Source organism: Somniosus microcephalus, chromosome 11 (genome assembly GCF_052327205.1).
Source record: "Somniosus microcephalus isolate GS21.2 chromosome 11, FLI_Smic_1.0, whole genome shotgun sequence".
NCBI classification, from domain to species: Eukaryota; Metazoa; Chordata; class Chondrichthyes; order Squaliformes; family Somniosidae; genus Somniosus; species Somniosus microcephalus.
Window position 1 is genome coordinate 6,921,642 of NC_140997.1, and position 134,755 is coordinate 7,056,396.

The 134,755-nt window shown below is 52.0% G+C and overlaps 3 protein-coding genes across 8 annotated transcripts in view; all 3 read right to left on the reverse strand.

Annotated features, from left to right (window-relative positions):
* Positions 1–11,636: 11,636 nt before the first annotated feature.
* On the reverse strand, positions 11,637–71,530 carry cog7 (component of oligomeric golgi complex 7). 4 transcript variants are annotated; one of them, XM_086000068.1, is made up of 18 exons: positions 71,380–71,530; positions 69,374–69,632; positions 66,817–66,965; positions 65,688–65,804; positions 63,401–63,569; positions 57,744–57,826; positions 54,946–55,068; positions 33,596–33,794; positions 31,894–32,021; positions 31,076–31,230; positions 29,939–30,055; positions 28,676–28,741; positions 26,933–27,119; positions 26,650–26,790; positions 24,925–25,008; positions 24,710–24,824; positions 15,763–15,906; positions 11,637–12,779 (listed from the first exon to the last, which is right to left on the reverse strand). In XM_086000068.1, exons 2-18 carry the CDS (start codon positions 69,537–69,539, stop codon positions 12,613–12,615), a joined length of 2,310 nt encoding a protein of 769 aa, XP_085856194.1. In that variant the 5' UTR covers positions 69,540–69,632; positions 71,380–71,530; the 3' UTR covers positions 11,637–12,612. The 4 variants fall into 4 exon arrangements, with proteins under 4 accessions (XP_085856194.1, XP_085856198.1, XP_085856196.1 ...); XM_086000072.1 differs by having other exon boundaries at positions 69,374–69,540; positions 71,357–71,525; XM_086000070.1 differs by having other exon boundaries at positions 69,374–69,540; positions 71,380–71,466.
* Positions 71,531–73,201: 1,671 nt separating this feature from the next.
* Positions 73,202–112,145, reverse strand: LOC147110273 (ADP-ribosylation factor-binding protein GGA1-like). 2 transcript variants are annotated; one of them, XM_086000074.1, is made up of 18 exons: positions 112,038–112,145; positions 107,788–107,872; positions 106,569–106,644; positions 104,397–104,495; positions 103,536–103,659; positions 103,077–103,177; positions 100,660–100,740; positions 89,728–89,865; positions 89,268–89,349; positions 89,019–89,129; positions 87,355–87,477; positions 86,119–86,180; positions 85,709–85,836; positions 85,084–85,398; positions 82,813–82,978; positions 81,221–81,331; positions 78,168–78,244; positions 77,499–77,623 (listed from the first exon to the last, which is right to left on the reverse strand). In XM_086000074.1, the coding sequence occupies exons 1-17, from the start codon at positions 112,078–112,080 to the stop codon at positions 78,170–78,172; spliced, it is 1,920 nt and encodes a 639-aa protein (XP_085856200.1). In that variant the 5' UTR covers positions 112,081–112,145; the 3' UTR covers positions 77,499–77,623; positions 78,168–78,169. The 2 variants fall into 2 exon arrangements, with proteins under 2 accessions (XP_085856199.1, XP_085856200.1); XM_086000073.1 differs by lacking the exon at positions 78,168–78,244 and having other exon boundaries at positions 73,202–77,623.
* Positions 112,146–118,382: 6,237 nt separating this feature from the next.
* Positions 118,383–134,755, reverse strand: part of ears2 (glutamyl-tRNA synthetase 2, mitochondrial) — a 17,305-nt gene continuing 932 nt past the window's right edge. The window contains exons 2-9 of one of the 2 annotated variants that reach the window (XM_086000075.1): positions 133,865–134,020; positions 132,981–133,170; positions 131,182–131,654; positions 128,862–128,970; positions 123,366–123,519; positions 121,077–121,207; positions 119,530–119,668; positions 118,383–118,962 (exon numbers count right to left, since the gene is read on the reverse strand). In XM_086000075.1, coding sequence (XP_085856201.1) covers positions 118,879–118,962; positions 119,530–119,668; positions 121,077–121,207; positions 123,366–123,519; positions 128,862–128,970; positions 131,182–131,654; positions 132,981–133,170; positions 133,865–134,020 — 1,436 coding nt within the window. In that variant the 3' untranslated portion in view covers positions 118,383–118,878. Of the gene's footprint in view, positions 118,963–119,529; positions 119,669–121,076; positions 121,208–123,365; positions 123,520–128,857; positions 128,971–131,181; positions 131,655–132,980; positions 133,171–133,864; positions 134,021–134,755 lie in introns of both variants that reach the window. The other variant, XM_086000076.1, reaches the window with a different exon arrangement.

The window sequence follows — 134,755 nt, forward strand, 5'->3', positions numbered from 1 at the left end:
CCATCTACAAGATGCACTGTAGCAACTCGCCAAGGCTTCTTCGGCAGCACCTCCCAAACCCGCGACCTCTTCCACCTAGAAGGACAAGGGCAGCAGGTGCATGGGAACACCACCACCTCCAAGTTCCCCTCCAAGTCACACACCATCCTGACTTAGAAGTATATCGCCGATCCTTCATCGTCGCTGGGTCAAAATCCTGGAACTCCCTCCCTAACAGCACTGTGGGAGCACCTTCACCACACGGACTGCAGCGGTTCAAGAAGGCGGCTCACCACCACCTTCTCGAGGGCAACTAGGGATGGGCAATAAATGCTGGCCTGGCCAGCGACGCCCACATCCCAGGAACGAATTTTTAAAAAATCCCACAATGTATGGTTTTCTCGAACGACCCGTGTAAGCCGCTCAGTTGCAGAAACAGCCACATTTTCCAGGACCAGCAATAAATGCAGTCCAGACCCTGAACACACGTGCAAACCTGAAGTCCAACATAAAGAAGGTTGCTAAAATCTGGCCCATGGAATTGTTTACAGCTCCTACACCCCTTCAGGCAGAAAGGTTCAGGGTTCAATCCCTGGCCTGTGCCGAGTTCACCGGCCTCAATCAGGGTGAGGAATGTTACAACTGGCTCCAGGATGTTCAGGTTGCGGAGGGGAGTCAGTCTGATGGCCATCGAGCAACCACTCCTGTACGTGTGGGGGTGTAGGGGGGGGCTACACCCCCACACGTACATTGGGTCACCGCAGAGTCTAGGCCAATATATCAATAATGGATGCATCAGAAAAGTAATGGATGGCAACTCGTGGACCCGCTCCTGATTCAGGAGACAAGCGGGAAACTGGGAATGAAAGAAGTTGAATAAAATCTGTTCTACTTTTAAGGTTGGGGAGGAACCAGAGTCAGATTGTGCTGGGATTTAACTGACACAAGAAACCAGTTTCCCTTATCCTCCATCGCACCTCCCACGCCTTCCCGATCCCATCATCCTGGAATGGAAACAAGACCTTGGTCAATAACTTTAGCTTTTTCATGACGTTTGTGCAAAGCTACAGGATGCCATTCCATTGTAGCAGGACCTTCAGTTGTGAATGCTTCCTACCTGGGATAGGGCACAAGGTGATTAATAACACACGACCAGGCTTGGAGTGAGGACAGAGGAGCCGGCAACTTCGACTCAAGTCCTAGAAACTCAGAATAAAATCATTTACCTTTACATTCCAATTCAAATGAATTCGTTACGTTTTAAGTTAAGATGAAGGAATTCACTGTTGGGAAATAGGACAATTAACCACTTGGTGCACCCAGTGAAACCATCAAACTTTCCAAATCAGGTGCAGGTTAGCTCCAGAGTCAAGCTCCCTCTACACTGTCCCATCAAACACTCCCAGGGCAGGTACAGCACGGGGTTAGATACAGAGTAAAGCTCCCTCTACACTGTCCCATCAAACACTCCCAGGGCAGGTACAGCACGGGTTAGATACAGAGTAAAGCTCCCTCTACACTGTCCCATCAAACACTCCCAGGGCAGGTACAGCACGGGTTAGATACAGAGTAAAGCTCCCTCTACACTGTCCCATCAAACACTCCCAGGACAGGTACAGCACGGGTTAGATACAGAGTAAAGCTCCCTCTACACTGTCCCATCAAACACTCCCAGGGCAGGTACAGCACGGGTTAGATACAGAGTAAAGCTCCCTCTACACTGTCCCATCAAACACTCCCAGGGCAGGTACAGCACAGGTTAGATACAGAGTAAAGCTCCCTCTACACTGTCCCATCAAACACTCCCAGGGCAGGTACAGCACGGGTTAGATACAGAGTAAAGCTCCCTCTACACTGTCCCATCAAACACTCCCAGGGCAGGTACTGCACGGGTTAGATACAGAGTAAAGCTCCCTCTACACTGTCCCATCAAACACTCCCAGGGCAGGTACAGCATGGGTTAGATACAGAGTAAAGCTCCCTCTACACAGTCCCATCAAACACTCCCAGGGCAGGTACAGCATGGGTTAGATACAGAGTAAAGCTCCCTCTACACTGTCCCATCAAACACTCCCAGGGCAGGTACAGCACGTGTTAGATACAGAGTGAAGCTCCCTCTACACTGTCCCATCAAACACTCCCAGGGTAGGTACAGCACGGGTTAGATACCGAGTAAAGCTCCCTCTACACTGTCCCATCAAACACTCCCAGGGCAGGTACAGCATGGGTTAGATACAGAGTAAAGCTCCCTCTACACTGTCCCCATCAAACACTCCCGGGGCAGGTACAGCACGGGTTAGATACAGAGTGAAGCTCCCTCTACACTGTCCCATCAAACACTCCCAGGGTAGGTACAGCACGGGTTAGATACCGAGTAAAGCTCCCTCTACACTGTCCCATCAAACACTCCCAGGGCAGGTACAGCATGGGTTAGATACAGAGTAAAGCTCCCTCTACACTGTCCCATCAAACACTCCCAGGGCAGGTACAGCACGGGTTAGATACAGAGTAAAGCTCCCTCTACACTGTCCCATCAAACACTCCCAGGGCAGGTACGGCATGGGTTAGATACAGAGTAAAGCTCCCTCTACACTGTCCCATCAAACACTCCCAGGGCAGGTACAGCACGGGTTAGATACAGAGTAAAGCTCCCTCTACACTGTCCCATCAAACACTCCCAGGGCAGGTACAGCACGGGTTAGATACAGAGTAAAGCTCCCTCTACACTGTCCCCATCAAACACTCCCAGGGCAGGTACAGCACGGGTTAGATACAGAGTAAAGCTCCCTCTACACTGTCCCATCAAACACTCCCAGGGCAGGTACAGCACGGGTTAGATACAGAGTAAAGCTCCCTCTACACTGTCCCATCAAACACTCCCAGGGCAGGTACAGCACGGGTTAGATACAGAGTAAAGCTCCCTCTGCACTGTCCCATCAAACACTCCCAGGGCGGGTACAGCACGGGTTAGATACAGAGTAAAGCTCCCACTACACTGTCCCATCAAACACTCCCAGGGCAGGTACAGCACGGGTTAGATACAGAGTAAAGCTCCCTCTACACTGTCCCTTCAAACACTCCCAGGGCAGGTACAGCATGGGTTAGATACAGAGTAAAGCTCCCTCTGCACTGTCCCATCAAACACTCCCAGGGCGGGGTACAGCACGGGTTAGATACAGAGTAAAGCTCCCTCTACACTATCCCATCAAACACTCCCAGGGCAGGTACAGCACGGGTTAGATACAGAGTAAAGCTCCCTCTACACTGTCCCTTCAAACACTCCCAGGGCAGGTACAGCACGGGTTAGATACAGAGTAAAGCTCCCTCTACACTGTCCATCAAACACTGCCAGGGCAGGTACAGCACGGGTTAGATACAGAGTAAAGCTCCCTCTACACTGTCCCATCAAACACTCCCAGGGCAGGTACAGCACGGGGTTAGATACAGAGTAAAGCTCCCTCTACACTGTCCCATCAAACACTGCCAGGGCAGGTACAGCACGGGTTAGATACATAGTAAATCTCCCTCTACACTGTCCCATCAAACACTCCCAGGGCAGGTACAGCACGGGGTTAGATACAGAGTAAAGCTTCCTCTACACTGTCCCATCAAACACTCCCAGGGCAGGTACAGCACGGGTTAGATACAGAGTAAAGCTCCCTCTACACTGTCCCATCAAACACTCCCAGGGCAGGTACAGCACGGGTTAGATACAGAGTAAAGCTCCCTCTACACTGTCCCCATCAAACACTCCCAGGGCAGGTACAGCACAGGTTAGGTACAGAGTAAAGCTCCCTCTACACTGTCCCATCAAACACTCCCAGGGCAGGTACAGCACAGGTTAGATACAGAGTAAAGCTCCCTCTACACTGTCCCATCAAACACTCCCAGGGCAGGTACAGCACGGGTTAGATACAGAGTAAAGCTCCCTCTACACTGTCCCATCAAACACTCCCAGGGCAGGTACAGCACGGGTTAGATACAGAGTAAAGCTCCCTCTACACTGTCCCATCAAACACTCCCAGGGCAGGTACAGCACGGGTTAGATACAGAGTAAAGCTCCCTCTACACTGTCCCATCAAACACTGCCAGGGGCAGGTACAGCACGGGTTAGATACAGAGTAAAGCTCCCTCTACACTGTCCCATCAAACACTCCCAGGGCAGGTACAGCACGGGTTAGATACAGAGTAAAGCTCCCTCTACACTGTCCCATCAAACACTCCCAGGGCAGGTACAGCACGGGTTAGATACAGAGTAAAGCTCCCTCTACACTGTCCCATCAAACACTCCCAGGGCAGGTACAGCACGGGTTAGATACAGAGTAAAGCTCCCTCTACACTGTCCCATCAAACACTGCCAGGGCAGGTACAGCACGGGTTAGATACAGAGTAAAGCTCCCTCTACACTGTCCCATCAAACACTCCCAGGGCAGGTACAGCACGGGTTAGATACATAGTAAATCTCCCTCTACACTGTCCCATCAAACACTCCCAGGGCAGGTACAGCACGGGGTTAGATACAGAGTAAAGCTTCCTCTACACTGTCCCATCAAACACTCCCAGGGCAGGTACAGCACGGGTTAGATACAGAGTAAAGCTCCCTCTACACTGTCCCATCAAACACTCCCAGGGCAGGTACAGCACGGGTTAGATACAGAGTAAAGCTCCCTCTACACTGTCCCCATCAAACACTCCCAGGGCAGGTACAGCACAGGTTAGATACAGAGTAAAGCTCCCTCTACACTGTCCCATCAAACACTCCCAGGGCAGGTACAGCACAGGTTAGATACAGAGTAAAGCTCCCTCTACACTGTCCCATCAAACACTCCCAGGGCAGGTACAGCACGGGTTAGATACAGAGTAAAGCTCCCTCTACACTGTCCCATCAAACACTCCCAGGGCAGGTACAGCACGGGTTAGATACAGAGTAAAGCTCCCTCTACACTGTCCCATCAAACACTCCCAGGGCAGGTACAGCACGGGTTAGATACAGAGTAAAGCTCCCTCTACACTGTCCCATCAAACACTGCCAGGGCAGGTACAGCACGGGTTAGATACAGAGTAAAGCTCCCTCTACACTGTCCCATCAAACACTCCCAGGGCAGGTACAGCACGGGTTAGATACAGAGTAAAGCTCCCTCTACACTGTCCCATCAAACACTCCCAGGGCAGGTACAGCACGGGTTAGATACAGAGTAAAGCTCCCTCTACACTGTCCCCATCAAACACTCCCAGGGCAGGTACAGCACGGGTTAGATACAGAGTAAAGCTTCCTCTACACTGTCCCCATCAAACACTCCCAGGGCAGGTACAGCACGGGTTAGATACAGAGTAAAGCTCCCTCTACACTGTCCCCATCAAACACTCCCAGGGCAGGTACAGCACGGGTTAGATACAGAGTAAAGCTCCCTCTACACTGTCCCATCAAACACTCCCAGGGCAGGGACAGCACGGGTTAGATACAGAGTAAAGCTCCCTCTACACTGTCCCATCAAACACTCCCAGGGCAGGTACAGCACGGGTTAGATACAGAGTAAAGTTCCCTCTACACTGTCCCATCAAACACTCCCAGGGCAGGTACAGCACAGGTTAGGTACAGAGTAAAGCTCCCTCTACACTGTCCATCAAACACTCCCAGGGCAGGTACAGCACGGGTTAGATACAGAGTAAAGCTCCCTCTACACTGTCCATCAAACACTCCCAGGGCAGGTACAGCACGGGTTAGATACAGAGTAAAGCTCCCTCTACTGCGTTTCCCACATTACAACAGTGACTACATTGCAAAAGTACTGTAAAGCGCTTTGAGACGTCCAGTGGTCGTGAAAGGTGCTATAGAAATGCAAGTCTTTCTTCTTTCTATTCTCATACTCTCTCTGCCCCTTTTATTTCCTCTTTCACTTCCTCTCTGAACTTTCTATAGTCAGCCTGGTTCTCACTTGTATTCTCAACCTAACATCTGTCATACGCCTCCTTTTTCTGCTTCATCTTACTCTCCATCTCTTTCGTCATCCAGGGAGCTCTTGCTTTAGTTGCCCTACCTTTCCCACCCCCTCGTGGGAATGTACCTCGACTGTACCCGAACCATCTCCTCTTTAAAGGCAGCCCATTGCTCGATTACAGTTTTGCCTGCCAATCTAGGATTCCAATTTACCCGGGCCAGATCCGCTCTCAACCCATTGAAATTGGCCCTCCTCCAATTAAGTATTTTTACTCTAGATTGCTCCTCGTCTTCAAATGGACCCATGTTGGGTATGATTGAAATTATATTGGATCTCGAATAGCAGATTTGGTCATTTTGTTGCTACACATTTCGGGCTGGGCATTTACCTGTGCTTCCACTGCTGACTGAGTCTTTCTTGCAGTAGTTCAACCTGAAAGAGATGGTTTAATTAAGAAAAGTTGACAACATATCCTCTCCACCCTCAGGCAGAAAAAACACCAATAACTAAACCTACTCCACCGACAGTGACTGAACTGCACTGAAGGTTGGCTGAGTACAGGTTTCACCTGGATCTAACTGGCCAGGACTTGGGCGCAAAGCCTTTGCAACAGGTCTGGGGCTGTTCTGCGTCTGTGAACTGACAGTGGGGCTGTGAAGGAGGAAGAAAAGGTGTAATTATCGCTGTGCACATCCGCCCAATCAATTGTGTCTGTGTGACTGCTTATCGCTGGTTCAGAGAAGCATAGATAGGAACCTGCCTGTACGGCTGCAACACCGCACACTGCTCTCAACAGCTGCTCACGTCTGGGTTTGAAGGAGGAAAGCAGGCTGTACAAAGAGTTTACAACTGTTTCCACTGGCAGGAGGGTCAGTAACCAGAGGGCACAGATTTAACATAATCGGCAAAAGAACCAGGGGGGGGGGGGGGGGGAGAGAAATGAGGAGATTTTTTTTTTACGCAGTGAGTTGTGATCTGGAATGCGCTGCTGAAAGGGCGGTGGAAGCAGATTCAATAGTAACTTTCAAAAGGGAATTCGATGAATACTTGAAAAGGAAAAATTTCCAGGGCTACGAGGAAAAAGCAGGGGGAGTGGGACTAATTGGAGAGCTCTTTCAACGAGCCAGCACAGGCACGATGGACCGAAAGGCCTCCTTCTGCGCTGTATATTGGCAAAATGTGTAATCAGGAGAAAAGCAACTTATTATTCAGTTACCAAGAGTGAACGTGCTTCCCGGGTTGCTCAATGAGCTGTGGCAGCAGCATACAGACCAGCATGGTCCCAGGTTTGGTTGCTCGCCCTGGCCCGAGTTAGCTGGTTAAGGTTAGGCTTCTCATGGTAAATAGGGAGGAAATATAGACTCCGCTCCTGGCCTCTCTCCAGCAGCCTCTGTCGGGACGTATGTGTGTGAATGTTGGGTGAGGACAGGAGCAGGCGCTGGTGCGATTCCCCACGCAGCTGCATAGCCTTCTGGCACAGACTGCCCAGAATCAGGCATGAACCTGGTATTGGAGTGTGCCTGGGGCCACACACCAGCAAGGAGGCAACACCTTCCTGACAGGTGGGAAGGAAAATTCAGTGAAGATTAAAAAAGCTGTAGGTAGAAAATAGAGCTACGATCTTTAGCTCTTGCAGCTCCTGGGACACTGTCCCATCAGACACTCCCAGGGCAGGTACAGCACAGGTTAGATACAGAGTAAAGCTCCCTCTACACTGTCCCATCAAACACTCCCAGGGCAGGTACAGTACGGGTTAGATACAGAGTAAAGCTTCCTCTGCACTGTCCCATCAAACAGTCCCAGGGCAGGTACAGCACAGGTTAGATACAGAGTAAAGCTCCCTCTACACTGTCCCATCAAACACTCCCAGGGCAGGTACAGCACAGGTTAGATACAGAGTAAAGCTCCCTCTACACTGTCCCATCAAACACTCCCAGGGCAGGTACAGCACGGGTTAGATACAGAGTAAAGCTCCCTCTACACTGTCCCATCAAACACTCCCAGGGCAGGTACAGCACAGGTTAGATACAGAGTAAAGCTCCCTCTACACTGTCCCCTCAAACACTCCCAGGGCAGGTACAGCACGGGTTGGATACAGAGTAAAGCTCCCTCTACACTGTCCCATCAAACACTCCCAGGACAGGTACAGCACGGGTTAGATACAAAGTAAAGCTCCCTCTACACTGTCCCCATCAAACACTCCCAGGGCAGGTACAGCATGGGTTAGATACAGAGTAAAGCTCCCTCTACACTCTCCCATCAAACACTCCCAGGGCAGGTACAGCATGGGTTAGATGAAGAGTGAAGCTCCCTCTACACTGTCCCATCAAACACTCCCAGGGCAGGTACAGCAGGGGTTAGATACAGAGTAAAGCTCCCTCTACACTGTCCCATCAAACACTCCCAGGGCAGGTACAGCACAGGTTAGATACAGAGTAAAGCTCCCTCTACACTGTCCCATCAAACACTCCCAGGGCAGGTACAGCACGGGTTAGATACAGAGTAAAGCTCCCTCTACACTGTCCCATCAAACACTCCCAGGGCAGGTACAGCACAGGTTAGATACAGAGTAAAGCTCCCTCTACACTGTCCCATCAAACACTCCCAGGGCAGGTACAGCACGGGTTAGATGAAGAGTGAAGCTCCCTCTACACTGTCCCATCAAACACTCCCAGGGCAGGTACAGCACGGGTTAGATACAGAGTAAAGCTCCCTCTACACTGTCCCATCAAACACTCCCGGGGCAGGTACAGCACGGGTTAGATACAGAGTAAAGCTCCCTCTACACTGTCTCATCAAACACTCCCGGGGCAGGGACAGATCTAAAGCTGAAAAGAATGCAAGAGGCATGGCAAGTTATGGAGCCTTAGCTCAGGTGCTGCTCTCTAGAGGCAGGGAGTGACAGTGAGAGAAAGAGAGTGAGTGAGTCAGGATGCGAGAGTTAGGGAGACCGAGCGTTCTTTCATTCTTTGCGCATCAGTGGCAGGGAGCAGTCCGGAGCGGGTACGGTGACGGCAGGGAGGAGGTATCGGAACCAGAAGTCAGTTGTATCGACAAAACCTTTCCATGGGAGATCTGAAACGCAAGAGGACAACACATTTTTGGAACTAAGTCACCAGTACTTTTATTTCAGAAGAATTTTAATCAATTTAATAAACAGGGCAGGCAGAGATTTTCCAGCTGGAAACAGTTTACAAACCTTCAGCTTTTTAAATTGATTCAGTAGCACAGATACACCAAGGGGGAGGAGAGAGATACTTAGCAAGGAACAGGAATTTCCGAAATAGTCTATGGAGGCAGTGAGACTGAGCTGAGAGGGCAATAAAACAAACAGAAGTTAAGGCTTAAGAAATGAAGAGTCAGGATTGGTTGGTTGAAAGGCATCTGAGCAGTGAGATGTGAGAATACCCAGAGGGAATGAAGATAGAATCAGCAACTCCAGCAGCTGGTGACCCGCAATAAGGGAGAAAGACTGGCATTTCTCCAGCACCTTTCACGACCACCGGACGTCCCAATCACTTTACAGCCAATGAAATACATTTGGAGTGCAGTCACTGTAATGTAGGAAACGCGGCAGCCAATTTGCGCACAGCAAGCTCCCACAAACAGCAATGTGATAATGACCAGATAATCTGTTTTTAGTGATGTTGATTGAGGGATTAATATTGGCCCCAGGACACTGGGGAGAACTCCCCTGCTCTTCTTCAAATAGTACATCCACCAGACGGGGCCTCGGTTTAACATCTCATCCGAAAGATGACACCTCAGACAGTGCTGCGCTCCCTCAGTGCCAGGCGAGTGTGTCAGTCTGGATTATGTGCTCCAGTCTCTGGAGTGGTGCTCAAACCCATGACCTTCTGACTCAGAGGTGAGAGTGCTGCCCACTGAGCCACGGCTTACGCCTAATTCACGGACTGTGAAGTGTTTTGGGATGTCTTTCCATCAGTGCCTGGCCTCCTCAGCACTCCCTCTGTCGGAGCAGAGACCAGGAATTCACACTGTGGGGAACCAGGACACGATCGCACATCTGATCCCACAGCAAGCTGCCATTACTGGCTGCCAAAGGCCATCACATTCCCTAGCTCTGACACAGTTCCAGTTAACAAATCACAACAATTGCTCCAACCAAAAAGAAACCTACTCAAACAAAACACCTTTTCCAGTTCTGGACCGCCCACCCGCTGACACTGCCGCCCAGTCTGGGTATCACTGGCACCCGCCAACATTCCCTTTAAGCTGCGTGTCCGCACGGCGCTCTGGAGCTCCTGCACAGCCGGCTCACCAGCTTTTAAATGGAAAAAAAAACCAGCATGCGCAGAATTTTGAATGGGCCGCGCGGCCCCCCAAAATTAGAGGGAACATTGGTACCCATTGCGTACAGCTCCCCAGCACCCCCCACACACACACAGCTCCCACCATACACACAGCTCCCACCCCCCCCCCACACACACACAGCTCCCCCCACCCACAACGCTCCCCCCACACAGCTCCCCCCACACACAGCCCCCCCACCCACACCGCTCCCCCCACCCACACAGCCCCCCCACCCACACAGCCCCCCCACCCACAGCTCTCCCCCCCACCCCCAGCCCCCCACACACACCCCCAGCCCCCCCCACACACACCTCTCCCCCCCACAGCTCTCGCCCCCACCCCCAGCCCCCCACACACACCCCCAGCCCCCCCCCCCCACACACCCCCAGCCCCCCCCACACACCCCCAGCCCCCCCCACACACCCCCAGCCCCCCCCACACACACCCCCAGCACCCCCCCACACACACCCCCAGCACCCCCCCACACACACCCCCAGCCCCCCCCACACACACCCCCAGCCCCCCCCCCACACACACCCCCAGCCCCCCCCACACATACCCCCAGCCCCCCCCACACACACCCCCAGCCCCCCCCCACACACACCCCCAGCCCCCCCCCACACACCCCCAGCACCCCCCCACACACCCCCAGCCCCCCCCCACACACCCCCAGCCCCCCCCACACACACCCCCAGCCCCCCCCACACACACACACCCCCAGCCCCCCCCCACACACACACCCCCAGCTCCCCCCACACACACACCCCCAGCTCCCCCCACACACACCCCCAGCCCCCCCCCCCACACACACCCCCAGCCCCCCCCCCACACACACCCCCAGCCCCCCCCCACACACACCCCCAGCCCCCCCCACACACCCCCAGCACCCCCCCACACACCCCCAGCCCCCCCCCACACACCCCCAGCCCCCCCCACACACCCCCAGCCCCCCCCACACACACCCCCAGCCCCCCCCACACACACACACCCCCAGCCCCCCCCCACACACACACCCCCAGCTCCCCCCACACACACACCCCCAGCTCCCCCCACACACACCCCCAGCCCCCCCCCCACACACACCCCCAGCCCCCCCCCCACACACACCCCCAGCCCCCCCCACACACCCCCAGCCCCCCCCACACCCCCAGCCCCCCCCACACACCCCCAGCCCCCCCCACACACACCCCCCCAGCCCCCCCCACCCCCCCCAGCCCCCAGCACCCCCACCCCACACACACACCCCCAGCCCCCCCCACACACACACACCCAGCACCCCCCACACACACACACCCAGCCCCCCACACACACACACACCCAGCCCCCCCCACCACACCCCCAGCAACCCCCCCCCACACACCCAGAGCCCACACTCACGCACACACACAGTTCTATCAAAAGGTGTTGATTTATTATATTTTATTGATGGCGATACGGGGTGTAAAAACACCTAGAAGCTCCCAATCCATCACCAATGATTGCAGCCCGTGCAAACCTCAGCCTGTTACACTGTGCGGCTAACCCGCGAGTATTCAGCTCCTTACAGAATCACGCAGGCTCGCTCCACCATGGTTCCGATGAAGCCGTGGAATCTCCCTCTCCTGCTTGCCCAATGTGACTCTTTGCTCAGCCTCGGTGGGGAGGCACGGGGCTGTGGGATGAGCCTCGATAACTTCCTCTCTCATCTCAGTGAGCGAGGCGACTCAGGCTGGGAGGAGGCTGCAGTCCCGTGTGAGGTGGTGTCTTAACACAGCGTCACACTAGGCCACCCAAAACACCTTCCCGAACATTCCTTCAATGTTCAGTTATTCCCTTTCATGCCGGTTTCCCCCCCTCCGTGCCAGGAGGCTTTGACTCGGTGCCAGGGTGCTGGGTCCCCTCCGACGTGTCACCCCAAAGGGTCATTTTCAGTCACGTGAGCTGAAGAGAGAGCATCAACAGGCCATCCAGCAACACGCTGATCCTGGTCCGAACACCCACATACTTCCAACATGGGGGTGAGGGGGTCTCTGGATAGTGAGCAGGAGCGGGGGGTGGGGTGCCCTGGTCGACTTTCTCCTCCCTAACCCGGGGATATCGAACCACTTGCAGTATTCCGATCACCAATCCCAACTTATTCAGCACAAGACTGGAGATTGAAACTGGGAGCTGGGTCAGATACTCAGTGCCTAAAACTATCAGAGGACCGCCACCCGAACCTTTCGAAAAGAGCGCCTCCTCCGCACGAACACGGTGCGCATCTTAGCAGGAGGATGGACCGCTCTTAGCAGTGGTCCCGCGAGCCAATCAAAATTAGGGTACCCTCAACCACCAGAATGAAACACAGACTTTGCTTCTAAGCAGTGTCTTTGCACCATCGCTTTGAGAGCGGGACAGCCGGTCAGTAATGGATGTTCCTCATGGCTGTGATCGCGTTGGTCAGTCTCCGTGGGAGGCCCTTCACTGCCTGTCTGAACTCCTCGGGCTTGGCTTTCAGGACCGTCAGGATCTGTTGCAGAGTCCGGGATGGCTGCAGGCCGAGAGCGTCCATGACATTGCTGAGGTAATCTGGGAACGGAAGAAAGGCAACGTTCCTTTAAGAACTCCATCGCAAAGCTCGCCCGACAACAACAGCGCCCAGTGCAGAACAGCTTCAAGGTGAAAAGAGCAGGAGAGAAGGTGACCTAAATGAAGAGGTTGTGGTCAAGTTTTTTTTAATTCATTCATGGGGTGCGAGTGTCGCTGGCCCATCCCTAATTGCCCTCGAGAAGGTGATGGTGAGACACCTTCTTGACAACTGAGTGGCTTGCAGTTAAGAGTCAACCACATTGCTGGAGTCACATATAGGCCAGACCGGGTGAGGACGGCAGATTTCCTTCCCTAAAGGACATTCGTGAACCAGATGGGTTTTTACTAGTTTTTTTTTTAAATTCCAGATTTATTTAACTGAATTTAAATTCCCCAGCTGCCGTGGTGGAATCTGAACTCCTGTCTCTAGATCATTAGTCCAGGTCTCTGGATTACTAACTTTACCACTCTGCTACCATTCCTATCATCACATCAACCTTGGGTTTTAAAAGCTTGTAGGTGTATAGGAGACTGGGGGAGGTGAGGAGCTCAACAATTCTGAGGGTAAAACTACAGAAGATCAGTGGGAGATGTTTAAAAAAGAATTTAATCTGATACATAACCAGTTTATACCCCTGAGGGGCGAGAGTCTTATTTGCCAAAAAAAAACAGCCATGGACAACTAATGAAGTGAGGGACAGCATAAAACTAAAGGAAAGGGCATACAAAAATGCAAAAAATAGCCCAGATCCTGGCGAATGGGAAAGATACAAAGAACAGCAAAGGGTCACAAAACAGACAGTAAGAGCTACAGAAAGGGAGTATGAAAAGAAACTTGCAAGAGATATCAAAATCAATACGAAGAATTTTTACAGTTACATTAGGATAAAGAGGGTAGTCAGGAGTATTGTTGGCCCCGTTAAAACTGAACATGATGATATTGTCAATGACAATGGGGAAATGGCGGACATGTTGAATAATTATGTTGCGTCAGTATTTACAGTAGTAGAGGAGGATAGCATGCCGGAAATCCCAAGGAAACTAATACTGAATTGGAGACGGGCTCAATAAAATTAACGTAAGTAAATTAACAGTAATGAAGAAAATAATGGCACTAACGAGTGACAAATCCCCAGGACCAGATGGTTTCCATCCCAAGGTATTAAAGGAAGTGGGTGAGCACATTGCAGATGCCCGAACTATAATCTTCCAAAGTTCTCTCGATTCAGGAACCGTTCCTTTAGATTGGAAGATTGTGCATGTCACTCCGCTATTTAAGAATGGTGAGAGAGGGAAACCAGGGAATTATAGACCAGTTACACTAACATCTGTTGTTGGGAAATTGCTAGGTCTATAATTAAGGATAGGGTGACTGAACATCACGAAAATTTTCAGTTGATCAGAGAGAGCCAGCATGGATTTGTGAAAGGCAGGTCATGCCTGACAAACCTGATTGCATTTTTTGAAGACGTGACCAAAGTAGTGGACAGGGGAATGTCTATGGATGTTGTTTATATGGACTTCCAGAAGGCATTTGATAAAATCCCACATAAGAGACTGTTATCTAAGGTAGAAGCCCACAGAATTGAGGGCAAATTATTGACCTGGTTAGGAAATTGGCTGAGCGGCAGGAGGCAGAGAGTCGGGATAATGAGCAGGTACTCAAATTGGCAGGACGTGATTAGTGGTGTCCTGCAGGGATCTGTGTTGGAGCCTCAACTATTCACTGTATTTATTAACGACTTAGATGATGGCATAGAAAGTCATACTGTATATCCAAATTTGCCGATGACACAAATTTGATGAAGGCATAAAATTACAAAAGGGATATTGATGGATTAAGTGAATGGGCAAACTGTAGCAAATGGATTTCAATGTAAGCAAATATGAGGTCATCCACTTTGGACCTAAACAAGATAGAACAGGTACTTGCTAAATGGTGAAACGCTAAAATCAGTGGATGTTCAAAGAGACTTGGGGGTCCAGGTACATAGATCATTAAAATGTCATGGACACGTACAGAAAATAATCAAAAAGGCTCATGGAATGCTGGCCTTTATATCTGGAGGACTAGAGTACAAGGGGGTAGAAGTTATGCTGCAGCTGTACAAAGCCCTGGTTAGACCACACCTGGAGCACTGGGAGCAGTTCTGGGCACCACACCTTAGGAAGGATAGATTGGCCTTGGAGGGAGTGCAGCGTAGGTTTACCAGAATGATACCCGGACTCTCGAGGGTTAAGTTACGAGAAGAGATTACACAAATTAGGGTTGTATTCCCTAGAATTTAGAAGGTTATGGGGTGATCTGATTGAAGTTTTCAAGATATTAAGGGGAACAGATAGGGTAGATAGAGAGAAACTATTTCCGCTGGTTGGGGATTCTAGGACTAGGGGGCAGAGTCTAAAAATTAGAGCCAGGCCTTTCAGGAGTGAAATTAGGAAACACTTCTACACACAAAGGGTGGTAGAAGTTTGGAACTCTCTTCCCCAAACGGCAATTGATGCTGGATCAATTGTTAATTTTAAATCTGAGATTGATATCTTTTTGTTAACCAAAGGTATTAAGGGATGTGGGCCAAAGGCGGGTATATGGAGTTAGATCACAGATCAGCCATGATCTCACTGAATGGCGGAACAGGCTCGAGGGGCTGAATGGCCTCCTCCTGTTCCTATTCCTATGTCCTGGGTAAGAATGGTTTTTGTTTCCAATACAGTCAGGATATTGGGTGGAGGAGAAGTGTGTAGGATGGGATATTTGGTGATTAGGAGCAATAAGAAATGAAAGTTCAGAGAAACTTTCCTTTGCATAGCTGTGGGGAAAGAGCAGAGGAGTGGGACTAATTGGATAGTGCTTTCAAAGGGCCGGCATGGGCACAATGGGCCGAACGGCCTCCTTCTGCGCTTTAAGATTCTATGATTCCACTACTGACCATAGGAGTGTCAATAAAACACAAATACTTCTCTCTGTTTATGTTACACTTACCGATATCTGTGGCGAGTTGTTTGGTTGCATGTGGGGTGAGCTCTGGGATCTGCAGAATGGATTCGCAGTAAGTATGCATTGTCGCCCTGGCAATGGAGCCCAGCCAATAATCAGCCATGTTGTCCAACTCTGGCAGCTCGTCCCCTGTGAGAGATTTCAAGCATTCAAGGTGAGCCGACAGACAAATCCTATCTGTAAATGAACCCAAACTGAAAAGCCCCACGCCATTTTCCAGCTTTACGAACTCTTCATTTATTGCTAATTAATGCAGAATTACGAGCAGTCCCTTATCCATACTCCTGGCAGCTCCAGACTCGATTACTCCAACATGTTCCTCCCTTGGCCTTCCATCACCACCCTCCATAAATTTCAACTTGTCCAGTGCTTGTGTAACTGCCCACATCCTAACAGGACTAGTCAGGCTAGATGCAGGAAGGATGGTCCCGATGGTCGGGGAGTCCAGAACCAGGGGTCACAGTCTAAGGATAAGGGGTAAGCCATTTAGGACAGAGATGAGGAGGAATTTCTTCACCCAGAGAGTGGTAAACCTGTGGAATTCTCTACCACAGAAGGCAGTGGAGGCCAATTCATTAAATATATTCAAGAAGGAGTTAGATATATTTCTTGAGGCTAAAAGGATCAAGGGGTATGGTGTAGTGTATGTAACCTGTACCACCTTAAGAGGATACCTTAAGGTGATGGACTACTTTTTGATGGCTCCTGTACATTGTAGTACTGGTGGTGACCACACCGGTATATAAACCCTGTGGAGCAAAGTGTATTCCAGTTCAGCCCTGACCCTCAATTACTAAAGACCTGTTTAAGTATTTCTGCAGTCTGTGTCCAGTTATTCAGCATAACTACATTTGAAAGCACAGACTCAACAGTGGCGACGAGTCTGATCTTACCTAGCGGCAGTTGCATCAAAGGAAGCTTCGCCTCTGAAACGGGCGTCGATCAAGGACATCCACCCTCAACATCCTGCTGGGCACTGCATAGCACGGGAGGCAATCGGGAACCCGGGTTGGGTTCTGGCCACGAAGTCAAACATCAGTGAACATCCCTTCGACGACAGCGGCGGGTAAGCCCGATCGAGCGGCACGGGGGGGAAGTCGGCCGAGTTGTCAGTAAGAGAAGGGGAGGGAAACGACGAAAAGGGCGGAGAACACGACCGCAGCCGGTGTCAGGGGCCGGACTACAATCGGGGCAGAGACGCGCAGCAGCCAGAAAAGCGTTTATGTCCACAAGGACCGCGGGAGCGGCGGGGAACAAGAGCAGCAGTGTAGGCGAAAATAAAGGACCGCTGGGAGGCGAGAACGGCAACAGCGCGGTAATCGCCATTTTGAGTCGGCGGGGGAAGAAGACAAGCGCGGGAAAAGCCGCCAAGCGCGGGAAGCCGCCATTTTGAAAAAAAATAATAATCATATCCGAAGGAAAGGAAACTCAACAAGGATGCCAAAAACGGGTAACATCACTGCTTTTGATAGCGATGTGGAAGATTGGGCCACTTATGTGGAACGCGTCGAAGTTTACTGTACAACGAATGAGGGATACGGAGATTGTATTGAAAACAGACACGGGGCAAATAGTATACCCCATCGGAAAGATAAAAGTAAATGTGGTCTACAATGGTAAAGAAAGTCAGGAAATGGACTTGTATGTGTTACCTGATGGAGGTCCGCCACTACTGGGACGGGAATGGATCCGGAGAATAAATGTGGACTGGCATTCCATACAAGCACTGACTGTAAATTCCTGTAAAGAGGACGACGTCAAACCTAAACGACTGTTCAAAATATTGGACGATGCTAAGGAGGTGTTCCAACAGGGTCTGGGAACACTGAAAGGAATTACGGCAAACATCAAGGTTGAAGAACATGCAAACCCAAAATTTTTCAAAGCCAGACCGGTACCTTATGCGATACGACCTGCTGTGGAAGCAGAGCTGGAAGGGCTAGAACGTTCAGGAGTACTGTCAAAGGTGGACTGGAGCGAATGGGCCACACCCATTGTTCCTGTCATGAAGCGTTCGTTGAGCAACAAGCCGGGGGAACCTGGGAAGGTTCGCATCTGTGGCGATTTCAAGATCACTGTTAATCCGGTTCTTCACACGGTGCAATATCCGCTTCCGCGGATTGAAGATATCTTCGCTTCGCTGTCTGGCGGGAAACACTTCACCAAGATAGACCTGGCGCAGGCGTACCTACAGATGGAAGTTGATGAAGCGTCACCCCAGTATCTCACGATCAACACACATAAGGGCTTATATCGGTATAATAGACTGGTTTTTGGAGTGGCATCGGCTCCAGCGATTTGGCAAAGGGCCATGGAGCAGGTATTGCAGGGAATTCCAGGCACACAATGCTACCTGGACGACATTCTGATTACAGGAGATGATGATAAGGATCACCTCGCGAATTTGGAGCAGGTGCTCACCAGATTGAAAGAATATGGGCTCAGAGTTAATCGCCAGAAATGTGAGTTCTTTCAAAAGCGAATCTCGTACTGCGGCCACGTCATTGACCAGGAGGGGCTCCATAAGTCACCTGACAAGATCGAAGCTGTTGTGAAAGCTCCCGCTCCGGAAAATGTATCCCAGTTGAGGTCGTTCCTTGGGTTGGTTAACTATTACCACAAGTTTCTTCCAAATTTATCCACGGTGTTACACCCGCTGAACACTCTTTTGCAAAAGGGAATACCATGGAAGTGGAGCGATGATTGTAAGCGGGCTTTTCAAAAAAGCAAGGCACTGATCACCTCTAAGGAAGTGTTGGCTCACTTTAACCCAACGCTGCCTATTCGCTTAGCTTGTGATGCTTCTCCATATGGTATCGGGGCAGTGCTCTCACATAAGTTTCCAAATGGCTTGGAAAGGCCAGTCGCGTTCGCATCCAGATCATTGACCTCCGCAGAGCGCAACTATGCTCAGATAGATAGGGAGGCTCTCAGCCTCGTGTGGGGAGTTAAGAAATTTAACCATTACCTGCAAGGCCAAAAGTTTACGCTGCTGACAGATCACCAGCCGTTGGTTTCCATTTTTAACCCTAAGAAGGGTGTTCCGGTTATGACGGCGCAGAGGCTTCAGAGATGGTCCCTTTTCCTAGGGGCACATCAATATGATATCGAATTCAAAGGTACAAAGCAACGTGGTAATGTTGATGGGCTGTCGCGCCTGCCACTACCTACAGCGGAAGAGGCACCGGCAGTTGACCCTGTCGAGATATTTCACTCGACCATCATCGAATGCTTACCAGTCACCAATGCGGGTATTGAGAGAGAGACCCGAAACGACCCGACACTGTCTCGGGTCTACGATTTGACAGTGAAGGTATGGCCAGCACATGGCGACCCACTGTTACCAGCATTCTCAGTCAGACGAGAACAGATGTCTGTCTGTCAAGGAACATTGATGTATGGAACAAGGGTGATTATTCCTCCTAAATTAAGGGAGAGAGTTCTGAAGGAATTGCATGAAGGTCATCTGGGGGAGTCAAGATGAAAAGCCTTGCTAGGGCTTATGTGTGGTGGCCAGGTATCGACAAACAAATAGAGGATCTGACTAAAAGCTGCTCAGGGTGCCAAAAAGTTCAAAACACACCTCCAATTGCACAGCTGCATCCGTGGGAATGGCCTTCAACCCCATGGCAACGTGTGCATATCGACTTTGCAGGTCCATTCATGGATTCCATGTTTTTGATAGCAGTAGACGCACATTCTAAATGGCCAGAAGTGATTAAGATGTCGACCACTACCTCTGAAAAGACGATCGCAGTTCTAAGAACCATATTTGCAAGGAATGGGTTGCCGGAACAAATATGTTCAGACAACGGACCTCAGTTCGTGTCAGAAGAATTCCAGAAATTCATGAAAAAGAATGGGGTGAAACACTATACATCTGCCCCATATCATCCGGCTACAAATGGGTTGGCCGAGAGATTTGTACAAACGTTCAAAAAGGCGATAAAGGCCATGAGCGAAGACCATATTCCACTACAACACAAGGTGGACAATTTCCTGATGGCATATCGAAACGCCACGCATGCAGTGACAAATCAAAGCCCTGCCATAATGTTCCATAACAGGAGGTTGCGGTCCTGGTTGGATTTGTTAAAACCCAATGTGCGTAGGGAAGTCGAAAACAAGCAATTCCAGCACGTAAATAACAAGGCCACTCGGAGTTTCGAAATAGGACAACCAGTGTTGGCCAGGGACTATAGGAATGATAAATGGCAATCCGGAACAATTCGTGCCCGACAAGGACCCTTGATGTACACGGTAGACGTTGGTGAGAACGTAATACGACGTCATGCTGACCAACTTGTGGAATCGAGAACAAGGGTCGACCCCATGTCTACGGCAGAGACACCAGTTGAAGAAGTTATTGAGCCTGTAGCATCTACCTCAGACTCGAACGTACATGATGATGTTCAATCCATAGGAGATCAAATGGATGAGTCACCCCAGCAACTAGAACCAGAGACTCCTGAAAGGCGTTATCCGGTCCGGATCAGGAGGCCTCCTCAGAGACTGAATCTTTGAACAGTTTTGTGTGAAAGTTGTATATATGTTATCCATGTAATGTTTAAATTGGGGTGTACACTGTTAAGCTAAAAGGGGAGGAATTGTAGTGTATGTAACCTGTACCACCTTAAGAGGCTACCTTAGCCCTGTTCCTGGGACTAGGGACAGGGTCACTGGCAAGGCTTGGAAGCTAAGCAGAGCCAGGCCTGGTTAGTACCTGGAGGGGTGACCATCAGGGAAGACCAGGTGCAGAAGGTCACGGAAGGAGCCCCGGGAGGGACGGCTGGTGAGCAGGCCCGGGCGTTGGGCAGAAGATTGTCGGACAGGAGGAATGGTGGAAATGGAATGGCGGCGCGCACAGACGCAGCGGCTTTGCTTCTCCCAGGACGGTGCTATTTACATTTAATGTTAATGTTATTTGTACTGGACTCATGGGAGCTTGCAAGATCACATTTCGTTGTTCATGTACTTGTGCATTGTACAATGACAATAAAGTTGAATTATTATTATTGTGATGGACTACTTTTTGATGGCTCCTGTACATTGTAGTACCGGTGGTGACCACACCGGTATATAAACCCTGTGGAGCAAAGTGTATTCCAGTTCAGCCCTGACCCTCAATTACTAAAGACCTGTTTAATTATTTCTGTAGTCTGTGTCCAGTTATTCAGCATAACTACATTTGGAAACACAGACTCAACATATGGGGAGAAAGCAGGGACAGGGTACTGAGTTTGGATGATCAGCCATGATCTCATTGAATGGCGGAGCAGGCTCGAGGGGCCGAATGGCCTCCTCCTGCTCCTATCTTCTATCCTGTCCCAAGTCCCCTCTCACCCATCACCTCACTGGCTCCCCCCTCACCCATCACCTCACTGACTCCCCTCTCACCCATCACCTCTCTGGCCCACCACTGGCTTCTTGCTTCCCCCCAGTGCATCCAATCTAAAAGCATCGACCTAGTCTTCAATTCACGCTACAGCTCCGCTCCTCTCTCCCGCTACAACATTCTCCAGTCTCGTATTCATCTTACGACTCTGAGCTGCTGTGCACCCCCTCCTCGCCCCACCATCATTGGAGGAGCCTTTCAGCCTTGGCCCAACTCAGTCGGGACTCCATCCCTAAACACCCCTGCCTCTCTCGTCCATGTTCTTCAAAAACCCTGCTCAAGCCCATCTTTCTCATCTGCCCTTCACTCACCTCTCCGCAACCGCTTGGCTTCCAATGCTTATTGTTATTTCTGTGAAGTGCCTTTGGGCGTTTTTGGTGCATTAAAAAGTGCTAAAGAAATGCAAGCTGCTGTTGTATTGTGAAATTAGGAACTGGGTGGAGACTGCCTTAAAGTTTGTTGCAGTTAAGGACTTCCATATGGTCAGGATTAGAGTCAAGCTCAAGCCCCCGAACAGCTCTAAAAGCCCCTTTTAAGCAGTACTCGTGTACGCAGACCTAGTCTTCGAATATTGGGAGGCCGCGGAGGTCTGATGGGGACCCTAGATTCTCCCCTGTCCCTATCCCCTCCGCTCTGATCGGGATATTGTGTAAATGCAGTCAAGCTGATTTTGGGGTGAAATTCCTCAATGGGAACAGGAGCATGGTTGTTTTACGTCAGAACATAGGAACAGGAGGAGGCCATTCAGCCCCTCGAGCCCGCTCCTCCATTCAATGAGATCATGGCTGATCTTCACCTCAACTGCAATCACCCGACTTGGCTTCATATCCCTTGGTATCTTTACAACAACATCAACTTGCATTTATATAACGCCTTTAACATAATAAAACGTCCCGAGGCACTTCACAGGAGCGTTATCAAACAAAATTTGACACCGAGCCACAGAAGATATTAGGGCAGAGGTAGGTTTTAAGGAGCGTCTTAAAGGAGGCAAGAGAGGTAGAGAGGCAGAGGGGTTTAGGAAGGGATTTCCAGAGTTAAGGGCCTAGGCAGCTGAAGGCACGGCCGCTAGTGGTGGAGTGATGAAAATCGGAGATGCGCAAGAGGCCAGAATTAGAGGAGCGCAGAGATCTGAGAGGGTTGCAGGACTGGAGGAGATTATAGAGATAGGGAGGGTTGAGGCCATGGATGGATTTGAAAACAAGGATGAGAATTTTAAAGTCGAAGCCTTGCTTAACCGGGAGGCAATGGAAATCAGCGAGCACAGGGGTGATGGGTGAACGGGGCTTGGTGCGAGTTAGGATACAGGCAGCAGGGTTTTGGATGACCTCAAGTTTACGTAGGGTGGAATGTGGGAGGCCAGCCTGGAGTGTGTTGGAATAGTCAAGTCTAGAGGGAACAAAGGTATGGATGAGGGTTTCAGCAGCAGATGAGGTGAAGCAGGGGTGAAGTTGGACGATGTTATGGAGGTGGAAATCGGCGGTCTTAGTGCTGGCGCCGATATGTGGTTGGAAGCTCATCTCGGGGTCAAATACAACACCAAGGTTTGTTACCCAAGAAAAATCTATCCATCTCATTCTTGGAAGCTCCAACTGTCCCCCAGCATCCACAGGCTTTTGGGGGAGAGGGTTCCTGATTTCCACTACCCTGTGTGTGGAAAAGTGCTTCCTGATTTCACTCCTAAATGGCCCAGCTCGAATGTTAAGATTGTGTCCTTTGTTCTCGATTCCCTCACCAAAGGAAATACTTTTTCTCTATCTATCCCGTCCAATCCTTTTAACATTGTAAACATAGCCATCGGATCACCCCTCAATCTTCTATACTCAAGGGAACAAAAGCCATGTTCATGCAGCCTGTCCTCGTAATTTAACCCTCCAAGCGCCGGTATCATTCTGACATCATTTCCCTCCATAATTGACCTGCTAATGAAATGACATTCTCAGAAACAGCAAGCAAAGAGTTGGAATAAACGGGTCTTTTTCCAAGTGGCAGGCAGTGACTAGTGGGGTACCGCAGGGATCGGTCCTTGGACCCCAGCTGTTCACAATATATATTAATGATCTAGACAAGGGAACTAGATGTAATATCTCCAAGCTGGGTGGGCGTGTGTGCTGTGAGGAGGATGCCGAGAAACTCCAGTATGATTTGGACAGGTTGGGTGATTGGGCAGATGCAGTATAATGTGGATAAATGCGAGGTTATCCACTTCGGTGGCAAAAACAGGAAGACAGATTATTATCTGAAAGGCAATAGATTGGGAGAAGGGGAAGTGCAGAGAGACCTGGGTGTTCTTGTGCACCAGTCGCTGAAGGTAAGCATGCAGGTGCAGCAGGCGGTTAAGAAGGCAAATGGTATGTTGGCCTTCATAGCGAGAGGATTCGAGTACAGGAGCAAGGATGTCCTGCTGCAGTTGTACAGGGCCTTGGTGAGGCCACACCTTGAGTATTATGTGCAGTTTTGGTCGCCTTATCTGAGGAAGGATGTTCTTGCCATGGAGGGAGTGCAGCGAAGATTCACCAGACTGATACCTGGGATGGCAGGAATGACGTATGAGGAGAGATTGGGTCGATTAGGCTTATATTCGCTAGAGTTTAGAAGAATGAGAGGGGATCTCATTGAAACTTATAAAATTCTAACAGGACTAGACAGACTAGATGCAGGAAGGATGTTCCCGATGGCGGGGGAGTCCAGAACCAGGGGTCACAGTCTAAGGATAAGGGGTAAGCCATTTAGGACAGGGCAGTTGAGACCAATTCATTAAATATATTCAAGAAAGAGTTAGATATATTTCTTGAGGTTAAAGGGATCAAGGGATATGGGGAGAAGGCAGGGACAGGGTACGGAATTTGGATGATCAGCCATGATCTCATTAAATGGCGGAACAGGCTCGAGGGGCCGAATGGCCGACTCCTGCTCCTATCTTCTATGCTTCTATGTAAGCTTCAAAGTCATGCATTGGTAGATTAGTCAGCAGGTCGAATTACAGACACAAACAGGCATCATTAAAAGAAACCTCCTCAACGTCTACTTTTAAACTTTCATTTCTTGTCATTTAGTTTCTTTCTTTGTCCTCTCGTACCTCAGTAAACAATTCCATCCCTGCACCTCCTCCCCAGCTCACCCATCCTTGCTCTCCCCCCCCGCAGCTTCCACCCACCCCCGTAGCCCCTGCCCTAGCTCGCCCCCCCCAACCCACCCCGTAGCTCCTGCCTGCCCCTCGCAACCCGTCCCAGCTCACATCCCCACAGCTCGCACCCCCCCCAACCCACCCCGTAGCTCCTGCCTGCCCCCTCGCAACCCGTCCCAGCTCACATCCCCACAGCTCGCGCCCCCCCAACCCACCCCGTAGCTCCTGCCTGCCCCTCGCAACCCGTCCCAGCTCACACCCCCACAGCTCGCACAAACCCCCTCCCCCCCACCAGACAGCCTGCAGCTCGGCTGTCTGCTGCCACTGTACCCCACCCTCCCTCCGCCATGACTCCACCCACTCCCCGGGCACTCCCGCCTGTCCCCACATTCAGTGCCTATCCCCCTTACCTTGTTCTGGAGGGTAGGGAAGCTTCCCGGAATGCAGTGCCAGCTCTAGTGCCGGGTCCTCCTGTGTCACAAAGGGCTCCAGGTGCAGAGGCAGGGACATGATGTACTGGCCAATCTGTGAACATTAGACCCCACCAGCAAGCAATGAGAACAGACACAATACTAGTGGGAAAAAAACCCCACAAGACTGCTTCTCAAGAAAGTAAGACTCTTACATTGCTGATGTATTCAAGCGGAGCGAGGCTGAATGTTGGGAGATCCTCGGTTAGTGTCTCTCCCATTGTTCCGGTGTTCCAAGTCTACTCAGAGGGTCGGAGAAAACACAAGGGTCAGTGTAAATGGGACAGAGTAACAGGACATTGGTGCAAACTAGAGTAATCGTGGCACCAACACAAACATTTGCACACGTGCTACATTTCCACTTCAATGGCAGGAACAAACCACCTTTGGTTTTTGGCTGGTCAAATGTAACTCTTGGAAGATTTCTATTCCATTTAAAAATCCATCGTTAACCACCCGCTCTGAGATTGAGAGATCAGGAAGTGTTGGAAGTGGAAACTCCTTCAAATTTCATCACAAACACCGACCGGCCCTTCTGTCTGCTCCTTCACAAACACGATCTATTGATCTGCAACCAACCAATTGGTCGAGAACTCTTTCACCTCCTTTCTTTTGACCTTTTTAAGAGCATCAAAATTATTTCAACAACCAAAGCCTTTATCGCAACTTCCTTTTTTGAATAAAGAAAAAGTAGATCTACTGATTACTGCAGGGAAAGAAAGCAGGTGTAGAGGGCAAATGAACCCGACGCAAGGTCATCGACCTGAAACGTTGACTCGGTTTCTCTCTCCACAGACGCTGTCTGACCTGCTGAGCATTTCCAGCATTTTAGCTCAAGGAGTTGCTGAGCCCGATAGTGCAAAGCAGCTGAATTATTACACCCAGCCTTTCCCCCCAAACCGTTCTCCACCACCCCCCCCACAGCTGCCCCCCCACTCCACACAGCCGTTCCCCCCCCACTCCACACAGCCGTTCCCCCCCCCACTCCACACAGCCGTTCCCCCCCCACTCCACACAGCCGTTTCCCCCCCCCCCCACTCCACACAGCCGTTCCCCCCCACTCCACACAGCCGTTCCCCCCCCACTCCACACAGCCGTTCCCCCCCCCACTCCACACAGCCGTTCCCCCCCCCACTCCACACAGCCGTTCCCCCCCCCACTCCACACAGCCGTTCCCCCCCCACTCCACACAGCCGTTCCCCCCCCACTCCACACAGCCGTTCCCCCCCCCACTCCACACAGCCGTTCCCCCCCCCACTCCACACAGCCGTTCCCCCCCCACTCCACACAGCCGTTCCCCCCCCCCACTCCACACAGCCGTTCCCCCCCCACTCCACACAGCCGTTCCCCCCCCCACTCCACACAGCCGTTCCCCCCCCACTCCACACAGCCGTTCCCCCCCCCACTCCACACAGCCGTTCCCCCCCCACTCCACACAGCCGTTCCCCCCCCCCACTCCACACAGCCGTTCCCCCCCCCACTCCACACAGCCATTCCCCCCCCCACTCCACACAGCCGTTCCCCCCCCCACTCCACACAGCCGTTCCCCCCCCACTCCACACAGCCGTTCCCCCCCCCACTCCACACAGCCGTTCCCCCCCCCCACTCCACACAGCCGTTCCCCCCCCACTCCACACAGCCCGTTCCCCCCCCCACTCCACACAGCCGTTCCCCCCCCCCACTCCACACAGATGCTTCCGCCCCCTGCAGTCGATCCCCTCCCCACGCAATTGTTTCTCCATCCCGCAGCCCCCTTTTCCCACCACCCACGCAGCTGTTTCCCCCACACCCCACCTCTCCACGCACAGATGAGCTCCAATGGACTGAACGGCCACGACCACCGCCGCCCCCCCCCCCACTATCCCACCCCCCCACCTCACCTCCATCCTGGGCACCTGTGCGAGCTGCTGCTTGATGCGGAGGAACACGGAGTCGAAGGCGAGCTGATGTGCTTGCTGGTTGAGGCGGGTCAGCGCCGCGCGAGGTTCCGACAGCAGGTTATTGTTTCCCGTTCCCTTTTCCTACAAAGCAGAAGGAAAAGAATTTTAGCAACGAACCCTTAACCACAGGGACCATTGCACTTGATCTTTTGAAAGACAGTCGATTTGTCCCCCCCTCCAGTTTCCCCACCAGCTGGCTCTGCTGCAGGGAATAGAATCTCACCTTCAGCGTGTAAAGCATTTCCATCAAGCTGGCATATTCACTCGGGTTTGCCTTCAGTAAATAGTTGTATTCTTGCCAAGGATTCCTGGTGGAGGTTTTTTTGTCGGAGAAGCTGGTTTCTTGTATCCCGGTCAGGCTGTGCGGGCTGTACGACTCCGACAAATACTTCCCTGCGGTAGATAATATCCTGCGAGAGAGATTCCAAAGGATCGGAAAACTGTTCACAATCCAGCTTAAATGTGGTGAGGCATTTATAATGTGGAGAATAGTCTGTCCCTCTCTGTCTGTCCCCCATACACAGACCGTTACAGGACTGAAATAGGCCACTGGGCATAGACAGACTGTGCCAGGATTCATCTGTGCATCAACCACCGGCTCAAATCCCATTCTCCTGCTCACTCCTCACACCCTTTACATTCCTATTCTTCAAGCAAGCCTCTAATTCCCTTTAGAAGAATTTACAGACTCTACTTCAACAATGGTTTTTTGACAAAACAATTCCACATTCTAACCACACTCCTGCGACAGCACCTCCCAAACCCGCGACCTCTACCACCTAGAAGGACAAGGGCAGCAGGCGCATGGGAACGCCACCACCTCCAAGTTCCCCTCCAAGTCACACACCATCCTGACTTGGAAATATATCACCGATCCTTCATCGTCGCTGGGTCAAAATCCTGGAACTCCCTCCCTAACAGCACTGTGGGAGCACCTTCACCACACGGACTGCAGCGGTTCAAGGCGGCGGCTCACCACCACCTTCTCAACGGCAACTAGGGATGGGCAATAAATGCTGGCCTTGCCAGCGACGCCCACATCCCACAAGTGAAAAAAAAACTGTGAAGATATTTTTTTCTACCTCCCAGTTAATTCACGCTTGTGATTGTCTAATGGTTGCTGATCAGTGGAATCGCTCCGTTGCGGTTTACCCTCGAAGGGGGCGAGGTTGGGTGGAGAGGCTCCTGGATGCTCAGCCTAAGTGACATTGAGGCGGCTCGCCAATTACTCAAGCAGTCGATCCGGTGAATGGCCGACCCAGAGAGAGACCGGGAAAGCAAAGAGTTGGCTGGTCTCACGGACACTAAAGTCAGCACCAATGGGACAGGAAGGGTAGGAAAAAAAAATACGGCCAGGGCTCCTCCTCCCGCTCACCATCTCCCGCTCACCATCCATTGTCCCCTGCTGGGTGGGTATGCGGGGTAGGATTAGACCTGTGGTTAAACAGGCAGCCGTCACTCCCCATCCAGTCTTATCCATGAATAATGGTCACTTGGGTAAGGTACAAGGGGGGGGGGGGGGGGGGGGGGGGGGGGAGCAGACCCCGAGGAACCCTACCCCAGCAAGGAGTCAATACCATCAGGGGAGGGGAGCAAAGTGGCAGAGAAAATCACAACACTGCTCAAAGACTAGACACATAATCCTGGAATGGCTGCCTTCGGCCGTGAGCTCCCGAGCCGGCAACCGGCCTCAACAGCCTGTCCCCCATCCCAGGAATTCTCCTTCTGGTTCAATGCCCAGGATTGAGTGGCTCGTGGCGAGCACACCACTCCCTAATAACCCGACTCGACACACCCACCAGATTCCCACCCCTATCCCTCTGTAACCAGCCGTGCTGGCTTAATACCCCCCACCCCACAGCCAGCCTCACTGGCTTCCATCTCCACCCCAGTAACTAGCCCCCATTGTGCCAGCAGCCCCCCAGCTGGCTGCGATGGAAGCGTGTGTGTGCTGCTTGGAGCTGACCTGTTGCACAGCTGCTGCTCGTAGTCCCCGCACTGCCGCAGTAGTTCACCACAGGTCGCTATAATCCTGAAATTAAAGCAAGGGTGGAATTAGAGACCGGAAACGGAAATATCAAACCGTCAGTCAGTCAAAGGAAAAGCAGGATACACGCAGAAGCTGTGAACAGCCGACACCAACACGCACAGCTCCCCCTGAAAGAGGAAGGAGCTGGCGGTCACTGGCTGTACTGAACCCAAACATCCTCCCTCTCCGACGCAGTGATTCCGATGTGGGGACTGCCGGCCTGTCCTTGCCAAACCGCAAGTCTGCTCTCGCCTCGTCTGTCATAGCAACTTCCGACAAATAGGACAGAATGCAGAAAATGTCTTTCCTTGGGATTATCTTTTGTTTACCCCTCAGACCAAACAGACTGACGATGTGAGGAGGGCATGAAACTGGCCATGGGGGGGGGAAGGGGGTGAAGGCAGGGGCTTGTGTTAGTGTGTGTTATACTGAGGTCTGGGTACATTTCCAAGTATAACAGTGCTTTATGTTGGCAGTCTGGGTGGAGAAGAGGGGTAAGCCATTTAGGACAGAGATGAGGAGGAATTTCTTCACCCAGAGAGTGGTGAACCTGTGGAATTCTCTACCGCAGAAGGCAGTAGAGGCCAATTCATTAAATATATTCAAGAAGGAGTTAGATATATTTCTTAAGGCTAAAGGGATCAAGGGATATGGGGAGAAGGCAGGGACAGGGTACTGAATTTGGATGATCAGCCATGATCTCATTGAATGGCGGAGCAGGCTCGAGGGGCCGAATGGCCTACTCCTGCTCCTATCTTTTATGTTTCTATGTTTCTATATCAGCACGTTTCCCTTAGCAGAGGGGTCAATAACCAGGGGGCATAGATTTAAAGCAACTGATAGAAGGGTTAGAGGAGAGTTGAGGGTAAATGTCTTCACCCAGAGGGTGGTGGGGGTCTGGAACTCACTGCCTGAAAGGGTGGGAGAGGCAGAGACCCTCATCACATTTAAAAAGTACTTGGATATGCACTTGAAGTGCCGAAACCTACAGGGCTACGGACCAAGAGCTGGAAAATGGAATTAGGCTGGAGCGCACTCTTTTGGCCAGTACAGACACGATGGGCCGAATGGCCTCCTTCTGTGCCGTGAATTCCTATGATTCTATTATACCTCTGGCAGAGGGTGCGTACGACAGTGTTACACTGACAGCCGTGGGGGGGGGGGGGGGGTCGGTTATGCGTTCACTCACTGCCCCGTCACCTGATAGAGTTCTGGAATGCAGTCCAGTCTTCCTGGAACAAGGATCCGTTGGCGATTTCCTCCAGTTTGCATTTCTTGCGGATGGACTGCAGAGCGCTGGCGAAATCAGACACATACCTAGAGCAGAGCGAGTTAAACATCAGCCAGCAGCAGACCCCCTCACAGCTCCACTCAATCCCCCCAGCCCACCCCACCGTGAGAATCTGCACTGTAACCTTTAGTTTTTAATCCCATTCAGAATAATCCGTACCACAGAGCATGTGACAAATTCAAATGGTTATGTCCTGTATGAGTGTATCAGATGATGGAACACAAAGAACAGTTCGTGCTGTTACATGGCAAGGATCTGAATGCTTGCTGCGCGTGTAGAAAACATGACTAGGTGGAAATTAATTAGCTCAACAGTGTGTGTGCATGCAGAGGTTAGAATGCAAAGTCAGGCAGCAGCCAGAGCAGACCAACATAGAGAAGGATTTCAAGCAGGATCCCTCTGGACTGCCATGTTATGTTTCCTTTAGTTCTGGAAAGGCTACAAGATTGCAAAGTAGTACATGTTGGAGTGTGCACTGGAGAACCCAATATACAAGAGTGACAGCTAGTTTAAAGATCAATGCCTGGCCACCGGGCAACGCGGCAATGCCTGGCCACCGGGCAACGCGGCAATGCCTGGCCACCGGGCAACGCGGCAATGCCTGGCCACCGGGCAACGCGGCAATGCCTGGCCACCGGGCAACGCGGCAATGCCTGGCCACCGGGCAACGCGGCAATGCCTGGCCACCGGGCAACGCGGCAATGCCTGGCCACCGGGCAACGCGGCAATGCCTGGCCACCGGGCAACGCGGCAATGCCTGGCCACCGGGCAACGCGGCAATGCCTGGCCACCGGGCAACGCGGCAATGCCTGGCCACCGGGCAACGCGGCAATGCCTGGCCACCGGGCAACGCGGCAATGCCTGGCCACCGGACAACGCGGCAATGCCTGGCCACCGGACAACGCGGCAATGCCTGGCCACCGGACAACGCGGCAATGCCTGGCCACCGGACAACGCGGCAATGCCTGGCCACCGGACAACGCGGCAATGCCTGGCCACCGGACAACGCGGCAATGCCTGGCCCCTGATAACAGAAGTGGACTCACTTCGAGAAGAGAGCTTTGAGTGCTTTAAGCAGGCCGCAAACAGCAAGACCATCGGTCAGTTTAACGCATCTGTCCACTGCCCCAGTGGCCAGGCTGAAGAGTTTGTTCACCGACTGACTGAGCTCCTGCACACAGTCGATCAGCTCTCCCCGTTCCTGAAGCAGAAAGGCACACAAAGGGAATCGTTAACAAAGGAAGATGAACATATAAAACTTTCACTGAAGGAGGGACAAGTTCTACTGAAAGAGGTGCTCTGCTACCTTTCGCTCAATGCGTACAGTGCAGACAGGGGACCTGAACCAACCATCCCGCTCTCGCGCTATTACTACTACTGCGGTGCTTTCTGCTCCGATCATTCCTCTCGTGTTCCTCCCAAGCTCCAAGAAGCTCAGCCTACACACTCTTCCTCCTTGCGTCTCACTATGTTGAGATCAAGGCTCATTGCACAGCCTCCTCACTCATTTTTCACAGAACCGCGAGACGGTTTGAGCTCAGCGCCTCCCTCAGTCTTCCTTCGACCAACAGTTTTTTTAAAAACCCAAGCTTGATGGCGATTATTTCTGGTTCGCTCTGCCTTCTCTTTTACAGTTTTAAAGCTTGGCATTCGGCAGTGTGGGCATTGGGGATTTGCTCAAAACATGGGAAACGAATTTCACATTGAGACCATTACTAATTACAATGATACCAACACTTCCCCGTCCCCGTTACATACCCCCTCCGTCCCCATTACGCAGTCTCCCCGCGGGCCCCCCCCCCACTGCTGTTACACCAGCGGGACGGCAGACAGAGACTCGAGCCGAGTGCAGTACGGGTCTCACCAGTGGGATTGCACTGATCTGGATGAGCAGGTTTGAGCCCTCGAGGTCACCGTACTGCAGCTGATAGGGCAGGTAAGGACTGTGGATTGCCGACACCAGTTCCGTGACTTTCACCAGATTGGTCTCGCCTGCAAATCAATGAAAATTAACAATTGTTTAAAGGCTTGCTGACATTTCCCAGAATCCGAACCAACGATTTGTCAAGCTGCGTTTGCCTTCAACAGGACGCCCGAACGTGTAAAAGTGAGCGAGTCTCACAAAACCTTCCCGGGGTACAGGAAACCAGTCGGGTTAGGAGGGATATCAAAAACCTTGCTGGTGGATTTCACCGTGAAAATTGCGCAGGATTGAGGGGTTTCTGCAACCTCGGTCACACAAACACACCGACACTTTGCTCCCAGTTTGCAGCCTCGGGACTTGGGAGATGGACAGGACAAGCCAGCAAAGGGAAGCGCAGACCAATGTCTTCACAGCCAAGGGCACTGGGGAGAAAAATATACGGACCAATTTGTTTCTTCTGCTCCCCACCCGCCAGCAGCAAAAGAAAAATAACCTGGAAGCGACAGCGAGCCGCCGCAGACACAGGCGGGCGGCTGGTCTCAGCACCCAGCCAATCGCGGCACGTGGATGGGCGGCCAATCACGGCGCAGGGGCGAGCGGCCAATCACGGCGCAGGGGCGAGCGGCCAATCACGGCGCAGGGGCGAGCGGCCAACCACGGCGCAGGGGCGAGTGGCCAACCACGGCGCAGGGACTGGCCTGACCAAGGCTCTGTACCGCTGAAGCATCATTTCCTCACTATTGAATTCCAGCCCCTCGAGATAAAGACCAACATTCCAGTCGGGTTTTTGATGACTTTTTGTACCTGCGCACTAGCTTTCAGTGATCCGTTACCCTGGGCACCCAAATCCCTTTGGTCATCCACAGCTCCGAGTCTCTCGCCATTAAGAACATATTCCGATTTGTCTTTCTCAGATCCCAAGTAGATGACCTCACACTTCCCCACATCCAACTCTCTCTACCACAGTTCTTCCCCCACTCACTTTGTCTGTCAAGTCCCTTTGTAACTTCCTTATCCCACCCACACAACTTTCTGTGCCTCCTAACGTAAAGTCGTCTGCAAATTTGGATATACAATTCTCCATTATTTCATCCAAGTGAGTGAAAAGCTGAGGCCGCAGTACAGATCCCTGGGGAACACCACTGGTCACAGGTAGCGCGCTCGGCCACTGAAGCAGCACCTCAACAAATCTGGATAATCCCCGGGGTGAAGATTCTCGGGCACGATGCACCTTGTACAGAGTATCACAGCTGTACAGAACATGGTCCCATCGAAGCAGGCAGTAGAAACAGCTCCCAAGGAGACTAGGTGCACCAGGGATAAAGGGATAGGAAGATAAATTCACCAGTCCTGCAATGCCAAGGGGAGCTGTGCGCAAAGCGCTGACAAGTCGGAAACAGGGCTAGGACAACCTGGGTCGGTTCTCCGCCCCATACTTCCCTCTGGGAGCATGAGACCGCTGTGAATTTACCCCGGAGCGTAGAGGCGAGATCGATCTATCAAAGGGATGGGTTTGCTGGCCTTCCTGTTCCTAGGAATTCTTCTGCTCCAAGAGGAGAGTTGCCTGATGCCTTGCCCAGTATAAATGCCCACCGTTGCCCCGCTATTCCTGTCGGGTGCCTGGTCCACTGTGCCAACGTACCCAGGTGCGGAAGCATTGCTGCCTCCAGGCCCTTAGCAAAGTGAGCGGTGCTGTCGTGGAGATCCAGCAGCATGCGAAGCTTGTCCTCCTGGTTCACTCTCTCCATCACGGTGCTGAGGCAGACAGGGATTGACGGAACGACGGCCCCCAGGGTCTGGATCAGTAGCACGGTAACAATCTCATAGGGGTTCCTGAAGACCTGTCCAACAGAAGGATTTAGGCACAGGTTACAAGATTTGGACCCCAGTAAGTACAAAACTAGTCACAATGTCGGAGCACATTTTAGCATGAACCAAGAGATTAAAAAGAAATGAAGAGATTTCATTGAAAGTTAATTCTTCACTGACATGATTAGTGAAAATATCATTGGTTTTAGCCCATAAACTCTCACCCCTCATCCTGTGAATTCCATCCAAAAGCAGACACTGCGACATGTAAGGTTTGGGACATCACAGAAACAGGCCATTCGGCCCAACAGGTCCATGCCGGTGTTTATGCTCCACACGAGTCTCCTCCCAACTTGCTTCATCTTAATCTCACCCTATCAGCACATCCTTCTATTCCTTTCTCCCTCGTGTACTTATCTAGCTTCCCCTTCTTTACATCTATGCTATTCGTCTCAGCCACTCCCTGTGGTAGCGAGCATGCTCAGGATACCCTGCCTGCCTCTTCTGTACACAAGACACACTGACTCCTCCACCGAGGTCGTGTCCAAATATCAGCTCTTCAGCCGTGGTTCGGTGGGCAGCACTCTCGCCTCTCTGAGTCAGCAAGTTGTGGGTTCAAGCCCCACTCCAGAGACTTGAGCCCATAATCCAGGCTGACACTCCCAGTGTAGTGCTGAGGGAGTGCTGCACTGTCGGAGGTGCCGTCTTTCGTATGAGATGCTAAACCGAGGTCCCGTCTGCTCCCGCAGGTGGATGTAAAAGATCCCATGGCCACGATTTGAAGTAGAGCAGGGCAGTTCTCCCCAGTGTCCTGGCCAATATTTATCTAACATTACAACAGTGACTACACTTCAAAAGTACTTCATTGGCTGTAAATCTTTTCTTTTTAAAGGTCAGTATCTAACCCACTGCCCAACTCAGTTCTCCAAGTTTTCTTTAAAAAGATTTTAAAGGGTTAAAAGCCTCCGTTTTTATTTTCTCCTTCTTCACTCCGAGGGTGGTAGGTTTGTGGAATTTGCTGCCCCAGAAAGCTGTGGAAGCTACATCATTAAATAAATTTAAAACAGAAATAGATAGTTTCCTAGAAGTAAAGGGAATTAAGGGTTACGGGGAGCGGGCAGGAAATTGGACATGAGTCTAGGTTCGGAATGGTCATGGCCCTGTGGGAAGTGGAGCGGGCCCAGGGGCTGTGTAGCCTGGTTCTGTTCCTACTTCTTGTGTTCTAATTCTGTATTAGATTTCAGGAGATGGTTTTATTCCTGTTCCTGGCTGGGGTGGAGATCGCCTTTACAGAAGGTAAGTACTGTAGAAAATATAGGGACAGAGTGATCTCCTGGAAGAGTTTCGATCGCCTAGATGGGTCGGAGAGGAATTTCCCAGATTTTTTCTCCCAAATTGGCCATTGGGTTTTGTATCTGGTTTTTCGCCTCTCCCGGGAGATCACATGGGTTCGGGTGGGATGGAGAGCGATAGAAGATTTGAGGTTAGGATCAGATCAGCCATGATCTTATTGAATGGTGGAGCAGGCTCGAGGGGCCGATTGGCCTACTCCTGCTCCTATTTCTTATGTTCTTATAACACTCTAGGAGCAGATTATTTTTAATTTTGCCCCCAGGGACATGGCTCCAACAGCTTGTTGGTTATTCATTTGTTTGGGGAAAAGTTTTTTATGAATCTACACCATTTAAAAAAAAAGTTTCCCCAACTGCAAAGAGGACTAACTTTCCTGGTGCTTATGTTATGCTCCCCCATCTCTCTGTGTACGCAACACAGATACACTGACATACAAACACCAACCTATATATAGAAGCCTGGAAATTACTGCTGACATTTTGAATGGGTTGTGATAGCAGGCAAAGGAATGTCAGACAGACAGTTAACAGCCATTCAACATTCCTTTGTCCGCTGGTCTATTCACAGATCATTCACGCACCCAGGAAATACGTCAGTGAGGAGGCTATGATAAGAACATAAGAATTAGGAGCAGGAGTCGGCCACACAGCCCCTCGAGCCTGCTCCGCCACACGGCCCCTCGAGCCTGCTCCGCCACACGGCCCCTCGAGCCTGCTCCGCCACACGGCCCCTCGAGCCTGCTCCGCCACACGGCCCCTCGAGCCTGCTCCGCCACACGGCCCCTCGAGCCTGCTCCGCCATTCAATAAGATCATGGCTGATCATCGACCTCAACTCCACTTTCCCGCCTGATCTCCATATCCCTCGATTCCCCACGAGTCCAAAAATCTATCGATCTCAGCCTTGAATATACTCAAAGACTCAGATATGTATAGGAGAATGCGCTCTGCCGCCACGCATGTAGGATAACATGCGAGGTGAATGTGCACCAACGCTAGATCGCGTGTGGATAAAGGGCTAACTGAGTCGCACATGGTTTTTAAATTCATTCCTGGGATGTGGGCGTCGCGGGCAAGGTCAGCATTTATTGCCCATCCCTAATTGCCCTCGAGAAGGTGGTGGTGAGCAATAGTGCTAGCGCTTGCACACTTGTGGCTGCACTGTCAGGCAGCCACAAGTGTGCAGTTGGAAAAAAAAAAGACATCTCCCAGAAACGTTTCCGAGTTACTTTCAACTGTAGTCACTTTGCTCCGTAGACATAATCAGCAACTATTTTGATCTTCCCTCCATCATAAGGTCAGAAGTGGGGATGTTCACTGATGACCGCACACTGTTCAGTTCCATTCACAACTCCTCAGGTAATGAAGCAGTCCATGCCCGCATGCAGCAAGATCTGGATGACATTCAAGCTTGGGCTGATAAGTGGCAGGTAACATTCGTGCTACATAAGTGCCAGGCAATGACTATCTCCAACAAGCGAGAGTCTAACCACCACCACATGACATTCAACGGCATTACCATCGCCAAATCGCCCACCATCAATATCCTAGGGGGGGGTCACCATTGACCAGAAATTTAACTGGACCAGCCACATAAATACTGTGGCAACAAGAGCAGGTCAGAGACTGGGTATTCTGCGGTGAGTGTCTCACCTCCTGACTCCCCAAAGCCTTTCCACCATCTACAAGGCACAAGTCAAGAGTGTGATGGAATACTCTCCACTTGCCTGGATGAGTGCAGCTCCAACAACACTCAAGAAGCTCGACACCATCCAGGACAAAGCAGCTTGCTTGATCGGCACCCCATCCACCACCTTAAACATTCACTCCCTCCACCACCGTATCTGCAGTGTGTACCATCTATAAGATGCACTGCAGCAACACGGCAAGGCTTCCTCTACCACCTGGAAGGACAAGGGTAGCAGGTGCATGGGAACACCATCACCTCCAAGTCACACACCAATCCTGACTTGGAAATAGATTACCGATCCTTCATCGTCGCTGTGTCAAAATCCTGGAACTCCCTCCCTAACAGCACTGTGGAGTACCTTCACCACACGGACTGCAGCGGTTCAAGGCAGCGGCTCACCAGAACCTGCTCAAGGGCAACTAGGGATGGGCAGTAAATGCTGGGCTTGCCAAAGACGCCCACATCCCGTGAATGAATTAAAAAAAACACAAGATCTCACAATCTGCCATTCTTGCACACCTAACATTTCTAAGTAACTTAATGCATGTGAAGCACTTTCATAGAATATACGGCACAGAAACAGGCCATTCGGCCCAACCAGTCCATGCCGGCGTTTATGCTCCACTCGAGCCTCCTCCCGTCTTTCCTCATCTAAATCTATCACCATAACCCTCGATTCCCTTCTCCCTCATGTGTTTGTCCAGCCTCCTCTTAAATGCATCCATACTATTCGCCTCAACCACTCCCTGTGGGAGCGAGTTCCACATTCTCACCACTCTCTGGGTAAAGAGGTTTCTCCTGAATTCCCTATTGGATTTCTTGGTGATTTCTTTGGGAACCATAGACGTTTGCAGCACAGAGGAGGCAGTTCAGCTCATCGTGTCTGTGCTGGCTCTTTGCTGGAGCAATCCCAAACTAATCCCACTGCCCCGCTCTCTCCCCATAGCCCTGTATCAATCCCCAAACTAATCCCACTGTCCCGCTCTCTTCCCATAGCCCTGTATCAATCCCAAACTAATCCCACTGCCCCGCTCTCTCCCCAAAGCCCTGTATCAATCCCAAACTAATCCCACTGCCCCGCTCTCTCCCCATAGCCCTGTATCAATCCCAAACTAATCCCACTGCCCCGCTCTCTCCCCATAGCCCTGTATCAATCCCAAACTAATCCCACTGCCCCGCTCTCTCCCCATAGCCCTGTATCAATCCCAAACTAATCCCACTGCCCCGCTCTCTCCCCATAGCCCTGTATCAATCCCAAACTAATCCCACTGCCCCGCTCTCTCCCCATAGCCCTGTATCAATCCCAAACTAATCCCACTGCCCCGCTCTCTCCCCATAGCCCTGTATCAATCCCAAACTAATCCCACTGCCCCGCTCTCTCCCCATAGCCCTGTATCAATCCCAAACTAATCCCACTGCCCCGCTCTCTCCCCATAGCCCTGTATCAATCCCAAACTAATCCCACTGCCCCGCTCTCTCCCCATAGCCCTGTATCAATCCCAAACTAATCCCACTGCCCCGCTCTCTCCCCATAGCCCTGTATCAATCCCAAACTAATCCCACTGCCCCGCTCTCTCCCCATAGCCCTGTATCAATCCCAAACTAATCCCACTGCCCCGCTCTCTCCCCATAGCCCTGTATCAATCCCCAAACTAATCCCACTGCCCCACTCTCTCCCCATAGCCCTGTATCAATCCAAAACTAATCCCACTGCCCCACTCTCTCCCCATAGCCCTGTATCAATCCCAAACTAATCCCACTGCCCTGCTCTCTCCCCATAGCCCTGTATCAATCCCCAAACTAATTCCACTGCCCCACTCTCTCCCCATAGCCCTGTATCAATCCAAAACTAATCCCACTGCCCCGCTCTCTCCCCATAGCCCTGTATCAATCCCCAAACTAATCCCACTGCCCCGCTCTCTCCCCATAGCCCTGTATCAATCCCCAAACTAATCCCACTGCCCCACTCTCTCCCCATAGCCCTGTATCAATCCAAAACTAATCCCACGGCCCCGCTCTCTCCCCATAGCCCTGTATCAATCCCAAACTAATCCCACTGCCCCACTCTCTCCCCATATCAATCCCAAACTAATCCCACTGCACCGCTCTCTCCCCATATCAATCCCAAACTAATCCCACTGCCCCGGTCTCTCCCCATAGCCCTGTATCAATCTCAAACTAATCCCACTGCCCTGCTCTCTCCCCATAGCCCTGTATCAATCCCAAACTAATCCCACTGCCCCGCTCTCTCCCCATATCAATCCCAAACTAATCCCACTGCCCCGCTCTCTCCCCATAGCCCAGTATCAATCCCAAACTAATCCCACTGCCCCACTCTCTCCCCATAGCCCTGTATCAATCCCAAACTAATTCCACTGCCCCGCTCTCTCCCCATAGCCCTGTATCAATCCCAAACTAATCTCACTGCCCCGCTCTCTCCCCATAGCCCTGTATCAATCCCAAACTAATCCCACTGCCCTGCTCTCTCCCCATAGCCCTGTATCAATCCAAAACTAATCCCACTGCCCCGCTCTCTCCCCATAGCCCTGTATCAATCCCCAAACTAATCCCACTGCCCCACTCTCTCCCCATATCAATCCCAAACTAATCCCACTGCACCGCTCTCTCCCCATATCAATCCCAAACTAATCCCACTGCCCCACTCTCTCCCCATAGCCCTGTATCAATCCCAAACTAATCCCACTGCCCCGCTCTCTCCCCATAGCCCTGTATCAATCCCAAACTAATCCCACTGCCCCGCTCTCTCCCCATAGCCCTGTATCAATCCCAAACTAATCCCACTGCCCCGCTCTCTCCCCATAGCCCAGTATCAATCCCAAACTAATCCCACTGCCCCGCTCTCTCCCCATAGCCCAGTATCAATCCCAAACTAATCCCACTGCCCCGCTCTCTCCCCATAGCCCTATATCAAACCCAAACTAATCCCACTGCCCCGCTCTCTTCCCATAGCCCAGTATCAATCCCAAACTAATCCCACTGCCCCGCTCTCTCCCCATAGCCCTGTATCAATCCCAAACTAATCCCACTGCCCCGCTCTCTCCCCATAGCCCTGTATCAATCCCAAACTAATCCCACTGCCCCACTCTCCCCATATCAATCCCAAACTAATCCCACTGCCCCACTCTCTCCCCATAGCCCAGTATCAATCCCAAACTGATCCCACTGCCCTGCTCTCTCCCCTTAGCCCAGTACCAATCCCAAACTAATCCCACTGCCCCGCTCTCTCCCCATAGCCCTGTATCAATCCCAAACTAATCCCACTGCCCCACTCTCTCCCCATAGCCCTGTATCAATCCCAAACTAATCCCACTGCCCCGCTCTCTCCCCATAGCCCTGTATCAATCCCAAACTAATCCCACTGCCCCACTCTCCCCATAGCCCTGTATCAATCCTAAACTAATCCCACTGCCCCGCTCTCTCCCCATAGCCCTGTATCAATCCCAAACTAATCCCACTGCCCCACTCTCTCCCTATAGCCCTGTATCAATCCTAAACTAATCCCACTGCCCCACTCTCTCCCCATAGCCCTGTATCAATCCCAAACTAATTCCACTGCCCACTCTCTCCCCATAGCCCTGTATCAATCCCAAACTAATCCCACTGCCCCGCTCTCTCCCCATAGCCCTGTATCAATCCCAAACTAATCCCACTGCCCCGCTCTCTCCCCATAGCCTTGTATCAATCCCAAACTAATCCCACTGCCCACTCTCTCCCCATAGCCCTGTATCAATCCCAAACTAATCCCACTGCCCCGCTCTCTCCCCATAGCCCTGTATCAATCCTAAACTAATCCCACTGCCCCACTCTCTCCCCATAGCCCTGTATCAATCCCAAACTAATTCCACTGCCCACTCTCTCCCCATAGCCCTGTATCAATCCCAAACTAATCCCACTGCCCCGCTCTCTCCCCATAGCCTTGTATCAATCCCAAACTAATCCCACTGCCCACTCTCTCCCCATAGCCCTGTATCAATCCCAAACTAATCCCACTGCCCACTCTCTCCCCATAGCCCTGTATCAATCCCAAACTAATCCCACTTCCCCGCTCTCTCCCCATAGCCCTGTATCAATCCTAAACTAATCCCACTGCCCCGCTCTCTCCCCATAGCCTTGTATCTTTCTTGGGTTCAAATATTTAACCAATTTACCTGTAAAAGAAGCAATTGTCTCTGCCTCATCTATTCTGGAATAAAAAGTTAGTATCAGTAATGGTGACCATGAAACTACTGGATTGTCATAAAAACCCAGTGCCACGTGCTAGTGAGTATAGGAATAGGAGGAGAGAGCAGATGAATGCGTGGCCAAAGAATCGGTGCAGGAGGGAGGGCTTTAGTTTCCTGGGTCACTGGGTCTGCTTCTGGGGAAGGTGGGACCTGTATAAGTCGGACGGGTTGCACCTGAACCGGAACGGGACCAACATCCTTGCGGGGAGGTTTGCTAGTACTGTTGGGGGGGGGGGGGGGGGGGGGGGGGTTTAAACTAACTTGGCAGGAGGATGGGATACGGAGTGGAGCTATAGTAGGGGATGATGCACAGCCAAATTTAGAGGAAAAAACAAGTCCGCCTGGAAGGCAGAGCAAATATGTAACGGCACAAGGGAGTAGGGCAAGGCTGGATGGCATTTATTTCAATGCAAGGAGTCTTGCGAGTAAGGCAAATGAATTGAAGGTGTTGATGAACACATGGGAGTATGATGTTGTTGGTATTACAGAGACATGGTTGAGGGAGGGGCAGGACTGGCAGCTCAATATTCCAGCGTATAGAATCTTCAGGTGAGACAGAGGGGGGTGTAAAAGAGGGGGTGTCACAATATTAATCAAGGAGTCAATTACTGCTGTAGGGATGGATGATATCTTAGCAGGTTCCTCTAATGAGGCCATATGGGTAGAACTTAAAAACAAAAAGGGGGTAAGCACTTTGCTGGGAGTGTACTATAGGCCCCCAAACAGTCAGGGGGAGATAGAGGAACAGATATGTAGGCAAATCTCAGAAGTGTAGAAATAATAGTAGGGGATTTCAACTTTCCCAATATTAACTGGGATAGTCAGAGTGTGAAAGGCTTAGAGGGTGCAGAATTCTTAAAGTGCATCCAGGAGAGCTTTTTGAGCCAACATGTAGAAAGTCCTACAAGAGAGGGGGCAGTACTGGACCTAATTCTAGGGAATGTACCCGGGCAAGTGGTAGATGTGTCAGTAGGAGAGCATTTTGGTGACAGTGACAATAATTCGGTGAGATTTAAGGTAGTCATGGAAAAGGACAAAGATGGACCGAAAATAAAGGTTCTAAATTGGGGGAGGCCGATTTTAATATGATAAGGCAGGATCTGGCCAAAGTGGACTGGGATCAGCTACTTGTAGGAAAATCCACTTCAGAGCAGTGGGAGTCTTTCAGAAAGGAAATTGAGAGAGTACAGCACCAACATGTTCCCGTGAAGGTCAAGGGTGGGACCAACAAACCCAGGGAACCCTGGATGTCAAGGGATATACAAGAATGGATTAGGAAAAAAAAGGGAGGCTTTTGGCAGACACAAAGGACTAAAAGCAGTGGAAGCCCTAGAGGAGTATAGAAAGTGCAGGGGGGTACTTAAAAAAGAAATTAGGAGAGCGAAGAGGGGGCATGAAAAAACACTGGGGGGCAAAATAAAGGAAAATCCCCAAGGTGTTTTATAAGTACATTAAGGGTAAGAGGATAACCAGGGAAAGAGTAGGGCCCATTAGGGACCAAAGTGCCAATCTGTGTGTAGAGCCGGAAGATGTAGGTGAGGTTTTAAATGAATATTTTGCACCTGTGTTCACTATGGAGAAGGACGATGTAGGCATAGAAATCGGGCAGGGGGATTGTGATATAGTTGAACAAATTAATATTGAGAGGGAGGAGGTACTTGCGGTTTTAGCGGTCTTAAAAGTGGATAAATCCCCATGCCCTGACGGGATGTATCCCAGGCTGCTGTGTGAGGCAAAGGAGGAGATTGCAGGGGCTCTGACACAAATTTTCAGAACCTCTCTGGCCACAGGGGAGGTGCCAGAGGACTGGAGGACAGCTAACGTAGTACCATTATTCAAGAAGGGTAGTAGGGATAAACCAGGGAATTACAGGCCAGTGAGCCTAACATCAGTGGTAGGGAAATTATTGGAAAAAATTCTGAGGGACAGAATTCATTTCCACTTGGAGAGGCAAGGATTAATCAGGGATAGTCAGCATGGCTTTGTCAGGGGGAGATCATGTCTGACCAATTTGATTGAATTTTTTGAGGGGGTGACTAGGTGTGTGGATGAGGGTAGTGCAGTTGATGAGGGTAGTGCAGTTGATGTAGTCTACATGGACTTCAGTAAGGCTTTTGACAAAGTCCCACATGGGAGGCTGGTCAAGAATGTAAGAGCCCATGGGATCCAGGGCAATTTGGCACATTGGATCCAAAATTGGCTTAGTGGCAGGAGGCAGAGGGTGATGGTCGAAGGTTGTTTTTGTGACTGGAAGCCTGTGTCCAGTGGTGTACCGCAGGGATCGGTGCAGGGTCCTTTGCTGTTTGTAGTGTACATTCATGATTTAGATATGAATGTAGGAGGTATGATCAGTAAGTTCGCAGATGACACGAAAATTGGTGGAGTGGTAAATAGCGAGGAGGGAAGCCTCAGGCTACATGACGATATAGGCGGGTTGGTCAGATGGGCAGAACAGTGGCAAATGGAATTTAACCCTGAAAAGTGTGAGGTGATGCATTTGGGAGGACTAACAAGGCAAGGGAATACACAATGAATGGTAGGATCCTAGAAAGGACAGAGGATCAGAGGGACCTTGGTGTGCATGTACATAGATCCCTGAAGGCAGCAGGACAGGTAGATAAGGTGGTTAAAAAGGCATATGGGATACTTGCCTTCATTAGCCGAGGCATAGAATACAAGAGCAGGGAGGTTATGATGGAGCTGTACAAAACGCTAGTTAGGCCACAGCTGGAATACTGTGTGCAGTTCTGGTCGCCACACTATAGGAGGGATGTGATTGCATTGGAGAGGGTGCAGAGGAGATTCACCAGGATGTTACCTGGGCTGGAGTGCTTCAGCTATGAAGAGAGACTGGACAGGCTGGGGTTGTTTTCCTTAGAGCAGAGAAGGCTGAGGGGGGACCTGATTGAGGTGTACAAAATTATGAGGGGCATAGATAGGGTAGATAGAAGTGAACTTTTCCCCTTAGTAGAGGGGTCAATAACCAGGGGGCAGAGTTTCAAGGTAAGGGGCAGGAGGTTTAGAGGGGATTTGAGGAAAAACTTTTTCACCCAGAGGGTGGTTGGAATCTGGAACTCACTGCCTGAAAGGGTGGTAGAGGCAGGAACCCTCACAACATTCAAGAAGCATTTGGATGAGCACTTGAAACGCCACAGCATACAAGGCTACGGACCAAGTGCTGGAAAATGGGATTAGATTAGACAGGGCTTGATGGCCGGCGCGGACACGACGGGCCGAAGGGCCTCTTTCTGTGCTGTATAACTCTATGGCCCATCTGGTTCATTCAAGTCCTTTAGGGAAGGAAATCTGCCGTCTTCACCTGGTCTGGCCTACATGTGACTCGAGACGCACAGCAAGGTGGTTGAGTCTTTACTGGCTGGCCTAGCGAGACACTTAGTTGTGCCAAACTACTACAAAGAAGTATCATGGACTGCAGCGGTTCAAGGCGGCGACTCACTCCCTTCTCAAGGGATGGGCAATAAACGCTGGCCTTGCCAGCAACGCCCACATCCTGTGAACAAATGTTTTAAAAAAGCATTCCTGGCTCCAACAACCCTGTGCGTGTAAAGAAATGTCTCCTGGCCTCTCCCCTCACTCTCGGTGAGAACGATTAATTGATGGCCCCCTCGGCACTCACGCCCCAACCAGAGGAAACAGTCTCTCCCGAATCACTCCACCAATTTTAAAAAACCTCTCTTAAATCTTCCTTCAGCTTTCTCTACTCCAGTTGAGAACAGTGCCAGTATCTCAGGTCTCTCCTCATAGCTAGAGTTTCCCATCGCTGGCATCATCTTAGAATCACAGAATAATGCAGCACAGAAGGAGACCAATCTTACACTCTATGCCCTTATTTATAAAGCCCCCAAATTCTACTGGCCTTTTATAATGGCTTTATCTACCTGCACTCTCACTATCGGGGAACGCTGTATTTGAACCCCTGGGTCTCTGTTCATCCTCGCCCTCCAGTGCCTTTCTGTTGAATAGATACCCTCATTCCTTGTATTTCCTCTTGTAATCTAGTATCTGAAATTATATTGCCCCCGTCACCGGTTTGCTCATTCTGCTATTGTGTGCAGTTTTGGTCGCCTTATCTGAGGAAGGATGTTCTTGCCATGGAAGGAGTTCAGCGAAGATTCACCAGACTGATACCTGGGATGGCAGGAATGACGTATGAGGAGAGATTGGGTCAATTGGGCTTATACTCACTGGAGTTTAGAAGAATGAGGGGGGATCTCATTGAAACTTATAAAATTCTGTCAGGCCTGGACAGACTAGATGCAGGAAGGATGTTCCCGATGGTGGGGGAGTCCAGAACCAGGGGTCACAGTCTAAGGATAAGGGGTAGGCCATTTAGGACAGAGATGAGGAGGAATTTCTTCACCCAGAGAGTGGTGAACCTGTGGAATTCTCTACCACAGAAGGCAGTTGAGGCCAATTCATTAAATATATTCAAGAAGGAGTTAGATATATTTCTTAAGGCTAACAGGATCAAGGGGTATGGGGAGAAGGCAGGGACAGGGTACTGAGTTTGGATGATCAGCCATGATCTCATTAAATGGCGGAGCAGGCTCGAGGGGCCAAATGGCCTACTCCTGCTCCTATCTTCTATGTTTCTATGTTTCTAACCATGGTCTTCCTTCAGTCTTTCACAATCCTCCTCACTGTCTGCCAACTAGCCGCTTATGAAAGAATTTATCGAAAGCCGTCCAAAAATCAACATACACCACACCAACAGCGTTCCCTTTATCTATCCAATCGGTCATTTCTACAAACAAAAACTCTATTCAATGCATCGAAACCTTTGAGAGAATTCACAAGGCGCTGCATAAATACAAAGTCCTTCCTTATTTCGGTCTGCGGCATGTTGATTTAAAAATACTGGTCTTCAAATCCACCCATGCCCTCACCCCACCCACTCTCTGAATGTGCCTTTGTTCCTCTCCCCATAATTCCGCGACCCCCCTCCCTTTTTAAAATTCCTTCTCGAGATGTGGGCGTCGCTGGCGAGGCCAGTATTTATTGCCCATCCCTAGTTGCCCTTGAGAAGATGGTGGTGAGTCTTCTTGAACCGCTGGTAGTGGTTTCACTTCAGAGGGCAGCGAAGAGTCGACCAGGCTGGGTGTGGGACTGGAGTCACATGTAGGCCCAGACCGGGTAAGGACGGCAGGCTTCCTTCCCTAAAGGACATCACGGAACCAGATGGGTTTTTCTGGCAATCCAACAGCTTCATGGTCACTTTTACTGAGACCAGCTTTTCATTTCCAGGTATTTTAAAAACTGATTTCAAATCCTCAAACTGCCCATGGTGAGATTTGAACTTGCGTTCCCCAGATTATTAGTCCAGTAACCGAATCAATACAGCACCGTACACCTAGCCGGGGTTCAACCCCTCATTGGGGCATTTTATTATGTGAAAGGTGCTTTATATTGTACTTCCTGCTTCTCCTGTTTGATTTGATATTTCCTTTAACTTGCAGCTTATAAACAGGAACCAGCCCCATGCTCTTTTCCCTCTCTAGCGCATGTCCCTATAGAAATAGAAAGACTTGCATTTATATCGCGCCTTTCACAACCTCAGGACGTCCCAAAGCGCTTTACAGCCAATGAAATACTTCTGAAGTGTAGTCACTGTTGTAATGTAGGAAACACGGCAGCCAATTTGCGCACAGCAAGCTCCCACAAACAGCAATGTGCTAATGACCAGATTTTTTAGGTGTGGGTTGTGGGATAAATATTGGCCCAGGACACTAGGGGGGGGGAACTCTTCTTCGAAAGAGTGTCATTTACGTCCACCTGAGGGGGCAGATGGGGCCATGGTTTAACGCCTCATCCGAAAGACGGCACCTCCGACAGTGCGGCGCTCCCTCAGCGCTGCACTGGGAGTGTCAGCCTGGATTACATGTTCAAGTGACTGGAGTGGGGCTTGAACCCACGGCCCTCTGACTCGGAAGCAAGAGCGCTGTCCACTGAGCCACGGCCGACAACCTATAGATTGCTGGTTTCCCTTATTTGCCATCCCATGTCACTGTACAAGTAAAGTTTGTGTCAAATACTCGGATCCCTGTTAATATGGGAACAACAACACTAGAGCCTTGGCTATGGGTGACTGCCCTGGAATAAACAGCCTGCGGTTATGGAACACAGCATGCGAGATCCAGAGATATTTTACATGACGTTTTGCATTTATTGGTTTTCAGAAGGAACATCTTAATGTTTAATCTGCGAACACAGAGTTATTCCTGGAAACAGATCAGAGATAAGGCAGAACATTTAATACAACTGTAATAAGTCGTACTGGACTGAAGACTAAAGCCTCTGGGAAACAATTAAAAGGGAAGGCAAGAGAGGCAAGTACTTCTAAATGTGTGTGTGGGGGGGGGGGGGAATATTTGCATTAAAGAGTATGAAATAAAACACCAGGGAGTGCAAGTCTACACTTAAAATTCAGAAATAAAACCACAGCTACAGGAATCATCATCCCTCCATTAGGCTCTTTCTCCAACCTGTTGCACCCAGCTTTACAACTCGTGGCTTCGCCCAGCTCTTCATTACTAGCTCTCTCTCTCCACGGCTCCCCATACATACACAGACACTATGGGGTGGTTGTGGTGTACATGAACTTTCAGAAAGCCTTTGAGAATTCATTACCAGTGTCAATGATTGAAGCACAGACCATGTCAGCATTTAAGGATAGATAGATGGTTGAAGGAAAGAGGGATAAAGAAATACAGGAACAGGACAGGCACATGGGATTAGACTATTCCTCCCATGGAGAATAAACACCAATGCTGCCCTCGCCCGGAGGGATTGGGAGCAATGGGATGATCATGATGTTTGGGGGGGACTGGGAGCGATGGGATGATGATCATGTTTGGGGGACTGGGAGCGATGGGATGATGATCATGTTTGGAGGACTGGGAGCGATGGGATGATCATGTTTGGAGGGACTGGGAGCGATGGGATGATGATCATGTTTGGAGGGACTGGGAGCGATGGGATGATCATGTTTGGAGGGACTGGGAGCGATGGGATGATGATCATGTTTGGAGGGACTGGGAGCGATGGGATGATCATGTTTGGAGGGACTGGGAGCGATGGGATGATGATCATGTTTGGAGGGACTGGGAGCGGTGGGATGATGATCATGTTTGGAGGGACTGGGAGCGATGGGATGATGATCATGTTTGGGGGACTGGGAGCGATGGGATGATGATCATGTTTGGAAGGACTGGGAGCGATGGGATGATCATGTTTGGAGGGACTGGGAGCGATGGGATGATGATCATGTTTGGAGGGACTGGGAGCGATGGGATGATGATCATGATGTTTGGAGGGACTGGGAGCGATGGGATGATCATGTTTGGAGGGACTGGGAGCGATGGGATGATGATCATGTTTGGAGGGACTGGGAGCGATGGGATGATCATGTTTGGAGGGACTGGGAGCGATGGGATGATGATCATGTTTGGGGGACTGGGAGCGATGGGATGATGATCATGTTTGGAGGGACTGGGAGCGATGGGATGATGATCATGTTTGGAGGGACTGGGAGCGATGGGATGATGATCATGTTTGGAGGGACTGGGAGCGATGGGATGATGATCATGTTTGGAGGGACTGGGAGCGATGGGATGATGATCATGTTTGGAGGGACTGGGAGCGATGGGATGATGATCATGTTTGGAGGGACTGGGAGCGATGGGATGATGATCATGTTTGGAGGACTGGGAGCGATGGGATGATGATCATGTGTGGAGGGACTGGGAGCGATGGGATGATCATGTTTGGAGGGACTGGGAGCGATGGGATGATGATCATGTTTGGAGGGACTGGGAGCGATGGGATGATGATCATGTTTGGAGGGACTGGGAGCGATGGGATGATGATCATGTTTGGAGGGACTGGGAGCGATGGGATGATGATCATGTTTGGAGGGACTGGAAGCGATGGGATGATGACCATGTTTGGAAGGACTGGGAGCGATGGGATGATGATCATGTTTGGAGGGACTGGGAGCGATGGGATGATCATGTTTGGAGGGACTGGGAGCGATGGGATGATGACCATGTTTGGAAGGACTGGGAGCGATGGGATGATGATCATGTTTGGAGGGACTGGGAGCGATGGGATGATCATGTTTGGAGGGACTGGGAGCGATGGGATGATGATCATGTTTGGAGGGACTGGGAGCGATGGGATGATGATCATGTTTGGAGGACTGGGAGCGATGGGATGATCATGTTTGGAGGGGCTGGGAGCGATGGGTTGATGATCATGTTTGGAGGGACTGGGAGCGATGGGATGATGATCATGTTTGGAGGGACTGGGAGCGATGGGATGATGATCATGTTTGGAGGGACTGGGAGCGATGGGATGATCATGTTTGGAGGGACTGGGAGCGATGGGATGATCATGTTTGGAGGGACTGGGAGCGATGGGATGATTATCATGTTTGGAGGGACTGGGAGCGATGGGATGATGATCATGTTTGGAGGGACTGGGAGCGATGGGATGATCATGTTTGGAGGGACTGGGAGCGATGGGATGATGACCATGTTTGGAGGGACTGGGAGCGATGGGATGATCATGTTTGGAGGGACTGGGAGCGATGGGATGATCATGTTTGGAGGGACTGGGAGCGATGGGATGATGACCATGTTTGGAGGGACTGGGAGCGATGGGATGATGATCATGTTTGGAGGACTGGGAGCGATGGGATGATGATCATGTTTGGAGGGACTGGGAGCGATGGGATGATGATCATGTTTGGAGGGACTGGGAGCGATGGGATGATGATCATGTTTGGAGGGACTGGGAGCGATGGGATGATCATGTTTGGAGGGACTGGGAGCGATGGGATGATGATCATGTTTGGAGGGACTGGGAACGATGGGATGATCATGTTTGGAGGGACTGGGAGCGATGGGATGATGACCATGTTTGGAGGGACTGGGAGCGATGGGATGATGATCATGTTTGGAGGACTGGGAGCGATGGGATGATGATCATGTTTGGAGGGACTGGGAGCGATGGGATGATGATCATGTTTGGAGGGACTGGGAGCGATGGGATGATGATCATGTTTGGAGGGACTGGGAGCGATGGGATGATCATGTTTGGAGGGACTGGGAGCGATGGGATGATGATCATGTTTGGAGGGACTGGGAGCGATGGGATGATGATCATGTTTGGAGGGACTGGGAGCGATGGGATGATGATCATGTTTGGAGGGACTGGGAGCGATGGGATGATCATGTTTGGAGGGACTGGGAGCAATGGGATGATGATCATGTTTGGAGGGACTGGGAGCGATGGGATGATCATGTTTGGAGGGACTGGGAGCGATGGGATGACGATCATGTTTGGAGGACTGGGAGCGATGGGATGATGATCATGTTTGGAGGACTGGGAGCGATGGGATGATGATCATGTTTGGAGGACTGGGAGCGATGGGATGATGATCATGTTTGGAGGACTGGGAGCGATGGGATGACGACCTTGTGTCGTTCAATGTTTTCTTACATTATTATTTGAGAGAACACGAGACCAAATAAGGAAGAGTTGAATTCAGGTGGTGAGAACGCAGCTCACATCTGGCATCAGCGGTCACTCCACTGCAGTCAAAAGTGGGAACTCTGGCCAATTGATCTTCACCCTCCAGCCCAGGGTTGAGGTCGTTTTGCAGAAACCCAACCTCGACCAGAACAGAGGTCAGCCAATTCAGCACAGGTCAGGGGTCGAGCTGGGGACCCTCCAGGTTTGTTGTTGCTCGTTTGTCAGGCCAGGAGGTTGGGAAGCCAGCAACTGGACACGGCACAATCGGCACAGCTGGCAAAGGTGAAGCCTGCAGCTGTTGGGCTCTGCAGCTGACCGCCAGCTCAGGGGGTTTGCAAGTAGGAGAGAGAGAAATAAGGGAGCGGGACAGTGAAACACCAACTAATTTCAGGACACAGTACAACACCAGCAAACAACCAGCTCACAGATTGCCATTAAACAAATTCCACTAACGCAGTCCAGTGGTTAATGGGACTTGTTATCTGGATCCGTTCAGAAGCTATATTAACACGGAGTTGTTCTTTTTACTGTTATGGGAACATAAAAACCAGGCACATTGCGATACCTGCAGCCGGCTGAGACCCACTCTGCCCTTGCACAGTCCCACTTAGCATTTCGGAGCTGTGGAGCCCACGTCAACACAAGGCACATGACTGTTCTAAACTGGCCCCGTCCTTCACACACACCGCGCTCCGGCCAGCTCCACCTCGCCACGAAAACAACACTTACTCCACAGGTGCCGCGGCGTCCCTGGGGATAGGGTTCACTCCTGCTGGGATACAGTCAATCCCTCACCGGGGTACATTCCTGCTGGGATACAGTCAATCCCTCACCGGGGTACATTCCTGCTGGGATACAGTCAATCCCTCACCGGGGTTCACTCCTGCTGGGATACAGTCAATCCCTCACCGGGGTACACTCCTGCTGGGATACAGTCAATCCCTCACCGGGGTACACTCCTGCTGGGATACAGTCAGTCCCTCACCGGGGTACACTCCTGCTGGGATACAGTCAATCCCTCACCGGGTACATTCCTGCTGGGATACAGTCAATCCCTCACCAGGGTACACTCCTGCTGGGATACAGTCAGTCCCTCACCTGGTACATTCCTGCTGGGATACAGTCAGTCCCTCACCTGGTACATTCCTGCTGGGATACAGTCAGTCCCTCACCGGGTACATTCCTGCTGGGATACAGTCAGTCCCTCACCGGGGTACACTCCTGCTGGGATACAGTCAGTCCCTCACCGGGTACATTCCTGCTGGGATACAGTCAATCCCTCACCGGGGTACATTCCTGCTGGGATACAGTCAATCCCTCACCGGGGTACATTCCTGCTGGGATACAGTCAATCCCTCACCTGGTACATTCCTGCTGGGATACAGTCAGTCCCTCACCAGGTACATTCCTGCTGGGATACAGCCAGTCCCTCACCGGGTACATTCCTGCTGGGATACAGTCAATCCCTCACCGGGGTACACTCCTGCTGGGATACAGTCAGTCCCTCACCGGGTACATTCCTGCTGGGATACAGTCAATCCCTCACCGGGGTACACTCCTGCTGGGATACAGTCAATCCCTCACCGGGGTTCACTCCTGCTGGGATACAGTCAGTTCCTCACCGGGTACATTCCTGCTGGGATACAATCAATCCCTCACCGGGTACACTCCTGCTGGGATACAGTCAATCCCTCACCAGGGTTCACTCCTGTTGGGATACAGTCAATCCCTCACCAAGGTTCACTCCTGCTGGGATACAGTCAATCCCTCACCGGGTACATTCCTGCTGGGATACAGTCAATCCCTCACCGTGGTACACTCCTGCTGGGATACAGTCAATCCCGCACCAGGTTTCACTCCTGCTGGGATAAAGCCCCACAGGCACCAGCCAGCCTAGTTATCCCAGTGCCATTGTTCATGCCCGAGCCCCTGAGATCCACTAACTCAGCACACACCAGACATCAGTCCCGGGAGGCTCCTGGGGCGCAAGGCTCAGCTACCCACTACACATGCTCACTGAGTCACCAGGAGAGCCACTCTCTGATTACATTTAACTCTTGAGCGAGGAAGTACCTAAACTCCATGCACCAAGAGAGCACGCGTGCGAGCTAGAGAGAGAGAGCACGAGACACACCAAATGCACACTCAGGTGGATGTGCGGGAGATCCTGGTTACGAACCTGCACCATTTAACACCTTGCATTGATGTTCTAATGTATCAAAGCAATGTGACTATACATGACACACCATCGCATAGCCCCTCCCCTGATCATTCGCAATATATTACTGGCCAGTACAACTGGATTGGCCCCTGCAGCGGTGATCCCAGGAGTCGAGCTAGCCTCAGCAGCAGGATATATGTCAACCATCACAATACATGCATTTATATCCCACTGTGCTTCTCTCAAGTTTCATGGTATGGGAGGTGGAGTTTACCCATTCTTCTAGAATGGGTCAGCACAATAGGCGGCCATTCGGCCCCTCGTGCCTGTGCCGGCTCTTTGAAAAAGCTCTCCGATTAATCTCACTCCCCCACTCTTTCACCACAGTCCTGCAAATGTTTCCTTTTCAAGTATACATCCAATTGTCTTTCTCAGCAAGACTGATCCCGATCTATAAATCACTATGGGTTAGAGTGCTTCACTCGCAGGGCACTATGGTGTAAGCACTGCCTCCATCAGCACGGTACCCACTCTGGTAGCGGGGGTGCCACACGACTGTTAAAGCAGGTCCAGCCCTGTGTAAGCTGAAACAATTAATGAGCTAGTTTCAGCTAGCTAATGGGGAGGTTTGGTTCGCATATAGCGGGAACAGTGCCCTAATGGTTACGGTACTGGACTAGCAATCCAGGGATCACAAGTTCAAATCCCACCGTGTCAAGCCGTGCAACTGAACTCAATCAATCTGGCAATTTGTGACCATGGAAGCTTGTTGTAAAAATCCAACTGGTTCAGGGAAAGGATCTCCCCCACCCCTCTCTCGATCTGGGCCTACAGGTGACTCCAGTCCCACACTACGTGGCTGACTCTTAATGCCCTGGGCAATAAATCCTGCCTTGCTAGTGTCTCCCGTATCCCAGAACAATTTATTTTAAAAGAACACACTCCCTCTAGTGACAGGAACACACTCTGACCCCTGGCTTCATTAGCCACATGGTGTGAGTGCCGATTACCCACTCTCCACATTGATAGATGTGAGCAATGCTCTCTCTAATTATTTTTTGTGCGCGGTCCCTTTAAATTTGCTGCACGGCCCCTGTTGCGCGGTATCTGCCAGCAGCGGCAGCTTGTGAGCGGCCTGCGCAGGAGCTCCCGATTGATGCCCGCCCGCACACCTTAGGGGGAAACACTGGACGCAAGGTGCCTCAGCCCGTCCTTCAGATGAGACGTTAAACAAAGGCCCCCGTCTGCCCTTTCGGGTGGATGTAAAAGATCCCATGGCGCAACCTTGAAGAGCAGGGCCGCTCTGCTCTGAAAAGCTGCGCCATAGATTGGGTGTGTCTACAGTTATACGGTGTGTCAGCCGTGGCTCAGTGGGCAGCACCCTCGCCTCTGAGTCAGAAGGTTATGGGTTCAAGTCCCACTCCAGGGATTTGAGCACAAAAAGCTAGGCTGACAGTCCAGTGCAGGGCTGAGGGAGCGCCGCACTGTCGGAGGTGAGACGTTAAACCGAGGCCCCGTCTGCTCTCTCAGGTGGACGTAAAAGATCCCACGGCACTATATCGAAGAAGAGCAGGGGAGTTATCCACAGTGTCCTGGGGTCAATATTTATCCCTCAACCAACATAACAAAAACAGATGATCTGGTCATTGTCTCATTGCGGTTTGTGGGAGCTTGCTGTGCACAAATTGGCAGCCGCGTTTCCCACATTACAACAGTGGCTACACTTCAATATGTACTTCATTGGCTGTAAATCGCTTTGGGACGTCCGGTGGTCGTGTAAGGCGCTATAGAAATGAGAGTCTTTCTTTCTTGTTCTGGTGTGAAGGTCCAGGAAATTATGGTGCAAGTGATTTACGCCACACCATAATTTCCTGAGAGATTTGTGCTCTACCCCTGGCCAAAACAGGGAGTCTATGGACTGGACTGGACTGGGCTGGTGGATTTGATATTTATCCCTCAACTAATCACTGAAACAGATGATCTGGTCATTTATCACATCGCTGTTTGTGGGAGCTTGCTGTGCGCAAATGGCGGCCTGCCACGTTTCTTACATTACAACAGTGACCACACTTGGCTGCGAAGCACTTTGGGACGTCCCGAGGTCATGAATGGCGCAGCAGACGTGCAAGTCTCTCTTTCTTTCTGCGAGTACCGGCCTTTTTACGCGGTTTCGGGTTGTTACCTGACTGGTCCACAGTAGCTGGGAGTGCCATGTTGCCAGGAGGGTATCGTAGAACTCGGTTAGCTGGTGATCCAGGCTGAGGTCGCTCTGACACAGCTCCTGCCACACGGAGACCAGCTGGCCCTGCAGAAGGACAGGCACAATTCGGTCAAACGAATAATTCAATGGGAGTTCACCGCAGCACACAGCACAGACTCAACCCCGACCCCACCCACGGCACAGACCCACCCCCGACCCCACCCACGGCACAGACCCACCCCCGGCCCCACCCGAGGCACAGACCCACCCCCGACCCCACCCACGGCACAGACCCACCCCCGGCCCCACCCGAGGCACAGACCCACCCCCCGACCTCACCCGGGGCACAGACCCACCCCCGACCCCACCCGGGGCACAGACCCACCCCCGACCCCACCCGGGGCACAGACCCACCCCCGACCCCACCCGGGGCACAGACCCACCCACGGCACAGACCCACCCCCGACCCCACCCGGGGCACAGACCCACCCCCGACCCCACCCGGGGCACAGACCCACCCACGGCACAGACCCACCCCCGACCCCACCCGGGGCACAGACCCACCCCCGACCCCACCCGGGGCACAGACCCACCCACGGCACAGACCCACCCCCGACCCCACCCGGGGCACAGACCCACCCCCGACCCCACCCGGGGCACAGACCCACCCCCCGACCCCACCCGGGGCACAGACCCACCCCCGACCCCACCCGGGGCACAGACCCACCCCCGACCCCACCCGGGGCACAGACCCACCCACGGCACAGACCCACCCCCGACCCCACCCGGGGCACAGACCCACCCCCGACCCCACCCATGGCACAGACCCACCCCCGACCCCACCCACGGCACAGACCCACCCCCGACCCCACCCGGGGCACAGACCCACCCCCGGCCCCACCCGAGGCACAGACCCACCCCCGACCCCACCCTGGGCACAGACCCACCCCCGACCCCACCCGGGGCACAGACCCACCCCCGACCCCACCCGGGGCACAGACCCACCCCCGACCCCACCCGGGGCACGGACCCACCCCCGACCCCACCCGGGGCACGGACCCACCCCCGACCCCACCCGGGGCACAGACCCACCCCCGACCCCACCCACGGCACAGACCCACCCCCGACCCCACCAACGGCACAGACCCACCCCCGACCCCACCCGGGGCACAGACCCACCCCCGACCCCACCCACGGCACAGACCCACCCCCGACCCCACCCACGGCACAGACCCACCCCCGACCCCACCCGGGGCACAGACCCACCCCGACCCGGGGCACAGACCCACCCCCGACCCCACCCGGGGCACGGACCCACCCCCGACACAGACCCACCCCCGACCCCACCCGGGGCACAGACCCACCCCCGACCCCACCCGGGGCACAGACCCACCCCCGACCCCACCCGGGGCACAGACCCACCCCCGACCCCACCCGGGGCACAGACCCACCCCCGACCCCACCCGGGGCACAGACCCACCCCCGACCCCACCCGGGGCACAGACCCACCCCCGACCCCACCCGGGGCAAAGACCCACCCCCGACCCCACCCGGGGCACAGACCCACCTCCGACCCCACCCGGGGCACAGACCCACCCCCGACCCCACCCGGGGCACAGACCCACCCCCGACCCCACCCACGGCACAGACCCACCCCCGACCCCACCCGGGGCACGGACCCACCCCCGACACAGACCCACCCCCGACCCCACCCGGGGCACAGACCCACCCCCGACCCCACCTGGGACACACTTGCAGCTTGATTCACGCCTTTACTTCCAGTGACTCCCCCTTGCCCCACTCTGCAATGAATGGCTGGCAGGCTACTAGGTTCCTGCATTTAATGTTCTACAACCCATGGGGATGCGCAGCTGCTCGACTCCGAATAGAGGCGGAGCGTAGAGAGAGTGCAGGAATAAAGAGTCCTCCCCCTCCCTGCACAATTCTCAGCTCCCCTCTCCTGAAGGCCCTGGGACATGGGGCTCACACCGGCTGCCTCCAATACGCTGGTTTAGTCGCCATGCTTTGTGTGTTGGCCTGGACAGCGAATGGGAGACGATCCCGAACCTGCTCTTCCTGGAAATCCACACGGGAAGAGTCACTGAATAGAGATCAGGAGCGGGGCCTGTGAACCCTCCGCCCACCCAACACTGCTACCCAATGTGGGGTTATTAGTAATAAGTGGAATCCCAGTCTGGGGGGGTGGGGGTTTGTCAGGGTGGGAGGGGGACTGAAGGAGGAAAGCACCGTTAATGGCTGGCTGACCACACGCAATGTCTGGAATGAAACATGAACACACAAGACTTTCCCCCGTCCCTCGCAGACAGGGAGTGTTACAAATCTTATGATCCATGAAGAAAGACTCATGAAATAACGCTGGACGGCCAGCTGGTGGCGCCATCTAAGGAGTATAAATACTCGGGCGTGGGCCCAGCTTGCCAGGGATATTTTGTAAGACAGGAACTAGTGAAGTACAACTAGACCTCCATGTTCTGAAACAAGTTGATTAAAGCCTTGCTTTAGACTCAAACCAAGTAAGTAGTGAGGTTTATTACATCAGGGAGTTACCCACGGCTCATTGCCCAGTCCCGTGACAGGAATTTCCCAGAACCCGCGTGGATAGTCTACCCCTTAGACTTCAGGCGATTAACCCCGCTTCCCCCCACCCCGGCCCCCCCCTACAACCTGCCTCCCCTCCCCCACACTGCCCAGTGTCTGTCCGGCCCCCTGGTTTATTTATTTATTTTTTTGAGTACGGGAAGGCGAGCGCTGTAGCCGACCTTGTGGCACTTGTAGTAGTAGGTCAGGAGCTGGGGCATCCGATCCACCGCCACAAACACTTTCACAAACAGCCGGGACTGATCTGAAACAGAAGCACAAACACAAACAGGTAAATATTGTGGCCGGACCCTCCCTAGTTCTTGGGTCGGTTGGGTTTATACTCGCAGGAGTTTAGAAGAATGAGAGGGGATCTCATTGAAACTTATAAAATTCTAACAGGACTGGACAGACTAGATGCAGGAAGGATGTTCCCGATGGTCGGGGAGTCCAGAACCAGGGAACACAGTCTAAGGATAAGGGCTAAGCCATTTTGGACAGAGATGAGGAGGAATTTCTTCACCCAGAGAGTGGTGAACCTGTGGAATTCTCTGCCACACAGGGCAGTTGAGACCAATTCATTAAATATATTCAAGAAGGAGTTGGATATATTTCTTAAGGCTAAGGGGATCAAGGGATATGGGGAGAAAGCAGGGACAGGGTACTGAATTTGGATGATCAGCCATGATCTCATTGAATGGCGGAGCAGGCTCGAGGGGCCGAATGGCCTACTCCTGCTCCTATCTTCTATGTTTCTATCCTCTCCGAGTCACAATCTTTTTGGGGTGGGAGTGGGAGGAGGTCGGGGGGATGCTCAGCCCTCCCCAATCTCCTCTCCAGTCCCTGACTGCCCATCCAGGTCTCTGGTTATCATTTTTAGACGGTGTAGTGCAGATTAAGACCAGCACCTTCTTGGATAAGAACTCATCCTGCTGCAAGCCTCAGATCAGCAGAATATTACAGGATTGAGATCCTAAATGGCCGTGTAGATACCTACATTTTGAAATCATATAGAATCATACAGTATAGGAGGCCATTTGGCCCATCATGCCTGTGCCGGCTGTTTGGTAAAGCTATCCAATTAATCCCACTCCTCTGCCGCTTCCCTCCCTTCCCCTTGCCCACTGGGCCAAGCTTCCTCTAAGGTTGCCCCCTGCCCTAGCCCTGAACTCGCATCTTTCCCCAGTTTCTCTCCGATCTCCCCTCTTGACCTCTCCACGCGACCCACTTCCTGCTCCCTCGATCCTATTCCCACCAAACTGCTGACCACCCAACTTCCTTTTCTGGCTCCAATGTTCGCTTTCCTCAGGTACTGTCCCCCTCTCCCTCAAATCTGCCGTCATCACCCCTCTCCTCAAAAACCAACCCTTGACCCCTCTGTCCTTGCAGACTACCACTCCATCTCCAACCTCCCTTTCCTCTCCAAAGTCCTTGTACGTGTTATCGCCTCCCAAATCCATGCCCATCTTTCCTGGAACTCCATGTTTGAATCCCTCTAATCAGGTTTCCGCCCTTGCCACAGTACCGAAACGGCTCTCATCAAAGTCACAAATGACATCCTTTGTGACTGTGAAAAAGGTAAACTATCCCTCCTCGTCCTGTCTGCAGCCTTTGACACGGTTGACCACTCCATCCTTCTCCAATGCCTCTCCACCGTCGTCCAGCTGGGTGGGACTGCACTCGCCTGGTTCCATTCTTATCTATCTAATCGTAGCCAGAGAATCACCTGCAACGGCTTCTCTTCCCGCTCCCACATCGTTGCCTCTGGTGTCCCCAGAGGATCTATCCTTGGCCCCCTCCTATTTCTCATCTATATGCTGCCCCTTGGAGACATCATCTGTAAACACAGCGTCAGTTTCCACATGTACGCTGACGACACCCAGCTCTACCTCACCACCACTTCTCTCGACCCCTCCACGGTCTCTAAATTGTCAGACTGCTTGTCAGACATCCAGTTCTGGATGAACAGAAATTTTCTCTAATTAAATATTGGGACGACCGAAGCCATTGTTTTCGGTTCCCGCCACAAACTCCGTTCCCGAGCCACTGACTCCATCCCTCTCCCTCACATCTGTCTGAGGCTGAACCACACTGTTCGCAACCTTGGTGTCATATTTGACCCTGAAATGAGCTTCCGACCACATATCCGCAGCATCACTAAGACCGCCTACTTCCACCTCCGTAACATCGCCCGTCTCCGCCCTTGCCTCAGCTCATCCACTGCTGAAACCCTCATCCATGCCTTTGTTACCTCTAGACTTGACTATTCCAACGCACTCCTGGCTGGCCTCCCACATTCCACCCTACGTAAACTTGAGGTCATCCAAAACTCAGCTGCCCGTGTCCTAACTCGCACCGAGTCCCGTTCGCCCATCACCCCCTGTGCTCGCTGACCTACATTGGCTCCCTGTTAAGCAGCGCCTCAATTTCAAAATTCTCATCCTTGTTTTCAAATCCCTCCGTGGCCTCGCCCCTCCCTATCTCTGTAATCTCCTCCAGCCCCACACCCCCCCGAGATATCTGCGCTCCTCTAATTCTGGCCTCTTGAGCATCCCTGATTATAATCGCTCCACCATTGGTGGCCGTGCCTTCAGCTGCCTGGGCCCTAAGCTCTGGAATTCCCTCCCTAAACCTCTCCGCCTCTCTTTCCTCCTTTAAGATGCTCCTTAAAACTTACTTCTTTGACCAAGCTTTTGGTCACCTGCCCTAATTTCTCCTTATGCGGCTCGGTGTCAAGTTTTTTGTCTTATAATACTCCTGTGCAGCGCCTTGGGACGTTTTACTACGTTAAAGGCGCTATATAAATACAAGTTGTTGTTTCTCCATATCCCTGCAAATTTTTCCCCTTCAAGTCTTCATTGAATTCCCTTTTGAAAGTTACTATTGAATCTGCTCCCACCGCCCTTTCAGGCAGTGCGTTCCAGATCACAACAACTCGCTGTGTGAAAAGATTCTCATCTCCCCTCCGGTTCTTTTGCCGATTATATTAAATCTGTGCCCTCTGGTTACCGACCATCCTGACACTGGAAACAGTTTCTCCCTGTCTGCACTCCTCAAAACCCTTCATAATTTTTAACACCTCAATTAAATCTCCCCTTAACCTTCTCTGCTGTAAGGGGAACAACCCCAGCTTCTCTAATCTCTCTATATTCTCTAATATAACATGTTATGTTAGAAAAAAACTTTCAAAAGATACACAGGGGAAATCCACCGTGTTGTATCAATGGGACCCAGACAGGTTCCTGGTTTAATCCTGAAGTCAACTGACCCCAGCTAGAGGAGGGGCGAGTGTGTAGTAGAATTAGTTTCTACGCCCGAGCTACTCTGGAGGTTTGGCGGGAGGGGTTGGTAGGACGAGGAGAATCGATCAGAGTTCCTATTTGCGATTGAATATCCACTGACTCATGGTGTTCCCGCTGGATGAAGACTCGACTGAGCTTGGCTGCGACGCCCTCCGAGTCGAATAGCCCGACCACACGGGCCGGCGTGTGAAGAATGGGAGCTTGGGCGGGGCACGGCAAGGTGGCCGACCCACTCCAGCCCCGGGAAGAGTCAGCATCTGCAGAAGAGGGGCGAAGGAGACAATCGAAAGGGGGGGAAGGGGGTAAATGAAACCTGGCCCTCTGAGACTGATCCTGACAGAGGTGCCCCTGTTTCCAACGCTCCTCATTGCCCCTAAAAGACCAGTGGTGACCAGTAAACCCGTAGGTCGTCCTTTTAAAAAAAAACTTATGGATTTCTGCTCCTGCCCTAACCGAACTCTCCACATGAAAGGAAAAACCCTGTCGTCTTAAAAGTTCGTAATTTGTGCCTTCACATTCCCTCCACTCAGCTCTCAGTGAATGATCAGAGATCGCTCACTGCTACCCCCTGCTGTTTGACTCTCGGCTTTACAACAAGCTTCTTAAAGAATGTTACAGAACAGAAGACCCGTGATCCCTCTCTCTGAAAGAGTTTGTCCCGTTCCGCCTTAGTCCCGTTCACCCATCACCTCCGTGCTCGCTGACCTACACTGGCTCCCAGTCCCATCACCTCCGTGCTCGCTGACCTACACTGGCTCCCAGTCCCATCACCTCCGTGCTCGCTGACCTACACTAGCTCCCAGTCCCATCACCTCCGTGCTCGCTGACCTACACTAGCTCCCAGTCCCATCACCTCCGTGCTCGCTGACCTACACTAGCTCCCAGTCCCATCACCTCCGTGCTCGCTGACCTACACTAGCTCCCAGTCCCATCACCTCCGTGCTCGCTGACCTACACTAGCTCCCAGTCCCATCACCTCCGTGCTCGCTGACCTACACTGGCTCCCAGTCCCATCACCTCCGTGCTCGCTGACCGACACTAGCTCCCAGTCCCATCACCTCCGTGCTCGCTGACCTACACTAGCTCCCAGTCCCATCACCTCCGTGCTCGCTGACCTACACTAGCTCCCAGTCCCATCACCTCCGTGCTCGCTGACCTACACTAGCTTCCAGTCCCATCACCTCCGTGCTCGCTGACCTACACTAGCTCCCAGTCCCATCACCTCCGTGCTCGCTGACCTACACTAGCTCCCAGTCCCATCACCTCCGTGCTCGCTGACCTACACTGGCTCCCAGTCCCATCACCTCTGTGCTCGCTGACCTACACTAGCTCCCAGTCCCATCACCTCCGTGCTCGCTGACCGACACTGGCTCCCAGTCCCATCACCTCCGTGCTCGCTGACCTACACTAGCTCCCAGTCCCATCACCTCCGTGCTCGCTGACCTACACTAGCTCCCAGTCCCATCACCTCCGTGCTCGCTGACCTACACTAGCTCCCAGTCCCATCACCTCCGTGCTCGCTGACCTACACTGGCTCCCAGTCCCATCACCTCCGTGCTCGCTGACCTACACTAGCTCCCAGTCCCATCACCTCCGTGCTCGCTGACCGACACTAGCTCCCAGTCCCATCACCTCCGTGCTCGCTGACCTACACTAGCTCCCAGTCCCATCACCTCCGTGCTCGCTGACCTACACTAGCTCCCAGTCCCATCACCTCCGTGCTCGCTGACCTACACTGGCTCCCAGTCCCATCACCTCCGTGCTTGCTGACCTACACTAGCTCCCAGTCCCATCACCTCCGTGCTCGCTGACCGACACTGGCTCCCAGTCCCATCACCTCCATGCTCGCTGACCTACACTAGCTCCCAGTCCCATCACCTCCGTGCTCGCTGACCTACACTAGCTCCCAGTCCCATCACCTCCGTGCTCGCTGACCTACACTAGCTCCCAGTCCCATCACCTCCGTGCTCGCTGACCGACACTGGCTCCCAGTCCCATCACCTCCGTGCTCGCTGACCTACACTGGCTCCCAGTCCGGCAACGCCTCAATTTTAAAATTCTCATCCTTGGAGTTCAAAGCCCTCCATGGCCTCGCCCCTCCCTGTCTCTAACATCCACCAGCCCTACAACCCTCTGAGATCTCTGCGCTCCCACAATTCTGGCCTCTTGCATAGCCCTCATTTTAATCGCTCCACCATTGGCGGCCGTGCCTTCAGCTGCCTGGGCCCCAAGTTCTGAAATTCCCTCCCTAAACCTCTCCGGCTCTCTCGCCTCCTTTAAGAAGCTCCTTAAAACTGACCTCTTTGACCAAGCTTTTGGTCACCTGTCCTAATGTCTCATGTGGCTCGGGCCAATTATTGCCTGGTGACGCTGCTATGAAGCGCCTTGGGGCCTTTTACTGCGTTAAAGGTGCTATGTAAATGCACGTTGTTGGTTTTGAAAGGAGGGTGAGCAGGAGACGGGTACTAAATGTTATTGCGTAGTTAGTGGAAGCACCAGGCTTCCCATCAGCACCCCCCGGGGCCGTGATTGCTCACCGACAGATTGCGAGTTGAATGCAGCGACGATCTGTGTGCTCGCCATGGCCTCCAGCCGGTTCTTCAGCGCCTCCAGGTGAACGCATTTCTCGGAATAATCCGGTGTGTCCACCAGCATCGCCAGGCTGTTCTGCATACTGGTCAGCTTGGCCGAGATGGTCTCGACATCCTGCAAGGAGCAAACTGATTCCATCACTGGACGGCACGTGTAAAGAGCAGGCACCCCAAGCCCAGGGCAGTAACTCTGCCCCCACCCACAGAGCAGGCACCCCAAGCCCAGGGCAGTAACTCTGCCCCCACCCACAGAGCAGGCACCCCAAGCCCAGGGCAGTAACTCTGCCCCCACCCACAGAGCAGGCACCCCAAGCCCAGGGCAGTAACTCTGCCCCCACCCACAGAGCAGGCACCCCAAGCCCAGGGCAGTAACTCTGCCCCCACCCACAGAGCAGGCACCCCAAGCCCAGGGCAGTAACTCTGCCCCCACCCACAGAGCAGGCACCCCAAGCCCAGGGCAGTAACTCTGCCCCCACCCACAGAGCAGGCACCCCAAGCCCAGGGCAGTAACTCTGCCCCCACCCACAGAGCAGACACCCCAAGCCCAGGGCAGTAACTCTGCCCCCACCCACAGAGCAGGCACCCCAAGCCCAGGGCAGTAACTCTGCCCCCACCCACAGAGCAGGCACCCCAAGCCCAGGGCAGTAACTCTGCCCCCACCCACAGAGCAGACACCCCAAGCCCAGGGCAGTAACTCTGCCCCCACCCACAGAGCAGGCACCCCAAGCCCAGGGCAGTAACTCTGCCCCCACCCACAGAGCAGGCACCACAAGCCCAGGGCAGTAACTCTGCCCCCACCCACAGAGCAGGCACCCCAAGCCCAGGGCAGTAACTCTGCCCCCACCCACAGAGCAGGCACCCCAAGCCCAGGGCAGTAACTCTGCCCCCACCCACAGAGCAGACACCCCAAGCCCAGGGCAGTAACTCTGCCCCCACCCACAGAGCAGGCACCCCAAGCCCAGGGCAGTAACTCTGCCCCCACCCACAGAGCAGGCACCCCAAGCCCAGGGCAGTAACTCTGCCCCCACCCACAGAGCAGGCACCCTAAGCCCAGGGCAGTAACTCTGCCCCCACCCACAGAGCAGGCACCCCAAGCCCAGGGCAGTAACTCTGCCCCCACCCACAGAGCAGACACCCCAAGCCCAGGGCAGTAACTCTGCCCCCACCCACAGAGCAGACACCCTAAGCCCAGGGCAGTAACTCTGCCCCCACCCACAGAGCAGACACCCCAAGCCCAGGGCAGTAACTCTGCCCCCACCCACAGAGCAGACACCCCAAGCCCAGGGCAGTAACTCTGCCCCCACCCACAGAGCAGGCACCCCAAGCCCAGGGCAGTAACTCTGCCCCCACCCACAGAGCAGGCACCCTAAGCCCAGGGCAGTAACTCTGCCCCCACCCACAGAGCAGACACCCCAAGCCCAAGGCAGACACCCTCCCCCACAGAGCAGACACCCCAAGCCCAAGGCAGACATCCCCCCCCACAGAGCAGACACACCCCACCCCCACCCCCCCCCCACCCCACAGAGCAGCTAAGGCAGTGGCACATGGTAAACCAGGGCTCCCGATCCGGTTACTGCGGCACAGTTTTTAACAGCAGTTGTACCCCCAGCTTTTCTTTGGCCGTTATTGTTTTGTGGGAACTCAGCGACCTCTGGCCTCCCAAACAAGTCAATGTTTTTCATGGGTTGGCCTACAGAGTGCGGGTCAGCGGGCTTCTCAACCATGATGGTCTTCGCAACTGAGTTCGAGCCCATCCTAACCTGACGCATGTGCGCGCACAAACTCGCAGTTCCACCAGCCCTGGCTGATTTTACTTGCTCCCCAACCCCCAATTCTGACATTTCCTACACAACGGAGATCACATACCAAGGCTCGGAACTGGCCCCTTCCTACTCTGTACAACACAGGGCAGTGCATGTACCAATTAACGTCTCATCTGAAAGATGGCACCTCCGACAGTGCAGCACTCCCTCAGACTCCAGAGTGGGACTTGAACTCACGACCTTCGGACTCAAGAGGCGAGGTTGCTACCCACTGAGCTACGGCTGACACCCAACCCATTGACGGCGAAGTGTTTTGGGATGTCTTTCCATCGGTGCTTGGAGCAGAGACCAGGAATTCACACCATGAGGAACCTGAAGCCACATGGGATCACAGCACAGCAAGCTGCCAACACCATGCAATGTGCCCACAATCCCCGCCAGCGCAGGACTCGAACACTCTCCGCTCCTACCTGCGTCTTCAGCGTTTCCTCAATGTCGGCACTGAGCGTGCTCCACTTGTCGGCCTCCTGCAGTGCCTCCGACGCTGCCTGCATCCGCGACTTCACTTCATCGATCTCGACCAAAACCTGCAGCACACGGCGACAAAACAAACACAAGGTGATCGTCGGAAAGAGCAGGAGGAGCCCGGCTGGTTATTCGCTGGCCAGTATCTCTTTCTAACGGCTCCTCCCACGTGGGTGTTGACTCACCTCACCAAAGGCACCAGAGAAGGAGAAAGATTCACAAGGACGATCCCAGAACCGAGAGGTTATAACTATCAGGAAAGATTGAAGAGGCTGGGGTTTATTTCTCTAGAAAAGAGAAGACTGAGGGGTGACCTGATGGAGGTTTAAAGTTATGAAAGGGTTTGATTGGATAGACATGGAGAAGATATTTCCACTTGTGGGCGAGACCAGAACTATGGGCCATAAATATAAGACAGACACTAATAAATCCAATAGGGAATTCAGGAGCAACTTCTTTACCCAGTGAGTGGTGAGAATGTGGAACTCGCTGCCACAGGGAGTGGTTGAAGCGAATAGCATCGATGCATTTATGGGGAGGCTGGATAAACACATGAGGGAGAAGGGAATAGAGGGCTACGTTGATGGGGTGAGGTGAAGAGGGGTGGGAGGAGGCTCGTGTGGAGCATCAACACCGGCACGGAGCAGTGGGGCCGAATGGCCTGTTTCTGTGCAGTACGTTCTATGCAACTGTCAGCGATCATGAAACAGATGTGAGTGCTACTCACTGAGCCAAGCCGATTCAGTTCAACCAACATAGCAAAAAAAATCAGATTATCTGGTCATTATCACATTGCTGTTTGTGGGAGCTTGCTGTGCGCAAATTGGCTGCCGCGTTTCCCACATTACAACAGTGACTACACTTCAAAAGCACTTCATTGGCTGTAAAGCGCTTCGAGACGTCCGGCGGTCGTGAAAGGCGCTATAGAAATGCAAGTCTTTCTTTAATGCGGAAGTAGAATTTACGTATTTGAAAAGAAACGAACAGAAGATTTGTTGCATTCCAAGAACCATAAACATGCATCATTGAGCAAGAATGCAACCAATCCAGCCCCGAATTATTCAGCATCCTTACCTGCATGGACTGGGCCGTGTCCTGTTCAAATTTCCGAATATCTTCCTTGACCAGGATCATTTGCTCCTTGAGGAAGGAAGCTTCCTGTTTCAGGGCCTCCACATCTCGAAGTGCCCTGGGCATGTTCTGTAGAGCCTGATGGCTGGTCTCTGAGAGCGAGCGAGAGAGTGTAAAGGGAGAGAGATCGCACGCACGTTACACAACCACACATCCTGCAACCTGCACTAACTGAGATCGCACCCCGACACACTCCCGGGGACCCCCTGTAAATACCGACACACTCCCGGGGCCCCCCCTGTAAATACCGACACACTCCCGGGGACCCCCTGTAAATACCGACACACTCCCGGGGACCCCCTGTAAATACCGACACACTCCCGGGGTCCCCCTGTAAACACTGACACACTCCCGGGGACCCCCTGTAAACACTGACACACTCCCGGGGACCCCCTGTAAATACCGACACACTCCCGGGGCCCCCCCTGTAAATACCGACACACTCCCGGGGACCCCCTGTAAATACCGACACACTCCCGGGGCCCCCCCTGTAAATACCGACACACTCCCGGGGCCCCCCCTGTAAATACCGACACACTCCCGGGGACCCCCTGTAAATACCGACACACTCCCGGGGCCCCCCCTGTAAATACCGACACACTCCCGGGGACCCCCTGTAAATACCGACACACTCCCGGGGCCCCCCCTGTAAATACCGACACACTCCCGGGGACCCCCTGTAAATACCGACACACTCCCGGGGACCCCCTGTAAATACTGACACACTCCCGGGGACCCCCTGTAAATACCGACACACTCCCGGGGCCCCCCCTGTAAATACCGACACACTCCCGGGGAACCCCTGTAAATACCGACACACTCCCGGGGACCCCCCCTGTAAATACCGACACACTCCCAGAGAACCCCTGTAAACACCGACACACTCCCGGGGACCCCCTGTAAATACCGACACACTCCCGGGGCCCCCCCTGTAAATACCGACACACTCCCGGTGACCCCCTGTAAATACTGACACACTCCCGGGGACCCCCTGTAAATACCGACACACTCCCGGGGCCCCCCCTGTAAATACCGACAAACTCCCGGTGACCCCCTGTAAATACTGACACACTCCCGGGGACCCCCTGTAAATACCGACACACTCCCGGGGACCCCCGTAAATACCGACACACTCCCGAGGACCCCCGTAAATACCGACACGCTCCCGGGGAACCCCGTAAATACCGACACACTCCCGGGGACCCCCTGTAAATACCGACACACTCCCAGTGACTCCCTGTAAATACCGACACACTCCCGGGGACCCCCGTAAATACCGACACACTCTCGGGGACCCCCTGTAAATACCGACACACTCCCGAGGACCCCCGTAAATACCGACACGCTCCCGGGGAACCCCGTAAATACCGACACACTCCCAGAGACCCCCTGTAAATACCGACACACTCCCGGGGCCCCCCCTGTAAATACCGACACACTCCCAGAGACCCCCTGTAAATAACGACACACTCCCGGGGACCCCCTGTAAATACCGACACACTCCCGGGGACCCGTGAATACCGACACACTCCCAGGGACCCGTGTAAATACCGACACACTCCCGGGGACCCCCTGTAAATACCGACACACTTCCGGGGACCCCCTGTAAATACCGACACACTCCCGGGGACCCCCTGTAAATACCGACACACTCCCGGGGACCCCCTGTAAATACCGACACACTCCCGGGGACCCGTGAATACCGACACACTCCCGGGGACCTGTGTAAATACCGACACACTCCCAGGGACCCCCTGTAAATACCGACACACTCCCGGGGACCCCCGTAAATACCGACACACTCTCGGGACCCCCTGTAAATACCGACACTCCCGGGGACCCCCTGTAAATACCGACACGCTCCTGGGGAACCCCGTAAATATCGACACACTCCCGGGAACCCCCTGTAAATACCGACACACTCCCGGGGCCCCCCCTGTAAATACCGACACACTCCCAGAGACCCCCTGTAAATACCGACACACTCCCGGGGACCCCCTGTAAATACCGACACATTCCCGGGGACCCCCTGTAAATACCGACACATTCCCGGGGACCCCCTGTAAATACCGACACACTCCGCCCGGGGACCCCCTGTAAATACTGACACACTCCCTGGGACCCCCTGTAAATACTGACACACTCCCAGGGACCCCCTGTAAACACTGACACACTCCCGGGGACCCCCTGTAAATACTGACACACTCCCAGGGACCCCCTGTAAATACTGACACACTCCTGGGGACCCCATGTAAATACTGACACACTCCCGGGGACCCCCTGTAAATACTGACACACTCCCAGGGACCCCCTGTAAACACTGACACACTCCCGGGGACCCCCTGTAAATACTGACACACTCCCAGGGACCCCCTGTAAATACTGACACACTCCTGGGGACCCCATGTAAATACTGACACACTCCCGGGGACCCCCTGTAAATACTGGCACTTTCGGGCACCCCCCTGTAAAACATGCCCAGATAAAGAGCGACACACACCTTCGATCGCATTGTTCACCTCCTGAATGAACAGCTGCAGCTTCATCACCAGGGTGGCAGCGTGACTGTCCACCTTCCGAGGGCCCTCCTTCTGAACCGTCTTGAAAGCCCCATTCACCCAGTCCTTCACATCAAAGTTGTCGTCCAGGAATTTCGAGAAATCCATTCTTTGAGGGTAAAAAAAAAAAAGACTCTAGTCTCTTTCCGTGGGAACGCACCTTATCTCAGCGATGTCCCAACCATTCAACGTTGTGCGTGTCTAAGAGCAAACATATATGTCAGTGCGAGGATTTATACGGTGGAGAAAGCTGGAACCAAACAGCCAATGGAAAAACAGCAATCAACGTCTCGAGCCTTCGCGGAGGGCCAACAGTTTGAAACACTGACTGCAGTTTATTTCCACAAAGCTACCTGACCTGCTGAGCGTTTCCAGAATTATTATTTCCATATTTAGGAACAGGAGGAGGCCATTCAGCCCCTCCAGCCTGTTCAGTCATTCAATCAGATCATGGCTGATCTGTATCCTAACTCCATCCACCCGCCTTGGTTCCATATCCCTTAATACACTTGCCGAACAAAAACCTATCGATCTCAGATAATTATAACCTCTCAGTTCTGGTACCCTGCTAAATGGAAGTGGATGAATATTTCAGAAAGAATAAATTAAAGGGGACGAAAATACTTGCATTTCTACAGCGCCTTTCCCGACCCCGGGACTTCCCAAACGCTTTACAGCCAATTTGCGCACAGCAAGCTCCCAGAAGCAGCAATGTGATAATGGCCAGATAATCTGCTTTAGTGATGTTGGTTGAGGGATAAATATCGGCCAGGACATCAGATATAACTCCCCTGCTCTTCTTCGAAATAGTGCCATGGGATATTTTACGTCCACCTGAGAGGGCAGGTTTAACGTCTCATCCTAAAGACGGTGCCTCCTACAATGTGGCGCTCCCTCAGTACTGACCCTCCGACAGTGCGGCGCTCCCTCAGTACTGCCCCTCCTACAATGTGGCGCTCCCTCAGTACTGCCCCTCCGACAGTGCGCGCTCCCTCAGTACTGCCCCTCCGACAGTGCGGCGCTCCCTCAGTACTGCCCCTCCGACAGTGCGGCGCTCCCTCGGTACTGCCCCTCCGACAGTGCGGCGCTCCCTCAGTACTGCCCCTCCGACAGTGCGGCGCTCCCTCAGTACTGCCCCTCCTACAATGTGGCGCTCCCTCAGTACTGCCCCTCCGACAGTGCGGCGCTCCCTCAGTACTGCCCCTCCGACAGTGCGCGCTCCCTCAGTACTGCCCCTCCGACAGTGCGCGCTCCCTCAGTACTGCCCCTCCGACAGTGCGGCGCTCCCTCAGTACTGCCCCTCCGACAGTGCGGCGCTCCCTCAGTACTGCCCCTCCGACAGTGCGGCGCTCCCTCAGTACTGCCCCTCCGACAGTGCGGCGCTCCCTCAGTACTGCCCCTCCGACAGTGCGGCTCTCCCTCAGTACTGATCCTCCGACAGTGCGGCGCTCCCTCAGTACTGCCCCTCCGACAGTGCGCGCTCCCTCAGTACTGCCCCTCCGACAGTGCGCGCTCCCTCAGTACTGCCCCTCCGACAGTGCGCGCTCCCTCAGTACTGCCCCTCCGACAGTGCGCGCTCCCTCGGTACTGCCCCTCCGACAGTGCGGCGCTCCCTCAGTACTGCCCCTCCGACAGTGCGGCGCTCCCTCAGTACTGCCCCTCCGACAGTGCGCCCCTCCAACAGTGCGGCGCTCCCTCAGTACTGCCCCTCCAACAGTGCGCTCCTCCGACAGTGCAGCGCTCGCTCAGTGCTGCGCTCCCTCAGTACTGCCCCTCCGACAGTGCGGCGCTCCCTCAGTACTGCCCCTCCGACAGTGCGGCGCTCCCTCAGTACTGCCCCTCCGACAGTGCGGCGCTCCCTCGGTACTGCCCCTCCGACAGTGCGGCGCTCTCTCGGTACTGCCCCTCCGGCGCTCCCTCAGTACCTCAGGCTCCGCTCCCTCAGTACCTCAGGCTCCGCTCCCTCCTGCAGGCCCCGCCGCGCGACAACCGCAAACCGCAGGTCGGGCCCGGCCGGCAGCTGTCGCGCAAAAAAAAACGCCCGCCTTAAAGTGGCCGGTGGAACCGCGCGGCCGCCATCTTGGTGAGGGCGAAGTGCCCCGTGACTGGGACGCGTCCTGCGGAGATTGGCCCTGGGTCAAAGGGCAGGGGGCAGCACTCAGGCCTCTTCTTTCCCCCAAAATTACTGGGCCAAGTGAGGGGTCAGCGGCCCAGCACGTCACAGGAAAGAACAAACTGGTATTTATATAGAAAAACAAGACTATTTGGTAAATCAGAAATGAATTTGAAGTCTTGAGGTTTGCTGATGTGCTTATCATCATAGAAAAGAAAGACTTGCATTTCTCCAGCGTCTTTCACGAGCTCAGGACGTCCCAAAGCACTTTACAGCCAATGAAGTATTTTTTGAAGTGTAGTCACTTGTTGTAATGTGGGAAACATGGCATCCAATTTGTGCACAGCAAGCTCCCACAAACAGCAATGTGATAATGACCAGATCATCTGTTTTTAGCGATGTTGATTGGCCCCAGGACACCGGGGATAACTCCCCCCTGCTCTTCTTAGAAACAGTGGCCGTGGGATCTTTTACACCCACCTGAGAGGGCAGATGGGGCCCTCGGTTTAACGCCTACTCCAAAAGACGGCCCCTCCGACAGTGCCGCACTCCCCCAGCACTGCACTGAAATGTCAACCTAGATTTTTGTGCTCAAGTGCTGAAGGAAAAAAATTTGCAGGACTACGACGAAAGGGACTAGCTGAACTGCTCTTGCAGAGAGCCGGCAACAGCTTGACGGGCCAAATGGCCTTTTTCTGTGCTGTAATCATTCTATGATTCGAAGTGTCTGGAGTGGGACTTGAACCCACAACCTTCTGACTCGCAGGTGAGAGTGCTACCAACAGAGCCACAGCTGACACCTATTTATATATATATATATTAAAAAAATAGCAATACACTTCAAAAGTACTTCATTGGCTGTAAAGGGCTTTGGGGCGTTTGGTGGTCGTGAAAGGCGCTATAGAAATGCAAGTCTTTCAGGACTTCCCAAAGCGATTCACAGCCAAATATGTACATGTGAAGTGTAGGTATCGGTGTGGGGGAATGCAGCACAGCAAAATCCCCCCAAAAATCTTCAGAACACTTTGCCAGCGAGTAGTGGAAGGCAGGTCTCCAAACACTGATTCCCACCCTGGCCACCTGCCAGGCGCTGTTAGAGCTCAAGTGCCTTCCACTGCCCCAGAATAGGGAGCAAGAGCAGGAACCAGGAGCGCTGGCTGATTTCCAGCTCTAGATCAGAGAAAGTCAGTCAATGGCAGCACCTCCCACCTGTTGTCTCAGCTGGGATGGACACAACCCTGGGACCTTCTGGTCTGTGCAGTTTAGTTCCACATCATAGAATGCTACAGCACAGAAGGAGGCTGTTTGGCCCATCGTACTTGTGCTGGCTCATTGAAAGAGCTCTCCAATTAATCCCACACCGCCCCCTGCTCTTTCCCCATCGCCCTGTAAATTTTTCCTTTTCCAAATATTTATCCAATTCCCTTTTGAAAGCTACACGGAATCTGCTTCCACCGTCCCTTTCAGGCAGCGCCTTCCCAGATCACAACAGCATGAGGCAGCGATGGGGCTCTTGGCTAGATAGTGCATTAGAATGTTGAAACAGTCACTGCCCAGCCTCGCACACTAAGCATCTCCCAGCTGCCAGTGTGGACACACACTGCTGGCAGTCTGGACCCGGAGACTGTGCAGGAGGAGAAAGTACAAAAACAAACTGAAGAGTTTAAAAGATTTATTTTACTGCTCTCACAACAGATAGAAATACTAAAAAAGTCTTTGAGACCAGTACATCAAAGTAAATAACACTAACAGTTCACATAACTTAAAGTGCGTTGTCTGTGGCTCTGTTATCGCATACTGCCCAAGTACCAGTAACAGAAGGAGCACATACTCACCCCCTCATTTTAACAACCTATATTTATATAGCGCCTTTAACATAGTAAGACATCCCAAGGTGCTTCACAGGAGCATTATCAGTCAATAAATTGACACCAAGCCAAAGAGGCTATTAGGATAGGTGTCCAAAAGCTTGGTCAAAGAGGTAGGTTTTAAGGAGCGTCTTAAAGAAGGAACAGGTTGGGTGATTGGGCAGATGCAGTATAATGTGGATAAATGCGAGGTTATCCACTTTGGTGGCAAAAACAGGAAGGCAGATTATCTGAACAGCAATAGATTGGGAGAAGAGAAAGTGCAATGAGACCTGGGTGTCCTTGTGCACCAGTCGCTGAAGGTAAGCATGCAGGTGCAGCAGGCGGTTAAAAAGGCAAATGGTATGTTGGCCTTCGTAGCGAGAGGATTCGAGTACAGGAACAAGGATGTCTTGTTGCAGTTGTACAGGACCTTGGTGAGACCACACCTTGAGTATTGTGTGCAGTTTTGGTCGCCTTATCTGAGGAAGGATGTTCTTGCCATGGATGGAGTGCAGTGAAGATTCACCAGACTGATACCTGGGATGGCAGGAATGACGTATGAGGAGAGATTGGGTCGATTGGGCTTATACTCGCTGGAGTCTAGAAGAATGAGAGGGGATCTCATTGAAACTTATAAAATTCTAACAGGACTGGACAGACTAGATGCAGGAAGGATGTTCCCGATGGTCGGGGAGTCCAGAACCAGGGGTCACAGTCTAAGGATAAGGGGTAAGCCATTTAGGACAGAGATGAGGAGGAATTTCTTCACCCAGGGAGTGGTGAACCTGTGGAATTCTCTACCACAGAAGGCAGTTGAGGCCAATTCATTAAATATATTCAAGAAGGAGTTAGATATATTTCTTAAGGCTAAAGGGATCAAGGGATATGGGGAGAAGGCAGGGACAGGGTACTGAGTTTGGATGATCAGCCATGATCTCATTGAATGGCGGAGCAGGCTCGAGGGACCAAATGGCTGACTCCTGCTCCTATCTTCTATGTTTCTATGGAAAGAGGTCGCGAGCCGGGGAGGTTTAGGGAGGGAATTCCAGAGCTTAGGACTTAGACTGCTGAAGGCACGGCTGCCAATGGTGGAGCGATTAAAAAAGGGGATGCTCAAGAGGCCAGAATTGGAGGAACGCAGAGTTTTTTCCTCTAAGGCTCTCTGTTATAACATTCTCTCTGTTACACCCCACACCCTCAGAGACAGACAGTGAACCTTCTGCACCGTACAATGAAAAAAAAGTCAACATTTATTGAAAGAAAAGAGTTAATATAAAACTGAAAGTGTAAAAATATTAACATTGGATTGACGTGCCAGATATTAGCAGTCGCACACCTGCCAAATTTAACAGAATTATAATCATCAATAATCAAAGCAGAACCGCAGTGATTCCCGCCCTCTCCCACTTTATTAATGTATCAGTAAGGAGCATCGTCCTCAGTTCGTGCCCCTACAGATTCCAAACACGTCCCTCCCCCTCTCCCCACCCACCCCTGTGAATTGGCCTACAATCCAGTGCACAAATCACACACTTTGCAGTCTGGAAATAACACTCAAAGCCTCAACACACCTGTCTGCAAGGAGTGGGCAAAGGAATTTATTACACAGCACCCGAGGACCTCCGGTACATCCCAGAGAGCCTATGAAATTACTTTAAAGTGCAGTCACTATTGTTAGGCAAAAACATCGGCCATCGCACACAGCAAGATCCAACAATCAGTGTTGATTGAGAGGGGAATATTGGCCTAAGACACCAGGGAGAACTCCTTGCTCTCCTTTCAAACAGTGGCCACGGGATCTTTTACATCCACCAGACGGAACCTCGGTTTAACGTCTCATCCGAAAGACGGCACCTCTGACAGTGCAGCACTCCCTCAGCACTGCACTGGAGTGTCAGCCTAGCTTTATGTGCTCAAGTCTCTAGAGTGGGACTTGAACCCACAACCTTCTGACTCAGAGGCGAGAGCGCTGCCCAGAGCCCCGGCTGACGTATATTAGAATAGAATTATTATACTTTATTGGGTAATCTCCAGGCTTAGACCTTTTAAATAATCAGTCGGAGTGTATGTTTATACACAAGTGTGATTTTACATCATCTGGATTGTAAGGTCATTGAAAATGTCTGATAAACCTACACAGGTCTAAAGTTTGAGGGGTACATTATTGCATTTTCTAAAATTACAAAAATATAAATATACTTTGATTGTATTTGCAAGACTAGTTTCTTTCCTTAAACATTGATTTCTTTGACTATTTCCAAGAACTTGCTTCCACTTTTTGTAAATTGGCTCTCAGCTCAAAGGTGGCCGCGCAGAATGTCCAGAGGGTATTTTCAGTGGCACCAGGTCTGCTGAACTTTTGCTTTCCCTCCGCAAGTTCATTTCTTCAGTCGAGGGAGTTGGGCTACAGCCACCCCACCGAGAACGGGGCACCATTTCAATTAGGCACTCGGGAAGGGCGTTACTCTCCGCTGCACACTGAGTAACGCAAGCGCAGAGAAAATTAAACCCACGGGACAACCGGTCAGTGTATTAAAAATAAGCCCACACTGTGGCGCTGTTGGGCCTCTCGGTGTCATTGACCAATCCTATTCACGACGTGTGCTGGAGACACCTAGGGGCCGATTGTGATTACTGCACCACACTCGGATAATTCACTGTCGGGGCAAAGTACTCAAGGATGCGGAAGAGGTTCGAGGGGTTGAATGGCCTACTCCTGTTCCTATGTACTCCCCTTCCCCCAGCATTAACTTCTCCGGTCTCAGCACGACAGTTGTTGACGTGCGGTGGGTTATACATGTCGGGGACGCTCATTGCCTGGGATCTCAATCTAGCCCAAATTCCAACGAGATTATTGCCAAGCCTCCAAGGTGCAAAGCGTGGGGGGTGGGGGAGCAATATTGGGATTTGGAGCTGGAAATAAAGAGAGACCACATCCTCCTCGCCTCGCTTCGAGTGGTTGTGTTTGTGGTGGGAGTCCAATTCTGGATCCCTGGGTTAGAAGTGATTGCAGTGAAGATATTTACAGTGTGCTTTGTGAGCTAGTGACATCTACTGGCAGAACATGAAAGCTCCAACACCCCAAACACTGATGTCTGTGCAAGTTTCTACTGCTTGCATCTTCCGAGCATTGGCTGGATGGAACGGCTACCGTGCGTTGACCCATTTGAGCATCTAATCAAACGGAACACAGCAACTCACTGGTGAGGGGCGAGTTGTCTCAAAGCTCCACAGGGGAGGGTCAGGAAACATGAGTGTTGCTGGTGTAATGGGGCAAACTCACGACATCAGGGCTGGTGCAACCGGCAAACTTTACACACTCGAACCAGTAAGGGTTCTTAACAACTGGGGGTCCCCCCCCCCAAATACTTAGTGGGTAAATGGCACTTAACAGTGTGGCACAGTGCCACACAGAACAAAAGGTACAACTGGGGTGTGAGAGCGGTCCTCTACCTGTTGATGCTGGGCGTGCGGTATAACTGTGGGGAGTGAGAACGCCCCCTATCTGTTGATGCTGGGTGTGCAGTATAACTGTGGGGAGTGAGAACGCCCCCTATCTGTTGATGCTGGGTGTGCAGTATAACTGTGGGGAGTGAGAACACCCCCTATCTGTTGACGCTGGGTGTGCAGTGCAGTATAACTGTGGGGAGTGAGAACGCCCCCTACCTGTTGATGCTGGGCGTGCAGTATAACTGGGGAGTGAGAACGCCCCCTATCTGTTGACGCTGAGCGTGCAGTATAACTGTGGGGAGTGAGAACGCCCCCTATCTGTTGACGCTGGGCGTGTGATATTAATAACCAGGGCTCTTTATTTGCTCTGGGCACCAATTCTATAGAAAGGGGCGTGAAGGAGAATTAACGTGGCAAAATTAGGGTTCCACCCTTCGAACCCCACAGCGTGTCCAGATCTGCCTGGAGTTGCGACATTTCCTTGAGAGAATAAAACCATCCCGACAATGGTCGATCACTGCCCGGAGTGGAATCCAATATAATTCATGGGAATTCGGTGGCACTTTTGTAAAGAGAAACGGCGATGATCCTTCATGTTTTGGGGGTTGAGCCCCCCCCGGGCGCTGTGTCCTTCTGTGATCCTCCTTCACACTGGTCCCGCTCACTGCTCACAGACTGCCCCAGGTCTCCACAGCTGGGAACTCAGTGACCTCGCCAACCTCTGTGAAGGGCTGTTCAGCCAAGGTGTAGAGCAGCTTGTAACGCAAGCGAACCTTCACCTGAAAACGAACACAACACAGGCGGCACACAAATGAATAAAAATATCCACACACTCTAGGGTTGCCAACTCTCCAGGCTGTCCTGGAGTCTCCCGGAGTGAGGGATTCAATCTCCAGGACGCTGCTGCCAGCAATTCTCAGGAGAAAAATCATAGGGCCGTTAAAAAAAAAAAGTATGATTTCATTTTCTTTGAACACTTTCGTTTATTAGTAATATAAATATTGGAGATGGGAAAAGGCTCTTTGCCTGGCAGTCAAGCATCATCCAATCGGGTAACAGAGAGTCTGTTCGCTTTCCAATTGGCTTGGGGAGGCGGGGCACCGGGAGGATGGTCCAATGGGTGTGGGGAGGCGGGGCACCGCGAGGATGGTCCAATGGGTGTGGGGAGGCGGGGCATCGCGGGGATGGTCCAATGGGTGTGGGGAGGCGGGGCACCGCGAGGATGGAGTGTTGGGCAGCCAATGTCAAGAGGGTGGGGCGGTTGGACCTCCAGGAATATGTCCGCCCAGAGTTGGGAACGCTGACAGTAAGTTGACCCCTCACCTTTACATTGACCTCGGCCACCAGACCCCGGGCTGCTTGTAGTGCAACCGGCGATGAAGCACAATTTGTTGTTTCTTCTGGAGAGGAGGAAAAGGGACCAAAGGAAAGGGAAAGAGTTTGTTAAATCGTTTCTTCAGATCAGCAGAAACGGATCCAACTTCGCAGCAGAGGTTCTGGGCCGGGAGGAGGTCAGGATTGTCTCGGAGTCTCCATTAACTGAAGATTAATCTCCTGGACACTGAGGAGGGAGAAAAATCACCGGGGCGATAAACAAATATTGGAGATGGGGGGGAAATGCCAATGATAGTCCAGAAAAGTCCAATCAATCGGCTAAGGAAAAGGCTGTTCATTTTTCATGCATTGGTAATAATTGTGGATGCATTGGTAATAATTTTCCAAAACTCCCTGGACTCAGCAAAGGTCCCGGCAGATTGGAAAACTGCTAATGTAACACCCTTATTTAAAAAGGGTAGTAGGCAGAAAGCTGGAAACTATAGACCTGTTAGCCTAACATCTGTGGTTGGTAAAATTTTGGAGTCCATTATTAAGGAGACAGTAACAGGACATTTGGATAAACATAATTTAATAGGACAAACTCAGCATGGTTTCATGAAGGGGAAGTCATGTTTGACAAATTTGCTCGAGTTCTTTGAGGAAGTAACATACAGGGTGGATAAAGGGGAACCAGTGGACGTAGTGTATTTAGACTTCCAAAAGGCATTTGACAAGGTGCCACACAAAAGATTATTGCTCAAGATAAAAAAATCACGGGATTGGGGGTAATATTCTGGCATGGATAGAGGATTGGCTATCTAACAGAAAGCAGAGAGTTGGGATAAATGGTTCATTCTCAGACTGGCAATCAGTAACTAGTGGTGTTCCGCAGGGGTCAGTGCTGGGTCCCCAACTCTTTACAATCTATATTAACGATTTGGAGGAGGGGACCGAGTGTAACATATCAAAGTTTGCAGATGATACAAAGATGGGAGGGAAAGTAGTGAGTGAGGAGGACATAAAAAACCTGCAAAGTGACATAGACAGGCTAAGTAAGTGGGCAGAGATTTGGCAGATGGAATACAATACTGGAAAGTGTGAGGTTATGCACTTTGGCAGGAAAAAATCAAAGAGCAAGTTATTATCTTAATGGCAAGAAACTGGAAAGTACTGTAGTACAAAGGGATCTGGGGGTCCTGGTGCACGAAACTCAAAAAGTTAGTATGCAGGTGCAGCAAGTGATCAAGAAGGCCAATGGAATGTTGGCTTTTATTGCTAGGGGGATAGAATATAAAAACAGGGAGGTATTGCTGCAGTTATGCAAGGTATTGGTGAGACCGCACCTGGAATACTGCATACAGTTTTGGTGTCCATACTTAAGAAAAGACATACTTGCTCTCGAGTCAGTACAAAGAAGGTTCACTCGGTTAATCCCGGGGATGAGGGGGTGGTCATATGAGGAGAGGTTGAGTAGATTGGGACTCTACTCATTGGAGTTCAGAAGAATGAGAGGCGATCTTATTTGAAACATATAAGATTGTGAAGGGGCTTGATCGGGTGGATGCGGTGAGGATGTTCCCAATGATGGGTGAAACTAGAACTAGGGGGCATAATCTTAAAATAAGGGGCTGCTCTTTCAAAACTATGAGGAGAAACTTCTTCACTCAGAGGGTGGTAGGTTTGTGGAATTTGCTGCCCCAGAAAGCTGTGGAAGCTAATAAATTTAAAACAGAAATAGATAGTTTCCTAGAAGTAAAGGGAATTAAGGGTTACGGGGAGCGGGCAGGAAATTGGACATGAGTCTAGGTTCGGAATGGTCATGGCCCTGTGGGTAGCGGAGCGGGCCCAGGGGCCGTGTAGCCTGGTTCTGCTCCTACTTCGTGTGTTCTAATTCTGTGTTAGATTTCAGGAGATGGTTCTATTCCTGTTCCTGGCTGGGGTGGAGATCGCCTTTACAGAAGGTAAGTACTGTAGAAAATATAGGGACAGAGTGATCTCCTGGAAGAGTTTCGATCGCCGAGATGGGTCGGAGAGGAATTTCCCAGATTTTTTCTCCCAAATTGGCCACTGGGTTTTTTATCTGGTTTTGCGCCTCTCCCGGGAGATCACATGGGTTCGGGTGGGATGGAGGGTGATAGAAGATTTGAGGTTAGGATCAGATCAGCCATGATCTTATTTAATGGTGGAGCAGGCTCGAGGGGCCGATTGGCCTACTCCTGCTCCTATTTCTTATGTTCTTATGGCATAGGGGCGATCGATGGCGGCGATCGCGGGGCGTGGCGAGGTTGGGGGTATGGGCGATCGATGGCGCCGATCGCGGGGTGTGACGAGGTCGGGGGGTACGGGCGATCGATGGCGGGGCGTGGCGAGGTCGGGGGTACGGGCGATCGATGGCAGCGATCGCGGGGCGTGGTGAGGTCGGGGGGTACGAGCGATCGATGGCGGGGTTCGCAGGGCGTGGCGAGGTCGGGGGGTACGAGCGATCGATGGCGGGGTTCGCAGGGCGTGGCGAGGTCGGAGGGTACGAGCGATCGATGGCGGGGTACACGGGGCATGGCGAGGTCGGGGTACAGGCGATCGATGGCGGGGTCCGCGGGGCGTGGCGAGGTCGGGGGTACGGGCGATCGATGGCGGGGTTCGCAGGGCGTGGCGAGGTCGGAGGGTACGAGCGATCGATGGCGGGGTTCGCAGGGCGTGGCGAGGTCGGAGGGTACGAGCGATCGATGGCGGGGTTCGCAGGGCGTGGCGAGGTCGGGGGGTACGAGCGATCGATGGCGGGGTTCGCAGGGCGTGGCGAGGTCGGAGGGTACGAGCGATCGATGGCGGGGTACACGGGGCATGGCGAGGTCGGGGTACAGGCGATCGATGGCGGGGTCCGCGGGGCGTGGCGAGGTCGGGGGTACGGGCGATCGATGGCGGGGTTCGCGGGGCATGGCGAGGTCGGGGGGTACAGTTGACGTGATGTAACCTCCCAGAATACGTCCAATCAGAGTTGGCGACACTAGTTAGGAGCAACGATTTTATTTATTGAATGCAGGATGTCCGTCCAAATCCCTTACCTTCTGGGGGTTGGCAAGGAGCATGACCTGTGAGACGACGGGAGGTGGCAGGACGGGATTGAACGCAGGAAGCTCCGTGCCGGAGGCGGGCTGCAGCTTCACCCTCATCACCTGGAAACAAACACATACCCAGAGCTGTGAGTTCATGGCCGCGACTCCTCCAACACAACGCCCGATTCTGCAGCACCGTGAGGGCTCACTGCGCTGTGGAAATGGAGCAGAGCCTCCCTCAGAAACAAGGCACAGGGGAAGCTCACATCACCAACAGTCCTTTCAGGTTACACTGGGTTGTGATTTATGTGAGTGAAGCCTGGCCTTTATCACACACACACAAACACACAGAAACATAGAAGATAGGAGCAGGAGTAGGCCATTCGGCCCCTCGAGCCTGCTCCGCCATTCAATGAGATCATGGCTGATCATCCAAACTCAGTACCCTGTCCCTGCCTTCTCCCCATATCCCTTGATCCCTTTAGCCTTAAGAAATATATCTAACTCCTTCTTGAATATATTTAATGAATTGGCCTCAACTGCCCTCTGTGGCAGAGAATTCCACAGGTTCACCACTCTCTGGGTGAAGAAATTCCTCCTCATCTCTGTCCTAAATGGCTTACCCCTTATCCTTAGACTGTGACCCCTGGTTCTGGACTCCCCGACCATCGGGAACATCCTTCCAGCATCTAGTCTGTCCAGTCCTGTTAGAATTTTATAAGTTTCAATGAGATCCCCTCTCATTCTGCTAAACGCCAGCGAGTACAAGCCCAATCGACCCAATCTCTCCTCATACGTCATTCCTGCCATCCTAGGTATCAGTCTGGTGAATCTTCGCTGCACTCCCTCCATGGCAAGAACATCCTTCCTCAGATAAGGCGACCAAAACTGCACACAATACTCAAGGTGTGGTCTCACCAAGGCCCTGTACAACTGCAGCAAGACATCCTTGTTCCTGTACTCAAACCCTCTCGCTACGAAGGCCAACTTACCATTTCCCTTCTTAACCGCCTGCTGCACCTGCATGCTTACCTTCAGCGACTGGTGCACAAGGACACCCAGGTCTCGGTGCACTTCCCCTTCTCCCAATCTATTGCCATTCAGATAATAATCTGCCTTCCTGTTTTTGACACCAAAGTGGATAACCTCGCATTTATCCACATTATACTGCATCTGCCATGCATCTGTCCAATCACCCAACCTGTCCAAATCATCCTGGAGTTTCTCGGCATCCTCCTCACAGCACACACGCCCACCCAGCTTTGTGTTGTCTGCAAACTTGGAGATATTACATCTAGTTCCCTCGTCTAGATCATTAATATATATTGTGAATAGCTGGGGTCCTAGGACCGATCCCTGCGGTACCCCACTAGTCACTGCCTGCCACTCAGAAAAAGACCCATTTATTCCAACTCTTTGCTTCCTGTCTGCCAACCAGTTCTCTATCCACGTCAGTACCTTGCCCTCAATTCCATGTGCCTTAATGTTACACGCTAATCTCTCTTGCGGGACCGTATCGAACGCCTTCTGAACGTCTAAATACACCACATGGTCAGACACAGACACACAGACACACACGTGTGAGCCATGAGCAGCCTTACCCTCGGGACTGCAGCTTGGAAGAGGATGCTCTTTATGGGCGTTGGCGATGAGCTGAGCAGAGAGATGACGACGACCAACAGATCCGGCCTCCCAATGGGAGGGGCTTTGGCAAAGTGGAAGAGGACTTGGAGGCCCCGCCTGTCGAAGGCTGTGACGGGCGGAACGCTACCTGCGGGATTAATGGGGGAAGGAAATGATGCGGGTTGGACTAGAGAGAATAGAAACAACCGGCATCCCGCCCTGCTCTGTGCGCAGTTAGCTCATCTCACCCAGGACAGCAGTAAGGGGAGCAAACTGGCCTCAGCACCCCTGGACTGGGGGAGGGGAAAGAAAAAAGTAAAGACCTGCATTTCTATAGCGCCTTTCACGAACTCAGGACGTCCCAACACGCTTTACAGCCAATGAAGTACTTTTTGAAGTGTAGTCACTGTTGTAATGCGGGAAACGCCAATTTGTGCACAGCAAGCTCCCACAAACAGCAACGTGATATTGACCAGATCATCTGTTTTAGTGATGTTGATTGAGGGATAAATATTGGCCCCAAGACATGGGGGAGAACTCCCGCCCCCTGCTCTTCTTCGAAACAGTGGCCGTGGGATCTTTTACGTCCACCTGCGAGGACAGACGGTGCCTCGGTTTAACGTCTCATCCGAAAGACGGGAACACCCCTCAGCCAGGCCCTCCTGTCTCTGATCGGTATCAGGACTCATAGAAACATAGAAGATAGGAGCAGGAGTAGGCCATTCGGCCCTTCGAGCCTGCTCCGCCATTCAACGAGATCATGGCTGATCATCCAAACCCTAGCACCTGGTCCCTACACCGACAGCCATCCCACCCAAGCCCTATCCCCGTAACCCCACGTATTTAATCCCCCCTAACACTAAGGGCCAATTTTTTTTTTATCATGGCCAATCAACCTAACCCGCACATCTTTGGACTGTGGGAGGAAACCGGAGCACCCGGAGGAAACCCACGCAAACACGGGGAGAATGTGCAAACTCCACACAGACACAGTCACCCTAGGCCGGATTTGAACCCGGGTGCCTGGCGCTGTGAGGCAACAGTGCTAACTGCTATGCCACCGTGCTGCCCCCCAGACCGTGCGGTCGAGCTGGGCTGTGTGGAGGTCGGGCCATGGGCCATCAGGGGGACTCCTGTTAAAACTCACTTCCAGCTGTAAGCCCGGGTCAGGGAGGGGCCTCCCCCAAGCGGGTGCTCCACCCCGTAAGTTGCAGCTCCTCCAACTCTGGCCTCCTGAGCATCCCTGATTATAATCGCTCCACCATTATCAGCCGTGCCTTCTGTTGCCTGGGCACCAAGCTCTGGAATTCCCTCCCTAAACCTCTCCACCTCGCTACCTCTCCTCCTTTAAGACGCTCCTTAAAACCTACCTCTTTAACCAAGCTTTTGGTCACTGTCCTAATAGCTCATGTGGCTCGGTGTCAAATTTTATCCGATAATCGCTCCTGTGAAGCTCCTTGGGACGTTTTACTACATCAAAGGCACTATATAAATACAAGTTGTTGTTGTACCAGATCCTGAAGATGGTCACAAAGGAAAGCACAGGTGAGGGAGGCCGTTTGGCCCATCTGGCTGATACCTCCACAGGGGTCTATGTTCCCCCATCACAGTATCCAACTCCCACTCCCCTTCCCGAGCCCATTCCAGGTACTGATCCCCATGCGCGCGCGTGTGTGCGTATGTCCCAAAGTCTCCTTCCCGACATCAGTCCTAAGCTCACCAACAAAACTGTATCTCCCCACCTAATCCCGTAATCATTTTCAACACAATTAGATCCCCTGCCCCCTGTTAATTGTATTCAGGTGGTGGGTATCAGTTGGGAACTCTCTTGTGTACATGTATATGGGAGCCTGCTCGGGAAGTGAGGGAGCTTATCTTGGGAGGGTGTGCACGGTATGTAATGTGTGTCTCTGTAAATAAAGGCTTGCAAGTGACGGAAGACTAGGCTCTAGTAATCTATCCTTCACCACCTGGCTCTCCGACTTTGAGACCACCCCCAACTATCAAAACTCCGACGGGTTGGAAATCTCTCTCTCGATTGATGGACGGAGGCGGCCGCCCCTCTCCCTCAGGGATCAGAGCCCCTCTCCCTCAGGGATCAGAGCCCCTCTCCCTCAGGGATCAGAGCCCCTCTCCCTCAGGGATCAGAGCCCCTCTCCCTCAGGGATCAGAGCCCCTCTCCCTCAGGGATCAGAGCCCCTCTCCCTCAGGGATCAGAGCCCCTCTCCCTCAGAGCGCTCCTAATGCACCTACTTGCTTTGATGCTCTCCAAAGGCACAAAGAGATTCTTCAAGGAGCTGTCGTCGGTGCCAGCTCGCTGCGGACTGCTGGGCGAGGGGTTCTGCGGAGCGGGCGAGACAGGTACGGGCTGGAGCGGCTGGGAGGGGGAGGCCTGGCAGAACCCTGGTGTTCCAGCAGATGGCATCAGTGATGGAGCGAGACGAGCCGGTGCTGGCAGCGGAGCAGAGGCTGCGGGAGAGCCGGGGTCCGAGGCAGCGGCCAGTTCATGGGTCAGAGCCTGGTTCTGAAGCTCCTTCAGCGTGGATTTCACATGTGGCTGGTCCCTGGTCAGACAACGAAAGGAATATTTTATTTTAAAATGAAAAGGAGGTTAAAATTATTGTTTTTTGGGTGCCTTGCTCCCCGAAATGATCTTCGCTTTGGATAGGAGTCCTGAGACCCGCTTCACAAATCGACAGAGCACTGCGGGAGCGCCGCACTGACGGAGGGGCAGTACTGAGGGAGCGCTGAGACGGCGAGAGAGAGAGAGACGGTGTGAGAGAGCGAGGGAGCGCGGGCGAGGGAGAGAAAGAAAGAGACAAACAAATAGACAGAGGGATAGAGAGAGACAGAGGAATAGCTGCAGCTTCTCACCAGCGGACGGCCTGAGCTCGGGTGCCAAGGGACTGTTCCATCAGTGTCCTCCCCAGCAGGTCCAGTCCGTCCAGGGCTCTGCTCCCATTGGAGGTGGAGGTCGGTGCGGTCACAGCCGGAGTCGCTTCCTGCAACAGAGCCACAGCGAGGGTTAAACCAGCGAGGGTTAAACCAGTGACATGCGCGGACTGTACAAGAGGCAAACCTGTATACAAGTTCCCTGTGGTGGGAAATGGGTTGTGGGGAGAGGGCTCTCCAAACCTCGTCCAGTGTGACACACCCGACACACACTCTCCCCACACACTCCCTCCCCACACGCTCCCTCGCTCCCCACACACTCGCTGTAACAGAGGGTCTAACAGCAGCAGGGGAGTCACGCACCACAGGAAAGGTCAACTTATCTTACGTACCTGGAACGTGTTCCAATTCACCGCGCCCGGTGCTTGCTGCATCAGCGGGGGATCATTCAGGCCTGGAAGAGCAATGTGCCAGTGAGTCACCACACAGAAACCAGCCGCACCCTCCCAAACACCATGCCCCTCATAGAGGACCATCGCTCCGGCACCGGGACCCCCAGAGAGGGTGATCCACAGGAGTTCTGCACAACCCCACAGGATGGGAACAGTGACCGTTTCCATTTTCAATCCAGGGTTTAGATCAATCGGAGGATATTAACTGCACTAGTCAAAGTGGGGAAAGAGGAATTCATGGTCACAAAGTTTGGGTGATGAAGGCCCATTTGATCCCATCCTCCAACACCAACCCTCTCTCTCCCCACGAACACCCACCTGAGAGGGCAGACGGGGCCTAGGTTAAACGTCTCGTCCGAAAAACGGCAACTCTAACAGTGCAGCGCTCCCTCAGTACTGCCCCTCCGACAGTGCGGCGCTCCCTCAGTACTGCCCCTCCGACAGTGCAGCGCTCCCTCAGTACTGCCCCTCCGACAGTGCAGCGCTCCCTCAGTACTGCCCCTCCGACAGTGCGGCGCTCCCTCAGTACTGCCCCTCCGACAGTGCAGCGCTCCCTCAGTACTGACCCTCCGACAGTGCAGCGCTCCCTCAGTACTGCCCCTCCGACAGTGCGGCGCTCCCTCAGTACTGCCCCTCCGACAGTGCGGCGCTCCCTCAGTACTGCCCCTCCGACAGTGCAGCGCTCCCTCAGTACTGCCCCTCCGACAGTGCAGCGCTCCCTCAGTACTGCACTGGAGCGTCAGCCTAGATGTTTGTGCTCAAGTCCGTGGAGTGGGACTTGAACCCACAACCTTCTGACTCAGAGGCGAGAGTGCTGCCCCACTGAGCTAAACTATCGGTTCCCTTCCCAGTGTTTATTTTGTGGATACATTAAGCGTCGATGGGCCAGGATAAGTTTGCGACTTATAACTCCGAGCCAGCCAGCGGCGCAAGGTCAGCCAGAGGGCAACGTGAGGTAAGCAGATGCAAGTTATCAAGGTAAACAGTGAGGTCATTATTCAAGCGTTAGTTACGATCGGGCTGGCACCCTGACGTCAGTCGGCCAATCGAGTAGAGCAATGGGACTTAGTCGAAGGGACGAAACCATGCAAGTCGCAGCCGCGGGACGCTGTGGACTGAGGCAGTCACCTGACCGGACGCCATTTTATTTAGTTAAAGGGGCAGAACGTTACCCACCCAGTGACATCAGCTCCTCATCCAGCCAGGGCGGCCGCTGCTTCCCGGGGCCCGCAGTCCAGACCATTCCAGCATTTCTGAAGTCCGACTCCAGATCGGTTAAATCCGCCAGCACGGGATCCGCTTCAAAAATCAAACCACTGAGATTAGATCCCGATTCTAAAAATTGCGATTTAATTCAAATACGGACCACTCGCACTCTGACCTCGCACCCCCCCACACTCGCACTCTGACCGCCCCCCGCACTCGCACTCTGACCTCCCCCCCGCACTCGCACTCTGACCTCCCCCCCGCACTCGCACTCTGACCTCCCCCTCGCACTCTGACCTCCCCCCGCACTCGCACTCTGACCTCCCCCCGCACTCGCACTCTGACCTCCCCCCGCACTCGCACTCTGACCTCCCCCCGCACTCGCACCTCCCCCCGCACTCGCACTCTGACCTCCCCCCCGCACTCGCACTCTGACCTCCCCCCCGCACTCGCACTCTGACCTCCCCCCGCACTCGCACTCTGACCTCCCCCCGCACTCGCACTCTGACCTCCCCCCGCACTCGCACTCTGACCTCCCCCCGCACTCGCACTCTGACCTCCCCCCGCACTCGCACTCTGACCTCGCCCCCGCCCACACTCGCACTCGCACCTCTCTGTCCTCAGCAAGTGCAGGGTCAGGGAAAGGGGGGAGGAGGAGGAAAGAACAAAAGGGAAGGTCTGCGATTGGGTGGAAGGCAGGAGAGATTAAATAACAAAAGGGATGATGGTGCGAGGCAAAAGAAGGTGGTAATGGGACAAGTAAAGAAACAAAAGATGGGTCTAGAGGAGATGGAAATGGCAACAGCAGAATCATCAACAGCTGCTGTCCGAAAAAGTGGGAGCGGTGGTTACGATCTGAAATTGTTGAACTCAATCTTGAGTCCAGAAGGCTGTAAAGTGCCTAATCAAAAGATGAGGTGCTGTTCCTCGAGCTTACGTTGAGCTTCATTGGAACAGTGCAAGAGGCCGAGGACAGAGAGGTCAGAGTGGGAGTGGAGCGGAGAATTAAAGTGACAGGCGAGCGGAAGCTCAGGGTCACCCTTACGGACTGAACGGAGGTGTTCCGCAAAGCGGTCACACAATCTGCGTTTGGTCTCCCCAATGTAGAGGAGACCGCATCGTGAGCAGCGAATACAGTATACTAAATTGCAAGAAGTACAAGTAAATCGCTGTTTCACCTGGAAGGGGTGTTTGGGGCCCTGGACAGTGGGAAGGGGGGAGGTAAAAGGGCATGTGTTGCATCTCCTGCACTTGCACGGGAAGGTGCTGGGCGAAGGGGAAGGGGTGCTGGGGGTGATAGAGGCGTGGGCCAGGGTGTCGTGGAGCGGTCCCTTCGGAATACTGAAAGGGGAGGGGAGGGGAAGATGTATTTGGTGGTGGGATCACGTTGGAGGTGGCGGAAATGGCGGAAGATGATCCGTTGAATGTAGAGGCTGGTGGGGTGAAAGGTGAGGACAAGGGGAACCCTATCGTGGTTCTGGGAGGGAGGGGAAGGGCAGAGAGCGGAAGCGCAGGAAATGAGACAGACATGGTCGAGGGCCGTGTCAACCACAGTAGAGGGGAATCCTTGGTTGAGACGTATCGGAAGCACAAAGTCTGCCAGTCACAGTGAGAGGGCAGCTGCGTAGGATTACCTTCGGAGGCTGGTTCTCGGGGGGTTACTCCGTTCTGCTCGTGTCCCTCCACTAGCTGCTTGTATGAGTTGACCACAAGGGTGAGCGAATCGTTGGCTTGTAGAATCTCCACTGTAAAAAAGAATCAGCATTACTGGGGTGCCTAAACTCGCAGCCAGTGGAAACGGATCAAACCCCCCGGGTCCCCCTCGTCAGGCCCCACCCCCCCCCCCGCCATTAAACGAGAACACACGGAAACGGGGTACGTACCCAAAGCTTCATCATTATCCACGGTGTCGCTTGCGAGTCGGAACAGCGTTGGCCGCAGCTGCTCACAGCGCTGATACAAGCCCTGTAGACAAAGAGCAGGGAGCACGGTGAGAGAGCACAAACCCGCAGTCAATCTCCCCTTTCATTTTTATTTTGGGTGCGTGGCCCATTCAAAATACCGCGCATGCGCGCTTTTTCCTATTTAAAAGCCGGTGAGCCGGCTGCGCAGGAGCTGCAGAGCACCGCGCGGCTTAAAGGGACACTGCCCACAGTGCTACAGCAAACACTCCGTGAAAACATCGGGTCAGACTGTTAAAATATACAGAATAACAGATACCCGGGAGTGAGTTACAGGCTGGAATCTACTCGAGGGGTTCGGGGGGTTTATATATAGAATCACAGACCCCCGGAGTGAGTTACAGGCTGGAATCTAATCGAGGGGTGTATATTAAATTGTCACCTTCATTACTTCTCTCTGGTTTTCTGCAATGCTGTCTCTCTGGTACAGCCTCAGCATCTCGTTCAGCAATTTTGTCTTGTTGTTCACCTCCTCAATGATGTGGATCCTTTTGCTGATTTTCTCGGCCTTCTCTTGGTCCTGTGAACAACTTCAGTTCGAGAATTTACCGGGTAACAAAGAAAGCGGCAATTACATTCGCTCCCAAAAAACCTTCCGCCTCACCCTCCGAGGGCGCGCGAGCCACAAATCCTCACGTGAGAGACTAGACCGGGAGTGTGGGCCAGCTATTCACAGAACACAACACTTGCCAGCGTGCACTGAGATCCCGAGCTGGATTTCCTGCCCGAACACAAAGACCGACGGCAATTGTAGCCTTCGCCGCGCTTTCCGGCTGTGTTCATCCCGCACGCAGAGCAGGATGGAGCCTGGGACCCTGCAGGAGGCTCCCTCACCCAGATAGTGGGACATTACCCACTTACAAGGGTGTTGCTGGGAGTAGAGAATCTTAGCTATGAGGAAAGACTGGATAGGCTGGGTCTGTTTTCCTTGGAACAGAGGAGGCTGAGGGGAGACCTTATTGAGGTCTATAAAATTATGAGGGGCCTAGATAAAGTGGACAGGAAGGACCTATTTCCCTTAGCAGAGGGGTCAAAAAACAGGGGGCACAGATTTAAAGTAATTGGTGGAAGGTTTAGAGGGGATTTGAGGGGAAATTTCTTCACCCAGAGGGTTGTGGGGGTCTGGAACTGACTGCCTGAAAGGGTGGTAGGGGCAGGAACCCTAACCACATTTAACAAGTGGCTAACAAGAGAAATTAGGGATAGCATAAGATCCAAGGAGAGGACATATAAATTGGCCAGAAAAAGCAATAATCCTGAGGATTGGGAGCAGTTTAGGATTCAACAAAGGAGGACAAAGGGATTAATTAAGAAAGGGATTAATTAAGAAAGGGAAAATAGAATATGAGAGTAAGCTTTCAGGGAACATAAAAACTGACTGTAAAAGCTTTTATAGATATGTGGAGAGAAAAAGATTGGTGAAGTCAAGCGTAGGTCCCTTGCAGTCAGAATCAGGGGAATATATAATGGGGAACAAAGAAATGGCAGACCAACTAAATACATATTTTGGTTCTGTCTTCACAAAGGAGGACACAAATAACCTCCCAGAGATGCCGGGGAACATAGGGTCTGATGAAAGGGTGGAACTGAAAAAAATCAGTATTTGTAGGGAAATGGTGTTAGGAAAATTGATGGGACTAAAGGCCGATAAATCCCCAGGGCCTGATAATCTACATCCTAGAGTACTTAAGGAAGTGGCCCTAGAAATAGTAGATGCATTGCTGGTCATCTTCCAGAACTCGATACGACTCTGGAACAGTACCCATGGATTGGAGGGTAGCTAATGTTACCCCACTATTCAAAAAAGGTGGTAGAGAAAAAGTGGGGAATTATAGACTGGTAAGCCCGACATCGGTAGTGGGGAAAATGCTAGAGTCCATTATAAAAGATGTAATAGCAGAGCACTTGGAAAACAGTGACAGGATCGGACAAAGTCAACATGGATTTACAAAAGGTAAATCGTGCTTGATTAATCTACTGGAATTTTTTGAGGATGTAACTGGTAAAATAGATAAGGGAGAACCAGTGGATGTGGTGTATTTGGACTTTCAGAAGGCTTTCGATAAGGTCCCGCATAAGAGATTAGCGTGCAAAATTAAGGCACATGGGATTGGGGGCAAGGTATTGACTTGGATAGAGAACTGGTTGGCGGATAGAAAGCAAAGAGTTGGAATAAAAGGGTCGTTTTCCGAGTGGCAGGCAGTGACTAGCGGGGTACCGCAAGGATCGGTCCTAGGACCCCAGCTGTTCACAATATATATTAATGATCTGGACAAGGGAATTTGATGTAATATCTCCAAATTTGCAGACGACACAAAGCTGGGTGGGAGGGTATGCTGTGAGGAGGATGTCGTGAAACTCCTTGGACAGGTTAGGTGAATGGGCAGAAACATGGCAAATGCACTATAAAATGTGGATAAATGTGAGGTTATCCACTTGTGGCAAAAACAGGAAGGCAGATTATTATTTGAATGGCAATAGATTGGGAGAAGGGGAAGTGCAATGAGACCTGGGTGTCCTTGTGCACCAGTCGCTGAAGGTAAGCATGCAGGTGCAGCAGGCAGTTAAGAAGGCAAATGGTATGTTGGCCTTCGTAGCAAGAGGGTTCGAGTACAAGAACAAGGATGTCTTGCTGCAGTTGTACAGGGCCTTGGCGAGACCACATCTTGAGTATTGTGTGCAGTTTTGGTCGCCTTATCTGAGGAAGGATGTTCTTGACATGGAAGGAGTGCAGCGAAGATTCACCAGGCTGATACCTGGGATGGCAGGAATGACGTACGAGGAGAGATTGTGTCGATTGGGCTTATACTCACTGGAGTTTAGAAGATTGAGAGGGGATCGCATCGAAACCTATAAAATTCTGTCAGGCCTGGACAGACTAGATGCAGGAAGGATGTTTCTGATGGCAGGGGAGTCCAGAACCAGGGGTCACAGTCTAAGGATAAGGGGTAAGCCATTTAGGACTGAGATGAGGAGGAATTTCTTCACCCAGAGAGTGGTGAACCTGTGGAATTCTCTGCCACAGAGGACAGTGGAGGCCAATTCATTAAATATATTCAAGAAGGAGTTGGATATATTTCTTAAGGCTAAAGGGATCAAGGGATATGGGGAGAAGGCAGGGACAGGGTACTGAATTTGGATGATCAGCCATGATCTCATTGAATGGCGGAGCAGGCTCGAGGGGCCGAATGGCCTACTCCTGCTCCTATCTTCTATGTTTCTATGTTTCAAGTACTTGGATGTGCACTTGGGATGCTGTAACCTGCAGGGCTACGGACCAAGAGCTGGGACGTGAGATTAGGCTGGATAGCTCTTTGTTGGTCGGCGCGGACACGATGGGCCGAAATGGCCTCCTTCCGTGCTGTAACTTTCTATGTTTTCTATGTTTGAACCACAGCCCAGTGTCTGTGATCGCTCCACACCGGCTGAGGGAACTCCGTTACAAATATCCAGTCAAATTGCTGAGTTAGTCCCGACTGATTTGAATGAGCAACCCCTCACTCCCCACCAAAGTGCTGTCTCTCACCCCCTCGTCACTGCTGGTTAAGCAGGTTACTGGGGAGACAATGCTGGTTAAGGAGGTTAATGGAGATGCACTGCTGGTTAAGGAGGTTAACGGAGATGCACTGCTGGTTAAGGAGGTTAACGAGATGCACTGCTGGTTGAGGTTAACGGAGATGCACTGCTGGTTAAGGAGGTTAACGGAGATGCACTGCTGGTTAAGGAGGTTACTGGAGATGCAATGCTGGTTAAGGAGGTTAATGGAGATACAGTGCTGGTTAAGGAGGTTAATGGAGATACACTGCTGGTTAAGGAGGTTGTGGTAAACCACTGTTTGTATTCCACTGTGTACATGCCTGGACATGCCTCGGCTGACTCCTCCCACAAGTCCTAGTATAAAGGTGACTGCTCCCCAGCCCTTTGTATTTCTGGACCGGTCGACCACTCGAGGCAGACCTTCATTCTTTTGTTAATAAAAGCCTTTAGTTACTCTCTTAACTCTCAGTCTTTTATGAGTAATTGATAGCGCATCAATTTTATTAACAAAATTTTTATAATGGAGAAGATCCTCACACCAGCATGCCTGGACTTAGATCATCGGGAGGCGGACTCATCCACCAAGTTTACTCACTGGCTTAAGTGTTTCGAAAAATTCCTGACCGCCTCCGAAGCAATCAAATCGGACGAGGACAAACTGGATGTCCTGACCTCCAAAGTGAACCACTGAGTGTACTCGATCATCCAAGACGCGACCTCGTACGCGGACGCTATCAAGCTCCTCAAGGACCAGTACACGCGCCCAGTGAACGAAGTGTACGCCAGGCACCTTCTGGGGAGTCGTAAACAACAACCTGGGGAATCGACCGTGGAATACCTTCAGGCACTGTCTGTGCTTGGCCGGGCCTGTGGTTGTAAGGATGTAAAGGCCGCCGTGTACACAGAGGAACTTATCCGGGACGCTTTTGTAGCGGGCCACAGATCCAATTACACCCGACAGCGACTGTTGGAGCAGAGTGACCTCGACCTCAACAAGGCCTCTGAACTCGCACTATCATTGGATGCAGCCTACCGGGGCATGGATGCCTACTCCTCTGCACCGTGGACGCCGCGGGGAATGACAGCCTGGGACACGGTAGGACCGCCTCATAGTGCCGTGCCACCCCAGCCACACCCCAGCAATGGCCCAACTACCGCAGCAGTGTCCCAAGGCCAGAAATGCTACTTCTGTGGCCAGGCAAAACACCCCAGAGCGCGCTGCCCGGCGAAAAACGCGATCTGCTCGGGCTGCGGGAAGAAGGGACACTACGCTAACGTCTGCAGGGCCAAAGCCACCCCGAACCCCAGCAGCGCCGCGTGTGGGCCATGCGGGCCGCCATCTTGGGCCTCCCCGGCCATGTGCGAACCACCGGTACAGCAGCCATTTTGGACGCCTCCAGCCACATGGGGATCATGGACGCCGCCATCTTGGACGACAGCCGGAACGCAGCAGGCCCCCAACACCGCCTCATCTGATACCCGCAGCGACACACCAACCCCTACGCTGGCATCCGTTACACTGGACCAAGCGAGACCGCACCAGCTGGCCAGTTCCACAATGGACATTAAGGTAAATGGCCACGATACAATCTGCCTTTTTGACTCTGGGAGCACGGAGAGCTTCGTCCACCCCGACACGGTGCGGCGTTGCTCTCTCCCAGTCCTGCCTGCGCACCAGCGGATTTCTATGGCCTCCGAGTCCCAGTCGGCGGACATCGGCGGCTACTGCATAGTGACACTCGTAGTAGACGGGACCGTGTACGATCATTTTAAACTTCTGGTCCTGCCCGACCTCTGCGCTGCCGTCCTGCTGGGGTTAGATTTTCAGTGCCACCTTAAAAGTGTTACGATGGCGTACGGTGGACCCCTACCCCCACTCACAGTCCGCAGCCAGCAGCTCCCAAATTGCCCGCCGCGCACCAGGTGCAACCTCTCCACACTCAGAGTCACCCCCCCCCCCCCCACTGTTTGCTAACCTCACCCCCGACTGTAAGCCCATCGCCACAAAGAGCAGGCGATACAGTGCCGGGGACAGGGTTTTCATTAAAACCGAAGTGGAGCGGCTCCTGAAGGAAGGGATTATTGAGGGCAGCACCAGCCCCTGGCGAGCCCAGGTTGTGGTCGTTAAGACCGGCGAGAAGCAGCGCCTGGTCATCGACTACAGCCAGACAATAAATCGCTACACCCTGCTGGACGCCTACCCACTCCCCCGCATAGCTGATATGGTCAACCAGATCGCGCAGTACCGCGTCTTCTCGACCATTGACCTGAAATCAGCGTACCACCAGCTCCCTATCCGCCCTGAGGACCGCCAGTATACTGCCTTTGAGGCAAACGGACGCCTCTACCACTTCCTTAGGGTTCCCTTTGGCGTCACCAACGGGGTCTCCGTCTTCCAAAGGGAGATGGACCGGATGGTAGATCAAAATGCGTTGCAGGCCACTTTCCCATATCTGGACAATGTGACCATCTGCGGCCGTGACTTGCAGGACCATGACGCAAACCTCGAAAAATTCCTCCGCACCGCCCAACTCCTGAACCTGACATATAACAAGGAGAAGTGCATATTCCGCACAAACCGCCTCGCCATCCTTGGCTGTGTTGTGGAACACGGAGTCATCGGCCCCGACCCCGACCGGATGCGTCCCCTTATGGAACTCCCACTGCCTCAAGGCCCTGAAGAGGTGCCTAGGGTTTTTCTCCTATTATGCCCAGTGGGTCCCCTACTATGCGGACAAGGCCCATCCGCTGATCAAGTCCACCTCTTTTCCCTTGACGGCAGAGGCCCGCTTAGCCTTCCACCGTATCAAGGAAGACATTGCCAAAGCCACCATGCACGCAGTGGACGAATCCATCCCCTTCCAGGTGGAAAGCGACGCGTCCGACTTTGCCCTGGCTGCTACCCTCAATCAGGCGGGGAGACCCGTGGCCTTCTTTTCACGAACCCTCCAAGGCCCGGAGACCAGACACTCCGCTGTTGAGAAGGAGGCCCAGGCGATTGTGGAGGCTGTGCGTCATTGGAGGCACTACCTGGCCGGAAAACGATTTACCCTGCTCACTGACCAACGTTCAGTTGCTTTCATGTTTAACAACAAGCAGAGGGGCAAAATCAAAAATGACAAGATCTTGAGGTGGAGAATCGAACTTTCCACCGACAATTACGAGATCTTGTACCGGCCCGGGAAGCTCAATGAACCCCCGGATGCGCTATCGCGTGGCACCTGCGCCAGCGCGCAGATCGATAGACTGCGGGCCCTCCACAATGACCTCTGCCACCCGGGGGTCACCAGGTTCTTCCACTTCATCAAGGCCCGCAACCTGCCTTACTCTATTGAGGAGGTCAGGACCATGACCAGGATCTGCCAAGTCTGCGCTGAGTGCAAACCGCACTTTTATAGACCAGACAGGGCCCACCTGATAAAAGCCACTCGCCCCTTCGCGTTGATTTTAAAGGGCCTCTCCCCTCCTCCGACCGCAATGTGTACTTCCTCAATATTATTGATGAGTACTCCCGTTTCCCGTTCGCCATCCCCTGCCCGGACATGACCAGTGCCACGGCCATTAAATGTCTGAACGACCTCTTCACTCTGTTCGGTTTCCGCAGCTATATCCATAGCGACCGGGGCTCGTCGTTTATGAGCGACGAACTCCGTCAGTACCTGCTAACTAGGGGTATTGCCACAAGCAGGACCACCAGTTACAACCCCCGGGGGAACGGACAGGTGGAAAGAGAAAATGCGACAGTTTGGAAGGCCGCCCTGCTAGCCTTAAAGTCTAGGGGCCTTCCAACCTCCCGCTGGCAGGATGTGCTCCCCGATGCGCTCCACTCTATTCGGTCACTGCTCTGCACTGCCACTAACGCCACCCCTCATGAGAAAATGTTTGTCTTCCCAAGGAAGTCCACATCGGGGACATCGCTACCGCCATGGCTGACGTCCCCAGGGCCGGTCCTACTGAGAAGGCACGTGAGGACCCATAAAACGGACCCCCTGGTCGAGAGGGTCGACCTCCTCCACGCCAACCCCCAGTATGCTTACATTACATACCCGGACGGGCGGGAGGACACAGTCTCCATAAGAGACCTTGCACCCTCGGGGGCCGCAGTAACCCACTACTCACTACCACCCCCCCCCCACGATCCGATATCCAGCCCCAGCAGACGGCAGGCCTGGGCCCCGCGACCCGCTCGACCTCTACGAGGACGACACGCCTGTGCCACAGCCCACGCAGGACTCGACGCCGGAAGCTCCACTACCCCTGCCGTTGCCACGCCGATCACAGCGGCAGACAAGACCTCCGGAGAGACTCCAATACACTAACTTTTAATACACTTCACCCCGCCGGACTCAATTTTAAACAAGGGGTGAATGTGGTAAACCACTGTTTGTATTCCACTGTGTACATGCCTGGACATGCCTCGGCTGACTCCTCCCACAAGTCCTAGTATAAAGGTGACTGCTCCCCAGCCCTTTGTATTTCTGGACCGGTCGACCACTCGAGGCAGACCTTCATTCTTTTATTAATAAAAGCCTTTAGTTACTCTCTTAACTCTCAGTCTTTTATGAGTAATTGATAGCGCATCAGAGGTTAATGGAGATACACTGCTGGTTAAGGAGGTTAATGGAGAACATAAGAAATAGGAGCAGGAGTAGGCCAATCGGCCCCTCGAGCCTGCTCCACCATTCAACAAGATCATGGCTGATCTGATCCTAACCTCAAATATACTATCACTCTCCATCCCACCCGAACCCATGTGATCTCCCGGGAGGCGAAAAACCAGATTTTAAAAAACCCAATGGCCAATTTGGGAGAAAAAATCTGGGAAATTCCTCTCCGACCCATCTAGGCGATCGAAACTCGTCCAGGAGTTCACTCCGTCCCTATATTTTCTACAGTACTTACCTTCTGTAAAGGCGATCTCCACCCCAGCCAGGAACAGCAATAAAACCATCTCCTGAAATCTAACAGAATTAGAACACAAGAAGTAGGAGCAGAACCAGGCTACACGGCCCCTGGGCCCGCTCCACTACCCACAGGCCGAACCTAGACTCATGTCCAATTTCCTGCCCGCGCCCCGTAACCCTTAATTCCCTTTACTTCTAGGAAACTATCTATTTCGGTTTTAAATTTATTTAATGATGTAGCTTCCACAGCTTTCTGGGGCAGCAAATTCCACAAACCTACCACCCTCTGAGTGAAGAAGTTTCTCCTCATCTCAGTTTTGAAGGAGCAGCCCCTTATTCTAAGATTATGCCCCCTAGTTCTAGTTTCACCCATCATTGGGAACATCCTCACCGCATCCACCCGATCAAGCCCCTTCACAATCTTATATGTTTCAATAAGATCGCCTCTCATTCTTCTGAACTCCAATGAGTAGAGTCCCAATCTACTCAACCTCTCCTCATATGTCCATCCCCTCATCCCCGGAATTAACCGAGTGAACCTTCTTTGTACTGACTCGAGCGCAAGTATGTCTTTTCTTAAGTATGGACACCAAAACTGTATGCAGTATTCCAGGTGCAGTCTCACCAATACCTTGTACAACTGCAGCAATACCTCCCTGTTTTTATATTCTATCCCCCTAGCAATAAAAGCCAACATTCCATTGGCCTTCTTGATCACTTGCTGCACCTGTATACTAACTTTTTGAGTTTCGTGCACCAGGACCCCCAGATCCCTTTGTACGACAGTACTTTCCAGTTTCTTGCCATTAAGATAATAACTTGCTCTATGATTTTTCCTGCCAAAGTGCATAACCTCACACTTTCCAGTATTGTATTCCATCTGCCAAATCTCTGCCCACTTACTTAGCCTGTCTATGTCCCTTTGCAGGTTTTTTATGTCCTCCTCACTCACTACTTTCCCTCCCATCTTTGTATCATCTGCAAACTTTGATATGTTACACTCGGTCCCCTCCTCCAAATCGTTAATATAGATTGTAAAGAGTTGGGGACCCAGCACTGACCCCTGCGGAACACCACTAGTTACTGATTGCCAGTCTGAGAATGAACCATTTATCCCAACTCTCTGCTTTCTGTTAGAGAGCCAATCCTCCACCCACACCAGAATATTACCCCCAATCCCGTGATTTTTTATCTTGAGCAATAATCTTTTGTGTGGCACCTTGTCAAATGCCTTTTGGAAGTCTAAATACACTACGTCCATTGGTTCCCCTTTATCCACCCTGTATGTTACTTCCTCAAGAACTCAAGCAAATTTGTCAATCATGACTTCCCCTTCATGAAACCATGCTGAATTTGTCCTATTAAATTATGTGTATCCAAATGTCCCGTTACTGTCTCCTTAATAATGGACTCTAACATTTTACCAACCACAGATGTTAGGCTAACAGGTCTATGGTTTCCAGCCTTCTGCCTACTACCCTTTTTAAATAAGGGTGTTACATTAGCAGTTTTCAAATCTGCCGGGACCTTTGCTGAGTCCAGGGAGTTTTGGAAAATTATTACCAATGCATCCACAATCCCTACCGCCACGTCCCTCAAGACCCTAGGATGTAAGCCATCAGGTCCAGGGGATTTATCCACCTCGAGTCCCATTATTTTACCAAGTACCACTTCCTTAGTGATTTTAATCGTATTTAGCTCCTCCCCCCCTAGAGCCCCCTGTTTGTCCAGTGTTGGGATATTCTTAGTATCCTCTACCGTAAAGACTGATACAAAATATTTGTTCAGCGTTTTTGCCATCTCCATGTTTCCCACCATTAATTTCCCAGTCTCATCCTCTAAGGGACCAACATTTATTTAGCCACCCTTTTTCTTTTTATATAACTATAGAAACTTTTGCTATCTGTTTTTATGTTTTTTGCTAATTTACTTTCATAATCTATCTTCCCTTTCTTAATCAATCTTTTAGTTATTTTTTGCTGTCTTTTAAAGACTTCCCAATCTTCTATCCTCCCACTAGATTTGGCTACTTCATATGCCCTTGTTTTTAGTCGGATACTATCCTTAATTACTTTACTTAGCCACGGATGGCTATCTTTTCTTTTACACCCTTTTTTCCTCAGTGGAATATTTTTTTTGTGGAAGATACACTGCTGGTTAAGGAGGTTAATGGAGATACAATGCTAGTTAAGGAGGTTAATGGAGATACAATGCTAGTTAAGGAGGTTAATGGAGATACAATGCTAGTTAAGGAGGTTAATGGAGATACAATGCTAGTTAAGGAGGTTAATGGGATACAATGCTAGTTAAGGAGGTTAATGCAATACTATGCTGGATAAAAAGGTTAATGGGATACACACTGCTAGTTAAGGAGGTTAATGGAGAAACAATGCTGGTTAAGGAGGTTAATAGGATACACACTGCTAGTTAGGGAGGTTAATGGGATACACACTGCTAGTTAAGGAGGTTAATGGAATACAATGCTCGTTAAGGCAGTTAATGGGGATACAGTGCTAGTTAAGGAGGTTAATGGGATACAATGCTGGTTAAGGAGGTTAATGGGATACAATGCTGGTTAAGGAGGTTAATGGGATACAATGCTGGTGAAGGAGGTTAATGGGATACAATGCTGGTGAAGGAGGTTAATGGGATACAATGCTGGTGAAGGAGGTTAATGGAGATACAATGCTGGTTAAGGAGGTTAATGGAGATACAATGCTGGTTAAGGAGGTTAATGGAGATACAGTGCTGGTTAAGGAGGTTAATGGGATACAATGCTGGTGAAGGAGGTCAGTGCGGATTCATACTGCTCCTGCCCAGAGTTGTGTTTTACAGGCGCTCGATAGTTTCCCAACGGCTGTGAATGAACTCACCTCTTTGATGACATTCTTGATCAGTCTGTTGGCAGCCTGCAGGTCCTCTGGGTGGTTGCTCTTGAGAAGTCTCGCCAGGAGCTGTGGAGACAGGATTTTACAGAAAGGATTCGCCAATTACTATTTTGTGCTTTACGGATGTTCTGTTTTCTCTGGGCTCATTTGCCACCAGAGGGTAGAATTGGGACTCTCCAACTCTCCGAATATCAATTTATTTACTTTCCATGATTGATTTTCCCAAAATTTACTGTCCCACCACCACCGTGATGGCATGCTCCGGGGCAGGGATAAGAAAAGACAGACTTTACATTTATATAGCACCTTTCACGACCCCAAGGTCGGTTGAGTGGAAAGGGAGAGAAGGTCAGAGAAAGGTTAGTCAGTGGTCAAAACCATGGCTGCAGAGAGGCCACGAGGGACGACCAGATCAAGGTAACGGCAAAGGGTACGGATTGGGGTGTTGATGTGAAGTGTGGAGTTGAGGAAGGGAAGGAGACAGGTGCAGTCGGAGGAGCAGAGAGTCGGGATAAATGGGTCATTTTCCGGTTGGCAAACGGTAACTAGTGGGGTGCCACAGGGATCGGTGCTGGGGCCTCAACTATTTATAATCTACATTAATGACTTGGATGAAGGGGCCAAGTGTAATGTAGCCAAGTTTGCGGATGATACAAAGATGGGTGGGAAAGCAAGTTGTGCAGAGGACTCAAAGAACCTGCAAAGGGATATAGACAGGCTAAGTGAGTGGGCAAACATTTGGCAGATGGAGTATAATGTGGGAAATTGCGAGGTTATCCACTTTGGCAGGAAAAATAAAAAAGCACATTATTTAAATGGAGAGAGATTACAAAATGCTACAGTTCAGAGGGACCTGGGGGTCCTGGTGCATGAAACACAAAAAGTTAGCATGCAGGTACAGCAAGTAATCAAAAGGCAAATGGAATGTTGGCCTTTATTTCAAAAGGGTTGGAGTATAAAAGCAGGGAAGTCCTGCTACAACTGTACAGGGTGTTGGTGAGACCACACCTTGAGTACTGAGCACAGTTTTGGTCTCCTTATTTAAGGAAGGATATACTTGCATTGGAGGCAGTTCAGAGACGATTCACTCGGTTAATTCCAGAGATGAGGGGGTTGACTTATGAGGAAAGATTGAGCATGTTGGGCCTATACTCATTGGAATTTAGAAGAATGAGAGGTGATCTTATTGAAATATATAAGTTACTGAGGGGGCTCGACAAGGTAGATGCAGAGAGGATGTTTCCCCTCGTGGAGAAATCTAAAACGCGGGGGCACAGATTTAGAATAAAGGGTCGCCTTTTTAGAACGGAGGTGAGGAGGAATTTCTTCTCTCAGGTGAGTCGTAAATCTGTGGAATTCTCTGCCCCAGAGAGCCGTGGAGGCTGGGTCATTGAATACATTTAAGGTGGAGATAGGGAGATTTTTACAAGATAAGGGAGTGAAGGGTTATGGGGAGCGGGCGGGGAAGTGGCTTTGAGCCCGAGATCAGCCATGATCTTATTGAATGGCGGAGCAGGCTCGAGGGGCCAAGTGGCCTATTCCTGCTCCTATTTCTTATGTTCTTATGTAGAAGAGGAGCTGGGGGAATTGAGGAAGGGAAGGAGAGAGGTACAGTTGGAGGAGAGGAGCTGGGGGAGTTGAGGAAGGGAAGGAGAGAGGTGCAGTCGGAGGAGAGGAGCTGGGGGAGTTGAGGAAGGGAAGGAGACAGGTACAGTTGGAGGAGAGGAGCTGGGGGAATTGAGGAAGGGAAGGAGACAGGTACAGTTGGAGGAGAGGAGCTGGGGGAGTTGAGGAAGGGAAGGAGACAGGTACAGTTGGAGGAGAGGAGCTGGGGGAGTTGAGGAAGGGAAGGAGAGAGGTGCAGTCGGAGGAGAGGAGCTGGGGGAGTTGAGGAAGGGAAGGAGACAGGTACAGTTGGAGGAGAGGAGCTGGGGGAGTTGAGGAAGGGAAGGAGAGAGGTGCAGTCGGAGGAGAGGAGCTGGGGGAGTTGAGGAAGGGAAGGAGACAGGTACAGTTGGAGGAGAGGAGCTGGGGGAGTTGAGGAAGGGAAGGAGAGAGGTGCAGTCGGAGGAGAGGAGCTGGGGGAGTTGAGGAAGGGAAGGAGACAGGTACAGTTGGAGGAGAGGAGCTGGGGGAGTTGAGGAAGGGAAGGAGAGAGGTGCAGTCGGAGGAGAGGAGCTGGGGGAGTTGAGGAAGGGAAGGAGACAGGTACAGTTGGAGGAGAGGAGCTGGGGGAGTTGAGGAAGGGAAGGAGACAGGTACAGTTGGAGGAGAGGAGCTGGGGGAGTTGAGGTGCAGGTTGAAATCCCCGAGGATGGGAAGGCTGGTCAAACACCTGTCCAGGGTGGCAGTGCCCTGTCAGTGTTCACACATGCGTACGGTTGAAGGAGTGTTTCTTTTACCTTTGATTTCTCATCCTCATCAAAAAGCGAGCTCTTCATTCTCGGAGAAGGCGGGGGCAAAGGTTTCTCATCCGGTAATTTAGGATCCTGCTTTATGATACCTAAATAGTGGGACATAAAACACATGGAAGGAAAACCAGATGGTTACACTACACTGACAGTAAGAGTATCATATTACTGTGCCCCCCCCCCCACCCCCAACATCTCATAATGCATGCAGTGTGGCCAGGATTAGATTTAACACCTTTCTCAAATTGTTCTGCTCTCTCTAGGGAACATTGAATCTCCTCCCACAGCCCATGTACAATGGGTGGGTAGAGTCTGTGATAGGGGAGATTGTACATGGGGTGTGGGAGGAGATTCAATGGGTGGGTAGAGTCTGTGATAGGGGAGAGTGTACATGGGGTGTGGGAGGAACATGTTACACACGGTTCGCTGAGTTGGTCACGTGTTACACACCTTGCTTCTTCAGCATCTGATAGGCGTCTCTGATTTTTATTTCGTCTGGCAGCCACAGTGTCCAGCTGTACAATATTTCTATTAACTTGGTCTTCACTTGTTCCGAGGACCACAAGCCCAGGTACTACAGGGAGTGAAAAAGCAAATCAAAAAAGGTCCGAGTTTAGGGAGCTGCAGTCCTGGCTCCCTGCGCTCTGCTGACACTCTGCCATCCTCCCTCCGTCCTTCAGCTGAAAGCCACAGCTCGCTCAGGGAGCTTGTAAAGTGTCAGAAGAGAGTCGGGGAATCCAGGTGACACCCAGCCTGCCAGAGAGGGTTACGTCATCCGAGTGAGTCTCCTCCTGTCAACAGAGCCACTTTCTGGGGGCAACCCCTTTCAGCAAGGGGTGCGTTTGGCAATTTCCGAGGTGGCTGGAGGCGCACTGCTCAGACCCGCTCTGGAATAACGGCGTTCAGTTCTGGGCCCCGCACCTCAGGAAGGATACACTGGCCTTGGAGGGGGGAGCAGCGTAGATTCACCGGGGCTTAAAGGGTTAAATTACGAGGACAGACTGGGCTTGTATTCCCTCGAGTATAGAAGATTAAGGGGTGATCTAATCGAGGTGTTTAAAATGATTAAAAGATTCAACAGAGAGAATCTATTTCCTCTGGTGGGGGGAGTCCAGAACAAGGGGGCAGAACCTTAAAATTAGAGCCAGGCCGTTCAGGGGTGATGTCAGGAAGCACTTCTTCACACAAAGGGTCGAGGAAAAACTGGAACTCTCACACAGGCAAACTAAGAAAATCAGATAAGAAAGCGCCATAACATTTAACGTTAGCACCAAGACTCAAAGATACAATATTGATCAAGGACACAGGTACCTTTGGTGATAACACTTTAATTAGATCATTTAAAAATCGAAATTTCCCGGCTTCGCTCTGAAACCGCTTGCCGCAGTTGCTCATGCAGGTCTCCAACACCTGTGGAAAGAGAGCAGGTCATCAGACTCCGCACACAACACAGAAACATCGACCCCAAACCAGCAGCCACAACACAGGCCCAGAGGCCAATCAATGGAACAGGCTCCTGGGGACACAGTGGGAGATGTTAGTATTGATTCATTCAAATTCAAATTAGATAGATTACTTTCAGGAAATAACATTTTAGGATCCAGTATAGGAGTAATTTGAGACAGGACGTGGGGTGAGTGCAGCGAGCTCAGGAGGAACCGGTGACTTTCCTCTGGTTCCCAAAGCTCTCCCCCACTGGGGGTTTCCTCACCTCATGTCTGGGTCTGTTGTAGACTCACTGACAGAGATTAATCGCAGTGATTGGTCAACAACTCAATGATCATATCATGGGACTACCATGATGGTAGAAGGTGAACTAGATGGACCTCGGTCTTTGTCCGTCTATCAATTCCTATTTTCCTTTATCATATTTTTGCATTGCGAGGAGATCAATTGATGTAGAGAGAGCTTTACTCTGTATCTAATCCGTGCTGTACCTGCCCTGGGACTGTTTGATGGGGACAGTGTAGAGGGAGCTTTACTGGAATACAATACTGGAAAGTGTGAGGTTATGCACTTTGGCAGGAAAAATCGTAGAGCAAGTTATTATCTTAATGGCAAGAAACTGGAAAGTACTGAAGTACAAAGGGATCCGAGGGTCCTGGTGCACGAAACTCAAAAGGTTAGTATGCAGGTGCAGCAAGTGATTAAGAAGGCCAATGGAATGTTGGCTTTCATTGCTAGGGGGATAGAATATAAAAATAGGGAGGTATTGCTTCAGTTGTACAAGGTATTGGTGAGACTGCACCTGGAATACTGCATATAGTTTTGGTGTCCATACTTAAGAAAAGACATACTTGCTCTCGAGTCAGTACAAAGAAGGTTCACTCGGTTAATCCCGGGGATGAGGGGATGGACATATGAGGAGAGGTTGAGTAGATTGGGACTCTACTCATTGGAGTTCAGAAGAATGAGAGGCGATCTTATTGAAACATATAAGATTGTGAAGGGGTTGGATCGGGTGGATGCGGGGAGGATGTTCCCGATGATGGGTGAAACTAGAACTAGGGGGCATAGTCTTAGAATAAGGGGCTGCGCTTTCAAAACTGAGATGAGGAGGAACTACTTCACTCAGAGGGTGGTAGGCCCATGGAATATGCTGCCCCAAAAAGCTGTAGAAGCTACATCATTACATAAATTTAAAACAGAAATAGACAGTTTCCTAGAAGTAAAGGGAATAAAGGGTTACGGGGAGCGGGCAGGAATTTGGACAGGAGTCTAGGTTCGGATCGGTCATGGCCCTGTGGGTAGCGGAGCGGGCCCAGGGGCCGTGTAGCCTGATCCTGCTCCTATTTCGTGTGTCTAATTCTGTTAGATTCAGGAGATGGTTCTGTGATAGTAGATTGGCGGTTAGGATCAGATCAGCCATGATCTTATTGAATGGCGGAGCAGGCTCGAGGGGCCGATTGGCCTACTCCTGCTCCTATTTCTTATGTTCTTATGTTCGTTACTCTGTATCTAACCCGTGCTGTATCTGCCCTGGGAGTGTTTGATGGGGACAGTGTAGAGGGAGCTTTACTCTGTATCTAACCCGTGCTGTACCTGCCCTGGGAGTGTTTGATGGGACAGTGTAGCGGGAGCTTTACTCTGTATCTAACCCGTGCTGTACCTGCCCTGGGAGTGTTTGATGGGACAGTGTAGAGGGAGCTTTACTCTGTATCTAACCCGTGCTGTACCTGCCCTGGGAGTGTTTGATGGGACAGTGTAGAAGGAGCTTTACTCTGTATCTAACCCGTGCTGTACCTGCCCTGGGAGTGTTTGATGGGACAGTGTAGAGGGAGCTTTACTCTGTATCTAACCTGTGCTGTACCTGCCCTGGGAGTGTTTGATGGAACAGTGTAGAGGGAGCTTTACTCTGTATCTAACCCGTGCTGTACCTGCCCTGGGAGTGTTTGATGGGACAGTGTAGAGGGAGCTTTACTCTGTATCTAACCCGTGCTGTACCTGTCCTGATGGGACTCGTGTGTAAAGTTACGTGCTCACCGTTAGTGCGTACAACGCCTCCCTTTCTTGTGGCGACTGGATTTTGTGGCCCAATAGGCGAGTTGCAATCTGTGGGCTGAAGACAGAAGTTTACATTTCAATTGTCGCTCGTTCGCGTTTTCATCTCTTCAGTTAATACCGTTCGGTACAGTGCCTTTACAAAGATGGCGGCCCACCATCAGGACCCCATGCTTAAACTGTATTCCTGTTACATCTGCCCTGCTTTTTAAAATCATAGAATGATAGGTGATCTCACTGAAATGTATAAAATACTTAAGGGGGATTGACAGGGTGGATGCTGGGCAGATGTTTCCCCTGGCTGGAGAGTCTAGAACTAGGGGTCACAGTCTCAGGATAAGGGGTCGGCCATTTAGGACTGAGATGAGGAATTTCTTCACTCAGAGGGTGGTGAATCTTTGGAATTCTCTACCCCAGAGGGCTGTGGAGGCTCAGTCGATGAGTATATTCAAGGCTGAGATCGATAAGAGTTTTGGATACTAAGGGAATCAAGGAATATCAAGGAAGTTATGATGAACCTGTATGAAACACTGGTTCGGCCTCAACTGGAGTATTGTGTCTAATTCTGGGCAACGCACTTTAGGAAGGATGTGAAGGCCTTAGAGAAGGTGCAGGAAAGATTTACAAGAATGGTTCCAGGGATGAGGGATTTCAGTTACGTGGATAGACTGGAGAAACTGGGGTTGTTCTCCTTGGAGCAGAGAAGGTTGAGAGGAGATTTGATAGAGGTGAAGGAAAAAAATTTGCAGGGCTACGGGGAAAGGGCAGGGGGAGTGGGACTAGCTGAAGTGCTCTTGCAGAGAACTGGCATGAGCTCGACGGGCCGAATGGCCTCCTTCTGTGCTGTAACCATTCTATGATATGGGGATCGGGCGGGAAAGTGGAGTTGAGGTCGACGATCAGCCATGATCTTATTGAATGGCGGAGCAGGCTCGAGGGGCCGAATGGCCTACCCCCACTTCTTATGAGACGGCACTGAAAGAGGCCATTCGGGCCATCGTGCCTGTGCCGGCTCTTTGAAAGAGCTCTCCAATTAGTCCCATCCCCCCGCTCTTTCCCCACAGTCCTGCCGGTTTTTCCAGTGACCCTGGAACAGGGTGAAGAACAATGATCCGAACTGTAAGCTGCCACGCGTGTCTCACAGAACGAGTGCAATCTCTCCTGATACTGCAGTCACTTTAATAACCAGTCCCGCACTTACCCCTCCAGCTCCAAATTGACCTGATCGCAGAACCCTTTGATCTGTTCCCATTGCTCGTCAGTGTTTAGTGGGTTGGTAGCTTTATCTTTAAAAGAAACACACAGACACATTAGAACAAACACCACATGCTGACAAAGGCTCCACGCCTGAACTGTGAACTCCTCTCATCCATCGCGATACCGACAGGCGTGCTGGGCCTTTGCGCCGTGCTGCTTTCGTTTCAGATTAGCCGCATCTGCGGGATTTGGCTTTTCACGTTACGGATCGCGCCTAGGTCCGGCTCAGAGTTCCCGACCCGCCACGATTGTCCCGGAATCTCCAGGAATTAAAGATTTAATATCCCCGGACACTGCTGCAAGCAACCCAGGAGAAAAGGGACATTAAGATAATGGGTCTCGGCTGGTTTATATATGGATTAATGGATAACCAGGAGTGAGTTACAGGCTGGAATCTAATCGAGGGGTTCAGGGGGTTTATATATAGAATAACAGACCCCCGGGAGTGAGTTACAGGCTGAAATCTAATCGAGGGATTCGGGGGGGTTTATATATAGAGTAACAGATACTCGGGAGTGAGTTACAGGCTGGAATCTAATCGAGGGGTTCGGGGGGGTTTATATATAGAACAACAGACCCCCCGGGAGTGAGTTACAGGCTGGAATCTAATCGAGGGGTTCGGGGGGTTTATATATAGAATAATGGATACCCGGGTATGAGTTACACATTAACACGGTGAGACTGTGGGAACAATGTTGACTTTGACCCACGACTCGGGGCATTGGAGCTAGATTCCACCGTCCGTGGCAGATCCGATAATCTGATCTCCAAGCTCAGCTGCTCCACAGCATTGTTGGAGGGCCAGCCAAAACTGGGCACTGGGAGAGGCGCATCAAACAAGGGGAATTGGGATTCTTCCCACTTGGATCCGGCCATTTCCCCAATGGGTTGGGAGCTACTGGCCAGGCCAGTGAATCTTCCCAGCTCCATTCTGTGCAGTTTTTGCTGCTTAAAAGACTTGTATTTCTTCAGCCTCCTTCATGACCTCAGGACGTCCCAGATAGCTTTACAGCTACTTCTGAAGTGTAGTCGCTGTTGTAATGTAGCAAACCCGGCAGCCAATTACACACAGCAAGCTCCCACAAACAGCAATGTGATCATGTCCAGATAGTCTGTTTTAGTGATTTTGGTTGGTGGATAAATATTGGCCCCCAGGATATGGGGGATAACTCCCCTGCTCTTCTATTGAAATAGTGCCACGTGATCTTTTACGTCCACTGAGAGGGAAGACGGGGCCTCGGTTTAACGCCTCATCCGAAAGACGGCACCTCCGACAGTACAGCACTCCCTCAGTACTGCTCCTCCGACAGTGCAGCACTCCCTCAGTACTGCTCCTCCGACAGTGCGGCGCTCCCGCAGTACTGCCCCTCCGACAGTGCGGCGCTCCCTCAGTACTGCTCCTCCGACAGTGCGGCGCTCCCTCAGTACTGCCCCTCCAACGGTACAGCACTCCCTCAGTACTGCCCCTCCGACAGTGCGGCGCTCCCCCAGTACTGCCCCTCCGACAGTGCGGCGCTCCCCCAGTACTGCCCCTCCGACAGTGCGGCGTTCCCTCAGTACTGCCCCTCCGACAGTGCAGCACTCCCTCAGTACTGCCCCTCCGACAGTGCAGCACTCCCTCAGTACTGCACTGGAGTGTCAGTCTGGATTTATGTGATCAAGTCTCTGGAGTGGGTCTTGAACCCTCGACCCTCTGACTCCGAGGCAAGGGCACTGCCCACTGAGCCACAGCCGACACCGATACTTGGAGACCCTGTGCACAGCTGGGGGGGGGGGGTCTTTGAGCCAATCCCCCAGCTCCACGCGCCGCCCGTTCGTGACACGCTCAGCCTGGCGGATGTCTCACATGTTACTTTTGACGACAAGTTTTTTCTGGGTGATTGGGGAGGGGGGGCGCCCCACAGGAGGACAGTGTCAGGAGTGAGGTACACAAAGGAATGAAGTGGCTGTATTCTTTAACACGGGCCGCCCACCCCACTCCTGTGCCAGCAGCGCGTGTTCCTGGTGCCAGGTTCACGTTGTCTCTGTAAGACTTTGGTACTAAACGTGCCGCATTGCCCCAGCAGCAGAAATCCTGAAATGATGATTCAGAGTTAGATCCTTATCGGTTGAGTTATAAACTCGGATGGAGTCTGTGCTTGAAGTTTTTAAAAACTTCTTTCTGCTGTCACTGGCCGTTAAATTGCAACAGGAACACACAATTTATTCTCTATCCACGTGAAGCACATTTTCCCGTGTTGAGTGTACGGTGTTTTCTACTAAAATGAGTGCACGAGGCGAAAACACTGTCGCCACAGCCACGTGTGGCTAGTCAGTGAATCTTTGGGGACAACAGTGTTACAACAAGCACTCTGTATCAACCAATACCCTGAGAAAACACGCACAATTCTTGTGCATAATATAAAATAGAATTTCCTCACAGCCAAACCAGCCCCTTCCCCCCCCCGCCCCGCAAAACAAGCTGCTGCTGGCAGTGAGGAGCTGTATCCGGGTCACATGGCACTGTGCTGGTCTTGTGACTTAACCCATGACTTCCTGGTCAGCCAATTTCAGCAACCCCACACCCGGGGTTACTGCAATTCACACATTACTTCCTCTATCAGAAAGGCACAGTGGAAATGTTTTAAAACCAACACCATTAACCCGCACCCCGCCCCCCCCCAAAAATCAAACAGAGCGGACCATCACTCACGCCTTGGAGAATTTATTTTACAGTGAAACCGCATCTGGTCACGTCGCACGCTGTAAGACGCAGAGAGTCGCGGGATTCCAGGGGGGGCGGGGGGCAGCTTAACGCACTGGCCGACAGGGCCCCTGCCCAGGGGCACCAGCCAGATGTACACCCCCTCCCCCCATAGCAGGAAAGCTGCATAGAACAGGGAACAGTAGCACAGTGGTTATGTTACTGGACTAGCAATCCAGAGGCCTGGACTAATGGTCCAGGCAGCTTGGGGCTTTAAATTCAGTTAATTCAATAAATCTGGAATTAAAAAGCTAGTATCGGGAATAGTGACCGGCCATCTGGTTCACTGATTTCCTTTAGGGAAGGAAACCTGCCGTCCTTACCCGGTCTGGGTCTGTGTGTGACTCCAATGTGGTTGACTCTTAACTGCCCTCTGACATGGCCTAGCAAGACACTCAGTTTGTGGGAGTACCTTCACCACACGGACTGCAGCGGCTCACCACCACCTTCTCAAGGGCAGAGATGGGCAATAAATGCTGGCCTTGCCTGCAACGCCCACATCCAATGAGCATAAAAAAAACACTGGATCAGTTTGATTTAAGTGCAGTACTGTATATTCCGGCATTTTACTAAAGGTTGTGCAAAAGAACTGGAGGGGGGTGGGGACAGAGATGAGACTTTGTTTGTATGCATCGAGTGGGGTTCGCTGCACTCCACCCAGTTCATATCTGGGTGTCCCCTCACTAATCTTTTTAGGTGTCATTGTGGCTCAGGTGTCACCCTCGCCTCCGGGTCAGGAGGTCGTGGGTTCAAGTCCCACTCCAGAGAATTGAGCTGATCATCGAGGCGGACACATCCCAGTGTCAGTGCTGAGGGAGTGCCGCACTGTCGGAGGTGCCGTCTTTCGGGTGAAGCATTAAACCGAGGCCCCGTCTGCTCTCTCGGGTGGGCAGTAAAAGATCCCATGGCACGATATCGAAGAAGAGCAGGGTGGGGGGCGGGAGGAGTTCTCCCCGGTGTCCTGGCCGATATTTATCCTTTGACCAACATCACTAAAACAGATTATCCAGTCATTATCACATGACACTTTGTGTGAGCTTGCTGTGCACAAATTGACTGCCACGTTTCCTCCACTACAACAGTGACTACACTTCAAAAGTACTTCATTGGCTGTAAAGCGCTTTGGGAAAGGTTGGGAAAGGCGCTATAGAAATGCAAATCTTCCTTTTTTTTAAACAACCCCCATAGGCACAGCAGGCAGCTCCAGTACCCAGGGGCACCGGGCACTTGGTGTCTGGGTCACCCTCCCTTCGCCCTCATTCTCTCCCTCAATCCCTGGCTCGGGGTCGGTCTCACCCGCTGCCCACAGGCTACTCCAGGGGTCACTCCAAGCGCCTGATCACAGCCTCCGTCCGGGAGCTTCCGGCTCCGACCACAGTGTATCCGCGGCCTGAACCCGGCCCAGGGCAGGAGCACAATCCGCTACCCCATCCCGGGACCCCCGCACTCACTCAGCCACGACTCCAGGGTCTCTCCTTCCTCCTCCGCCGCCATCTCTCGGGCTCCAGCTCCGGCTCCTCCCCCAGCGGCCTCATCACAACCGTCCCGCCCCTTTAAAGAGCCAGGCCCAGAGTCTGTCCCCAATACTAGGGGTCCCGGCCCAGAGTCTGTCCCCAATACTAGGGGTCCCGGCCCAGAGTCCGTCCCCAATACTGGGGGTCCCGGCCCAGGGTCTGTCCCCATCCCCGGGGGTCCCAGCCCAGAGTCTGTCCCCAATACTGGGGGTCCCGGCCCAGGGTCTGTCCCCATCCCCGGGGATCCCGGCCCAGAGTCTACCCCATCCCCGGGGGTCCCGGCCCAGAGTCTGTCCCCAATACTAGGGGTCCCGGCCCAGAGTCCGTCCCCAATACTGGGGGTCCCGGCCCAGAGTCCGTCCCCAATACTGGGGGTTCCGGCCCAGGGTCCGTCCCCAATACTGGGGGTCCCGGCCCAGGGTCCGTCCCCAATACTGGGGGTCCCGGCCCAGGGTCCGTTCCCAATACTGGGGGTCCCGGCCCAGGGTCCGTCCCCAATACTGGGGGTCCCGGCCCAGGGTCTGTTCCCAATACCGGGGGTCCCGGCCCAGGGTCTATCCCCATCCCCGGGGGTCCCGGCACAGGGTCTGTCCCCAATACTGGGGGTCCTGGCACAGGGTCCATCCCCAATACTGGGGGTCCTGGCACAGGGTCCGTCCCCAATGACTCTGGGGAAAATTCTACCTGCAAACCCCTTCACCACCATCACAGCTAGCACCAAAATAACACGGGGGGGTGGGGGGAGAAGAGAATGAGAGAAGGGGGCAGACACAGCTGGCCACTTACCTCCACCACCCACCCCACAAAGTGCTGCCCTCTAACTGGGAGAGATCCGGGGTGCCGTTAACTCTAACACTCAATCAAATGGCCACTCTTCACGGCAGCTTCTTAACCGTCTGACCGAGAGTGAGAGAGTCAGAGATTGTGTGAGAGAGAGTGAGTGAGTGAGAGTTAAAGACAGGGAGAGACAGACACACACACACAGACTAACAGATCACCCTGATCCACTCCTCAATCACCCCTAACAGCCCTTCCCCTTCACCTGGCACCTTCCCGTGCAAGCGCAGGAGATGCAACACCTGCCCTTTTACCTCCTCCCTTCCCACTGTCCAGGGCCCCAAACACCCCTTCCAGGTGAAACAGCGATTTACTTGTACTTCTTGCAATCTAGTATACTGTATTCGCTGCTCACAATGCGGTCTCCTCTACATTGGGGAGACCAAACGCAGATTGGGTGACTGCTTTGCGGAACACCTCCGTTCAGTCCGTAAGGGTGACCCTGAGCTTCCGGTCGCCTGTCATTTTAATTCACCGCTCCATTCCCACTCTGACCTCTCCGCCCTCGGCCTCTTACACTGTTCCAATGAAGTTCAACGTAAGCTCGAAGAACGGCACCTCATCTTTCGATTAGGCACTTTACAGCCTTCTGGACTCAACATTGAGTTCAACAATTTCAGATTATAACCCCTGCCCCTATCCTTTTTTTCCTCTCACATGGCAGCTGTCGATCATTCTGCCATTGCCATTTACATTTCATCTAGTCATCTTTTGCTTCTTAACTTGTCCCATTACCATCTCCTTTTGCCTGGCACCATCATCCCTTTTGTCATTCAATCTCTCCTGCCTTCCACCCAATCACAGACCTTCCCTTTTGTTCTTTCCTCCCCTCCCCCCTCTCTCTGCCCCTACACCTGCTTATAAACCTGTTCCATCTCCAGCTTTTTCCACGTCTAACGAAGGGTCATCGACCTGTACCGTTAACTCAGTTTCTATCTCCACAGATGCTGCCTGGCCTGCTGAGTGTCTCCAGCATTTTCTGTTTCTATTTCAGATTTCCAGCATCCGCAGTATTTTGCTTTTGCATCAGACTAACAGATCGATTGATAGTGACTGACAGAAATAAACTTAGAGAGAGAACGAAAGAGACTGACGGAGAGAGCGTGACAGACAGATGAAGAGACTGACCGACCAAGAGTCAGAGAAAGGCAGAAACAGAGGCCAGGCCGAAGAGACAGGCACACAACGAGCAGCGGCAGAGAAAGCTTGGGAAAAAACAACGTAAACAAGAGTCCCACACTTCAAATGCGTTGCCACACGAGGTTATAAATGTAGGAAGTGCTGCAAACACACTCCAGGCCCACGAGTGTCTGAAAGAGAGAAGACAGGCTAACCGATCAGACGGACCCTTTACCAGAGGTGCTCAAAGGTGGAGAGTTCTAGAAACGGCCATCGACTGAAACTAGAAGCGGCCTCCCTCTCCTGGATCCTGATGCTTCCCAGCATTTTCTGCTTTCATTTCAGATTTACGACATTCGCAATCTTCTCTCCCATTTGTATCCATTTCTTCCGCCCCGCCCCAGAATAACAAAGCAACAGTAATGTCTGTTCGAAGGACACTTTATTTTATTTAAGTAGACCTTGATTAGAGAAACAAGGATGTGTGTGTTTTTGTGTGTTGCGGGATGTGGGCGAGGCTGTCAAAGCCACAATTACTGCCCGTCCCTCAGTGCCCGGAGTCAACCAGAGTGCTGGACTGGAGTCACGTGTAGGCTAGACCAAGCAGGGCATCAGTGAGCCAGCTTGGGTTGTGACGACAAGCTGGCAACTTTCACGGTCAGTTTTGCTGGTGCCAGTCAATGTTCCCTTTAATTTGTTTTTTTGGGGCGCGCGGCCCCTTTAAATTTCCGCGCACGTGCGGTTTTTCCCCTGTTGTAAAGCCGGCAGGCAGCCTGTGCGGGATCTCCGGACCGCTGCGAGGCCACGCAGCTCAACGGGATCACTGGTGCTAGCCCACAAACGACCAGGTGTATTGATCCAGTACGATTTGGACAGGTTGGGTGATTGGGCAGAAACATGGCAGATGCAATATAACGTGGATAAATGTGAGGTTATCCACTTTGGTGGCAAAAACAGGAAGGCAGATTATTATTTGAATGGCAATAGATTGGGAGAAGGGGAAGTGCAATGAGACCTGGGTGTCCCTTGTGCACCAGTCGCTGAAAGTAAGCATGCAGGTGCAGCAGGCGGTTAAGAAGGCAAATGGTATGGTGGCCTTCATAGCGAGAGGGTTCGAGTACAGGAACAAGGATGTCTTGCTGCAGTTGTACAGGGCCTTGGTGAGACCGCATCTTGAGTATTGTGTGCAGTTTTGGTCGCCTTATCTGAGGAAGGATGTTCTTGCCACGGAGGGAGTGCAGCGAAGATTCACCAGACTGATACCTGGGATGGCAGGAATGACGTATGAGGAGAGATTGGGTCAGTTGGGCTTGTACTCGCTGAAGTTTAGAAGAATGAGAGGGGATCTCATTGAAACTTATAAAATTCTGTCAGGCCTGGACAGACTAGATGCGGGAAGGAGGTTTCCGATGGCCGGGGAGTCCAGAACCAGGGGTCACAGTCTAAAGATAAGGGGTAAGCCATTTAGGACAGAGATGAGGAGGAATTTCTTCACCCAGAGAGTGGTGAACCTGTGGAATTCTCTACCACAGAAGGCAGTGGAGGCCAATTCATTAAATATATTCAAGAAGGAGTTGGATATATTTCTTAAGGCTAAAGGGATCAAGGTATATGGGGAGAAGGCAGGGACAGGGTACTGAATTTGGATGATCAGCCATGATCTCATTGAATGGCGGAGCAGGCTCGAGGGGCCGAATGGCCTACTCCTGCTCCTATCTTCTATGTTTCTATGTATGAACTATATTTCACAAGCTGCGCTGGAGGGAATGGAACTCAAGGGTTGCAAGTCGAACACCAGTTTAAACAGCCGATGGTACACATCCATAACTGCAAAAACCGGGCACACACCGGGCACGACCATCAGTTTTTCTGCATTTCATGATTTACTGCGGAGGGGAAATGGGCGAGGGGAATGGTTTCGAATAGAGGCGGAGATTTTTATGGTTCTATTAAGTGGTTGTATTGGAAGGCGCCTGTTTGAATTCACCATGTTGTCCTGACTGAGCCTTGCCACTCGCACTTTCCTCTAGTCCAGGAGTCTCCGATCTACACCCGCGGAAGCCACGTATAAACCCAATCCTGGTACTCATTAATTCCCATGTTGCTGCTAAGAGAGGTTATAACCAACGTTCCCTTTAAGCTCCTTGGTCGGGCCGGGCAGCTCTCTCTCTCTCTCTGTCTCTCTCTGTTTCTGCCTCTCTCTCTCTCTGCCTCCCTCTCTCTCTGCCTCTCTCTCTCTCTCTCTCTCTCTACCTCTCTCTCTCTGCCTCTCTCTCTCTCTGCCTCTCTCTCTGCCTCTCTCTCTCTCTGCCTCTCTCTCTCTCTGCCTCTGCCAATTCCAATTCCAATTCCAATTAAAATGCTTTATTGGCATGAAAGTTTACAGAGAACCATATTGCCAAAGCTTACATAGCAAAAAGGTACAGTTTTCCAACTCTGCCTCTCTCTGCCTCTGCCTCTCTCTGCCTCTGCCTCTGCCTCTGTCTCTCTCTCTCTGTCTCTCTGTCTCTCTCTGTCTCTCTCTCTCTCTCTGCCTCTCTCTCTCTCTCTGTCTCTCTCTCTCTCTCTCTCTGTCTCTCTCTCTCTCTCTCTCTGTCTCTCTCTCTCTCTCTCTCTGTCCAATTCCAATTCCAATTTCCAATTAAAATGCTTTATTGGCATGAAAGTTTACAGAGAACCATATTGCCAAAGCTTACATAGCAAAAAGGTACAGTTTTCCAACATTCTGTAGGTGTCAATCGATTTGACATTTGTTGGGTACATACAATATTACTTTTAAACAATATTAATTTTAAACAGTCTTTGTACTTCATTTGGTACGTTCAATATTAATTTTAAACAGTCTTAATTTTAAACAGTCCTCAGGTTGTGACATGTTGTTACATATTTGGCCCCAAGGTATGGTCTGTCTCCTTCTCCTAGGACTAATCTCAATTTTGACCGATCATCCAATTCCTTGAAATCTGGGGTTGTTTGGCTTAGCTTGTTGAATAATATGTTTCTTGATGTGTTGAATTTTTCGCATTTTAGGAGGAAATGCATTTCTGTTTCAACCTCGCCAGCCAGACATTGATCGCATATTCTATTCTCTCTAGGCTGCCAGGATTTCTTGTATCTGCCTTTTTCAATTTCCAGTTGGTGGTCGCTTAGTCTGTACCTGGTGAGGGTCTGTCTCTGTTTTGTGTCTCTGATGGTCGTGAGGTAGTCTGCCAGTTTATATTCTCTTTTTAGGGCCCGGTAACATTCTAATCTGCTTTGGCTTTCGGTTATTTTGTTCCAATGTTCCAGGTAGGTTTCTTTGCATTTTTTAATGATTTGGTTCACTCGGATTGGTGTTTGGACGGCTGTGTTGGTCTGGGGCTGGTCAGGGTCCGGCTGAGTACTTAGTTCTCTCTGTCTGTCTCTCTCTCTCTCTCTCTCTCTGCCTCTCTCTCTCTCTCTGCCTCTCTCTCTCTCTCTCTCTGCCTCTCTCTCTCTCTCTCTGCCTCTCTCTCTCTCTCTCTGCCTCTCTCTCTCTCTCTCTGCCTCTCTCTCTCTCTCTCTGCCTCTCTCTCTCTCTCTCTGCCTCTCTCTCTCTCTCTCTGCCTCTCTCTCTCTCTCTCTGCCTCTCTCTCTCTCGCTCTGCCTCTCTCTCTCTCGCTCTGCCTCTCTCTCTCTCGCTCTGCCTCTCTCTCTCTCTCTCTGCCTCTCTCTCTCTCTCTCTGCCTCTCTCTCTCTCTCTCTGCCTCTCTCTCTCTGCCTCTCTCTCTCGGTCCCACGCAGCCGGTGAACTGGCTTCACAATGCAAATAAACTGTGCCTGTGTGGATGTTTGAATGGGCAGCGCAGCCAGTTAAAGGGGTCGTGCGGCCCCCCAAAAATTAGGGGGAACATTCGTTGTAACCATCAAGAAAGGCTGAACAGGCTGGGGCTCTTTGCTCTCGGAAAGAGAAGCCGGGGCGATGACTGGATAGAAGTCTCTGAAATGATGAAGGGGTTCGATAGGGTAGATGTAGAGCAGATGTTTCCACATGTTGGGGAGACCAGAACTAGAGGCGATAAATACACGATAGTCATTAATAAATCTATTGAGGAATTCAGGAGATGCTTCTTTACCCAGAGAGTGGTGAGAATGTGGAACTCGCTACCACAGGGAGTGGTTGAGGCGAATAGTATGGATTTAAGGGGAAGCTAGATAAACACACGAGGGCAAAAGGAATAGAAGGATATGTTAACGGTGAGATGAAGAGGGGTGGGAGGAGACTCGTGTGGATCATAAAGACCAGCATAGACCAGTTGGGCCGAATGGCCTGTTTCTGTGCTGTACATTCCATGATACGAACAGATCTTGGGGTTCAGATTTTAGGATTTATCCACCAGTGAAAACAAAAACAGCCCTTTCCAAACATTAATACAGACTTCAATACAGCAGCAGGAAATATAGAGACAAGGAGCGAGAGGGGCCCGAGGTCCTCGGCACTCACATAGCCAAAGCCCAGGGGGCCGCGCGTGGTCGGGCAGTCAGGGGTTGGAGACTCCTGCCCGAGAGCAGCCGAGTGTCGTGGGGCAGGTGTGTATCTCCCCTCCCTGCTCGAGTGCAACTCAATTATTTCCCCAGCCCCCCCGGCCAGAGGGCTACAGTCACAAACCAGGGCCCGACGTTGCGAGAGGCTTGTTAATAGCGCCAGGTGGCTGCATCCAGCAGTAAATGAAGTCTGGATATACGTATTTCCCCTTCCTGGATTGTCTCCCAGCCGTGAAACACGTTGATACAAGTCCGGGCGGGGAGGGGGTGCATCGCGCATGACCGCCCAAGTGTACAGGTCCCAGGAAGGCTGCCGTGGTTAATGGACGACCGCTCGCTGCAGACGTCGACACACCTCCTGAGGCCCCAAGGACAGCATCATCTCAGCCACGCTCGGTCCTTGCTGCAAGGAAATTAAAATATAATCAGCTCCTCCAAAAATAAAACGGAAAACACATTTAAACTTGCAACTTTAGCTCATCAGAATTTCCCGCTCACTGTTCGATCCTCCTCTCGCCAGCCTGTGCAGACATCAGATCCCCTGCCCCTTGCCCACAGGGTGCCAGCACAGGACACAGGACCGGAGAATCATACAAGCTTACAGCACAGGAGACCATTCGGCCCGTCGCGCCGGTGCCAGCTCTTTGGTAGAGCTCTCCTATTAATCCCGCTCCCTGCTCTTTCCCCGTAGCCTTGCAAATTCCAGATCGTAACAACTTACTCAGGTCAAAAAAAATTCTCCTCATCTCCCCCCAGTAATCTTCAGTCGGTGTCCTCTGGTTACCGTCCCTCCTGCCAGTGGAAACCGCTTCTCCCTATCTACTCTCGCAAAACCCTTCAAAATTTTGAACACCTCTATTGAATCTCCCCTTAACCTTCTCTGCTCTAAAGGAGGTCAGCCCCAGCCTCTCCACGTAACTGAAGCCCCTCATCCCTGGCACCATTCCGGTAAATCTCCTCTGCTCCGTACCTGCTGCCCACTGAGAACCAGTCGAAGGAGCTTCATCATGACACTGTACTTGGTGCCCGTGAACTGTGTCTGTAGCGCTCTCAGTTCAGAGTTCAGCTCTGCTGGGGTCGCACTGCCATTCGGCCAGGTCTGGAACAGGCTGGAATTCAAAGGGTCAGTTCTAATTAGCTCATTCTAAATCTGAATTTATAAAACTGACTTGCAGGCTGCCAGGACTGGGGGGGGGGGGGGGGGGGCGGGAGATGGGCTGGGGTGGTGTTGCAAGGGAGAGAGCGAGCCATGGGAGATGGGAAGAGTTCTACCTGCCAGGACTGGGCGGGTGGGGGGAGAGAGACTGAGAAAGAGAGGTAGATAGAGAGAGAGAGCGAGGAGAGGAGAGGAGAGAGGGAGAAGGAGAGAGAGGGAGAAGAGAGAGAGGGAGAAGAGAGAGAGGGAGAAGGAGAGAGGGAGAAGGAGAGAGGGAGAAGGAGAGAGGGAGAAGGAGAGAGGGAGAAGGAGAGAGGGAGAAGAGAGAGAGGGAGAAGAGAGAGAGGGAGAAGAGAGAGAGGGAGAAGAGAGAGAGGGAGAAGAGAGAGAGGGAGAGGGGGAGAGAAGGAGAGAAGGAGAGAGGGAGAAGGAGAGAGGGAGAAGGAGAGAGGGAGAAGGAGAGAGGGAGAAGGAGAGAGGGAGAAGAGAGAGAGGGAGAAGAGAGAGAGGGAGAAGAGAGAGAGGGAGAAGAGAGGGAGAAGAGAGAGAGGGAGGAGAGAGAGAGAGGGAGGAGAGAGAGAGGGAGAGGGAGAAGAGAGAGAGGGAGAGGGGGAGAGGGGCAGGGAGGGGGGGGAGAGGGAGAGGGGCAGGGAGATTGGGACGTTCTACCTGCAGGGTGAACGGGGAAAGAGAGAAGCTGGGAGTTGGGGAGAACATGAGAATTGGCCGCTCCTGCTCCTAATTCTTATATTACAGCCCCCACCACTTGCACCGTCCAAATTAATTACAGGCAGGCGCCCATATCGGGCAAATGTCACTAACCATTCGCCAGTTCCATAGGAGTCTATTACAAAGGTGCCGTTTGTAACATATTAACTGTGCTGGCTATTTCGGGCAGTCCTTCTCATGTTGTTACCCCCCGTACAGGATTTACCGATGGGTCATGTTCAGTGTTTATCCCTGACAAGGTCTCCAGGAAGCCTCGGTGCTGCCGTGCGATTCTCTCTCCGCCGGCAAATTGGCAGTGTCTCCAGGACCGAGCAGGAGCCAAGTGGAAACCACAGCCCACGGCGATCCGCGTTTCAGTGAGCGGCAGAGGCAGCGGGGATCGCGGCATTGGCCATCGATTTCACCGCGCGCTGCGTATAAGCGGGTAAATCATGCGGACACGAGCTGCGCCTGCTGTAAGCAGTGGGGTGGGACGGGGAGAGTGTTGTACCGGCCAAGTGAAGGGGGGGAGGGAACAGAAACAATGGCAGATGGGGAGCGTTATGCTCCAAACGGACGTGTGTTCTGTACAACTCCAGTCCAGGCAGCCCGTGCAAAGCTGGCGAATGAGGAGGCGACAGACAGACACTTACCGCAGAACCACGCTACAAATCTTCTCTCCATCTACCGACAGATTCTCGATCTGCTCACTGGGCACAAGAGGCTGGATCCACAGGTAGGAGTAGGTCGGTGACACCAGGTCCCGCAAGCGGGTGATATGCCCCTGTCAGAGTGTAAAAAACATACAATTTACAAAACAACAACAGAAAACACTGGAAAAACTCAGCAGGTCAGGCAGCATCCGTGGAGAGAGAAATAGAGTCAACGTTTCGGGTCGATGACCCTTCGTCAGAACTGGAAAAAAACAGGAAAGTGGATAGATTTTAAAGCAAGTTTAGTGGCTGGGAAAAGGTGGAGGGGATGAAAGAACAAAAGGGGAAGGTCAGCGACAGGGTAGAAAGCAGGAGAAGTAAAGAGACATTAAGAGAGATTCAAGGAACAAAGGATGGCTCTGGATGAAGTGTGAATGGCCCGGGCAGAATGAATGTCCTTGAATGTCTCTCAATGTCACTCAGTTTCTCAATGTCTCCCAATGTCACTCAATGTCTCCCAATGTCTCCCAATGTCACTCAATGTCACCCAATGTCTCCCAATGTCACTCAATGTCACCCAATGTCTCCCAATGTCACTCAGTGTCACCCAATGTCACTCAATGTCACCCAATGTCTCCCAATGTCACCTAATGTCTCCCAATGTCACTCAATGTCACCCAATGTCACCTAATGTCTCCCAATGTCTCCCAATGTCACTCAATGTCACCCAATGTCTCCCAATGTCACTCAATGTCTCCCAATGTCACTCAACGTCACTCAGTTTCTCAATGTCACTCAATGTCACTCAATGTCTCCCAATGTCTCCCAATGTCACTCAACGTCACTCAACGTCACTCAACGTCACTCAACGTCACTCAACGTCACTCAACGTCACTCAACGTCACTCAGTCTCTCAATGTCTCCCAATGTCACTCAGTTTCTCAATGTCACTCAATGTCACCCAATGTCTCCCAATGTCTCTCAGTCGCTCAACGTCTCTATGTCTCTCAATGTCTCTCAATGTCACTCAATGTCTCCCAATGTCACTCAATGTCTCCCAATGTCACTCAACGTCTCTCAACGTCACTCAATGTCTCCCAATGTCACTCAATGTCACTCAATGTCTCCCAATGTCACTCAATGTCACTCAATGTCTCTCAATGTCTCTTTACTTCTCCTGCTTTCTATCCTGTCGCTGACCTTCCCCTTTTGTTCTTTCAACCCCTCCCCCCTTTCCCAGCCCCTAAACTTGCTTTAAAATCTATCCCCTTTCCTGTTTTTTTCCAGTTCTGACGAAAGGTCTTCGACCTGAAATGTTGACTCTATTTCTCTCTCCTCGGATGTTGCCTGGCCTGCTGAGTTTTTCCAGCGTTTTCGGTTGTTATTTCGGATTTCCAGCAACCGCAGTATTTTGCTAACGTACAATTTACAGCCTCGTTTGCAGTTCGTTAACACCGAGCTTTCGCTGCTGGATCCTGGGTCAAACATAGAAGATAGGAGCAGGAGTAGGCCATTCGGCCCCTCGAGCCTGCTCCGCCATTCAATGCGATCATGGCTGATCATCCAAATTCAGTACCCTGTCCCTGCTTTCTCCCCATACCCCTTGGTCCCTTTAGCCTTAAGAAATATATCCAACTCCTTCTTGAATATATTTAATGAATTGGCCTCCACTGCCTTGTGTGGTAGAGAATTCCACAGGTTCACCACTCTCTGGGTGAAGAAATTCCTCCTCATCTCTGTCCTAAATGGCTTACCCCTTATCCTTAGACTGTGACCCCTGGTTCTGGACTCCCCGACCATCGGGAACATCCTTCCTGCATCTAGTCTGTCTAGTACTGTTAGAATTTTATAAGTTTCAATGAGATCCCCTCTCATTCTTCTAAACTCCAGTGAGTATAAGCCCAATCGACCCAATCTCTCCTCATACGTCATTCCTGCCATCCCAGGTATCAGTCTGGTGAATCTTCGCTGCACTCCCTCCATGGCAAGAACATCCTTCCTCAGATAAGGCGACCAAAACTGCACACAATACTCAAGGTGTGGTCTCACCAAGGCCCTGTACAACTGCTGCAAGACATCCTTGTTCCTGTACTCGAATCCTCTTGCTACGAAGGCTAACAAACCATACCCGAGTGGGTTGGAAGTCCGGACCGGCCCGGCCCAGGAGAGTCGTTCTTGTCCTTGCACATCAGCAGTCTGGGCAGGTAACCAGTCCCTGGGCCAGGCCACGGTTACAGAGTTCCGAAAGAGGGAGGGGAAATTGAAAATGAGGTTCGGCACTGCTCCTACCTTCCGATGCAGCAGCACCCGCTCCACATAGTCCGCACACAGGGCCTCCCGGTCCAGCAGCTTCTCCCCGTACACCTTCTCAACCAGGCCTTGAAGCTCCGCCACCAACTCCCGCCGCGATCCGGCACTCTCGATACGGCGCAGCAAGTGAATTCTGCCGGACAAGAGAAGGCAGCAGGTGGGTAAGGACAGGAACAGGAGTCGGCCATTCAGCCCCTCGAGCCTGTTCCACCATTCAATAAGATCATGGCTGATCTGATCTTGGGCTCAGCTCCACTTCCCTGCCCGCTCCCCATAACCCTCGACTCCCTTATCGTTCAAAAATCTGTCTATCTCCACCTTAAATATATTCAATGACTCCGCCTCCACAGCTCTCTGGGGAAGAGAATTCCAAAGATTCACGACCCTCTGAGAGAAGAAATTCCTCCTCATCTCCGTCTTAAATGGGCGCCCCCTTATTCTAAAACTATGCCCCCTAGTTCTAGATTTCCCCACGAGGGGAAACATCCTCTCTGCATCTACCTTGTCGAGCCCCCTCAGAATCTTATATGTTTCAATAAGGTCACCTCTCATTCTTCTAAACTCCAATGAGTATAGGCCCAACCTGGTCAACCTTTCTTCATAAGAAAACTCCCTCATCTCAGGAATTAACCGAGTGAATCGTCTCTGAACTGCCTCCAATGCAAGTATATCCTTCCTTAAATAAGGAGACCAAAACTGTACGCAGTACTCCAGGTGTGGTCTCACCAACGCTCTGTACAGTTGTAGCAGGACTTCCCTGCTTTTATACTCCAGCCCCCTTGAAATAAAGGCCAACATTCCATTTGCCTTTTTGATTACTTGCTGTACCTGCATGCTAACTTTTTGTGTTTCATGCACAAGGACCCCCAGGTCCCTCTGAACTGTAGCATTTTGTAATCTCTCTCCATTTAAATAATTTGCTTTTTTGATTTTCTTGAATATATTTAATGAATTGGCCTCCACTGCCTTCTGTGGTAGAGAATTCCACAGGTTCACCACTCTCTGGGTGAGGAAATTCCTCCTCATCTCTGTCCTAAATGGCTTACCCCTTATCCTTAGACTGTGACCCCTGGTTCTGGACTCCCCGGCCATCGGGAACATCCTTCCTGCATCAAGTCTGTCTAGTCCTGTTAGAATTTTATAAGTTTCGATGAGATTCCCTCTCATTCTTCTAAACTCCAGCGAGTATAAGCCCAATCGACCCAATCTCTCCTCATACGTCATTCCTGCCATCCCAGGTATCAGCCTGGTGAATCTTCGCTGCACACTCTCCCACATTATACTCCATCTGCCAAATGTTTGCCCACTCACTTAGCCAGTCTATTTCCCTTTGCAGATTCTCTGTGTCCTCCGCACAATTTGCTTTCCCACCTATCTTTGTATCATCAGCAAATTTGGCTACATTACACTCGGTCCCTTCATCCAAGTCATTAATATAGATTGTAAATAGGTGAGGCCCCAGCACTGATCCCTGTGGCACCCCACTAGTTACAGTTTGCCAACCTGAAAATGACCCATTTATCCCGACTCTCTGTTTTCTGTTAGTTAGCCAATCCTCTATCCATGCTAATATATTACCCCCAACCCCATGAGCTCTTATCTTGTGCAGTAACCTTTTATGTGGCACCTTATCGAATGCCTTCTGGAAATCCAAATACATGACATCTACTGGGTCCCCTTTATCCACCCTGCTCGTTACATCCTCAAAGAACTCCAGCAAATTTGTCAAACACGATTTCCCTTTCATAAAACCATGCTGACTCTGCTTGACTGTATTATGATTTTCTAAATGTCCTGCTACCACTTCCTTAATAATGGACTCCAGCATTTTCCAATGACAGATGTTAGGCTAACTGGTCGACAGTTGCCTGCTTTCTGTCTCCCTCCCTTCTTAAATAGGGGCGTCACATTTGTTGTTTTCCAGTCTGCTGGGACCTCGCCAGAATCCAGGGAATTTTGGTATATTGCAACCAATGCATCCACTATCTCTGCAGCCACTTCTTTTAAGACTCGAGGATGCAGGCCATCAGGTCCAGGGGTTTTGTCCACCTTTAGTCCCATTATTTTACCGAGTACTTTTTTTTTTAGTGATTGTTTTAAGTTCCCCCCTCCCTATAGCCCCTTGATTATGTGTTATTGGGATGGTTTTAGTGTCTTCTACCGTGACGACTGATACAAAATATTTGTTCAAAGTCTCTGCCATTTCCCCGTTTCCCATTATTAATTCCCCAGTCTCATCCTCTAAGGGACCAACGTTTACTTTAGCTACTCTCTTCCTTTTTATATACCTGTAGAAGCTCTTACTATCTGTTTTTATATTTCTTGCTAGTTTACTCTCATAAGCGATCTTCTCTCTCTTTATTATTTTTTTAGTCGTCCTTTGCTGGTTTTTAAAAATTTCCCAATCCTCTGGCCTTCCACTAATCTTTGAAAACAAAACCATACAATGTTGCAATGTGATACTGTCCTTTACTTCCTTAATTAGCCACAGGTGGTTCTCCTTTCTCTTAAAGTCTCTTCTTCTCACTGGATTATATTTTTGTTGAGAGTTATGAAATATCTCCTTAAATGTCTGCCATTGCTTATCAACCGTCTTAGCCTGGAATCTATTTTCCCAGTCCACTTTAGCCAACTCTGCCTTCATACCTTTGTAATTGCCTTTATTTAAGATCAGGACACTGGTTTGAGACCCAACTTTCTCACCCTCCAATTGAATTTGAAATTAAACCATGCTGCTCTGTGACCTAACTCCATATACCTGCCTTTGGCCCATATCCCTTAATACCTTTGGTTAACAAAAAGCTATCAATCTCCAATTTAAAATTAATTGATCTAGCATCAATTGCCCTTTGCAGAAGAGAGTTCCAGTCGCTGACGGTAAGCATGCAGGTGCAGCAGGCGGTTAAGAAGGCAAATGGTATGTTGGCCTTCGTAGCGAGAGGGTTCGAGTACAGGAGCAAAGATGTCTTGCTGCAGTTGTACAGGGCCTTGGTGAGACTGCACCTTGAGTATTGTGTGCAGTTTTGGTCGCCTTATCTGAGGAAGGATGTTCTTGCCATGGAGAGTGTGCAGCGAAGATTCACCAGACTGATACCTGGGATGGCAGGAATGACGTATGAGGAGAGATTGGGTCGATTGGGCTTATACTCGCTGGAGTTTAGAAGAATGAGAGGGATTATACTCGCTGGAGTTTAGAAGAATGAGAGGGAATCTCATCGAAACTTATAAAATTCTAACAGGACTAGACAGACTAGATGCAGGAAGGATGTTCCCGATGGCTGGGGAGTCCAGAACCAGGGGTCACAGTCTAAGGATAAGGGGTAAGCCATTTAGGACAGAGATGAGGAGGAATTTCCTCACCCAGAGAGTGGTGAACCTGTGGAATTCTCTACCACAGAAGGCAGTGGAGGCCAATTCATTAAATATATTCAAGAAGGAGTTAGATATATTTCTTAAGGCTAAAGGAATCAAGGGATATGGGGAGAAGGCAGGAACAGGGTACTGAATTTGGATGATCAGCCATGATCTCATTAAATGGCGGAGCAGGCTCGAGGGGCCGAATGGCCGACTCCTGCTCCTATCTTCTATGTTTCCAAACTTCCACCACCCTTTGTGTGTAGAAGTGTTTCCTAATTTCACTCCTGAAAGGTCTGGCTCTAGTTTTTAGACTCTGCCCCACTAGTCCTAGAATCCCCAACCAGTGGAACTAGATTCTCTCTATCTACCCTATCGGTTCCCCTTAATATCTTGAAAGCTGAGCGCTCAACGTTAGTCGACGGGAGAGACGAGCACCAGGCCCACAGTCAGCTGCTCATCTGTGTTAAAGCGGCACGATCCGCACTCTCCGCCGTTCCCCTTGGCCCCAGCACCCGCACGGACCTGTGCTGACCCACAGCCGTGTGGGGGCTGGCTTTACGCTTACAAAACCCAACAGCATCCTTTCAGTTCTGCCCTTGCTTCCATTTCCTCCCCATCTCTCCCAAGTGTCAGCCATGGCTCAGTGGGGTAGCACACTCGCCTCTGAGTCAGAAGGTTGTGGGTTCAAGTCCCACTCCAGGGACTTGAGCCCAAAATCTAGGTTGACACTCCAGGGCAGTACTGAGGGAGCGCGGCACTGTCAGAGGTTCCGTCTTTCGGATGAGACGTTAAACTGAGGCCCCGTCTGCTCTCTCAGATGGACATAGAAGATCCCACGGCACTATTTCGAAGAAGAGCAGGGGAGTTCTCCCCGGTGTCCTGGCCAAGATTTATCCCTCAATCAACATCACCAGAACAGATTATCTGGTCATTATCACGTTGCTGTTTGTGGGAGCTTGCGGAGCGCAAATTGGCTGCTGCGTTTCCCACATTACAACAGTGACTACACTTCAAAAAGTACTTCATTGGCTGTAAAGCGCTTTGGGACATCCGGTGGTCGTGAAAGGCGCTATAGAAATGCAAGTCTTTCATAGAAACATAGAAACATAGGAGCAGGAGTAGGCCATTCGGCCCTTCGAGCCTGCTCCGCCATTCAATGAGATCATGGCTGATCATCCAAATTCAGTACCCTGTCCCTGCCTTCTCCCCATAGCCCTTGATCCCTTTAGCCTTAAGAAATATATCCAACTCTTTCTTGAATATATTTAATGAACTGGCCTCCACCGCCCTCTGTGGCAGAGAATTCCACAGGTTCACCACTCTTTGGGTGAAGAAATTCCTCCTCATTTCAGTCCTAAATGTCCTACCCCTTATCCTTAGACTATGACCCCTGGTTCTGGACTCCCCGACCATCGGGAACATCCTTCCAGCATCTAGTCTGTCCAGGCCTGACAGAATTTTATAGGTTTCGATGAGATCCCCTCTCAATCTTCTAAACTCCAGTGAGTATAAGCCCAATCGACACAATCTCTCCTCATACATCATTCCTGCCATCCCATTATTTTTTTCCCCAAAGGCATTGACTCCCTGCTGGGGAACAGCCTCCTCTATCTCACCCAACATTCATCGTGTTTGAACCCAGACAATGGGCGGGCCAGCTGTTCTGTCGTGGGGTCATCCTGTACCGTTTTCACACAGTAATTCCCCCGGGTTAACACATCAGTTGGACCCTAGCGGATTTTCACCCTCCTCAACCCAAGGGTGCTGAGATTGCCAACTGTGGTGCCCTGACTGAGATTAGCTAACTCAGTACAGACCAGGAATCAATTCCGGGGCCACCACCATCTGTACGGTTCAGCAACAAACTTGCATTTCTATAGCGCCTTATCACATCCTCAGGACGTCCCAAAGTGCTTCACAGCTAATGAACTGCTTTTGAAGCACATTCACCGCAGTAAGGTCCCATAAACAGCAACTGGCCAGGACATCAGGGAGACCACCCCTGCTCCTCTTCGAATAGTGCCATGTGTAGGGGACAGGGCACACACTGCCGGTACTGTGGAGAAATGCTTTTAAAGAGCGTGTGTGTGTGTGTTACACACTGGGATACTTACACACCTGTTGAATTCTGGCAGCTTGTCAAGGTCCAGGAGTGCGGAGTGGGTTGTGATCCTGGTCACATCAAACTCGCTGACCAGCTCATCCAGGATTCGACCCGGGCGGTTTCCTGGAAACACAAAATAAAGAGAACGAATTTTCACACGACCTCCACCTCACTTACGTTTCTTTTCCACTTTCTCCGACTCCCCTCTGTGGGTCTTCGCACCGCTCCACGCCATGGGCACCGGGAGTGAGAATGGCTGCTGCCAGGCTTCATCTACGCTGCTGACACTCTCCAGCCTGCGCGCAGTCCTGCGTACAACACACTCCAGCCTGCGCGCGGCCCTGCGTACAACACACTCCAGCCGGCGCGCGGTCCTGCGTACAACACACTCCAGCCGGCGCGCGGTCCTGCGTACAACACCCTCCAGCCGGCGCGCGGTTCTGCGTACAACACTCTCCAGATGGCACGCGGTCCTGCGTACAACACTCTCCAGCCGACGCGCGGTCCTGCGTACAACACTCTCCAGCCTGCGCGCGGTCCTGCGCACAACACACTCCAGCCTGCGCGCGGTCCTGCGTACAACACTCCAGCCTGCGCGCGGTCCTGCGTACAACACACTCCAGCCTGCGCGCGGTCCTGCGTACAACACACTCCAGCCTGCGCGCGGTCCTGCGTACAACACGCTCCAGCCTGCGCGCGGTCCTGCGTACAACACGCTCCAGCCTGCGTCCGGTCCTGCGTACAACACGCTCCAGCCTGCGCGCGGTCCTGCGTACAACACGCTCCAGCCTGCGCGCGGTCCTGCGTACAACACGCTCCAGCCTGCGCGCGGTCCTGCGTACAACACTCTCCAGCCTGCGCGCGGTCCTGCGTACAACACGCTCCAGCCTGCGCGCGGTCCTGCGTACAACACACTCCAGCCTGCGCGCGGTCCTGCGTACAACACACTGCAGCCTGCGCGCGGTCCTGCGTACAACACACTCCAGCCTGCGCGCGGTCCTGCGTACAACACTCTCCAGCCTGCGCGCGGTCCTGCGTACAACACACTCCAGCCTGCGCGCGGTCCTGCGTACAACACACTCCAGCCTGCGCGCGGTCCTGCGTACAACACTCCAACCCGCGCGCGGTCCTGCGTACAACACACGCCAGCCTGCGCGCGGTCCTGTGTACAACACACTCCAGCCTGCGCGCGGTCCTGCGTACAACACACTCCAGCCTGCGCGCGGTCCTGTGTACAACACACTCCAGCCTGCGCGCGGTCCTGTGTACAACACACTCCAGCCTGCGCGCGGTCCTGTGTACAACACACTCCAGCCTGCGCGCGGTCCTGTGTACAACACACTCCAGCCTGCGCACGGTCCTGTGTACAACGCACTCCAGCCTGCGCACGGTCCTGTGTACAACGCACTCCAGCCTGCGCACGGTCCTGTGTACAACACACTCCAGCCTGCGCGCGGTCCTGTGTACAACACACTCCAGCCTGCGCACGGTCCTGTGTACAACGCACTCCAGCCTGCGCACGGTCCTGTGTACAACGCACTCCAGCCTGCGCACGGTCCTGTGTACAACGCACTCCAGCCTGCGCACGGTCCTGTGTACAACGCACTCCAGCCTGCGCACGGTCCTGTGTACAACGCACTCCAGCCTGCGCACGGTCCTGTGTACAACGCACTCCAGCCTGCGCACGGTCCTGTGTACAACGCACTCCAGCCTGCGCACGGTCCTGTGTACAACGCACTCCAGCCTGCGCACGGTCCTGTGTACAACGCACTCCAGCCTGCGCACGGTCCTGTGTACAACGCACTCCAGCCTGCGCACGGTCCTGTGTACAACGCACTCCAGCCTGCGCACGGTCCTGTGTACAACGCACTCCAGCCTGCGCACGGTCCTGTGTACAACGCACTCCAGCCTGCGCACGGTCCTGTGTACAACGCACTCCAGCCTGCGCACGGTCCTGTGTACAACGCACTCCAGCCTGCGCACGGTCCTGTGTACAACGCACTCCAGCCTGCGCACGGTCCTGTGTACAACGCACTCCAGCCTGCGCACGGTCCTGTGTACAACGCACTCCAGCCTGCGCACGGTCCTGTGTACAACGCACTCCAGCCTGCGCACGGTCCTGTGTACAACGCACTCCAGCCTGCGCACAGTCCTGTGTACAACACACTCCAGCCTGCGCACGGTCCTGTGTACAACACACTCCAGCCTGCGCACGGTCCTGTGTACAACACACTCCAGCCTGCGCACGGTCCTGTGTACAACACACTCCAGCCTGCGCACGGTCCTGTGTACAACACACTCGAGACAGAGTGAAGCCCTTTCCTCACTCAGTACCTGAGAAGCCGGATCCACAGTTGGTGACAATGTCGAGTAAAGCTTCTGGCAGGAATCCATTCCGGGAAAAGTTGTGGATGAAGAGATCGCCCTGCCGCTTGGAGAGCTTGCTGCCGTCTTTGTTCAGGAGGAGAGGGAGGTGGGCGAAAGCTGGTGGCTCCCAGCCGAAGGCCCTGTGCATCAGCACGTGCTTGGCGGTGGAAGCCAGCCACTCGGTGCCCCGCAGAACGTGGCTGATCCTCATGTGGTGGTCATCGACCACATTCGCCAAGTGGTAGGTCGGGAACCCGTCCGCCTTAATGATGACGGGGTCGCCCTCCACGCTGGCGGGCTCCAGCCTGCTCAGTCCGTACACAAGGTCTTCGAAGGGCTCGGCGCCCTCCTCCAGTCGAAATCGGACAACATGTGGGCATCCTTGTGCCAGTCGCTCCTCCACCTGCCTCGAAGTCAGGTGTCGACAGCGATTATCATATCTGAAAAGGGACAGCGTTTATATTAAAGGGAGGAGTCGGAAGGTCGTGGGTTCAAGTCCCGCTCCCGAGACTTGAGCTCATCATCCAGGCTGACACTCCCAGTGCAGTGCTGAGGGAGTGCTGCACTGTCGGAGGTGCCGTCTTTCGGAAGAGCCATGAGACTGAGACCCCGTCTGCTCTCTGAGGTGGATGTAAAAGATCCTACGGTACTATTCGAAGAAGAGCAGATATGGTAGCATAGTGGTTAGGTTACTGGGCTAGTAATCCCGAGGCCTGGACTAATAATCCAGAGACGCAAGTTCAAATCCCACTACGGCAGCTGTGGAATTTAAATTCAATTAATTAAATAAATCTCAGTATCAGTAATGGTGACTACTAGATTGTCGTAAATGACCTATGTCCTTTAGGCAGTCCTTACCCGTGTCTGGCCTATATGTGACTCCAGACCCAGCAAGGTGGTTGGCTTTTAACTGCCCTCTGAAATGGCCCAGCGAGACACTCAATTCTACCAAACTGCTGCGACAAAGTCAGCGCTGTGGGAGTAACTTCACCACACGGACTGCAGCGGTTCAAGAAGGCGGCTCACCACCACCTTCTCGAGGGTAATTAGGGATGGGCAATAAATGCCGGCCTTGCCAGCGACACCCACATCCAGTGAACGAATAAATAAAAAAATGGGGCATTCTCCCCGGTATCCTGACCAATATTTATCCCTCAACCAACATCACTAAAACAGATTATCTGGTCATTATCTCAGTGCTGTTTGTGGGAGCTTGGTGTACACAAATTGGCTGCCGCGTTTCCTAAAACAGTGACTACACTTCAAGAGGATGGGGTGTATATTAACGGACAGGGCATATATGAATGGACCATGCAGAGATGAAAGTCCATATTTTTTAACGATATCTTTAGCCAATCAGGGCTAGATGGTGTCAATTGACAGTGCAACATAAGGTAAGATGACTGAAGGGGTTGAGCGGGAGCGATATTAGGGCGGGGGAGGGGTGGCAGGTTTGGACAGCGGGTAGGAGGCTGGGGGGGTAGGAGGGTGGATCGGGGTAGGAGGGTGGGGGGGAGGTGGTGAAGGTAGGAGGCTGTCCTGGTCCCAGTTTCCCACAGTAAGGTTTTTCCCAATGGAGTCATAGAAACAGGAGGAAGCCACTCAGCCCATCAAGCCTGTTCCGCCATTTAATCAGAGCGTGGCTGAGCCTCCTCCTTCAAGTAAAAGAATAAAATCAAAGGCAAGGAGTCGGGGGGGGGGGGGGCAAAAGGCAAATGACCCGTGTCCATTGGACAGCTCCCTGGAACCACATCCTTCAAACCTACTTTGGTGTCTGTCTCATTCTCAGTGCTTCCTTCTTCAACACTTCCAGGCGCTGGGGGCTGCAGAAGCAATAATACGCGGCATTCCTCATCACCAGCATCTCAGTTGCCTTCAGGTACAGATCCAGTCGCTCAGACTGCTGGTATGGTCCACAGGATCCTCCTCGCCGAGGGCTTTCGTCAGGGGGGATACCTGCACAACAACACCAGGAGCCTTATACTGAGGGTGGGGCGTGTGAGAGTGTTATAATCGAGAGCCTTATACTGAGGGTGGAGTGTGAGAGAGTGTTATAATCGAGAGCCTTATACTGAGGGTGGAGTGTGAGAGAGTGTTATAATCGAGTGCCTTATACTGAGGCTGGAGTGTGAGAGAGAGTGTTATAATCGAGAGCCTTATACTGAGGGTGGAGTGTGTGAGAGAGTGTTATAATCGAGAGCCTTATACTGAGGGTGGAGTGTGTGAGAGAGTGTTATAATCGAGAGCCTTATACTGAGGGTGGAGTGTGTGAGAGAGTGTTATAATCGAGTGCCTTATACTGAGGGTGGGGAGTGTGAGAGAGAGTGTTATAATCGAGTGCCTTATACTGAGGGTGGATTATAATAATATAATAATCAACTTTATTGTCATTGTTAGTGCACAAGTGCAGTACAACGAAATGTAGGCTTGCGGCTCCCGAGAGTGTACATTTTGATTAAGACATTTAACATTCAACATTCATTTGGCTTGTAATACATAAACATAAACATAATAAAGTGAAGATTGTGTGAGAGAGTGTTATAATCGAGTGCTTTACACTGAAAGCGTGTTAGAGAGAGAGTGTTATAATCGAGAGCCTTTTACTGAGGGGGGCTATTACACTCTCCCAGCTCAGAGTTGTGTACAATACCTGCCCACTCCAGTACATCCTCGATGCTTTCCGCTGCTCCAGGAACAAGGCGGCTCTGATCCGTATCTTCTATCCGGAGTATAAAGCTGCCTCCATGTTTTTTGGCAAATATGTAATTGTACAGCGCAGTACGGAGTCCGCCCAGGTGCAGGAAGCCTGATCAAACAAACAAAAATAACAGCATTTTAAAAGGACTCCTTCAACTTGAGAGGCACCCCAGTTGGCATATGGATGACCTGGTGTGATCCTGAGCCACACAGAATGGGAATGGAGTCCGGATCTATCCCCTTTTGTGGTGGGATTTCTTATCTCAGTGGGGGCACGCCCGAGGATCTACAATTGGGTCGGAGGGGAGGCTTGGTGAGGGGGAGCGGGGGAATGAGGGGGAGCGGGGGAATGAGGTGGGGCGGGGGAGCGGGGGAATGAGGTGGGGCGGGGGAGCGGGGGAATGAGGTGGGGCGGGGGAGCAGGGGAATGGGGGGGGAGTGGGGTCACAAGGACATCAGAATTCGGAGCAGGAGTCGGACATTCGGCCCCTCGAACCTGCTCTGCCATTCAGTAAGATCATGGCTGATCTTCTACCTCAACTCAACCTTCCCGCACTATCCCCATATCCCTTGATTCCCTTAGTTCCCAAAAATCTGTCTTGAATATACTCGACGACTGAGTCTCCACAGCCCTCTGGGGTAGAGAATGCCAAAGATTCACCACCCTCTGAGTGAAGAAATTTCTCATCTCGGTTCTAAATGGCTGAACCCTTATCCTGAGACTGTGACCCCTGGTTCTAGACTCCCCAGCCAGGGGAAACATCCTCCCTGCATCTACCCTGTCAAGCCCTGTAATTTTGTATCTTTCAATGAGATCACCTCTCATTCCACTCACTCTCTCCTG

Excerpts from the sequence above, each read along its gene's own strand:
- LOC147110273 (XM_086000073.1), bottom strand. The coding sequence starts at position 112,080 with ATGGCGGCGGAGGAGGAAGGAGAGACCCTGGAGTCGTGGCTGA. Across the intron at positions 85,399-85,708 it reads CGAGCTCAGGCCGTCCGCTG|GGACCAGCCACATGTGAAAT; the intron begins GTGAGAAGCTGC and ends TTGTCTGACCAG. Across the intron at positions 77,624-81,220 it reads TCCTTGCCAACCCCCAGAAG|GTGAAGGTTCGCTTGCGTTA; the intron begins GTAAGGGATTTG and ends GTTCGTTTTCAG.
- cog7 (XM_086000068.1), bottom strand. The coding sequence starts at position 69,539 with ATGGATTTCTCGAAATTCCTGGACGACAACTTTGATGTGAAGGACTGG. Across the intron at positions 55,069-57,743 it reads ACTACTACAAGTGCCACAAG|GGCCAGCTGGTCTCCGTGTG; the intron begins GTCGGCTACAGC and ends GTCCTTCTGCAG. Across the intron at positions 28,742-29,938 it reads GCATTCCAGAACTCTATCAG|GATTATAGCGACCTGTGGTG; the intron begins GTGACGGGGCAG and ends CTTTAATTTCAG.